Genomic DNA, 144,179 nt, shown 5'->3' with positions numbered 1-144,179 from the left:
AAGGAAGCTAGCTCCTCTCTAAGATACCGTGGTAATAACAGGAGGTACAGTGAAACTTGAGAACATGACAATCTATTAATCACACTGTTTGCCATTTCCAGTTCAAAAAGCAATCTCTTAATAGCAATGGGTCACAATGAGTTCATCCGCACCTACAGCAAATTTTTTGACATATATACATCAGTGTATACTTAGCACTATCCTGTCGCTCAGATACTATGAGGGGTAATAGTGAGGGGGGCATACAAACCTTATCTAAAACACTGTTGTCAACCTTCTTCCTCCCATGATTTCTCCTCGGTTTCTTTTGTCTTCACTCATGTTATGAGTAAATTTAGGGCCAAGTCCTGGAGTCCTCACTTGGTTTTTACATGGCTTTTACTCAGGCAAAAATGTCATGACAGTCAGTGGGAGTTTGCCTGAGCAAGGACTAAGTAAGAGGGTTCTATGCGAGAATCCTAAATTTTGCCTCCTAGTGAGTCAGCTCTTTGGGCCAGGAGCCAGGTCTTTTATTTATTATTAATTATTTGCACTGTGGTAGCACCTGGGTGCCTCAGTCATAGACCAGGGCCCCACTGTGGTAGGTGTTCTACAAAGAGAACAAAGAGACATCCCTGCCTTGAATTGCTTACAATCTAAGTAAAGCTCCACACATGCCTTTGGCGTATATAAACTATAACAATAGCACAATAGACAGGCACGCTCTCCGTCTTTCCATTTCTAGCATGAAGTCAGAGCAGATTTGAGAGCGTTTGACTTGCTGCAAGTGACCAAAATCACCAACGCCACCTGCCCCATCTAATAATTCAGAAAACTTTATGTGGAGCAAATAGTTACTAAGTTATAGGAAACAGTTCATAAAGAAAATACGAGGTGGCATCTTTTTGTTTGTAAATGGGTAAGATCAACACCATTTCATTTTTTTTTTTTTTGGCTCCAGGCCTCTTTCTGCCTAATTTTCTTCTGTGGGAACATCTTTTGAAATGACCGTGCTTTGACCGTGCTCAGTGCCGACAATTTTTCCAGGTTACACATACCACTCAGTCTAGTCTTAAATGTGAGATTATTGGGAGGGTCAGGTTCAGTTTGACATCTCACCCCTCCACTTGGTCTCATGAAGGGATTGCCATGAACCAGCATGTCAGGGCTACAAAAAATGCCTCACCCCACTCTCTCTGCAATAACTGCTTCCCACCAAGCCCAAAGGACCCCTACTGTGGTGCCTTTGTTCAGGTGGGACCTGGTCATTCCTCCTTCAATCATGCTGCTTCCTAGGCCAAAGTCCAAGGGGTGCTAGCTGGCCACTTTTGTCCTCCTTTGGTCTTGTGGGGGAGATGAGTAACAGAATGGTCCTGAAAACTTGCAGACCACATCAAATTGCATTCTCAGTCAGCCAATAACAGATAAACCTAAAAATCCTTTCTGGACTTTTTCAAAGCACGTGAGTTTGGATGTTGGCCAGTTTTCAAAAGCAAGCCCCCTAAAAATGTTCACGCACCAAAGGACAAGTGGAAAACAATACAACAGTTTGGTTCTGTTTGGCAGCCTGCTTGGGTTCCTTTTTGTGAAGAGAATATGTTAGACAGAACATGTATGCTGTCAATAAATTATTGCTATGGGTTAGTTGATACAAAGTGCCCGAAAGCTACTTTGCAACCACAGACTAATAAGACAATTAGTGTCAGTTTTCAGGTTGGGAACATGAACTGAAAAACTGACTGACAGAATAAATTCAAAGAGAACTGCCACATAAAGCCTTATTTCAACCATAATTAGAGGAAGGTATTGCCGAGAGGTTACCATGGTTTGGCTTTTGAGTTTGAGTCAAACCCCAAAGCACAAAAATATCAGCAATTCTCAAAATGTGAAAAGCTGGGTGAGTGGCCGATCATACTGCAGAGAAGATGAAAGACAGTCCAGGAAAATGGAGAATAGAGGAGTATAAGGGTTTCTCTTCTCCTTTGCTGGATCATTTTCACAAACAGTAGGATTCAGATACCATGTATTGAACAATTAGTTCTAGATCCTAAATCGGGGGTTTCAACCTTTTTTTTTTATTTGCAGACCCTTAAAAATTTCAAATGGGGGTGCGGACCCAATCTTAGACCCCACAGGTTGAAAACCATTGTTCTATGGTAACAACAACCTTTCGCAGACGCCTTAGACGTAGTCTGCGGACCCCCAGGGATCCGCGGACCACAGGTTGAAAACCACTGTCCTAAATATTGTATAGAAGTTCTTGCTTTTGCTGAGTCCTAGGTGAACTTGAACCAGCAAGAGGAAAAAAATGAGCAGGCTACCTTCAAATAATCTTCTAAAGTCAATATTTCTTCTAGGGGGAGATACTCACTGTGACACTGAGGCTCATTTGCAAAGGGTCCCCTGTTCTTCACAAACAATTAATCTCAGACCTGACAAACTCATTACACCAAAGGATATTTATCCATTAAAAGTAACATGTTAGGTATCTACAGAAAGTTCATAACAGACAGAACTGTGGCAGAGAAACCTACTTTACTAAAGAGGAAAGGTAATTATTTTATTTAGATCCAGGTTTGCATTTTATGATTTTGTTTTGTGTTGTAACCATTTGTTTCCGTCAAGCTCTCTTTTGTTTCTACTTAATGCTCAATTCTTTCTTGAATAAACCTACTTTTGTTTTATTAAAAGTGCTCACAATTTTGTGATTGTACAGGAGCAGTGATTTAAGGTAAAACCAATAAACTGAGGTACACTGCTGCTTTGGGGGCAGAGGATCTGGGATTTCTGTGAGTAGCCAGTGTCAGGGGCTGGATATCGTGAGGCGAAGGCAGGGCTGGCAGGGCCCAGAGAGAAAGCTTGCGAGACTAACAGGCTGCTGGTGTTAGGGAGCTAACACTCAGTCACCACAAGCAAGGCTACCTCTTGCCTCAGGCAGGTGACTCACAGTCCTGGGTACCGCAAGAACCATCACACTCCCCATCTCATTGTCTTTTAAAAATGGTTTTAATCAGGGGAGACCCAAATATTTTCCGAAGACAAACATCATGGTCGAGTCTGGCAAATCTTGCTCTAGTCAAACTGGAAAAGCTACGACAACTTCCTCATGTGTGCAACTGCTGCTTCCACTCAACCAACCAGTGGTGGGTACTTATGTCCTTTAAATTCGCGGTTCCCTTAACAATGATAAATCTGTTCAGGAGACAGAAAGTCTTGGCAGCCTGACAGGCACTTAAAGTGTAGATATGAATAAAAGATAAATCACCTCTTGTGGGGATAAAAGAATCTAGCTGACAGTCAATATAAACAGAATTGGGGGAGGATAGAGACTTATGGTGCTAGCAATTACCAGCAAGACTATCTAAGGAAAATAATGAGGAATTCACAAGTGTCTGAAATGAAGAAGCATCTAAGGCGATGGTCCTTGGGGATGCAAAAACTAGGCTGGAAATGGGCTTTGTTATTCTAGGCACTTGTTTTCTTTGGATTTCCCTAATAATCTTAATTTTAGGGTCACCCACTTACTCTCCAGAGAGCTGGTGCCTAAAGGGACATTCTTGTGCTTCCCAGACAAAACCCTACCAGCGCTGACCAAGAAGCTGCACAAGTTTTCTGGGTCATCCTTGGTTCCCATCCTCCACTTCCACTGTCTTGTCAAAATAACAACATAAAACAAAACAAAATAAAACATTGCCATGTGGTTCTCATTACTGCCTGGACAAAGCACTACTAGGAAACTAATCCAAAACACCACTGATCAAGAAGAGATCTCCATGCTAACCATCTGAAGTTCCAGACAGAAGCTGCTTACTGCTAGTTTCCAGATTGTTCATTACCATCATCTGTTCCCCAAACAGCTTACAACCTAAGTGTGAGGCAAGGCACAACAGATGGATACAGATATGGAAGAACATGGAAACAGTGAGACAATATGGTGAGAAAATATATATAAAATACAGATATAATAATAATCTATTATAAATATAGTGCTTTTTAAGTGCTGTATTATTAGTGTGATGAGGACAGTGTAAATGCCTTGATCAGTCACAAAGTGCTTTACAAAGAGTATGTATTATCACCACTTTGCAGAGAGGCACAGAGGTTAAGTAACTTGCTTAAGGTCTAATGGTGAGTCAGTGGCAGAGCAGAAAAAAATTCCAGAGCACCAATCATGTTCATTAACCACTAAACCACACTGTCTCCATATACATGAGACAGACCTTATACTGTGCAGGTCGGACTAAATGGGCTCTTTCACCCACAAGTGCTGTCATAAGAAAAATCTAGATTTCGTAGGAAAACATGAAACCTAGAAGCGTTTAGTATATACTGGTGTGAAACAAATCCAAACTGTTGTGGAACTGATAAAAATATATTTGTTAAGGATTTGGGCTGAAATACATGAAGAACTGGTTCCTCACCACTCAGTAGCTATCTCTGGACTTCACACATCACTTAATCCAGAGTCAACATTATTAAACTGGATTTTTTTCCTGCAGCAAAATGTGCTTGTTTTCTTGGCTGCTCTATTATAGTGACAGACTCAACCTTGGCTGATCTGACTCTTGTTACTTCATGTTTATCTTAGCAAGAATTCTAGGGGATACTGACAGGCTACTTCATGCCACTCAAGAAGAAAGCACTAAGTTGGCTGCTCAGTGACGCATGTAAATTCCAACTGAACAAAAATTATATCTTATCACTTAAAAAGCGTCATCAACCCTTTGAAACAGATTATCACATGGCAGAGACATCCTGCGGGGGGGGGGGGTAGACTTGCTAGGCTCTCCAAGAATGCTATTTTGTCCAAGAAGAGCTAAGCTGTCTTTTAAAAATAACTATAAACTTTAATATCTCATAAAACTATTAAAGAATTGAGTCAAGTAGACTGAAGCAGAATCACAAGCGATTGTATAAGCAAAGATCAAATAACAGTTACTCAGATGCTCTCTGGAAAGCCTTTCAGTTCTCAAACCACCACATAAAAGCTGATTTATCTAGTGACTACACAACAAGCAGCCCTCGTGTGAGTGACCTACAGTAAGAAAAGAAGACTTGAATAGAGAAGCAAGAGTTGGTGTTTATCGTCCTTGTCCTGTGCTTACAAAATATAAACAGAGACAGCTGTTTTCATCAAGGTGTTAAACTGAAAGGGGACTATTTTGAACCCTAGAACTGAACATCTTACAATCGAAAACAGAAAGATCTTTTTCTTCACTGGGGCAGGTAGAGAGATTAGAACTATTTTCCAGTCATTTGCAAAACTTCTAAGAGCTGATATTTTATTTGATGAATGTCACATCTTTTTCTTGGTGAATTGTCCAGTTGGTTAAACTGCAGTTTTCTCAGATTTGTTACTCACAGCCATTTGCTGAATGACTTCTATGAATGGTGCTTGGTCTATAACTTATTCAAACTGTTGATTGTGAAGGAACAATATACGAACTCCAGGCTGTTTTGATTGGGCACAAAAGCCAGATGTAACATTTTTATTTCCTGACTGGAAGGGAGTAACTTTACAGTTCAGGTTTCCAGGGGAAAGTAAGGATGATTATGCAACTATTTACATGAACATTCCCTCTAAATATACTGTTTTAGCAAATAGTAATCTCCTTCATAGATTCTTAGATTCCTGTGCCAGCAGGGACCATTGTGATCATTTAGTCTGACATCCTGGATAACAAAGGCCAATCCAGATCAAATAATTTTGACACCAACTACAGAAGCAGTGGGAATCCAGATATAATTATGTTAAAATATATTTTGCTTTTGTGCAAAGAACACCCATGGTAAAACTTCAGCCCCAAGTGTATTAAAATAACCATGTGGATTTGTAAAGGAATCAGCAAAGGAGTCTTGAGTTGTAAGTCATATATGTTATCAGTGGTTCATGGGATTGGTAGTAGGATGGAGACTGTTTCACCTCCAGATTGTCAATTCATATCAGACATTTGTTAGGATAGCTATTTGGTGATGGTGATGTTCTGTGGAATGAGTTGATAGTCTAAACCCAGGTTCTAGGTCAGTGGTGGGCAACCTGCGGCCCGCACATGGCTCATCAGGGTAATACGCTGGCTGGCTGCGAAACAGTTTGTTTACATTGACCATCCACAGGCTCGGCCGCCCTCAGCTCCCAGTGGCCACGGTTCGCCATTCCCAGCCAATGGGAGCTGTGGGAAGCGGTGCGGGCAGCAGGGACTTGCTGGCTGCCGCTTCCCGCAGTTCCCATTGGCCGGGAACGGCAAACCACGGCCACTGAGCTGTGGGCGGCTGTGCCTGCGGATGGTCAATGTAAACAAACTGTCTCACAGCCCGCCAGTGGATTACCCTGATGGGCCGAATGTGGCCCGCGGGCCACAGGTTGCCCACCACTGTTCTAGTGGCTATGTCCATACTATATGACTGCCATACTTGTTAGCAGTCTCAGCAGAGAGGCCAAGGATTGAAAGAGGATCCCACCTTAGGGACATTTTACTGCAGGAAAGTTTGCCTGTAGGTGAACTAGACTCTGCCATCTCATCAGCTGTAAGAGCACTTAGCAAAATAAAGATGAAAGTAACAGCGGGGAGCAAAAAATGCAAGAGCTGACCCTTCATTTTAAATTTAAAGGACTAATTTTCAAACTATTTGAAAGTAACAGATAAGACTCTTCCTCTCTTTCAACCTAATTCTTTGCCTGAAAAGCCTTTTAACGTTCCCAAGAGATAGAGCGGTCAGGACTGCATGCAGGAAACTCACTGAAGACCTGTTCTAAGAGGACCTGCGTATAATGTTATGTGTGCACACCAAAACTGTTCTTTTTCTCTGCACCGCACTGAAGGCATTTTCAATCCCAAAATCACATCAAATTAATTTTCTGGGTTCTATTGGCCTGATTCTCCACTGCCTTACAACTTGCTTAATCGTTTATACTTGTGCAAAGTGAATGTAAATGGCTGCCATCAGTGTGAATGACTGAAGATCCTGAACTGGCAGCATTTTATATCTACTGTGCACAGGTAAAAATAACTGCCCAGGTGCCTGGCAGGGGGGAAGCAGGCACCATGGGCCTCATTCATTGTTGCCTTGCAGCCCCTTTACACCAGCTAGGAAGTTACAAAAGGGGTATGTGTCTGCAGCAGCTCCAGGCCCCAGGATTCCAAGGAGGAGTGAGACCAGAGGAAGTGTGGCCAAGACTTTCATACAGCCAGTTGATTCGGCATCCCTGCAAAGCCCCATAGGACCCATATAGGTGGGGCACAACTTAGAGCAGCTGAGTCCTAGTGCGCTGCGAGTGCCACACCGGACCCTGCCTGCACTGACTAGGAGTGGCAAACTGCCTTTCCTCCGTCCCTGCCCCAGCACCTGTGCCAACCTCATGTTCCCAGCTTGTGTCCTTCCTTCTGCCTGCCTCCACACAACAGCCACCCTCCATGTGACCTGCAGCACAGAACAGCTGCAAAGTTTACTGACACCCTGGAAGGGCAACTTGGAAAGTTCCAAGTGAGAACTGAGCCAAGGAACTAGCTTCTATATCTGAACCATGATATTGGAGCAGGCAGCAATGCCAGCTAACTAATTAGGGAGGAAAAGCACTGCTCATCTGTTTATTGGCTATAGAAATGAATTTGATACATCACTCCATTTCTGGCTAGCTCATCCATATTCATATCACAGAGCGAAAGCCTAAAGTAGGACCTCCAAATGTCATTTGATTTGGGGAACCACCAGCAGTAGCAGCAGCTGTGCCTGCTGTCAAAAGAAGGCAGTGGGCCACATTCTATTGTCGGTTACACTGGTGACAATCCACTTCATTTGCTGCTCTTGATTGACACCAGTGTAACTGAGCTGAGGATCCAGCTCACTGTGAGCTCAGAAGCAGAGAAAATGAAACTGCCTTGGCCCAGCCTTAATCTATTCTGGAGTGGCAGAGGTGCAACATCCATAGGACCTTGGGAGGTCTGGCACAGAGCTTGATATGGCAGCAGAAACAATCACAGACATGGCCCATCTCCTACCAGCTGATCCCCAGAACTAGCAGCAGTCAAGCTCTCAGGCGCTTGCTTCCGTTGTTGTTATTGGTGATAAGGGCTGGAGTCTGAATTGTGCAGCTTGGCCGGTGGTAGTTCCAGATCGCTCTCAGGTCCCCTTTTAGCCTCCTTTTTCCATAGAATGAACTAATCCGTCCCACACCTCAAAGGCCCCTGTTGTCCAAATTTTCTAACACTTCAGTTGCTTTCCTCAAAACTCGACCAAGTTGATTTAAGTATTTAGTTGTTTATTTGTGCAAATTAAGTGCATTGTGGCAGGCACAACCCTCTCTAATCTCTGTGCCCATGCAAAACAAACAAGCCCGAGTAAATAAGAGTCTTATTCAAAAGTGGTGGAGTAACACAGGGGAGGGCAAGCAATACAGGAAGTGTCAAATGCCCCTGTTTTTAAAAACTGTTTTCTTCCTGAATGTCCCAACAGGTCAGCTGTTCCCATCCCCATATGCTAGATTATTAACCGCAGCTGGTGAGGTAAAGGAGAGGGGGAATGTGGGAGGCCTGTAATTATTGCTGCTGTTGCACCAAATGCATCCAGCCCGGCATTTATTATTTTGCACGATGCTGTTTACAAAGCAGAATTTTTCAAAAGATCCAGTGGGATGTGAGCAAAGGCTGCCTCTAGGTTGTTTCAAATGCAAACTGGCAAGTCTCCTGCAGAATCTACTATATCGCCAGCCGTTCCTAGATGCATTTTATCCTGCTGTGCTTGATTCCTTGGCAATACATTCAGATGCCATGATTGTGACATGACTGACATAGGTGTGGGAGGGTGTATGATAGACGGGATTAAGTGTAATTAGTGTGATGCACTTACAGGATCGCTTCTTGTTCAAGGCTGCCTTATTTGACAGGGTGTAAAGGGGCTGGTGTAAAGGGGCTCCTTGACACTTAAACAAGAAAGACCTAGGCATGGCCAGTAGAGAGAGGGACAGATGAGAGTGGCTGTTGCCAGAGCATGCTGTTTATCAGTTATTTTGAGCTGTGGGCAGTCCTGTGGGGATTATGCAGCAGGGCTGTATTTTAGAACAGACCCTACTGCTGCTCTAGTCTATGATCAGCAGCCCCAGATTCCAGGAGATAGAAAACTGGCATGATGTAATATTAGTTCACCCAGGCTGCACCAGGTTTAGCTCAACTGCAGCCCAGACTCAGGGCGTTTGCACTTCTATAGCCTTTTGCATCTCACACAATCAGCCACTAAAAAAGCCTCACAAACACCACTTCGAGAGAGGTAAGGAGTGTAGCACATTTTACAATTAGGTAAACTGAGACATGATGAATCTGAGTGACTCACCTAAGGACACCCAGTGAGTCAGTGGCAGAGTTGGGTAAAGAACTAAGAGTTCCAAGTCTCAGACTCTGCTTTGCCCACAAACAACACAGCCTATGCAATATAGCACGTTCATAGGCCTGACCTGCAAAGCAGATCTAGAGACTAGAAAAATAATTGGAGTGGCTGTTGGTTCTGTAATGCTTCATGCAAGAAAGGTTGATCACTTCTATATATGGAATAATCTGCTGAAGCAGCTCACCTACTGCAGCTCTCTCAGTGCAATGAATGGTCCCAATCAAAATATTGGCTGATCTTTATTCCAAACAGGAACACTAACCACAACCTTTCCTATTTGTTACATTGCAACTTTCCAAGCTTCCTCACCAGCATAACATGAGCTTTGACATTAAAATTGAAAGCATTTGACTGCCTAAGAGGGAAGAATTGCCACAGTGGAAAAGCAGGGCTGATTTCCTTTGAAGAATTGTGAAAATGCCATTGACAGCAGCACTATTGTATGATTTGCATGCCAGTTAATCCTTATAATTTTAGCAAAGCATTTCAGCAGTGCTACACGATTAGGAAAATTTTGTGCTACACTACCTTGCACGGATGATTTCCTCATGGAAACAGGAGAAATCTACAACTCTGCCAACTTTTTGTTGTTGTTGCAAGCAGGGCTTTGGAGCTGTGCTCCAGCTCCAGGCAAAAACTGGCAGCTCCACTGCTCCAGAGCTGCTCCACACTCCAGCTCCGGGCTCCGCTCCAAAGCCCTGGTTGCAAGAAAAAACTCATGATGGACATGGAATTATGGCAGATGAAAGCATGAGTTAAGTCAGATGGGCAAAAAATAATTGTTTGCTATCATTCAATGTGTTACTCGTGTGCCTAGGATGTCACAAGGAGAACAGTTGGAAGGACCACCATAAACTCTTAAAGGAGTTTTATTAAGATCAGAGATATTCATCGGAAAATGCTGTTTCTACACAGACCCTTCCTGGAAGGTGCATTATATATCCTTAGGGTCTGCAGCTCAGGTCCCCATGTACATTTGTATGGAAGGGTGATTTTAGCATGCTACCTGCCATGAAGACTGCATAGAATTGGGATGAAGGCCCATTTCATTAGCTATGTTTTAATAGCCTTATGTCTGTGAGTAAGGCAGTGCATCCTCAATGGCAGAGACCCTAATTGTCTCTTGGAATGAAAACAGGAGGAAAATCCAAGAAAATGTATGTAAAGATGACAGAGGATGAAAAAAATTAAAAAGATAAGAATAGAATTAGTGCCAGTCAACATGGTTTTATGGAAATAGTTCTTGTCAAACAAACCTGATTTCACTCTTTGATGAGATCACAGGTCTGACTGATGAAGGTAACTGCATAGTGGTAATATGCTCAGACTTTTGTAAGTCATATGACTTAGTACTGCATGACATTCTGATTATATATTATCACTGTACAATATCAATAGAGCACACATTTAAATGGATTAAGAAATGGCTAGCTGACAAATCTCTAATAGCAGTCGTCAATGAGGAATCATCACTAAATGGAGGAATTTCTTGGTAACCTGGGCCCATTCACACAAGATGTATTTCAATACAGCCAAATGCAGAGTTATACACCTAGGAACAAGGAATGCCAGCCATACTTACAGAATGGGGGACTCTATCTAGAAAACAGTGACTCTGAAAAGGATTTAGAGGACATAGTGGACAAATAACATGAGCTCCCACTGGGATGTTGTGCCAAAAAAATGGCTAATGCATCCTTGTATGTGTAAATAGGGGAGTAGTGAACAGGAAGGTGATAAGGTGATTTTACCCCTGCATATGGCACTGGCAAGATCAATACTGGAATATTGCATCCAGCTGCAATGTGCACATTTTTAAAAAGAAGTTGAAAAATTGGAGAGGGGTGAAGAAGAGAGTCTCAAAAATAATTCAAGATCTGGAGAAGATGCTTTAAAGAGTTTAATCTGTTTTTTTATCAAATGGAAGATAGAGAGATGACTTGATTGCAATGCATAAGTATTTCCATGGGGAGAAAATACTTGGTACCAAATGGCTCTTTAATCTAACAGAAAAGGTCTAACAAGAACCAATGATTGGAAGCTGAAGCCACACACATCAGAAATTAGGCATGCATTTTTAACAGCGAGGATGATAAACCACTAGAACAAACTATCAAGGGAAGTGATGGATTCCCCATCTCTTGATGTCTTCAGATCAAGACTGGCTGCCTTTCTGGAAGATCTGCTCTAGCCAAACACAAGTTATTGGACTCAATAGAGAGGTAACTAGGTGAAAGTCTATGATCTGAGATATACAGGAGGTCAGTCTAGATAATCTAACGGCCCCTTCCAGCCTTAAACTCTATGAATATGCGCAGAGACATTACAGTCGTGGAATGAAATGGTTTTGAAAAGCAGATGGGAACTTTATATAGTTTCACAAGCCATAAGTGAGAACAGACCAACAGTACATTTTCCAGCAGCTTTACATTCGATGTATGTTCACAGTTGGTTTGCCAAGTTGCTGACACCATGTAAGAAAAACAGATATCTGCATCCTTCCTAGCATCTCAGCCCCCTCAACTGCCAGGGGCTGCTTTCCAGTTGGATTGTTAAAGCATGTACATTCATAGCTATAAACAGTTTCCATACTAATCAGGTTTTAGGCAGCGGGAGCCCATTCATTGCGGAACTAGAAGTCCAGCACAGAGGATTCTTTTTATTCCAACTCAGTAAAAATGTTCAAACAGGGCTTGATTTCAAAAACCACTAGAGTCAATTGAAGCCCCATTTCAGTTGGCTTTGGATCAGGCTCACAGTGGCCTCCATCTGGGCTCATGAATACTACACACACACCTTCACACACAGCCCATACTGACAGTAGAATAGACACGTCAACTGCATGCACAGTGTTAGTGCTTGAAAGGCACACACTGGTGTACTGCCTGCATATTTTGGAGGCCAAGTTGAGGCCCATTAGAAATTTTGGCCCAGAAAGTTCTTGTGCCATCACTGACAAATCACCAGCAGTCATCAGTGGTCATTCTAGATATGAATATTCCAAGGCCAGCGGAAATGTATTCCCTGCTAACTCAGTTCCTGCTTTGGGCTTTAGACAGGGTTATAGACCACGCCAGGGAGCGGGAATTGATATTTGTGGTAATTTTGTCAGCCTCAAGCAAAACAAGTACAGTTGCTTTATTCAATTCCAATTCTGAAAAAAATGTACATCACATTCCTTTGAAGGAAAGAAACAAATGGCGTTTGGATTCACTTTAACAACACACCCCCAGCAAGTACAAATTACTATTATATTAGTTAACCTCTAGGCTGGAGAAATTCTGTAAGATAAATAATGAAAATCCAACTATCACTGTTAGAAAAATATTACGTAAACTGGTTCACATTTCCCTGATAGCAGTGATTAATTCTTCCCAAGTTGTCTATTGACTCCTACTCTATAATAATAAAATCTAGCACTTAAATTGTACTTTTCTCTTTCAAAGCACTTTACAAACATTGACAGGCTGGATCCTCAGCTAATGGTAAGTCAGCATAGCTCCTCTCCCTTCAGTGGAGCTACATCGATTTACATTTCCAAAACACACTGGGGAATGTAAGAGGCTGGGGGGACGCTTCTGATCAGAATTTAAAGGAGTGGGGAGCCTTCCAGTCACTGTGAACCCTGGGCAGAGGTGCTCAAAATTGTGATTGGTGTAGTCATTGTCTCAAGGATGAAGGCATTGTGGGACTGTTGCTGGAGAATTGTTTTGATCAGCACACGTAATGCAGCATCCACACGGGCAATTTGCTGCTGGAAGTATCTTGGCTGAGGACTTGTACCACCCAGAGTGGTGGTTTTATTTTGGAGACAGAAAGCCTGGGTTATGCCAGCAGGAATCACATTTGGGCACAAAGCCTGTGGTGACAAAAGGCAACTTCTGTCAACAAAACTTGGTAGCTAGACTAGGCCTGAGGATCTCACTCATTAACCAAGCTTCTTTTGACACTAAGGAAATTTTCTAAATATTCCCTTCACACCTCCATTTAAACACTGTTTCTGCTCTGCTGGTCTTAGCAACATTGGGATTCCTTGAGTCGCTGGGTCCCTGGCAACCAATGATATTTTTAAACACCATGTCATGAAACCCTGCTCAGAACAAGTCTAACAGACACTGTTAAAACCGCTGCTCTGTCTAAACTAGGATTCCCACTATTGCTAACACATGTTGAGTTGAACCCACGTTAACAATGGTGGGGAATTTTTAGACAATGTCTGTAGCACAGACAGGGCCAGGTCTATCCTTCCAGGTCCCCTGTGAGGTCACTTAATAAGATTATTCTGCCCATTTTTACACATGGGGAAGTAAGACAGAGTAGTTAAGTAATTTGCCCAAGGCCAAACAAAGAAGATCAGTATCAGAGGAAGAACTAGAACTCTGGAGTTCCTGGCTCCCAGCCTGATGCTCAGATCACTAGAGCCCAAATTCAGGAAAGCATCTGTATTCATGAGAATACTCAAACATATACTTAAATTTAAGCACATGCTTAATCCCCATTGAAATGCTTTCCTAAGACAGGGCCTAGATGAGGACTCTATATTTTGCATTACGTCCCTTTGTTTTTCAGACCCTACCCCTCACATGAATGCTGTACTTCCATCAACTTTATAATTTTTTTAAAAAATGTCTAAGAACTCTCACCTCAAAGTCATTCCTTTCCAGGGGAATATAACCCAATGTACAGACTAGACAAACCATACAGGAGGAATCACTTCCCCGTTTCTGAAATGCAGCCATCTCTGGGGCAGAATGCAGCACCTCTTCAGAAGTTTGCAGAAACATACTACTCAGAATTTTTTGGAACAGGAAGTGAAGAACACCAAATCTGCTACAAGTGAATTTAGTGATAGAATGTTGGAAACAGTCCTGGATTTAGGGCAAATATTCATACTGCAGTTTTACATCTCAGTCAAAAGCTTGATCTTAAATACCATCATCTGGATTTAATTGCAAATGGTTTTTTAGTACATTTCACCTTTATTTATGTGCAGGATCTTGCACTGAAAGTATGTTTGTAACACTGTAAAACTTGTAAATGCTCACATAATAGTCAACACTTCTTTACATTCTTTCCTCTCCTCTCTCCCACAACCTTGAGCCAAATGATGGGGTTTATTATTGAGCTTATGATGATTCCAGGCAGTGTTGGAGTCTTTCTTCTATATGTGATTGAAGCAGTATAGCTACTCCTAATTGGGAATGCCTTGACTTAGTCGTACAGTTGCCTGCTACATGTGTTATATTTATTTCCCCAAATACCGATAAAAAGAAAAAAAGAGAGAGATCAAAATGAAAATGTCTGATGAAGTCAAGACAGATGACAACATTTTTAATGTATATGAAAAAGCAATGATCTTGCATTTAATAATGATCCTGTATTTATATCACAAAAGTTTGCGGGAGCAGAAAGATGGCCTCCAACAGTGTGTAAAAGTAATTTAGCAATACAGGAGGGATCCATTGAAGAGAATTTACTGTAAATGAGTTTCTTGCCTCAGTGTTCACAGGGGAAATGGGAGGCTGAGGCCAGAGACAGGAATGTTTTCTGCAAGGAAAAAAAATCATAAGAAATATGGAGGGAGCAAATATCTCAGCAAAGAAGTGATGTAGGAATCAGCGTTACTGAAGATTAGACAAGACCCCCAAGGTCATCTCTGATTTCTGGAAGAGGTGGCAAAGAAACCTAAGATGTACAGGAACAGGAAAAATGTTTGGACAATACCACATGAAATATTCCTGGTTGGTTCTTTGCACTGCTATGCTGGGGACCTGGCTTTGATTCTCAGTCCTTGACTCTAGCTCTGGACAATCACTGTTTGAGTTCATACCCTAGAGACCACAGATATAGGCAGAAACAACTGGGGATTAAACTGAATAGGGACCAGAACCTGGGTTGGGGAAGTTCATAATGCATAAGTTCCATTGAATTCAATGAAGCTACGCTATGTAGTTTTATCCCAATGAGGATCTGCTCCTAGAAGATTACCCTCTTTGCAGAGTTCTTTGAAGCCATTTTAATTATGAATTTTTACATTTATTTGTTATTTTTTAAAATGCTCATCATCTGCTCCACAAGACCCACATAAAATTGACCTTCCTAAATGCATATTAGGCTACCTAAATATGTGTCCTGATTTCAAAAGTTCTGAGCACCCAGCAGCTACCACTGAAATCAATGGGAGCGTTGCCTGAGTAAAGGCTACAGCATTTAGCCCTGGGAGATCAAGCACAAGCTTGAGGAAAATGAATCTGGGGCAGAAAAGAGGGCAGATAACTTTCAGGCTCTATTGAGAATACTGTGCTTAGGTTTTCTGTGTAATAATAAGCAGGATATTAGAGAAACAAAGGCTGAAAAGAGAAACAATCCAGAATGATTCAAGGGATTGAGACGTATCACTTGCACAGAATGACTAAAACTAGACCTTTGGGGAAAAAAGAGACTAAGAGGTGACCTAATTGAAATATATTAAAATCTGAAGGGAGTAGAAATGAGAAGCTCAAATAGCATCTTTCAAATGCAATACAAGTATCAAGGGGAAGGAATCAAGGCAGAATTTATTTTCAGAGAATATTTAGTAAATAGCCACTGAAGACAGCAAGAGAAAGAACAGGTATGAAAAGTATTTTTAAAAGAGTTATACAAGTACTGTATTTAAAGGGGGTGGGAGGAATATCCTATCTAAGGAGATGAAGCCTTAAAAGAATCTATTGGCATTTAATGGCTTCAGCTAGGAAGGAGAACACAATTATGTCTAATCAGAAACAATACATTCAGTTTAACATGTTGTACATGATATATGCACCTGTGTTCCAGGTGAGATGCTGGAAACTGTTGTAACAAATTGGTGGCTACATAGGGCATAGTGGTTTTTACTTGGTCATACTGCTTATGGTGGCCATTTGGAGATTCACAGCAACATCAGACAGAGAACCCACTTGCCCCTGCTCCAGAATGACAGACACAAACTAAATGTGAATGTCCCTTACTAACTACTGTTGCAGGGCCTAAGACACACTACTGAGCTATTATTATTTAATAGCATTCAAAAGTGTGCTAAGTGCCTCACAATCTCCCACCATGAGTTGTTATCAGGAATTTATCCAAAGACTGGCTCTCTTGGGTGGCCCCCTGTCAGGATCTGAACAAAGACAGTCAGGACCAAGGTGAGAGCAGGGTCAAATCTCAGGCAGGAAGTAGCAGAGGAGGTCATAATCAGGTTCCAGGCCAGGGTCGATACCAAGGGTCAGAATCCAAGTCAGGTTTCAGGGTCCTGGTTAGGAGGCAAAGTCCATATCAAGCCAAAGTTGAAGCCATGAGTTTGAGTGGAGGAATGTCTATAGTACCTACAGAAGAGCTACCGTGTTGCCTAAACACTTCCTACAATACCCCTTGGGTTTATAAAGGGAGGGGAGCCAATCAAGAGCCATGAGACCGCTGTCAAACCCTCTGCAGATGGGACTGCTCATGGTCTGTGTCCACAGCAGGTTGTAGGTAGTGGAGTTCAAGCCAGTTACAGCTAGTGTTGTGTGGTGGCATGGAGCTGTCCACTACCTGCTAGTGCTGCCAGTTTGGGTTCTAGACCTCATGGGCCTCACACACACCCTTTATCATAATAGCCATGAAAAAAAGGTGTGTTCTTAATTAACTCAAGGTAAAATTCTAGTGCAGACAAAGCAGTCTGTAGTTTTCACATCAGTTAGCAAATCAAATTAAAGACTATATGGGGGTGTCTAGTCATTAACTTGCCCTGTTAGCTCTTGTGAGAACTACAAGCTGCCTTGTCTTCACTAGGACTTTACCATAGATGTTAGCTAACTCAAATTAAGATCATTTCCCTCACACACACACACACTCAGAGTGAAGACAAGACTTAGAGGGAGACAAATCACACTTAACCTGTGTGTTACACAGACGAAGAAAACATCATCACCTCTGTACTGCCGGGGCGAGGAGCGGATTTTAATGGCCTGCCCTCAAGAGATTAACAAAAACAGAAAGATTCTCCAGAGGGAAAATCTTATTCCATCAATGGACCACTCTCTTGCTGGTGTTTTGTCCTCCATTACTAAGGAAGTAATGCCTAGATCTTTTCTGGCTTCATCATCACAGGTCACCCTGGTTTATGGATGATCTGAGACAAATGAAAAAAGAAGAAAGATGGTTCAAGTGCCTGTGGCAGAGGCTCGTGCTGAGGCTGATCAGTTGCAGCACAAAGATTTTTTAAACCTTTATGCTGTGGCTGTGCGGCAGGGAAAGAAAAAAATTTTCCTCTACCATCGCATATGCAAAATCTTAGACAGCAGATTTGGTTTAGGTGGTAGATAGTCTTGTAAATTCAAGTGGTCTCAGCTCAGGAACTAGTCTGAGTCCCTTCAGTTGTGAGGAAATTGTTATTTTGCAAACAAAATCAATCAGATTAGGGGTGGGCTATCTGCTTCCATGGTGTCAGAGCAAGGTCTTGAGGGAACGAGGGCCTTGTTTTCTCTGCAAGCGGCTGAGCCAGGGATCCTCCCTGAGGTACTAGAGGTGGTGGGAGACTTGTTCCCCAATCTGTGCTTTTGATCCACATCCTTCTTGGCTGGTGAAGGCCAGCGGGGAATGTAGAATCATAGATCATCAAGGTTGGAAGGGACCTCAGGAGATCATCTAGTCCAACCCCCCTGCTCAAAGCAAGACCAATCCCCAATTTTTGGCCCAGATCCCTAAATGGCCCCCTCAAGGATTGAGCTCACAACCCTGGCTTTAGCAGGCCAATGCTCAAACCACTGAGCTATCACTTCCCTCCCTGTCCTCCCTTTTCTTGTGGAGACTGTCAAAGCCTCTCAGAGAAGGTAGGCTGGCTATTGCTTTGAAAGACACATTAGTGCAACCTTTGCTCAAAAAGTCTTTGCGTGATGCTGACAATCCAGCTAATTATTAACCAGTACCACATCTTCTCTTTTGGGGTTGATTGTGTGCAGACAAGTCTCACGATATCTAGATGCCTTTGATCTCTTTGATCTTTGTCAAGCTGCATATAGACCTGCTTTGGTCACCTAGGAAATCTGTGGCAGAACTGGAAATTGACCCAAGATCTTCTAAATCACAGTCCAGTGCCTTAACCACTAGACCATCCTTCCTCTCAGATCAGGGAAAATCGATCTGACTCCTGCCACTAGATGGCAATAGTGCATGCACACACAGTACAATAAACATGCCCTGTCAGTAACTTTATGTGAAGCAAGCAGGCAAGATGGTTTTATTGCACATACATAGCCAAAAATCACTGTTCTGCTCAAAAAAACATTTCCTAATGAAATATGTGCTCATCACTTATTTTGCTGGCATTTTATTTCCAGACTCCCCTGCAGAAGGTCTCTGTATGGCAGCTGTTCCTTGGCGCTTTCACCATAAACATGATTTTAGTTTTGCTGCAAAAAAATAAAAATAAAAAATGAATAGGTGAAAAATGTAATTGTTTATACAGTTAGTTAGATTTTATTGAAGACATTCATTTTGCAAGCAGGCAAAATGCCCATTAACACACACACTCCAAGGGGAAACATGTTCTCATTCAAAGTTCTATTTTCATCCTTCAAAATAATCTGGAAATTCTTTCATTTCTCTTTTACCTTTCTCTTCCCTACACACTGAGCTGTAGCTCACGAAAGCTTATGCTCAAATAAATGTGTTAGTCTCTAAGGTGCCACAAGTACTCCTTTTCTATTGAACAAAGTGTCCCTGCCTGTCCATTCAGCATCACTAGATGCTTTGAAGCCTTTATAATTCAGTGCTACACTCAGACAGGTTTTCTGCCCTTGATATTAAAGCTCAAGGCAAAGCTAAGCTGAAGCTTTGTATTTCTTTAAATAACTAACCAATTATAACATATAACACAAGAGCCAGGAATCACCCAATGAAATTAACAGGCAGCCAGTTTAAAAGAAATGTAAGGAAGTAACTTCTTCACACAGGGCACAGTCAACCTGTGGAACTTGTTGCCAAGGGATGTTGTAAAGGCTAAAACGATAACTGGGTTAAAAAAAATTAATTAGATACGTTAATGGACGGTAGGTAGGTCCACCAATGGCTATTAGTCAAGATGGTCAGAGATGCAATCCCATTCTCCAGGTGTCCCTAAACTTCTGACTGACAGAAGCTGGGACTGGAGGACAGAGGATGGATCACTCAGTAATTGCCCTGTTCTGTTCATTCCCTCTGAAGCTTCTGGTGCTGGCTCCCATCAGAGGACAGGATACTGGGCTAGGTTTGGCCATTCTTATATATAACTTTCTCATAAAGCTTCCATTTCTCTATACATCCACATCAAGCTTCAAATGTTAGCTCCCCTGGGAAGTCTGACTCTGAACTTTGCTGCTTGGCTCATGACTTCCATGATTCAGGGAATGACCAGGAGGGGCACAAGTGAAAGGACCAGTCAGGAGTCTTCAGTTCATATGATGATCCACTTGATTGGATTCCCTTCTCTCCCTTCCCCCTTGCTCTGCACCTTGGACAGGCTGCTCAGCCACCTAATCCTGTTCTCCTCTGGATTTACTGCCTGGCTACCTAATTCCATTCTCCTCTGGCCACACGGTGCTGCTGCTGCTGCTGGGGAGCTGCGTTCCAAAGCAGCTCTGGAGTTGGCAATGTTGGCCAGGAAGCACAGATGCAGGACAGTGCACATGCTGCAGTGACTGTTCTAGTGATAACCGTGTATCTTCTGGGGTATTATTCATCGTACGTATTATTTTATTTACATGACACTTCCAAATAACCATATTGACAAATGCTCACTAGTATCATATTTTCACTGTCAAAACGGTGGCCACCCTGAATTTCCTGTGGCCACAGCAAGAATTCATTTGCAAACCACTGTACTAGGCAGGTTTCAGAGTAGCAGCTGTGTTAGTCTGTATTTGCAAAAAGAAAAGGAGTACTTGTGGCACCTTAGAGACTAACAAATTTATTTGAGCATAAGCTTTATACTAGGCAGTATCTGTTACTAGAGCAAAAGCAAACTGTTTCTGACATTCACCTGCTAGGTTAGCATGAGAGAAACTACTGAGCTTTGTCCTGGCCCTCCGTGACCCTCTCCAGCTTCTCTGAGCCCATTCTCTTTTCTTCTCTCGAAGCCCACCTGACGGAGCACCCTCTTCTTTAGCCCCCTCTGATTTGCAGGCCATTCTGCCAGTCTTCTCTTACCCAGCCTCCTTCCCACTAACCTTCTCCGGAAGAAACTAATGAGCTCTCCAAATCCTCCAGCTGCCCTGCTCTCTTCTGACCCATTTCTCCTCCAGCAAGTTTAGGCTTCCTCAGTCATCCCAGTTTCTTGCTACGCTATCTTGCCATTCTTTGTCTTCACTAATACAGTCCCCTTCTTGCCTTAGGGTTGGTCCCTTCCTCTGAGCGGGTCCTCAGGACTGTGCAGGACTGCCAAGGACTGATCTAGTCTCACCACCTCAAGAAATACAAAGCAGATCACTAGTGTCAGGAGAGGGGAGGGGCTACCAGTGCAGGGTGAGTACTGTCTGCCCGCAGCACTGGCAGCCTAACCTGCCCCTTAGCCTTCCGTCCACACAGTAGCCCACTCTCTATGGCAAAGACTCCTCCTTGCCCAACAGCTCCACTAGTCTCCCTTCCCCTAGGCTCCTAGGGAAGGGACAGAAGATTTCCCTTCCCCTATCCCTCCTTTGCAATTCCAGAATAGAGATGGAACAGAAGATTCCCCACATTTCCCCATCCACTGTGGGGAAGGGCAGTGAAGGTCACATGGGTGCCAGCACCAGCTGGCTCCCCTTCTCCTCCCACCCTTAAACCCATGCTTTCCTGGACTTCCCCATCCCCACCCATAATAGGACATCACAAAGCAAATCTGCACTCATCACACAACAAATCCCAGGTAGCCTCTTAGCAAAGACCATTTGCCTGATGCTAGGGAAATACAGCTGGATTTGAGTCTTTTGATTTTTGGAAGTTTCCAGTAAGAGAACAGAAACTCTAAAAACTTGGGTTCCTGCTGAAAATATGAAGCCCAGCAAATTCTTGTGGTTCTGAAAAGTTCTGAGATCTAATATACTCACCTCAGTGCCTGATGAATTCACCCTAAGAATTAGTGCAAAAGGATGCTCATGTTTGCCAATGACAGTTGCTACTTCCCTTACTCTTCTACAAGAACTATTATGAATTCTCTCAACAGCTTTGAAGCTGCTCTCAAATTTGTCATATGTCCTTCTCGAGTGCCCTTGGGATCTGCTGTGTATTAAATGTTTCCCTCTAATTCTCCTGATATGTTGGCAACTAAAGCTGGTGCTGCAGATTTAGGTTCTGGTTCCCTTCTTGTTAAGCCCTCCTGCTGAGGGCTCCCTCCCCAGGGGCATGTTCTTTTGCCTTTTTCCGATGGGACTCTGACCCTTCAGTACAAAAAGCCTTCCTGCCATCTTTGCACCTATAAAGCCATCTATCCCACTCTAGATAATAGCTACATTGTTAGCGTGTTGATGTTGCTTATGCAAAACTAGCCAAGTCACTTTTGATTGTGGATGGTTTCTAGTCCATTGCATTGTCAGATCCTAATGCTATAGCACAGGGTAGCATTGTTTGTTTCGCAAACACTGCAGCTGATTTATTTTAAAGCTGTTTCCTTGAATTGGGCTTAGGTTTTGTAATTATTTCCTTTCATAAAATCTAAATTTCCAATGCATTTCTAGAACATTGTATTATACGTATAGCAAAGGGCCAGATTCATCCCTAGTGTGAACCCATTGACTTTAATGGGGTCACATCAGGAAGGAGCTTAACCCAATTTCTTAAAAAAAAGTCTAAATAAACTATTTGATCCATTGTGTTTGATCTATTCCATACTATCAGGAGTCTTTCTATATTTTTACTACACTGAGAGCATGCTTGTACCAAAAGAAGCTGGCGAATGGCCTGCAATTCACTACTAGTAGCTCTGCTATCAAGTGAGTGCAGTTTCACATCGCACCGTTACTATTTTCTTATCACATTTTCAATTAAAAATGCTAAGGCATAAAATTCTACTCACCGCTGTAGTAGGAGTCTACACATTTCAATCAGATTTCAGTTCTGCTTTGTTCTAAAGGTAGAATAATTTTCATTTCTCTATGGGAATGGATCACTTCTGGGGTAATATTCTTCCCTGGTGTAATTCCACTAAGGACATGAATTCATAGCTTCATAGATTCCAAAGCCAGAAGGAACTATTGTGATCATCCAGTCTGACCTCCTGTATAACACAGGCCAGAGAACTTCCCCAAGATAATTCCTAGAGCAGATCTTTTAGAAAAACATCCGATCTTGACTTAAAAGTTGTCAGTCATGGAGAATCCACCACAAACCGTGGGAAATTGCTCCAGTGGTGCTCTCACTGTTAAAAGTGTATGCCTTATTTTCAGTCTGAATTTGTCTAGCTTCAACTTCCAGCCATTGGATTGTGTTATACCTTTCTCTGCAAGACTGAAGAGCCCATTATCAAATATTTATTTCTCACATGGGTATTTATAGACTGTAATCAAGTCACACCTTAACCTTGTTTTTGGTAAGCTAACTAGATTCAGCTTCTTGGTCTTCTTATGGCTCTTCACTGAACCCTCTCTAATTTATCAACATCCTTCTTAAATTGTGGAGACCAGACTTGGACACAGCACTCCAGCAGCGGTTGCACCTGTGCCAAATAGAGAGTTAAAATAACTTCTAATCCTACTCAGACATCTCCTGTTCATGCATCCAAGGATCACATTAGCCCATAGCACAGCACTGGGAGCTCACACATGACCCCCAAATCTTTGCACTGCTTCCACAGATGTAAGCATGGCCTACATTTTTTGTTCCTAGATTTACAATTAGCAGTATTAAAACACAGATTGTTTGCTCACATCCTATTACCAAGTGATCCAGATCACGCTGTATTAGTGACCTGACTTAAGTGCCTTCTGTTTCTCAGTTTAATGTGATGTGTTTTACCCATGAAATCAGAGTGGTTATGATATCATAAAGAATCACTATGACCATAAACACATTTTACTGATGCTTTGAAATAAAATTTCGAACACAAAACACGAGGGAGTGTTAAATCAGCTACTAGCAATATTTCCAACTGTAGGGATGACATGAGTTCATGTGTATAACTGGACATGTGAATTGCATATGACAGCAGAACAGCACACAGGCAAATTTCCTGGAATAACAGGGAATACAGTTCTACAAAATGTGACACCAACTGCTGAAAGTAACAATCAAGCATATTGTTTGTCAAGAAACAACCTTGTTCCAGAATCCTGCTAACTAAACATTTATGTGAAGCTTCTTTTATTTAGATTTAGTTCTTTTAAAGATGATTTTAAAATATTATTAACGAAATAATGGTTGAGCTTTTAGTATGCTTTATTATTTGTATCACAGTAGCACCTAGAGACTGACTCAGATCATGGCCCCACTGTTCTAGGCACATACACACAGTAAGACAAAGCCCCTCCCCCACAGAGTTTGCAACCACAGGAAAGAGTGGCTGGGAATATTATTATTGCCATGTTACAGATGGGAAAGTGAGGCACAGAGAAACTAAGGTCTGCTCTATATTTCAGAGTTAGGTTAACACAAGGCAGCTTAAGATGACCTAACTATGGAAGCGTCTACACTGAAATTTCACTCCTGCCAACACAACTGCCCTGCTATGCCAGGAACTGAACATCTTGTAAGACCCAGGGTCTGACCTTAATCACAAGACCATCCTTCCTCAATTAACCTTGAAGACTGAAATCTGTAGTTACCCACCAAGCAGGTACACATAAGGCAGCATTTGTTACATATCTTTGTCAGTGCACCTGAACCTTGATCTGAAGAAACTGCCTATGGTTCTGAGAGTATAATTCTCATTCTACAGTACAGGTTCACTCAATCCCTCGCAAATGGCCTGCAAGGATGCCAGCTGTGATGGGTTATTGCTTTAATGTGAACCCTTCTCCAATGAGATCATCAGCTCCTTTCACCAGTGTCTTCATACCTCCAAATACAGCATATCTGGGTGTGGACTGGTTAAAGGCTAGCCAAAAGAAACAAGTTCTCAGGAGGGAGCTGAGAAAGAAAGTAAAGTTGCTTGGAGCACTGGAGGCAAGAGGCTGCTCCAAGCAGAGAGACTGGCATGGCCAATGAAGGCAAGTCATGATTAGGAGCAAAGGGTAAGCTTGGGAAAGAATCTGCAGAGCATGAGGTAGGAGAAGGAGATTGTGGAGATATATGCTGAAGTGCAGGCAGAAGCAGGGCTTTGCAGAGCTTCGATGGGGGGTTCAGATTTGATGGGACTCTGCTGGTGTAAATCTGCTGGCTTCAATGGGAACTGTGAGTACACATCCCCAAGTAGAACATGGCTCATTGCATGCAATCTAGCCATTGTGTTTCACCTCTGTGCAAGGTATATGGTCACAATTATGGAAGAAACTTATAAAATAATAAAGACACATTCGTGCAAAACCTAAACATGTTTGTTCACTAGAAGCATCCCCTGACAATGCTGGCTCCTGAGTATCATCAAGGACACTTTACAATTCATTCCCTCTGTTGCTTACCTTACATTGTCAGTGAAGTCTCAGAGCAGTCAAAAGCTTGGCAAAAGGGCTTTTACACACATTTACTGATCTGGTTGATCTCTGCCAAAAATCTCATAAACAAGAAGGCAACCAGCCAGCTGGCAAACTCACGTTTCTCTAAAAGATCATAGCAACTTAAGCCCTGACAACTCGTCCTGTTTCTATCAAAAGAGGGGTGAAGCCAGCAGCAAGCTGCTAACACACGGCTGGTTTCTGAGCTCGTTTAACCTGATGTGAATCATCAGGAGTCTTCCTTGTATTGAAATGAAGTCACACTGCGGTAAACCCAATGTAAGCAAGGTTAGAATTAGATTCAGAGAGTCTTTACTGTCACATGGCTTGCCACTGAGCTGAACAGTGCAGCTGGGCTGTCAAGTTCCCATGCTCATTTTCCCTCCCAGGACTGCCATGAATATCTCAAAGCAGAGTGCGCTCTCTCTCTCTCTCTCTCTCTCTCTCTCTCTCTCTCTCTCTCTCTCTCTCTCTCTCTCTCTCTCTCTCTCTCTCTCTATATATATATATATATATATATATATATATATATTCAACAAAAGGAAAAGAGATGAGCACACCTATAGGCTGAGAAGAACTTTATTATGCCATATTCAAGGTAATATTTCTGGCCCTGATTTGTAAGACCACAAGTTCTCTTCTTTAAAACAACTGAGATTGGCTGTGGAAACTGTTAAATCTGGGTTACTTGCTGTTGGGGGAACTTCAGAGAGAAAAAAGTAAACTCACAGGAGTCAGAATCAACCGTGCAACTGTTTGGGCAGAGACGGATGTTCACATATTGCAGTGACGGATGTAAAGGATAAGAAACTAAATAGGACAGAAAATAGGGATTCCTTCTCCAAAGAGTGCTATGAGGAAGCGATCTTAACTCAGCAGGGAACAAATTGGTTTGAGCGGTATCAGACTTGGCTGAATTTTGAAGGATGGTCGAATGATCTAGTGATGAAAGCACAAAACTAGGAGTCAAGTTATCAGGTTTCTGTGCCAATGATTGCTCTGCCAATGATTCAAGAATGACTTTGGACAAGTTCATCACTCTGGACAGATCCTCAGCTGGTGTAGATCAGCAGAGCTATGTTAATATGTACAAGCTGAGGATCTGGCTTTCTGTGTCTGTTTCCTCATCTGTAAAATGGAGACAGTACTAATCTCACAGGCACATTGAGAGTCTTCCATTAATTCTTGCAAAGCATTTCAAGATCCTTGAATGGAAGCCTCTTGTAGAGGGTTCACTTACTGGCCATTATGCCCCTTCGTGGCCAGGCATGGTGTCATGGTGCCTCTGAGATTGGCTGCCCCGTCAATGTCCTGCCCCTTCTCACTGCTCAGCCGTCCAGCCAGGTCACTTATAGTCCCACCCCTTCCAGAGTAATAAAGAGTCCAACTAACAAATAGTCTAATGACCTTACACCAGGTCTTCAGGCCCACCTTGGGCTCAGTAGCTCTTGCCCCCTTGCATCCGAGGTCGGGGAGGACTTTACATCCCCTTCTTTGGAGGCGAGGTAGGGGAACGCAGGCCATCCCTCTCTTCTGGATTGCAGCCCAGGGACTAAGAGCTGCTCCCTCAGATTCACTGCTACTTCCCTCAGCCACTTCCTACCTTCGTCTGCCTCCAGGCCTCTCTCAAAGAGCAGCTCACTCCAGTGTTTTGTCCTTGGAGGCTTCAGCTCCTTGTGCCCCATCATCCCAATCTGTAGCCAGTGCAGTCTCCTCCTCAGGCTCCCAGGCAGCAGCCCTCCCCTGCCTGAGCTGCAGCCTTTTATGCCAATGCTTGCTGGTCAGATAATTAGCCACACTTGAGGAAGTAGCTATTCTGTCCATTGACCCCTTAGTGGCTGTTGCGGGGTATGGAACACCCTCATCGCACCAGTATGTAAATGTAGAGTGTTCTACCTCTTGGGATCATATTGCACCAAGCCTGTTTGGGCAAGGGGATGTTGTAAGAATCTCAGCTCAGTTAGTGATATAAACAAATTCCTTGATACTTAGGCCATGTCTATACATCCGGTGCTACAGCAGCATGCCTGTACCGATACCCATGGGAGAGAGCTCCTCTGTAGACATAATAAAACCACCTCCACAAGTGGCAGAAGCTATGTCGGCGAGAGAAGCTCTCCCACCAATATAGTGCTGTGCACATGAGCGCTTATATCGGTGTAACTTATGTCACTCGGGGAGGTGGATTATTCACACCCCTGAGCGACATAAATTATGACAACATAGGTTGTCGTGTAGTAAAGTTAGACAGGCCTCAAATATAACAGCGATGGGAAGAAGAATGGCCTTATCTGAAGACAGACATTTACTTCATAAAGTCAGCCTTGCCTCTTACACACCATATAGAAACCCTGAATGTCTTTGTGATACATCTTTTAAATGATAAAATATGTCCTTAAGAATAAAAGCTGTCAAGAACCTCAAGCGAAGCTGTATGCAATAAAGCTTTTAGCAATAAAGAAGTTGTGAGAGGATGGAAAAATGTGTTATTCAAAAAATGGTAATTTTCAGAAAGCTACAATACAGTATTGCTACAGTGAAAAGAAATACAGAAACAATAATTCTCCATTCTCCAGACTACAATTTCTTTGAGTAACATCCAAAGTTTCCAAAGGGATATCAATTATTCAGAGACAGCATAGCAAGCTGTGCAATGACCATATTTTATCTGATTGTTTAAATGTTCACTTGAGGCTTTTGAAAGAAGCATATGCAACCATTGGTTTATGCAATTAATGCCGTGCCACTGTTTTCATAGAGAGCTCCAAGCTGGATGGCTAAAATTCTCTCATTAGAATAGGCCATACACTGCACTAAGCATTCTCGGGACAGTTGCATGCAATCAGTGTTAATATTATATAACCGGCAGGTTCCCCACTAATGGATGAACAAGAAGGAATCAGACTGAATACATTGTTCTAACTCTGCAAGTTTCTCCTTACTGTTTCTATTAAGAAGTTAAAACAATTTGAGAAGCAACCCACCTGCTTTTCACATGTCCGATTCTGATCTGAGCCTGGTGAAATTCAGGAGTAACCTGGACAAAGTAAGCAGAGTTACACTGATATTAATAAGCTGAGAATCAGGACTCTGACATATATTTTAACTTCATGTTTCTGAGATAACTATTAACATTACACCCTGGATGAAGTTTGAAAAGATTGCTGCAAAAGATCTCCCTCAAGACTTACCAAAGGGTAATCACCTTGTCTCTTTTCCCGGGTTTGGAGTGCCTCCATCAGTCACAAGTTCTAGGGCAGGAGTCAGGAACCTTTGAGAAGTGGCGTGCCGAGTCTTCATTAATTTAAGGTTTTGCATGCCAGTAATACATTTTACATTTGCAGGGGCCCCCCGACATAACCCCAGTCTGGCAGTGGGCTGATGGGGGCTTGCAGCTGGGACCCCGGCTGGCAGGGGCCAGCGGATGGAACCCCAGACCAGCAGCGGGCTGAGTGGCTCAGTGTACTGCCGGTCTGGGGTTCCGTCTGCCACCCACGCTGCCGGTCTGGGGTCCCGGCCACCGGCCCCACTCATCCCGCTGCCGGCCTGGATGGACGGAACCCTGGGCCAGCAGCGGGATGAGCGGGGCCTGCGGCCGGGACCCCAGACCAGCAACATGGGCGGCACACGCAGGTAGCCGACCCCTGTTCTAGGGCCATGATGTCCCCTCAGTCCCATGGAAAGTGATCAAAATCTGGGATACTTTTGCGGAGAAGAACACAGGGTTTGTGGCCAAATTTGTCCTCAGTCACTTTCTTTCCATGCAAATCTTTCCTTTCAGGCCAACTGCTTCCAAAGCCTTAGTCTCTCGACCTTGTAAAATTAGGGTCTACAACTGAGGAATCTTCTTTCTGTCTTTAATGCATTCTTCAAAGTCACTGCATGGGCCTGTTCACAGTCTTCTGAAGTTTGATTAATGTCCCACTTAAGTGCCTGCCAGAGCCTAGCAGACTCTCCAAATAATTACAAATAATAATGTCATAAAGAAAAAGAATGGTTTGATTCTCCACACAATGTCTTTACACTGATTTGACTCCACTCACCTCTGTGGAGTTATTCCTGATTTATACGAGCAGATACACGAGGAGAATGAGGCCTATCAACACAGACTTCTACTTCTCTGCTCTGAAGTGGATGTAAGCATTATTGTTTGGTCCTCGAACATCATCTTGGCTTAGCTCTCTTTGTCTTCTGTCCTGCTGCTCCCTGAAGACTTTCTGAGTTAAAATCTGCCCTTCAATGTACCCAGATCCTAGCACACTCAAAAGGAGCTGCACACAATATCTGAGAGCTAAATCGCCACTAACATTTCTGAAAGCTACAAGAAATTTCTTTCCTAAAACCAGGTTTCCTAGGTAGAAAGGTAATGATGGAATGCTCTTGGTGAGTTCAGTCTGTGACAATCAGTCATGTAGCAAATAAGTGCAGGATTCAGCATCAAACATACAGCAGTCTGTGTGGGTGTTTAAGTAGAAATTAGAACTTAACTGATGACTTGCATTCTTCTTCACTCAGATGTAAATCATTTACCTCTTCTGTTTCTTCCTTTAGTCTAGGATGGGAAAGGTGCTCTTGTGGTTAAAAGAGAGCACTGAGAGGTCTCTAAACTTTATTTCCCACACTCACACACACACCTGAAAAAGGTGATTAGCTCATAGGCCCAAGGTATTTCATGAGAGGGCAACTCTCTGGGGGAAACCTTCAATGAGAACCTTGGTGATTTCCTCCTCCTAGCTGTCTCCAATGGGTTTTCACCAGATGGTGGCACTCCAGTTATGTGTTACTGCCTAATATAATGACAGGTTTCAGAGTAGCAGCCATGTTAGTCTGTATTCGCAAAAAAAAGGAGTACTTGTGGCACCTTAGAGACTAACAAATTTATTTAAACATGAGCTTTCGCTGAAGTGAGCTGTAGCTCACGAAAGCTTATGCTCAAATAAATTTGTTAGTCTCTAAGGTGCCACAAGTACTCCTTTTCTTTTTGCCTAATATAAGTACACCTATCAATGTTATACTTACAACTATCTCTAAAACAATGCAGAGCCTGTCCCATTAACTTGTTTCTCAAGCAGATAGTGATGGGGAAGTTATCAATGAGAGTCACCAAAGATGCATTTAATCCTGTGCAAGAATATTCTCCATTTCATCATTTTTTCTCTCTCAACAGGTAAACCATCTGAAAGAGCCTGAATGATAAGTCGATAGCGCAGAACTTCTTTAAAAGCTTTTGTCGCTGAAGTATTGGGGGAATTAATGTGGTGGAGAATTGCTTTTTGTTCTCCTACAAATTCACAGAATCCTTCATTATATAGCTCTATTTCAGGAAAATGGGTGATGGGTTCAAGTAGAAGCTAAGACCTATCAGTTTGAGCAGCTCCTGTATTTTAAAGATAATTATTCTTTATTTGGAATTATCTATAGTTAAAATTACACAAGTGCTAAAGTTAACTGCAGTGTTGCTTCTGCATCAAAGCTTTGAACTTTAACTACCTCTTCTACAGTCCCATAAAAGCCTTATGGAAAAACACTGACTTCACAAGAAGCATGGAACCTTGCTAGACATTTCAAAAGTTACTTTGAGCCAACAGCAAATCACAGCTACAATTAATGTGATAGAGAGTGGGTATTACTTCAAAATAGTCATCACAATAATAAAATAATAATAATATCTTGTATTTATATAGTATTGTAACGGTCCTTACTTAGGGGTGGGTTGGGAAGCATGGCCTATTGTTCAGGGCTACAACCCATGACCAGCAGACGGTTGTTGGTAGGGGAGCTCGGGCTCTCCCTCTCCACCAGGCTGCAACCCAGGGCCCTTTGGACTACTAGAGATCTGGCAATTAAGGCTGTCCCCAGGCCAGTTCCTATCCCTGCCCCCTCCCCCAGCCAGCTCAGTCCAAGGCTTTCCACTGCTGGAGTAGTGCAAATCAAGAAAATAAAAAAGGGACTACCAATGTCCAAGGTCCATATGCAGGGGAAGGGGAATGCTTCCCTCTGTTTCTGAGGTGGGGCCTCCCTTCCTTCAGGGAGGGCCCTTTGGGGCAGTTATCTTGGAGATTTCAGCCTTCCCTGTGCTCTGTGCTGCTGGAGCTGTAGGCTACAAATCTGCTTTCTTCTAGGTCGGTCCCCAAATGACCTGTTTCTGTCTCTTAATTTCTCCACCAGATGGAATATTTGCTGCTGGTGTGGCAGGACAGGGCTGGCTAGGCTCAAAATAATCCTTTAACCATTTGTTGCCCAGGGGGGACGGGGAAGGGTTGTATATCCCGCCACAAGTATCCTTAATTCTGAGGGATTTCAAAGCACTTTAAAAACAGGAATCACATCATCCACCAGTGAAAGTAGAAAGTTGCAGCCATTTGCCAGAGAACAGCAATACTGTACAACACTGTACGATAATATGGGAAGAAGAATACCACAGAAAATTGATGTCAGTGCAGTTGCAGGAGGTATGAATTATGCTTCTTGGACAATGTTTGCAATGATGGCTATATTCCCCCATATTCAGCTAGTGAATCTACTCAGTATGGTATGGTGCTGAGGCAGAACATTCTTAAAGGAGCCCCTTGTCAAAATTCTGACAGCACATCACTGCCCTAGGGTGAAATATCTTTTCTCTAAGTGCAGTTGCAAAGAATGAGGAAGCCACTGACAGTGTTTAAATAATAACCTCCCAAACCTGATCCCACTGAAACCAGTGGATGTTTGAGTCAACCTACTCCCTCTAAAGATCATGACAAGCAAATTAGCTTAAAAAACAAAAACAAAACAAAAAACACCCTTGATATAACACCCTTCCTTTGGTTCTTCTGTTGATAGACTCAACTACTAGGTGCTGAGACCCTCAAGAGAAGTGCTAATTGACTCCTTTGTGGCAGTTGTAACTTGTTAAGTCCACCCTGGATTTATGGTGGTAGGAAGTAATATAAAGTCTGAGGGTCAGGAGGTATGGTTGCAGCATGTATAGACATACCAGAGCTAGCTTTGAACAGGTATGTCTACACATACTGCAAACCCACCTCCCGATTGTAGTGGAGACACACCCTGAGACTGATCAGCTGTCAGGAGAGAAATTTAGGAATACCTTGGGGAGAAGACTTGGGCTGGAGTTTATTGTTTATTTTGTGTTAGCTTATTAATAAAGCCACGCCCCAGGAATTTTCCCCACTCAGTGCATGTTGACTGGGTTGTGGGACAGGGTGGGTACTTGTAATCTGCTCACACCAATGCTGATTGAACCCACTGTCAACTGCAAAATATCCAGCACTAAGTCAGCTGGCTTGTGAACAAGAACTAGTAAAGGAATTCAAACACACGATTGGGACAGTGAGTTCCTCATCAAACAGTAGCCTGACCTATTTTTGCTGGCTCAAATCTTTACCTTGTATAATAGTAGGCACTAATCTGGTGGCTTCTGCTGTTCTTGGGGCGTGACAAGGAGCTCCTCCAATGCACCATGCTTAGAAGTGTGTCACCTGCCCCCATGTGTTATCCCATTACCCAGAAAACAAACGGAAATCATAGATTCATAGATACTAAGGTCAGAAGGGACCATTCTGATCATCTAGTCTGACCTCCTGCACAGTGCAGGCCACAGAATCTCACCCACCCACTCCTATGAAAAACCTCACCCATGTCTGAGCTATTGAAGTCCTCAAATCATGGTTTAAAGACTTCAAGGAGCAGAGAAGCCTCTCTCAAGTCAACCATGCCCCATGCTACAGAGGAAGGCGAAAAACCTCCAGGGCCTCTCCAATCTGCCCTGGAGGAAAATTCCTTCCCGACCCCAAACATGGCCATCAGCTAAACCCTGAGCATATGGGCAAGATTCACCAGCCACATACTACAGAAAATTCTTTCCTCGGTAACTCAGATCCCATCCATCTAATACCCCATCTCAGGGGATTTGGCCTATTTACCCTGAATATTTAAAGATCAATTCCTTACCAAAATCCCATTATCCCATCATACCATCTCCTCCATAAACTTATCAAGTAGAATCTTAAAACCAGATAGATCTTTTGCCCCACTGCTTCCCTTGGAAGGCTATTCCAAAACTTCACTCCTCTGATGGTTAAAAACCTTCGTCTGATTTCAAGTCTAAACTTCCTGGTGGCCAGTTTATACCCATTTGTTCTTGTGTCCACATTGGTGCTGAGCTGAAATAATTCCTCTCCCTCTCCTGTATTTATCCCTCTGATATATTTATAGAGAGCAATCATATCTCCCCTCGACCTTCTTTTAGTTAGGCTAAACAAGCCAAGCTCCTTAAGTCTCCTTTCATAAGACAAGTTTTCCATTCCTTGGATCATCCTAGTAGCCCTTCTCTGTACCTGCTCCAGCTTGAATTCATCCTTTTTAAACATGGGAGACCAGAACTGCACACAGTATTCTAGGTGAGGTCTCACCAGTGCCTTGTATAACGGTACTAAAACCTCCTTATCCCTACTGGAAATGCCTCTCCTGATGCATCCCAAAACCGCATTAGCTTTTTTCACAGCCATATCACATTGGCAGCTCATAGTCATCCTATGATCAACCAATACTCCAAGGTCCTTCTCCTCTTCCGTTACTTCTAATTGATGCGTCCCCATTTTATAACTAAAATTCTTGTTATTAATCCCTAAATGCATAACCTTACACTTCTCACTATTAAATTTCATCCTATTACTATTACTCCAGTTTACAAGGTCATCCAGATCCTCCTGTATAATATCCCGATCCTTCTCCGAATTGGCAATACCTCCCAGCTTTGTATCATCTGCAAACTTTATTAGCACACTCCCACTTTTTGTGCCAAGGTCAGTAATAAAAAGATTAAATAAGATTGGTCCCAAAACCGATCCCTGAGGAACTCCACTGGTAACCTCCGTCCAACCTGACAGTTCGCCTTTCAGTAGGACCCGTTGCAGTCTCCCCTTTAACCAATTCCTTATCCACCTTTTGATGTTCCTATTGATCCCCATCTTCTCCAATTTAACTAATAATTCCCCATGTGGCACGGTATCAAATGCCTTACTGAAATCTAGGTAAATTAGATCCACTGCATTTCCTTTATCTAAAAAATCTGTTAGCTTTTCAAAAAAGAGATTAGGTTGGTTTGGCACGATCTACCTTTTGTAAAACCATGTTGTATTTTGTCCCATTTACCATTGACTTCAATGTCCTTAACTAATTTCTCCTTCAAAATTTTTTCCAGGACCTTGCATACTACAGATGTCAAACTAACTGGCCTGTAGTTACCTGGATCACTTTTTTTTCCTTTCTTAAAAATAGGAACTATATTAGCAATTCTCCAATCATTCGGTACTACTCCTGAGTTTACAGATTCATTAAAAATTCTTGCTAATGGGCTTGCAATTTCAGGTGCCAATTCCTTTAATATTCTTGGATGAAGATTATCTGGGCCCCCCGATTTAGTCCCATTAAGCTGTTTCAGTTTTGCTTCTACCTCAGATATGGTAATATCTACCTCCATATCCTCCTTCCCATTTGTCATGCTACCATTATCCCCAAGATCCTCTTTAGCCTTATTAAAGACTGAGGCAAAGTATTTGTTTAGATATTGGGCCATGCCTAGATTATCTTTAACCTCCACTCCATCCTCAGTGTTAAGTGGCCCCACTTCTTCTTTCTTAGTTTTCTTATTTATATGGCTATAGAACCTTTTACTATTGGTTTTAATTCCCTTTGCAAGGTCCAACTCTACTCGACTTTTAGCCCGTCTCACTTTATCCCTACATGTTCTGACCTCAATTAGGTAGCTTTCCTTGCTGATCCCTCCCATCTTCCACTCCCTGTATGCTTTCTGCGTCTTCTTAATCACCTCTCTAAGATGCTTGCTCATCCAGCTTGGTCTACAACTCCTGCCTATGAATTTTTTCCCCTTTCTTGGGATACAGGCTTCCGATAGCTTCTGCAGCTTTGATTTAAAGTAATCCCAGGCCTCCTCTACCTTTAGATCCATAAATTCTTCAGTCCAATCCACTTCCCTAACTAATTTCCTTAATTTTTGAAAGTCAGCCCTTTTGAAATCAAAAACCTTAGTTGCAGATTTATTTTTGTTAATCCTTCCATTTAGTTTGAACTGAATTAGCTCATGATCACTTGAGCCAAGATTGTCCCCTACAACCATTTCTTCTATGAGGTCCTCGCTACTCACCAAAATTAAATCTAAAATGGCATCCCCTCTAGTTGGTTCAGCAGCTACTTGATGAAGGAATCCATCAGCTATCGCATCTAGGAAAATCTGAGCTCTATTATTATTACTAGCACTGGTCCTCCAGTCTATATCTGGGAAGTTAAAGTCTCCCATGATCACGCAGTTTCCATTAGTATTTACTTTATTAAAGACATTAAAAAGGGCTCTATCCATATCCAAATTAGATCCCGGAGGTCTATAGCACACCCCAAGCACTATCGTAGGAGAGGCTTTACTAGTTTTCTTCCCCAATGTAATTTTTGCCCACACGGACTCTGTCTTATCCATTGCATCGCTTCTTATTTCTTTACATTCTACCTCATCATTGATATACAATGCTACTCCACCCCCTTTACCTTTATTTCTGTCTTTCCTAAACAGCACATACCCTTCAATACCTGTAGTCCAGTCATGACTACTATTCCACCATGTTTCTGTTATCCCTATAATATCTGGTTTCACTTCCTGCACCAGTAGCTCTAGTTCCTCCATTTTGTTACCTAGGCTCCTCGCATTGGTGTATAAACATCTTAATTTTTGCTGTTTGGCCTCGCTCACATTTTGTACCCTATTAGGCACAGTCATTCTACAGCCAGTATAACCTATTAGACTAGTATCCACACCGCCCTCGCTCCTTATATACATTCTCCTACCCATGGCTGTATCCTTTCTTACTTCGTCTTCTTCCCTCTCAATGCTAAAATCTGGCGTGGAGATTTCCTGGACATCTCCCATCCATCTCCCCTTAATTCCTAGTTTAAAGCTCTCTTTATCAGTTGTGCCAGCCTCCATCCTAGAACTCTATTTCCTTCCCTACTCAGATGAAGTCCATCCCGAGAGAACTGTCCTCTGTCTGTGAATGCCTCCCAGTGGCCATACATCCCAAAGCCCTCCTTATAGCACCACTGCCTAAGCCATCTGTTGACAGTCATAATCTTGTCACACCTTTGTTGCCCTTCTCTAGGAACAGGAAGGATCCCGCTAAAGATCACCTGAACCTCAATTTCCTTAAGCATCTTCCCCAGCCTAGCATAGTCTCCCTTAATACTTTCCAGCGAGAATCTAGCCGTATCATTTGTTCCCACATGAAGGATAATTAGGGGATTCTTTCCCGCTCCCTTTAGGATCCTTTTCAACCTCCGGTCGACATCCCGTATCTTAGCACCCAGAAGACAGCACACCCTTCTATTCTCTGGATCAACTCTAGTTACAGGCCTGTCTATTCTTCTCAATAAAGAGTCCCCGATCACATAGACCTGCCTTTTCCTGGTGACTGCTATTCTCGAGTCTCTCTCCTGTTCCCTCTGGCTGCAAGTTCTTTCCATTCCTATTTTCCCTTATAATCTTCTTCAACCCATCCTGTATCCTCCTGGGGCTCATATTTGGTCTAGTCTCCCTTGACTCTTCTGCTTTTCCTGTAGGACTAGCCTCTCTTCTCTTCTTCCTTACCCTTCCACCTTCAACAAGTACCTGCTGAGCCCCTTCTTCATTTTCCAACTCTGCAAACCTATTCCTAAGCTCTATTTCTCCTTCACTAGCCCGTCTTTTCCTCTGCCTGGTTCTTTGAGTCACATGTTTCCACTGACCACTTTCCTCACCCAGTCTCCCCTCAAAATTCCCCAGCCCTGCTTCCATCCGTGAGTCTGAGCTTTTCCCTTCAGATACCTCATATCTTTGCTCCATCATCTGCTCAAACCCCTTCCTAAACTCAACCAGACTTTCCACCTGCATCTCCAAACCTCGGATCTTTTCCTCCATCAGCTCTATCAGATGGCATTTCATGCAAAAAAAACTCTTACCGGTTCCCCCCTCCAGGATCATGTACATACCACAGCTTCCACATCCAGTCATCCTCAATGTGTCCTTCATTACAGGAGTCACTCCCACAGCTGCCTCTGTATCTGTCATCGCCTTCCCACCTAAATCCTGTTAATCTTCTCCTCCAACAGAACTCCCACTCAAACTCCCCTGTTTAGAGCTCTGTTTGCTAGCTCCTGTGCCACTACCTGACTGGCTGGCTACCTTTATAGGACCCCTAGTCAGAAGCCCCACCCTCTAAGCAGGGCTCAGCTGCTCTCCCAGCACAAAGCCCCACCCCCTAATCAGGCTCAGCTGCTCTTCCAGCACAAAGCCCCTACACACACAAATACTAAAAATACAAAACCAAGTACAACTATCTTCTCCTCCAACAGAACTCCCACTCAAACTCCCCTGTTTAGAGCTCTGTTTGCTAGCTTCAAAATCCTGAGCCTGTACAAATGTTCAGTCAAAATGTGGTCACTGCCCCACTCTAAGAGAATTGTGCTATTTACTTCTGAATATTTCCATTATAATAAAGAATTTGTGTGACTCTAAGATTGTGTAGATCCGACATTTGCTGTCTGCTGTCCAACAAAGCTGCCGGTTCTCTTTTCTGCCCTACGTGAGCCAGCCCAGAAAGCAATGCCAAAGATGTATTGAGCAAAGATGAGATCTAGATCATTATAGGGAGGGGCAGCCAAGGGCCAAAATAGCTCAAGGATTCTGTTATGGAATGTTCCTTGAAGGAAATAACATGTTTTTATAGTAGATCAAAATGGCAAAGAATGCCAAAGATCATTTTTAGCCAAGGATTAGAATCTGATCGTGTTTATACGAATGCAAATGCTGAGTAACCCCAATAGAGTTACCCCAGATTCACCCCAGTGTAAAAACCAATCTGGCTTTAAGTGAAATTGGAATTTGGCCTCGGGCTGTTGTGATTCCTGTGGCTTATTTGCCACCACATAGGAATTGTGATTAAGGAATAAGAAAGCTCCCTCAGTTCAATCAGGTTTGTAACAATGATTATTCTGCAGGAGAGGCAGTGATTTGACTCAGATCAAAATGAAATCAAGCTGCAGGAGGAAATTAAAACTGTTTACAGCCATGCATGTAGAAAGATGCTCTTTGTCTCCCTCTAAGCAGGCTCTCACATGCCAGCATCCTTCCCTAATGGCAGGGCACCGAGAATTCAAAACACAGATTAGTATAAAAACAGATTGAAATGACTCCCTGTGGAATAAATTAAATACCTCACCCTTGAAAGGTGATTATGTTCTTTTCATTTGTGAAATACGCCCTTTCACGCTTACAAAAATAACATTGCCATCACCTTTTGCAGCTGAGCTAGGTTAGTTTTCACTATTTATAGTTGTAATTGTTCTATGTACTGCCTTGACTGGCTATCATAGCATTTTATGACAGCCATAGATCAGCTCCTATGAGATTGTGAACTCAAAATTAGACTGAAAATTCATCAAGGCAAGGATCGCATCTTCCTTTGGGTTTGTTAGTACAGTGCCTAGCACAAAGGGCCCTAAACTCCCCTGGGGAATCAAGATACCACTGCAATACAAAGAATAAAGAACATTATTCTGTTAGCTAGGACCCCTTCCACTGGATCTGAATACTCTGATGGTTGGGGAGATTTGGAACATGAACCCAGATATGGCTACCACTTTTCTCTATCTGTTTATCAAACTGTCTATCAGGTTCTTCTTATACCATGCATATCTCCATGGTATTTGACACATAGAATCTCTGTAATTAGTTGAACCAATGACCTGGGTCTGAAAACACCCCTCTCCCCCAGCTTTGTGGGATTTGAAACCCAAATCTTCGTATGATTTTTGCATCCAGGCCCATTTCTGTTGAGACTAAATGTGATGGTTTTGTGTCAATCAAGCATAAGGACAGCTACATTGCTGAGTGCTGCACTGACTGGCCACTCTCTGAAGTATACTTAGTACAGCCTGCTAAACTGACCCATTGATCTACCAGAGAAATAAATCCAGGGTCTTGACCATGTCTGACATGATCGTTAAAGATCTCATGGCACTGTTCTGGCTGATATCCTGGCTGAGATCATAGAGTTTGTTGGATTTTTAGTCCAATATAGTAATAATAAATCCTCAGATGAAAGGTGAAAGTAAGCACCAGCTGTTCTTATTAATGATCATGACAACTACAGCAGATACTTAAGCTTTAATTATTTTATATTTGCTGTATATTCTTTGGTACTCATGATAGATCAGTCTGGGAGGAACTGTCTTTTGTACATGGGTTCCAACAAGAATGACCTACATTTGACCTACCTTCCTTTCCACAAGAAAATAATTACTATCAGCTTTGTATCTGGTGTCATATATGAGTCAAATGCATGAACAAAGGGAGAGGCCATTTTTCTCCCTGACTTCTTCAGAAAAGTGAGGGGACAGCATAAGCCTAGCATGACTTTGGGTAGAGAGGGCATGTTTTGACGTTAGCCCATATTTCTAATTAGAGAGCCAGTTCTGGTCGCTGCTTTGGGATTGATAGTTCTCTTCCTCTTGGGTAGCAACTAGCATGATAGACACAACACAATAATGAAGTGGAATCTAGGAGGGAGAAAGGAAAGGAGCGGGTGGAATAAGTGTGTGACTCTCGGGGTATGAGGCCCAGTCACTGGACCTATGAAACCTCTGAACAATTAAGGGGTGCACAGGCCTCCCAAATAAACTTTCTTGTTTTAATCTTGGGAAAGAGGGTAAAGGAAGCATTTAGGACCATATTTCTCTCTTCCCCAGTTAGGGTGGCCAGGTGCCCAGTTTTCGACCAGAAAGTCCAGTCAAAAAGGGGACCTGACACTGTCTGGTCAAATCAACTGACCAGACGCACAAAGTCCAGTTACTGCAGGCAGGGAGGCACCAGGTCATCATCCGTGCAATCCATACTCAGCAGTGGCCGCTTCCTGCTTGCATCGGGAGGCTGCAGCTCCCAGCCACAGCTCCGCAGGCGAGTTCCTCCCGACCCGGGCAGGGGAGAGAGCGGAATAGCAGTGAGCGACAAGGGAAGAGGACTGAACGGGGGCTAGGGTCTTGGGGGGAAGAGGCAAGGCAGGGCAGGGGTGGGGCCTCGGGGGAAAGAAGCAGGGCCGGGGAGGTTCCGGCACTCCTGCTAGAGTGTCCGGTTTTTAAATATTACAAAGTTGGCAACCTTATCCTCAGTGGCAATTCCAGCTAATTCAGCTGGTTCCTACTGGCTTCAGCTGGCAATTAGGTTTTGGAACATCTATTAGTTACTGATTTCAGAAGCAATTGGTCCTTAATATGAAATCATTGAAGGTTAATTGAAATTAACAACAGAAGCCACCTAAAAACCAAGAGAGTCCAGGTGAAGGACTCTAATGTAGCTTTCTGGAATTTCCACTAGGGTTGGCCAAATTGGCTATAATTCTCTGGTCCTAGAATCTGAACATGAAATATTAACCTCCATAAACAGCTCCTGCAGAGATCTTAGGGAAAGGTTATTTCCTGGGCCCAGACTTACATCATAACTCAATGTTCCCAAGGTAGAATACCAAACTGATGCTAACCATGCCCTGCCCTACTCTATCCACAAGCTGCTCTGAAGGGACTTGACTGTGAAAGCAGTACAGTGTAGAGTAGAATAATCTTGTCCCTCAGTACTTTTATTTCTTTCAAGCTACAATTAAACATTTCTAATTTCTAAATTGCTTTGGAGAATAAGGATAATTAGTAACAAGGCACATGTGTTCAGAACAGGCAATTATAACCCATTGGGTTATAATTTATGTCTTATCCTTCTGTGTGACATAATTAATATAAGGAGTACTTGTGGCACCTTAGAGACTGCCTGTCATTATGCAAGGCACTGAATTTAGCCGTATAGAGTGGAAAATGTGCTAGTCTCTAAGGTGCCACAAGTACTCCTTTTCTTTTTGAGAATACAGACTAACACGGCTGCTACTCTGAAACCTATAATTAATATAATATAAGATGATTTATAGCTAAGTGCTTAGAAGGCAAAGTTAGCTGTACATATATAATGAAGCCCAGCTAAATGATTACCTGGTAAAGGGACAGGAGACTTACAAATAAGCCTGTACACAGACTAAACTGTACTTAGAACTGGAGTGAATCACTTTTTAGAAGAATTCCTGATATAAATTAATAGGCTTCTTGACACTAAATATTCTGTACACCTGAAAGTAAAATGCAATAGAAAATTACCATGGTAAAAATCAAAGGCTATTAAATGAATAGGCTGCAAGCATACCTGTAGGAAGACTGGTGTGACATGTCCCCTAGGTTGGATACTGCCCAAGAGGCAGGCAGCTGCATTCTACTCCAGCAGTAGCTTTTGAGTTGTCTTTTTAGCCCCAGGCAGAACATACTGCAGGAATGCAACCTAGATATCAGAAAGACTTGGCTCATAGTAGCAAGGTCCAGATCAGAGAGAAAAAGTCAGAAACATCTTACCATGCACGAATAGGAATGGTCCTTCTGACCATCAACAACTCCTATGACTCCAACAAACTAGCATTGCCTGTGTCTTATACGGATTTAACTAGTCCAGCTCATTCTCATCACTATCTCAGCCAGACGCAAAGACACTGCACTATCTGGGTCTGACCAAAACATGCAGCAGCCATCTCACCCTGATGGCATTGCAGGCCCAGTCCCCTCATGATCTTGCCCAGTGGCCTCACAGTGGGGGAAGGAGGGGAGCCGGGCGGTGGGGGGGGGGTGATTTTTGTTTTGTATTTTTTTGACAAAATAGAGCCTTCCACAAGAGAGCCATCAGAGCATTCAGATATTTGCCCTAACTACCCCTTCCAACCTGTTATACTATAGAAGAGCAAGGCCCATGTAGCTGCAATGGGATTTCAGCCTCTCTAGTACTGTGGCAAGACATGGGAGATGGGCAGTGCTGTCTTCAGAAACAGCTAGAGAGAGGTACAGGCTCCATAGCAGAGAAACAGGAGGGCCTGATCTGTGGTCTGTTTCAAAGTGCTTTTATTATAGAAAGTTAGTTACCCAAGACAGCCTCCTTCTCCTTCCTTCCCACTACAGCAGTGGTTCCCAAACTAGGGGCCCCACTTGTTCAGGGAAAGCCCCTGGCGGGCCGGGCCAGTTTGTTTACCTGCCGCGTCTGCACTGGCCACGGTTTGCGGCTCCAGGCCAACGGTGGCTGCGGGAAGTAACACGGGCATAGGGCACTGGATGGGGAATCAGGACACAATGCTTCTATTCTTGGCTCTGCCATTGACCTGCTATGTGACCATGGGCAAGCCATCTTCCCACCCTTTATGTGTCTTGTCTATTTTGGTTGTAAGCTTTCTGGGGCAAGGACCATCTCTTGCTGAATGTGTACAGCCCCTAGCACAATGGAGCCCAGATCTCAGCTGGGGGCTTTAGGCCCGGCTATGCTACAAATAATAAATACAAAATGCATAAACCTAATGTATTAAAGCCGCATAAAGACTGAAACAACATGGCATTTTTTTATTTTTTGGTGCACTCATGGACTGTTGCTTTGCAGAGGATATCAAAGAGCAAATTAGTGCTGATATAAAATAGAGTGGCATGTTTCTTTCCCCTGCAAACGAATCGTCCTGTCGCCAAGCAGAGATATTTCCTGCATTATGTAAGCCCCTCTCAAATTGTCAGTATTTCCTGTGGCGCCCGCATTGTAATGATTGCCTGTGTCCTGACCTTCTGCAAGCGTCAAAGGAACTGCCAGCAGATTTATGTTGTAGTGAAAGCCACTCTTCTGCATTCAGTGCTCTGACTATAAAGTGAAGGGAGAGGAGACAGCATAGAAAGGATGATTAGTCAGGATCTGGACTGCATGGGCTTCTTTTTCTGTGTCCCACTCAAAGAGATCCTGACACCTCTAGGACCTTGTCTTCACTAGGGAAAAAGATGTGTTCCTAACCTGAGTTGATAGAGGGCTTGTCTACACTTGGAAATATCCCAAAATAATTAGGTCTGTATAAACCTCCTATGGACATTCTTATTCTGGAATAAAATCACTTTTTGCTAATTTAGTTTAATCCACTTTGGAACTCCCTATGTGGAGTTAGTGCAGGAAAGCTATTTGGATAAATTTCCAAGTGTACACAAGCCCTAACTGAAGGTAAAGATGTGGCAGTTCATAGCTCTCACATGAGTTAGCAGGTTGAGTTAAAGAGAGTCTAGTTCCCACTATCTGCTAACATGTGAAGACTATAGACTGCCTTGTCTTCACTAGGGCTTTTCCTTGAGTTCATTAGCTTGTGTTAAGAACACACCCTTTTTCCTAATGCAAAAACAGTCACCCTAGGGGAATAGTCACTGGAGTAGGATATCTGCCACCATTTTCATAAACTACCACGTGCCGGACCCAAATATAACACCCCCAACCAGATTAGCGCTGATGTGGGGAAGGAGGGGAAGCTGTCATATTTCTATCATCATGTTGCCTTAGCTCCTTTTGTGAGATTGTCATTTCCAGCAGTTTTCAGAGTAGCAGCCGTGTTAGTCTGTATCCATAAAAAGAAAAGGAGGACTTGTGGTACCTTAGAGACTAACAAATTTATTTGAGCATAAGCTTTCAATGAAGTGAGCTGTAGCTCACGAAAGCTTATGCTCAAATAAATTTGTTAGTCTCTAAGGTGCCACAAGTCCTCCTTTTCTATTTCCAGCCGTGCGAGATTTGGGCTCACTGCTGGGATTCTGGCTGGCCATTGTACAGGGACATAAGGAGGTGATCAGAAATGTAGTTGCACCATCCCCATTCTTAGCACTCCCATGCGGGGCCAATCACAAATTGGCCCATCGTGTCTAGTTTCTAATTCCAGTCCTTACAATGGTTCAGCATTCCAGAATAAGCTGTTCATAAACTGGGCTGCTCTCTGGCCCTGTTTTTGTGGAAAGGAGGTGGAATATCTCCTTAAATCATTATGTAATGTTGTAATATTGTCCTATAATATTGTCATTTATCTCCATCAATGGCACCTGATCAACTGCACCTACAGTACACTAGCTCTGCAGATAGTCCCATCAAAATCAGATTTGCCTCTCTTTGTCCGTTGTCTTCATTTTGCTGCTGTTGTCGTTAAAGTGAAGCTGCTGGGGCAGTGTGCATGCATGGTAACTACCTTAATTGGATGACAGATCTTCCATGGCTGACAGCACTTGCGTTTCTGGTAGTAATTGTTAATATACTGTGTACGCTAACATGGTATTAAGTACCCAACAGATGTAGAATGTGTGGGGAAAGGATTCAAATAAGCAGATAGCAAATGCATTTGTTTATTGAGTTATGCTTTTTTCCATGCACAAAAAACAACCATATATTTTCAGCCTGAGTGACTTTTATTTTAGAGGAAGGGGAAACAACAAAAGTAACATCTCTGTAAGAAAGAGAGAGAGAGCAAAGTAGCATACTGCATGAGCACAGCTTCCCAAAATGGCAGCTGACGTCTAGAAATTTAAAAGTGCAGTACCCAGAAACATTTCCCAGTTATATCCATGAGGGACTAGACTTTCCGAAACAGCTTAGCTCCCATTTACATTTCCAAATAACTGTTCAGGGTCTCAAAAGGGTGAATGCTCAGGTCTTTGAAAATGTGGCTCCATGTGTGATTGTTCTCATTAAGTCATAGGGCTTGTCTACATTACCTGCTGGATCGACGGGCAGCAATCAATCCAGCGAGGGGTCAGTTTATTGCATCTAGTCTAGACACTATAAATCAACCGCTGAGCGCTCTCCCGTCGACACCGGTATTCCACCAGGGCAAGAGGCACAGGAGGAGTTGACGGGGGAGTGTCAGCCATCGACTTACCGCAGTGGAGTAGATAAGTAGATCTAAGTCCATCGACTTCAACTACGTTATTCACTTAGCTGAAGTTGCATAACTTAGATCGATTCCCCCACACACACACCCCTGGGTAGACCAGGCCTTGGAGAGCTTGTCTTTGGCAATTTACTGAAACATAAACCATAGTACCCAGAGCCTGCTGTCTGCAGTTCCCCAATTTGCCTGCAGTCCACTATCTCGCCTTCCGAGGTCGAGGATGACCTTTGGCCTCTGCGGTCACACCCCACACTCTTTCCCAACAGCAGCCCCAGTTACACCACAGATCATTTTTCTATAGCATTTCTCAGGGCTGGGAAGGATGGGGGTAAGGGGATAGCTACAGTTCCAACAATTACAGAAAAACAAAACCAGTATGTATTGCTTCATGTCTCACTTTATCCAGTACAGAAGTTCTCAACCAGAAGTACACATTCCCCAGGGGGTACGCAGAGGTCTTCCAAGGGGTACATCAGCTCATCTAGATATTTGCCTAGTTTTACAGCAGGCTACATAAAAGCACTAGCGAAGTCAGTACAAACTGAAATGTCATACCGACACTGACTTGTTTATACTGCTCTATATACTATACAGTGAAATGTAAGTACGATATTTATATTCCAATTGGTTTGTTTTATAATTATATGGTAAAAATGAGAAAGTCAGCGACTGTTCAGGAATGGTGTCCTGTGACGCTTTTGTAGATTTATGTCTGATTTTGTAAGCCAGTAGTTTTTAAGTGAGGTCCGCAAGACAAATCAGACTCCTGAAAGGGATACAGTAGTCTGGAAAGGTTTAGAGCCACTCATCCAGTACGTACCCAGTCCCATTAAAATTCTTGCACTCTATGGCTCTATGCGTAATAGGTCCATGGTTTTTCATAACCGAAGTCTAAAGGCTCTATCCATTTCCATTCAGGGAGATGTACAGGTCTGCACTGTCTGGACAAAACTTGGTATGAAATCAGGATCTGTTAAAGAATAATCTGGGTACCTGGCTTCCCATTCAGCAATTACCTTCCCCAGCTGAGCATGAGTCTGAAACAAATGAGGTAACAAGGGAAAAGGCTGGACAAATTTATTGACTGTTCTTAACTAGCAGCAACCCAGGGAAATAAATACAGTCCGGGGAAAAACAGGCACAAAGACCACAACTTGGCTATGAACCAATTAAAAGGTGAGCTGGGGAAGGGATTGCTGGTCAGGAAGAAAAACAAAGGGAAATATGGAGCTCAAATAACAGCACCACAGAAATGGTCATGCCCAAGTAAGTTTATTAGTTTGTGATGCAAATTTATAATAATTCGCTTTATCTTAGTACCTTGTACTTGTGAGCCATCTTTCAGAAGAGGGTCTCAAAGCACTCAATGAAGCAAGTTAGTGAGCCCCCCAGCACCCATGTGAATAGGAAAGCATTATTATCCCAATTCTTCAGAGGTACAGAAAGCTTAGACGATTTGCTCAGGGTTGCACAGGAAGTCAGTGGTAGACCCAGTTGTCATGCTTTCTGGAGTGGCTCACAATTGTGAGTGGCGATCTCATGGCAGACTGTCACAAAACAAGTGTAGACACCCCAAATTGGTGATATAGTCCATAATTAGATTTCACCAAGCCAGTAACAAATGTGAACTCCTGGATCCCTATAGCAGTCCTACCATGGAGTCACAGGCAGTCCCCTTAGACTCTCCCATCTATCTTGCCACCCAGGCAAACTGAACTTTTTGATAAAAGGTCACTTAATCCTAAAATCACACCACATCAGGTTGTTCCCAGTCCAAAGAGATCAGTCACTTACCCCAGATCAATTGGTACCGTGAATCTTACACCAAAGATAAGGCTGGTAGCAAACTAACTATAGGTTTAATAGCTAAGAAAAGGAAATGAGAGTTATTGAAAGGTTAAACCAAGTAAAATATAATAACAGGTGAGTCACAGTTATAATTCCAAATGGTAGCAGAGATGTAGTAATTGGCCAGTTTCCCAAAAGTCTCTTGGGGCTATCCAGAATAACTCTGGGGAGCTCCGTCTTCTCGTTGCAGTTATTCTGCACTGTTAGAATCCAAACAGTCAGGAAATGAAGGACCTTTCTTTGAATCCATATTTATAGTCTCCTCACACAGAAAGCAAGCTGACAACGTCTCTACCCACGTGGGCTTTTTCCTTTGATGATGATGAATGAGGAATGCACTTAGCCTTTGAACCTCCAACCATCGCCTAATGGCTGCTTGCTTTGAAATTAGCATTTTCTGTTCAAGTCCTTAAGTCCTTCATTAGCGTTTCACAAGATTTCTTTGATGCTTGAGGAGTTATTTAGTTACAGGGAAATTTACCATGTAAATGCTTGCTATTACATTATGACAGGAACAGATATGTGAAAACAAAGCATGTAACATCCCATTAGTTTTATGAAGTTTAAACATTAATCACTTTGATCTATACTAATGCACAAGTGAATTGACCTGAATACATGCTAGCATGACCTGGTCTGCCAGTGTCAGACCAGTAATTACATTTCTTACTCCCACTCCTGTGTTCTAAACTCGCTCTCAGTGGGGGTATCTGGGCTCCTGCAAAACATAACACATTCCAATGTCTAGACTGTTAGCAAAGCTGGGGGCGGGGGTACTTCATGTTACCCAGAATGGGTTTGTATCTACCCTAGTAACACTCTCATGCATCACAATCTCATCTGATTCCCAGGATGTGGACACATAAGACGGGACATCAGTTTGCAGTCAGCATTTCCAGAGCCGTAACAACATTTCAGGGACAGCAGTAGCATAATTCAGAGACAAAATTCCTATGAACAGTATTACAAACACAGTGCCCTCAGGTTACGGTTAGCTGACAATATGGATACAAATATACCCACTGATCAAAGTACCTCCCATGTTTAGAAGTTCCCAATGGTCATTTAAAGGGGAATTTAATTCATCTCTGCTTTCAGTTGCCATTACAATACGCTTATGGCACTACTACAACTGGAATACCCAACAGGTTAGTGCAGCTGGGAATAGCAGACATTAAAGGGCCTAGTTGAGAAATGGTATGTGTACAGTCCTCGGTGCTTTCAGTGGGGCTTCTGTCTGCTGACAGCAAGGCTGAGTTTGGGCCTCAAATCTGTGACTCACTTGTTATTTGTCTGTTGGGAATCAGCATCACTATGATCATTGTTCCACTAATTCACTTATGTAATACTCAAGGCAAAGTCCCTTTTTTTTTTGGTTTGTTCGTTTGTTTTTCCTTTAAGTCTGATTCATGTGTTGGTTTAAAAATTAAAAAATGGGGGCTGTGATTAAAAATAGAGCTTAGTAATAACAACAAGCAGACAAAGCAGGTCTGGATTTTTTTGTCTTTTCTCCCTCAGTGATTCTCTAAAGGGAGTGAAACAAGCCAGTTCGTCCCTAATGGAAACACTGAAGTGGAGATAAATCTGATGTTATACCATCATCACACTACAATAAGTTATAAAAAATACCATGCTACTTGTGCAGTATTATCATACTATGGATGGATACGTTATGTACGATCCATAAGCAGAAAAAATAGCTGTATTTCAAGAAGCAATACACATGATCTGTGGCCTCATTAATCCATAAACTATGGATAAACTGAACCGATGAGAGAAAACATTCTCCTCATGCTTGTGGAAGTGATAGGCACTTTCTATACTGGGCTCACCTCATGTGTCTGATCATCTAGCAGATTGGGAGGTCAACTTCAGATGCTTTTCATGTCGACTACGAGCGACCAGCAGTTCTGTTGAGCTCCGTGTATTTCATTCGTTGCGACGCTAAGCAGTCAGATTTTCTCTGATGTAATCGGAATTAGGCTTTATGGTGGGATTGTCAAAATCACTCAGCGCTGGCCTAGCTCTGCTTGCATTGGGCCAGTTTCTCTTTTACACCAGGGCTCCCCTGGGTATGTTCATACTGCTGCTGGGAGTGAGTCTCCCAGCCCAGGTAGACAGACTCATGCTAGTGGGGCTTGAGTTAGGATGTTAAAAATAGCTGTGTGGAGATTGTGGCGTGGGGTCTCAAGCCCACCTGACCCCCTCGATTTGAGAGCCCAAGCTGCAACATCCACGCTGCTATTTTTAGTGTGCTCGCTCGAGCCCCGCTACCGTGAATCTGTCTACTCAGGCTGGGAGTCTTGCTCCCAGCTGCAGTATAGACTTACCCCCCTAAGCACCCTTTCCACTGCCAGGGTTGTGTAAGATTATGTCTACACCACAAAAAGGGTGTGTGCATAACTCAGGTTAGTATACACACATTAACTAACTCAGGTTAAAGTAGCAGTGAAGACACAGCAACTCAGCTTTTCGCTAGGGTTAGCAGCTCAAGTTCAAGGAAAGCCTGGTCTTTGGTGTAAGATCCAAGTTAGAAGTTGAGTTATCTTGTCTTCATTGATACTTAACCCGAGTTAGCTAAGGTGGGTTAGCTAACCTGAGTTATGAACCCACATACTATTTCAGTGTAGATATACCTTAGTGTGGGCCTTAGTGTAAACGAGAATCTGGCATAACAACTTCAGTGATAAAACGCCCATTGCCATCAGTGGGAGCAGATTTAAGTCAATGCTGAGCAATTTTGAAAATACCACCCTACTATGATGGTCTTACTCTGAGCCAGTTTTATGACTACTGCCTACCACAAAACATGACTTGCCACTGCAAACTCAATATTGTCAAGGTTCACAAAGGGTTAATTTAAATATTAAAAAATAGTTGGGACGTGCTAGAGGAGAATCTGGCAAACACCTTAAGGATCCTAGTCCAAAGTAGCATCGAATATTTTCACTTCTGCTCACGTAACAGCTTGCCTGCATCAATAATCTTCTTTATGACCTTATGTCTGTTGGGAATCAGCATCACTATGATCATTGTTCCACTAATTCACTTATATAATACTCAAGGCAAAGTCCCTTTTTTTTTGGTTTGTTTGTTTGTTTTTCCCTTAAGTCTGATTCATGTGTTGGTTTAAAAATTAAAAAATGGGGGCTGTGATTAAAAATAGTGCTTGGTAATAATAACAAGCAGACAAAGCAGGTCTGGATTTTTTTTGTCTTTTCTCCCTCAGTGATTCTCTAAAGGGAGTGAAACAAGTCAGCTCGTCCCTAATAGAAACACTGAAGTGGAGATAAATCTGATGTTATACCATCATCACACTACAGCAAGAGAGCCTACGTTCTTCTTGCAAAGCAGTACAGAGGGCTTTTCATTTCGGTAATGAGTGCTGTATTCTCCATAAGACACAAGGGAACAAGGGTCATATCCTGGGGTGGGAAGTTAGTAAGTGTAGTCCATTTATGCATTTCAGGAAGGGTCAGGGAGAAGCAAATCTCTGAGTGGAAGACATTTCCTTGGCTATCTTCACAGCTCAGCCAGAGTGGGACACTTTTCACCAAAGTTATAGCCCTGTCATGAGTGAAGCAGGCAAAGCCAGGTACAGAGATTAAAAACAAGCCAGTGTGAATAGCAAATTCTCAAAGAAAGTGCCCTGTAAATTTCTCCTGTCTTGTTGCTTCATTCTCATGATGCAGACTGTAATAGGAAATGAAAGTAGGAAAAATATCATGGCGATGTTCAAACTGCAGCTTCACAGCCCTTCTCATCACCGGTGCCTAGATACGGTGCTATAGAGACCACCACCTTAGATATGCCTAAGATAGATAGACCCAGAGGAGCCTGAGGCAGAAGAGCCTAGAGAGCACAACAGCAAAGACCCCAAGGTTTTTTTTAAATCACTATCATCATCCATATTTATTCAAGAAAGAACCCTAAATGTACGGTGAGCCAGATTCTCTGCTGTGCCTATTTTCTGCTCGGTGCAGAAAAACTGGGGCAGGGGAGGGGGTTCCCTCATTCTCAAGGCAGAGCTGCACTGTTCTGGGCCCAGCATAGGTTAGAAGAGCCTTGAGGCTGCTCTAAATTATGCCAACTCTCAATGATTCCTCGGATAATATCCATCACCTGACATAGGCAAAGCACTGCACACTCTGATCAAACCCCAGCTCCAACATGCTCCCGGGCCTGAGAGTGGGGGTGCAGATCTGGCACAGGTAGCCTCTGAGCTGAGAGCTCTCCCATGCTTGGGAAAGTCTTAGCTGGCCAGAACAAGCTACTTTCCCGCTCAAAGCAGCACAAAGGGTCCAGAACACAGCTGAGAATCTGGCCCAGTGTGTTTAATTAATAGCATCACTGCATTGTTGTTAAACTAGTCTGCTCATTGTGAGCAGTAACAACTCTGAGGCAAGTTCAGATTCAAACCCCTAGGCTCAAGAAACTAAGCATAAGGAACAAATTGTTTGCAGCATTTCAGCGCTATCCAAAATGAATCCATTTATTTTAATGCCCAAAAGCATTTTTTACATCTGATCTCTTAGCTTGATGATCTGCAGTGCAAGAATGGAAAGAGATTGATGTATCTCAAGGCACCATGCTGACCGGGGGAAGGGAGTAGGAGACAAAAATCACTGAAACCATCAGTTCAGTGTACAGCAGCAGTAAAAGAAATAATGAGAGAGGCAAGGGGGAAAAACACAAACCAAGAGGTGATACTCACACTATAGACTATATGGCATTGCTCAAATTCCCATCTGAAACAGTGTACGGCTGGGGTCATTAGTGTTACACTTGAGTATAGAGTGATGCAGGGATCAAGGATCAAAATTACTAAAGAACTGATTGGGCAAGGGGGGTTCGCTCTCACTGCAAAAGAGAAGCCGCCAGGGTAACTTGTGGACAGCAATGACGGTAAAGCCACTCCACCAAGGCATGAACATAGACTTTGCCCTGCCTCTACAGAACCTGTATTAGCTGCCGGGCATGGAGTGAAGGACCTTCAGCTGAGGCTCACAAATAGGAAGCTACAAGAGGCCACGTTGTTCGTAACAGCCTCTTTTAAAACTTAGAGCAGGAAGAACAAATTGAAGAGTTTGTGACATGAAACAAATCTATACAGATTAAAAAAAGAAAAGAGCAGGCAAATATCCACCTGTATGAACAACACACCTGATCTCTTTAAGGGGCTAATCCGCCCTCTCAATGTTTTGGGATTTCCTAGATCATGGAGGAAGGCAGAGCCCAAAATGTGGATCAAGAGTCCAGCCTCCATCTAAAATATACATGTGAAAAATAAAGCAAGCCATTTTAAAGGATGAGATTTCTCATCAAATTAATGATGGGAAAGGTTTGTCACAGCTAGTCCACTTTAGTGCCTGTGTAGGATTATTCCATACAGGACACTTATGAGTGCTTTGACCAGTCTTGCTCTAAATGTCCTGAGTGATGGAGCTTCCACTCCTATCCTTGGGAGATCTTTCCACTGCCCAGAAGCTTTCTTAATTTGAGCCTGTTACTCCTAATTCTATGCCCTGATTACCACCTTATATAATTCATCTTCCTTCCTAGCATTCATGCCCTTCAAAAATGTGCAGGTGGTTATTCTATTCCCCACCAGCTCCTCCGCATACACACACCGGTCAGCTAATATTTCGCCAAACTATACACATTGGCTCTAGTGAGTTTAATCATTCATTGGTTCTCATAAATTGATTGCTGTTGCTCCTCTCTCAACTCCAGCGGGTTTGTGCGTGTGTCTTTCTAATAATTTCAGTGGCCAGCACTGGAAGGTTTATAAGGGTTAGTTTTCCTGCTCCATAAGGTATTGAAGCTTTTCAATTTCCACTGCAACGTATGACTTTTTTTAAAAGCTACATACAAATTTCTGTTTTCTTCTGTGTAAAACTAAACTATAAAAAAGTAGATTGCAGGCTCAGTTAAATACGAAGGTGCTGCCCATGGAAATTTGCAAAGACTGTACAAAGACCCTCAAGTTTTGTCTAGCTCATCTCACACTTGTCAATTGTTTCCATCCCGACATGTTCATGAATTCTGCATCAGTTGCCCTGTATTTATTAACAGACAGTTGAGTGGTAATATTCAACAGTCTGCAGACAGTCCTGTAGTCCACCAGAGAGCACTGCAGTAACCCTGGGAGATTCTGCCATGAAAGGCATTAGAACATCTTCCTCATATTACATGATTCTGGCAGAAATTAAGAGTACTCATTAGTAACCTCACATTTCTCTCCAAAAGGATGCCAGTTATGTCACTTCATGTATGCACAAGATCAGGTAGCTCTGGAGAGTCAGAATAGCTACATGACTAGATGATAATAAATTTCTATAATGCTGGGTGTAATATACAGCAATCGACGTGGGTTTCACTCCTATGGGTGAAAATGGTCACAAACCTTTATTTACAAGACATTGCAACAAGAATATAAATGGAAACACACAAGCTTTTTCTCCAGCTTGTTCTCCTGCAGGGTTAAAGGAATACATACGTTTATAAACCCAGAGCATGCCCTTCATTGGATTTTGCATTATGGCACTGATGAAGTGCTCAGTGATCCTAAGATGACCGTACTCTGGAGACAATCTTCAAATTTCTGAGGCCCTGCAATAGCCATGGAGAGGAACTCAGTCAACTCAGAACTCCATATTGCTACAGAACAATCTATATATACCACTCACTGCCAGGTTTATCTTAACTCCATCTATGGATGCATATGCTAGATGGACAAACTCTATATCTTCACTAGATTAGGGAAGGGAGAAGCTCCTATATTTAAGGTTGGATGCAAGGAACACAGTTGCAGCACCTCCCTCTCCTTACTTCAGCCTTGTCCCAGCAAGAGACATTTTAGATAAACACTACACATGGGGCTCCGTTTCCTGTTTCTGTACCAGTACTCCGCAGCTCCAGCAATTGTAAAGCAACCATAACCTGGCATAACCAGCAAGCAGAGCAAAGCAAAGCAGCCTGAAGCCCACTACTGAATGTGGCAGTGTGGTCAAGTAGATAGTGCACTGGACTGAGACACAGAAGATCTGGGTTCTATTTCCTGCTCTGCTACTAACCTACTATGTGGCCTTGGGCAACTCAATTCACCTCTGTGTTTCCCCATTTGTAAAATGAGGATAATGATACTGCCCTCATTGGTAAAACGTTTTGAGATCTACTGAGGAAAAATGCTAGATAAGAGTTATGTATTATTATTAATGGAGATGTATCTTACATTCAGAGAATGCATGAAATGAATTCTTATTTTCCTTGGACCAAATTCATCCCCTGATTTCAAGGGAATTACAATGCAGAGGAAATTGGCCTTTTGTTCTTTGCGCCTGGTCCGCAAGGAGACTGTAATTGTTTCTATGATCATTGTAGCCAAGTTGTGCTCTCAATTACACCAGTGTAAATCTAGAGTGATCCCACCTGAATGTAGTTAGCCCAGATACGCAACAGTAGTTGGGAGCAGTCTTCGGCCCCTGCTGTCGACAGAAAAGTGGGGGTTCATGTGTATCAGTCAGAGAAGTTTGGACCATGTGGCCAGCACTCCTCCTTCTTTTCTAGGAGAGTATCCAGGAAAGCTCATTGTTTAAGGCAGCACTCGAGCTCCACTCCATACGGATTTGCACTCTGCATGATGCTCTTCACTAACATGACAGGTTTGGGATGTTTTCCGGCGAAGCATGAGAGCCAGGTACAGATCAGCATGGCTGCAGCCGCCCCACCTCCCATGCAGTAATATGCCCAGCCAAGTCTGCAGGTTCCTGCAGAGGGAGAAAGAAGAGGGGAAATCAGGAGCCCAGTACATGCTGTTATGCAGTGTCAGTCATGAAACAGCCTGGTATTATCTCTGCATCTCCCCAGCCTAGTGGGGGAAAAGACAATGATGTTGCCTGGGGTACATGGATACACTTTTACTGAAATCGTCTTTACATCCAAGGCCCTTTGTGACCTAACCCCAGCCTACCCATTGTCTCTCAGACACTATGGAGCTGCTGACTCCTGCCAACTTTCACTTCCCACTCATTAGATTTTCAAACAAATCCCTTTGTGCTTTCTCCCATGCAGCCTCTCATACATGAGATCCCTGTAAACATCCACAAAGCCACGGCAGTGTTCCCCTCCAAATCTCGCCTTAAAGCTCTCCTCAGAAAATAAAACAAAAAACTTAGCAATGGTGTGGTCAGACCACTACCTACCATGCCAACCCATATCACCTCATTGTTTCCTTGTGCTCCCCGTCCCTCTGTATGTATCCACCACCTGTCTCTTGTCTTATATTAGAGTGTAAGCTTCTGGGAGCTGGTACCATCTTTCTGTAATTTGTTTGCCCATGATTGAGGCCCTTAGGTGCCCCCCAATATAAATAAATAATAATACATAATCTACTTGTTTATTGTCCTTCTTTTGTCCTTTCCATGGTAAGACAAATCAGGGTTGATTTCAAGTATATAGAACCTTATTCCCCACTGTGTTAGTCCAGTCCTACACTTAGTCCTAAAGTTAATATTGTTATTCATTTGTATTGAGTAGCATCTAGAGCCCACTGTGCTAGCAACTGTACACACATTTAACAGAGAAACAGCCCCTGCTCCAAAGAGTTTACAATCTAAGCAGAGAGCAGTAGATTTACACCCGTATAAAGCTGGGGTAATGCCATGGTGAATCTGGTCCCATTTTTTTCAATACATCTTTTCATTTTGTTTGTTTACTTTGTTAAAACTTTACTATTTTATACATAAATCAAATCAGTGACAGAGCTGGCACCGCTTTTCCAGTGGAAACCATGGCATCTGGTTGCCTTGAGCCAGTGAGACACCAAGGGCAAAAATCACACCAGGCATCTGGTCACTTTGAACAGGTGAGACATGCTTCAGGCAAAAGTTACACAGCAGCCAGGAGGAAAATCCAGGTCATTAACGCAGTCAGTGGAGGCCTATAGGGAACCTTCTCTTCTCAGACGCTCATGGCAGATTCGTATATATTGCTTTATGTGTGGAACTCCCTTTGGTTTCTGCATGAGTGGATAGAAAGGAGTTGCCAAGTCAAGATCTGCTACATAGAATTTTGTCCTGAAAGCAGAACAAGATCTAAGAAGAAGAAATAAATCATCCAGCTGTGGTGCTCTGAATCCAAGTTCCACTAAGCAGACAGATTGCTCTAAAGACCTCTGATAAAGTTTCCACACCTAGAGTCACTGCTTTTGTACAACACAAGAGCAGCCCTAGCAGCAAATCCCCAGCAGAAATTTCATCCAGGCTCGAACAGAAAATTAGAGTACCAGCAACTGTGAGGCAAAGTTAAGTTGCATAAAATGATGGTCAGGTGACTAATTTTCCTGTTGAGGGAGTTATGGCCTCGCCATTAGAAAGCCATCAAGACAAGCATGTATATGGCAAGATCGGCCTTGATGCAGGGGGATGAGGAGGAATAGGTGAGCCCCTGCAGCTCTTTTTTCCTATGATAGCTCACTGTAGGCCAATGTACGCTAATGCAAAGGGATGTGGTGGTGGTGAAGACAATTGTACTCATCGGGCTATCCCCAAAATGTAGTTTATTACCAGATATGGTATAGCCCATGTTCATTTTTAACGTATGTGATATTATAACATGTTATAACATTGCCTGTGATACTATAAACCTCCAGGTTCCTGCCTTAATTCCAGATTAGATAGTAATATTTATCTGTCCTTGAGTTCCCTTCACCGATCAATCAGTATCCATGAGTCCTGAGGTTGGCTAGATGCTCAGAAAGCTGGGGGGGAGGGGAGAGACAATACATGCTCCAAGGATGGAGAGAATTGATTCCATGATGCAACTGGTGGTTTTGTGCTTTACCCAGTAATACCTTGTCATAATTTCAGTAGTTACTAGAACAGTCCACTGAAAGCAACAGTAACTAACACATGGCATATTAATTCACACTAGCCCTCCACATTAGGTCTTTTGCATGCTGAGAGTAACTCATGTCCACACTGCAGTGCTGGCACCAATGTCATATTAGCGGGAGGGAATGTAGTTCATGTCGAAGGAACATCTACAGCAGGTGACAATTATACTTTAGGAAGAAAGATTTTGCAAATTATAGAGTCAACAAATCACACAAATTGGCCTTGGTTGTACATGCTGGCTGAAGTTAAATCCTTTGAAATGATGCCATGTTGCTCAGTGGACAACACTCACTCCAAGGAACCTCTTTTTCAGTCATGTACACTGCAGTACAATACGCAGAGCCCTGCCAAATTCATGGCCATGAAAAAAGCGTCACGGACCATGAAATCTGGTCTTTTGTGTGCTTTTACCCTATACTATACAGATTTTATGGGGGAGACCAGTGTTTCTCAACGTGGGGGTCCTGACCCAAAAGGGAGTTGCAGGGGGGGGTCACACGGTTATTTTGGGTGGGGTTCACAGTATTGCCACCCTTACTTCTGCACTGCCTTCAGAGCTGGGCAGCCAGAGAGCAGCAGCTGTTGGCTGGGTGCCCAACTCTAAAGGCAGCCCAGAAGGGAAGGTAGCAGTACTGCAACCTCCCCCCAACAATAAGTTTGCAAACCCCCCCTCCACCATCCAACAACTCTTTTTTGGGTGAGAACCCTACAATTACAACACGGTGAAATTTCAGATTTAAATAGCTGAAATTATGAAATGTAAGATTTTTTAAATCCCATGACCACGAAATTGATCAAAATGGACCGTGAATTTGGTAAGTCCCTAACAATAAGGTTTGACTGTGTCATGCCGTCTCGTAGTCATGAAGCCCAGCCACATGGCACACTTGGGGAAGTCGCAGTAGTCACACACACAATGCCCTAGCTTAAGACACAGATCTGAGCTGGATTATTCACTCCTCTCTAAAAAGCTGTTGGACTGGGTTGGGCGGATTGTTTTTCCCTTCATGCAGTGTGAGAGCGTTGGGGCAGGCACAGCAGAATCTGCAAAGATCCCTGAATAGGGAGGAGTGAGCATTGAACAGATCAGGCTGAAAATGAGGGACTCCACCGCATAATTCGCATCTTGCACCACATTTCAAATCCTTCAAAGTGCGGGGGAGTTCGGAACCAGGGTTTATGCCAATCTCTGATTTAAGGTCATCTGCTAAAAGACACCCCCCACCTTGCCAGCTGCCCCTCTCCTGCTGAGTAAGCATCCAGTCAGTAAAGATGGCAAATGAAAGAATTAAAAGTAATATCTCTCCTAAACTGTTGTCTTCTGCTTGTAAGCTAGGTAATATTATTATTATTATTATTGTGCAACCAAGTCAGGCCCTCTGCTGTCAGACATCCTGCACTGCCTAGCCAAAAAAAATTTAAAATCCACTACAAGGTATTATAATGCAAACACGGTGATAAAAAAAGAGCCAATGTACATCCCCATGGTTCAAAGGTCAGATGTGCAGATCTTCATGGGATTCTATGGATAATTTGCACTGATGAAAGAAAGTGCTGGCTTCTCTGCTCGAAAACAGCAAGCATTCAATAGATGTCATCCTTCTAGGCTGGATTATGTTATTGGCAAAAGCAGATCTATAATACCTTGCACATTTTTACTGTCCTTAGAGCTAGCCTCTGAACAAGGCAAGTAACATGTAGTTTGATGTTCTCTGCACTGTTATGCCAATGGTCAGCTTTTTTGATTTACTTGTTTAGCACAGGCTGGTTCAAGGAAACTGCTGCTATTTGAATATTCTTTGGGTAACTCAGGACTATGTCTAGCCCCGTTATTCTGTTGGACTTGGGCTAAATATTTCATTTATTCATTTATCTGCATTGTTTACCCAGTTTGTTCAAGGCCTGCAGGAAGGATTGCTCCCCAGAATGACTGAAGTATGTATCCTTGCATAAATACACTACAGCAAGCACAAGATTAGTTGTTTCAACGTCTCTTTCTGAATCTGATCTATGGGTCCAGCCATCCCTTTTAGCATAAAGAAGGGCACAGTGGGGAAAAAAGATGCACCAAAACAATGCAGCTCTGTAGAATATGGATCTGAGAATCGAGCCAAAGCTAAGCTAAGCAAAGCTTAGCTGTCAGAGTGGTCTGGGCTCATAAGAGGATGAGCAGAAGTCTGCTGAACGTGCTTCTGTTCTGACTGCCATTTGATGATCCAGACACGCTGTGCTGAGCAAGCACAGCAAGGGCGTGCAGCACAGAGGAGAGCTGCTGATGTGACTAGCCATGCAGGTTTCCCCAGTCGGGGCTTCAACAGGTGGTGAAATAAAGCTCAGTGACACTCCCTTGATTAGCTCTGGACAAACATGACAAATGTCCACACATATTCTTTTGCATTTTGAAATGAATTCCCCTTTAGCTGAATCCCTGCTTATCAGGAACACTCCAGCGAGTGATTTTTTTTTTGGCAGCGATGTTTATGGAGATGGTGAATTTTAAACGTTTAAAATTCATAATCACAAGTATTCACACTGGCAACTTGTTTCAAAGAGCTACATTCATCCAATCAGGGATCCAAATCACACCATGGATCCTACCAATCAAAACAGCTTGCATGTGCCCATGAACAGATCACAGAGGAATAACACATCACATAAATTATGGGTTATGAGTTATTTGCCCACCTCTAGTCAAGCTCCAACCATTAGATGAGGACACAAGACTGAATGTCAGTCCTGATGTCACATGGACATTGGCACTGAGGTGGCACTCGCACGTGATATGCAATTGTGCACACATATGTAAAGGCAGCAGATTCCCAGCCCGCTTCCCCCAAAGAACACAAACGGTAAGGAGCTACAGTGCATGCACATCTGACCAAGTCTTTACCTCACTGATGTGCTCCTGCTCCATTGCCGTGTGCGAGAGTGTGCCTGGGAACAGAACCACTTAGTAACCTCGCTCACAGCTACACAACCCTGTGCCTCCACTCGAGATAGGCAAGCGCTGCATAACCCACATCCACCCAGAGATTTGCCTCTGTGTTGTGAACAGGGGGGACGTGAGTGTATAAAACCTGCTGGAAGCAGCTTTAACCTATATACTGTGGGCACCATTGTAACACTGTGGTGGCATGTGGGAGGCATGTGAGAGAAAAGATTTTCCACCTCTTTCTGCCAGACCTTCACAGCATGTGACCCAGACATGTAAGCCCTTCTCCAGTTGTATGCCCACTCACAACTCATGGCAGGACCACAGGGGATTGGACCTGGTGTACCTCGGTGTACTTCACCTTCTGTTTACCCTAGGCCCTGTTTCCTTGATGCACATTGCACAGGTCAATTAGTCCCGGAAGTATTTTACCCTACAAGAGTGGTGGGGAGGGAAAGGAGTTGTAAGAGAAAGAGAAAAGGTTCCCACAACAAATAAGCTTTTAAGCTAAGTCGGGAAGGGTAAAAAGCTCATCTTGTTCCTCTATAATATGTATCATTGTTAATAGGCTCTCACTGAGTCACTCCATTCGAGTGTTGAGATTTGCTGTGACAGGATCACTCATAAAAGTTATTAAATCATCACTCAGAGATGGGCTTGACATTTCAATCAGAGACTTTGCTTTTATTCCAAGTTGCAAATCTCATTGGTTTGGAACGTGGCTATATTTCCTTAGATTCAGCAGTTCATTAAATTGCATTGTTAACATTAAGCAAACTAAGCCACTGAGTGGTATTTTAATCTCTCTCTCATCTCTGTTTTTTTTATAAAAGGCCTTATCACCATGGTATCTAAGCACCAGACAGAATCAAGGAGTGAAAGCACAAACCACAGAAGTGTTTTCTTCTATCCCTTCTACCCTGCTCTGCCCAGCAAGTAGTATATTCGTGTTCCCACGGGATTGAATTGAGATGAAAAGAAAGCCCAGGTAAAACCATCAAACTTTGCCCTCAGACCAAGCCCCAACCACCTGAAGTGCCTCTGATACTTGACAGTCAATCTCTGGGTGTATCCAACTGCAACCTCCCTTCCAACTATGCTAGAAACCACCTTGTACAAAACATTTTGCTGGCATCTGACAGATAGAGTGAGCATGTGCAAAGAGCCCATATATGTCTTGGGATGGGGACCCATGGGGACCCAAGACTTAAAGGTAAATTAAAATACTTTTGTAACAAAAAAATGAATAAAATGCTGTTCCAAAAACAAGTCTGAGACCCTAGATTGTTACTAAGATTCATTAGTCATTCAACTACCGCAGTGATGGGTGTGGTATAGGGATAGATGGATATGTAGGTTTAAAACTAGAGTGGTTGGAAATCTTCCATCAACTTTTTTTTTTTTTTTGAAAATTTCCAGTTTCCGGAAAAATTTCTGTTTTGCCAAAAAAAATCCCATTAGGAAAATCATCATGAAATATTTGTTTCTGATCAGGGGGATCCAAATTAAAACATTTTGGTGGGTTGAACTGAATTGAAACACTTCATTTCCAGTCAGTTCAACATTAACATGTCCATCTGAGCTGCCACTGAGCCTCATGGAAGTTATAGTTCCGCTGTCACATGCCCCAGGCATCGCTCACAAGAAATTCTGAGAATTCCTATTTTTGACCAGCTATACCTAAAACATCACAATTAAAATATTTTAAAGGCAATGTTAAAAGTTTATTTATATGTTGGGACCCTGAATTCAGGCACTCTGGGTTCTGTGCATTTCCCACAGCATGTGATAAAATCATACGCGCCTGAGACCTTATCCAAAGCCTATTAAAGTGAATGGGCCACTTTCCGTTGATCTCAATAAGCTTTGGATCAAGGTCCTAAACAGATCACCTATGGTGATTTCCTTAAATGGATTTAGGTGCTGCATTAGTGACATCAGCAGGCCTGCAGCGGAAGTACAAAACACAAGTCTTGGCAGGTAGATAAAGTAGGAATGCATTTTGAAATATTTTGTGTTACAATATATTTACAATAATTGCAATGTTAGGTCTACACACACACATTCTGTTAAGGACTTAAGATTTTAGATAGTTTTCCATTTAAAAAAAAAAAAAAAAGCCTTAAATGCTAATATTTTAAAGGTGAGAGGTGGGACAGAGACAGTGGGCAGAGGAAGTATGGCCTCTGGGTAAAGCACTGGACTGGGCCTCAGAAGAGTTGAATTCAGTTCTCATCCCTTTTGTAGTCTTCTTGCAGGACCGTGCATCTAGCTGCAGTTGTAATGTTTTTTGATTTCAGGTATCTAATCAACGAGTGGATGGGCACCCCAAAAACATGGCTCTGGATCTGGTGGTTGGTGAACCACACAATCTCTGTAAAGCTCTAATACAACCCTTGCTTTGGCACAGCAGTTGCTGTGTGCTGTGCAATAATGTTTTCCTAATATTGGGTACTCCTGGGGAAATTCTGTGCCACTGCACATGTGCAAAAATTCATGTCCGGTGCAGAATTTTTTCTTTCTGTGCAGAAAATACATTTTGCTGGAGAAGTGCCTTTCGCCCACCAGAGGCTGCTGTGGTGCTAGAACAGACAGCAACAGCTGACCAGCAGTAACAGTCGGCAACTGGCTGCGTTCATCACGCACCCTGCCCATAAAGCCAGGTTAGGAGGCACAGGATATGGGGGGAAGACAGAGCAGGGGAAAACAGAGGGCTGCTGAGGAGTCATAGACTGGTGTTCAGAAGCGCTAGTGGGGGGACAGACTGGGGTGGGAGCTCAAGAGCTAGTGGGGTGACAGCATTGAGCCAGGGACTGAATGGGAGGGGGCTTTAGGACCACATGGGGATGGAGGGTAGGGGGCTGCAGGGCCACATGGGGACGGGGGGTAGGAGGTGCAGGGACACACAGGGATGGGAGGACAGAATGGGAGAGGCTAGGGGTCAGTCGGGGTCATATGGGGGAGGTGCCCCAACTCCCTAACAATCCCTCCCCCACCTCCCAAAAAAACTGTTCCAAGCTTCTACTCACACCCAATAACCCTCTAGGTCAGTGGTTCACAAACTTTAACAACCTGTGAACCCCTTTCACTGAAATGTCAATTCTCATGAACCCCCTCCTAAAAATGAATATTTCCAGGGATTTTCTCCTTTACCTAAATATAAATTATAAAAGCGTTGATCTTGCAAATATAAAATTTGTTTTTATGACATGCTTATTACACACTATTTATTATTAATTATTTATCATTACAGTATTTTTATTACATTATGAAAACGGCAACACTCTTCCAAGATCTCACTTTCGTAGCTTGTATCACTTTGAATAAGCCTGTTATAAGACAAGGCTCCTCTGTTTCATCAAGGAATATCAGATGTGCAATAGCATGAAGGTATTTAAGAAGCCAACTCAGAGTTCCTCCAAAACAAGCATTCAGGTCTTTAGCAGTCCAGGCAAACAATGCACATTACAACAAAGCTTAAACTTGTTCTTCATCATAATTTTAAAAACAATACTAGCTGCCTATTTAATTTTAAAAATAGCAACACATATCCACCTCCCTTTCCATTTGTTATAAGGAGTCTTGAAGTTTAAATCTCCTCAGTGTGATAGATATGCTTACTTTGATCTTCTTAGCTTTTGGAGGTCCAGGGGCTCCAGGCTGCGGGCCCTGCACTTCCCGGAGTCCCTAGGGACAGCTCTGTCTGCCATTAGGGAATTTTTTCCCAAGAACCCCCTGTAACATTTCATGAACCCCAGTTTGGGAACTACTGCTCTAGGTTCACTCCCAGACCCTTTCCCTCTCCCTCAGCTCCTCCGTTACCTCTGACTCCCCCAAGCCTTTGCACTACTTCTGAGGGGTGCAGGAAATACGTTTCTGTACTGTAGTTTAAATTAATTCCTCAAAATTCTGTATTAATAGCCTACTAAGGAATTTGTCAGAAAAAAAATTTCCTGGATCTTTTTTTTTTGTTTGTATTATTATAGACATACTTACTGACAGGTATTTTGAAATAAATTACCAAAATAATTGAAACTGGTATAATTACACTGTGTTGTTTTGACAAATAAAATATGCAAAATGTTGCAGAATTTTAAACTATTGTGTGCAGAATTTTTAATTTTTTAGTGCAGAATTCACCTAGGAGTAATTGGGCCAGAGTCACCCATTGTAGTGTACAGCAATTGAGCAGGACCCTTTAAATAGTTTGGGTGCCCTCTAGTGGGCTTCCCTGTCTTCTATTGCAGAAGCCACCAGAGCCTAACAGAGTAGTAATTTACACGCGATGCAAGGCATTTTATGTATGCTAACAGGCTTGTCTACACTGGCTGCCATGGCAGCGCTCTAAAAAAACCACCTCCACGAGGGGCATGGCTCCCAGTGCTGGTGCACTGTCTGCCAGGGCACTTTACAGGGCTGAAATTTGCTGCACTCAGGCGGGTGTTTTTTCACACCCCTGAGCAAGAAAGTTGCAGCACTGTAAAGTGCCAGTGTAGACACGCTCTACGTTGAGCCAAATTAATCTATGTCCTTTGATAGAGTTACATCTGGGAGGAGAAGCCTTGTTTGTTAGAACTGCACAGTCACTCCATCTGCTGGGAAAAGCTTCCTTCTTACCAGACCTACGTCAGTGTTAGCCTGGTCCCAAGCCAGACCTTATTCTAAAGCATTTCCATAATGCTGTGCAGCTGGGTTTGGTATTCAGGTGATTCAGCTCGTCTCAAGGCAGCTCCCTTCAGAGCTGAGAGTTCTGATTTCATGACACAACACACAAATACGTTTTGCATTAGCAGTAGCAGCGGGGCTCAACGGAAGCTGAAGGTCCCATCTGTTCAGAAAAGTGACTGCTGAATACGTGCCTCAGTGTGTGCTGAAGTGTAAACATATTTTTCGATGCAGCCAAGCTAAATGATGGTAGGGTTAAGGAAGCTCTCCCCAGACAGCACTCAAGTACTAGTAATTCTAAAATGAAAAGCCAATGGCCTTGAGAGGAGTGACTGCCAGAAAGCACAGCAGAATGGCAATCAATGGGTGAGGGCAGGGGGGACCAGTGTACAGTGATTGTCTCTGTCTAGCCAAGTGCTTGGAATGTGCCTAACAGGAAAGTCTCCTTCCCTCCTCTCCCCAGAGAATGGAGTGTAAGTCAGTGGGAGAGCTGGATAAAAAGATGAAAGGGGAAGTTTTAGAAAGGTTTGAAGTTTTCAAAAGGAACTAAAAAGTTGGGGATTTGGCTCAATATTCACCTTCCCCCACCCTCCTTTGTTCTTTTCCATTTCCATTTTGCTGTTGAAAAAGGGAGAGCGACAGGAAAAAGAGAAAAACCCCAATATTGTTTGTTTTTGAACAAAAGGCCGTTTTTCAAGTAAATCATTTCAAGTATCCTGTCTTCAGCAATCATAATACGTAACACTTCAGAGGAAGATGAAAGATGCATCAAGTGAATGGTGTATGTGTGTATATGGAAGATGAGCAGATGGTACTTCTTTGGGATTCAATCTACACTCAGTCATCTGACACCCTGAAGCATGAAACATGATCCCTTTATTTTCATATCTTGTAGTCTACAAATGCTGTTAAAGGACATTAATTATCCATCTCATTACTGAAATCTACAGCACTGCCTTAATGTAAATCATCCTACCTGTCTCACTTCCACTCCAGACGGGATTGCTTTGTTTTTGTTTTGTAATTAAATGCTCTGTAATTGTATAATATGCTTTGAGGCTCATGGAAGGTGCTATATAACCAGTAAGAACAACATGCTGCTATGAAACAGGGAGAATAGCTAGAAATACATTGGACTAACTAACTAGTAGGATTACTTGAAAAATTTCCATCAAAACTGTTTTTGACAGAAAATTGGGTGAAACTTTTCATGTAAAGTGTCTGCTTTCCACTGAAAATTTCAACTTTTCATGGAAAAAATGAACATCCAAAAGCCAAAAACTTTCTTCCAAAAACTGAAAATGTTGCTTTGGAAATGTTGATGCAGTGCCTTCTGGGTTACCGGCTGGACTACACTACCCATGATGCACCAGGGTGACTCAGCAAGAGCATGGTACCATGGTGCATCATGGTAGATACAGTCTGGCCAAGGAGGCCAGTCTATAGAGAAGAATGAGGGTATGAGAAATCCAAACTACAATTCTCATGCACCATAGCAGCATTTTCAAATTTTAAAAAAGTCAATTTCCATCTGAATTTATTTGGTTTTCAATTTTTTGCTAAAATGTCAAAAAATTATGTGAAGAAAAAACCCATTTTCTAATCAGCTCTGCTAACCAGCAGACACACTGCAAGAAAACAAGGCACAATCAATATCAATTTGTTAGATTTGGCACTTTAATGTGATTAGACATACAGCCGAATCTCAAAGATACGAACACCAGCATTACGTACTGACCGGTCAACTGGACACCATGTGAAACTGGAAGTATCCAATCAGGCAGCACCAGAAACAAAAATTTTAAAAAAGCAAATACTGTACTGTGCCTGTATTGCGTCTTAAAGGGAGGCAGATCTGGGCTGCCTGTTCCCACCGCTACCCTGTCCCAACCCTCATGTGCTGGGCACACTTACAGCTAGGAGTTGAAGAGACTGAGATTGCAAGGCAGGAGCAGCACTGGGGTCTACACTTCTTTCCTGTAAGCCATGAGTGCTGTTTTCACCCCCACTTCCCCTGGCCGGCGGGGGGGGGTGCTGTTTTCACTACCACCACCTCCCACCAGGAGGGGGACTCGCTGTTTTCATCCCCACCCACCGTAGCCAGGTGGGGGACAAGTTTGCCCTGCCTGGGAAAGAAGCTGCCTGAAAGAAGCTGCCTCGCTGCCTCTGGAACCTGGTCCAGAGCATGAACTGCTGGAGCCGGAGCCGTATTTCATTCAAAATTACAAACATTTCGGAGTTACGGACAACCTCCATTCCCGAGGTGTCCGTAACTGAGGTTCTGAGGTTCTACTGTAGATGTCTGCATTCAGCAAGGCTCATATGTGAAAGAGACAATCCACCAGGCAGAAGAAAACCCTGGCTTCTCCTATTCTCCATTTCCTAGAGACAGCAAAATAAATTACTCTGTAGTCTTTGATCCTGCGGGAAAGGGTTTTGAGAGCCCTTTGAATATCCACAGACTTGTTGGATAGATGAGAACTGATGGTCAGGAACACTCAGAGGCCGATTAGGACAAAGTGGAACCCAGAATAAATACCTCCTGACTCACTCACCAAACGAGATCAACACCTCCATCCAAAATACGATGCTGATCGAGGCAGCTCCTTCCCCATCTCCTGCTTGCTTGTCACAAAGAGAAGGTCTCTCTAGTGCCTTCCTACTAAGGTAGGCAAATCACCTCTGGATCCTTTCACAAGTAAAGTACTTCATGTTCACCACTCTGGGACTGATCACAAGTAGAGATGGTCTACTCAGCAGCAAGGCTGATCAATTCACAATGGGAGGTATCACACAGAGCACAGTGGATCGTTGGAGCCCAGTGCTTCATGTTGCCAAATTTGAAGGCCATAGATCCTATTGCTCCAAGGAATTCACTTTTAGGAGTAATGTTTTTAACATATCTTTGTTTGAAATTACGCATGCTGCACTGTACCACACTTCAGTTTTACTTATCCTTCTAGCAAAGCAAACAGCTCTCGAAGTACTACTAAAATAGCCATGAATTGCCACTAAAACAAGGGGGGAACAGCTTGTGTGTGCACAGGACATTCCATATTCCATCAGGGAACAATTGATCTCAGCCAGATGTAAACAGACCTGTTCCCCTTGAAGGAACTCTGCATGTACCAACAGACCCTCCAACTATTTATTCTCTTAAGACACACGTGCCAGCAGAAGGTATATGGTATAAATTGTGAAGTGGCAACTACTGGAGTTACTAAACTACAATGAAACAGACGGATGATCCAGAAGCACATTCATGAAGGGGGCGTTTTTTCAGATTTTACTAGGCTTTCAAGCTTGATATAGTCTGAGAAAAGCAGCCTGGTAGCCCCTTAAAAAGCTAGGGTGCTAGGAAAGAGCAATGAGAACCTGGAACTCTCATCAGACTCTGTCTTCACTAAGAAAATTCATAATTACTTTGCTCTCCTGGTAGCAGCAATGGCGGATAGCAGTAGTATAGAGTATGTAGTTTTACCATCCTTCATCTAACCATTACCAGAGCTGGTTTTCACACAGCTGTCTTTTTTCATCTTCAGAGCCATTTGCCCTTCCTTTGACAATAAAAATCCAAAGTAGAAACCAGCTGCAAGGAAAGAAAGGGGAAAAAAGCAGGATGAGTGTAAAAATGCTGCAAGATTAAGAGACAGGAAGGTCTGGAGCAGCTGATTAAATGGTTTGGCTATACTGACATCTAGAGTTTATTTAGGGTACAGTCAGGTGTAGAGTAACATGTTCCTTGTTCCTTCCGAACTGAGGAAGTGTGTGTTAGTAAAGCATTGAGTCCCCCAGCAACTGTGGATGCATACATGAGAGATGTCCCATATTCCAGTGGTTCTCAACCAGAGATCTGGGGCCCTCAAGAGGGCCTCAAGAAAGTTTCAGGGGGGCTCCAAGCAGGGCCAGCATTAGACTCACTGGGGCCCAGGACAGAAAGCTGAAGCCCAGGTCCCTGAACCCCACCACCCCAGGGCTGAAGCTGAAGCCTAAGCAGTGTAGCTTTGTGGGGGCCCCTCTGGCATGGGGCCCCAGGCAATTGCCCTGCTTGCTACCACCTAACACCAGCCCTGGCCTCTATATGTAGAAAACCACTAATTGTGGAACAGGTGCGCTGTGGCGTTGGGGGGGGCCTCCGAAAGAAAAAGGTTGAGAACCTCTTTCAGATATGAAGTATACGACAGGCCCCTCACTCAGGGCTACAGCTTTAGTCCGATTTCTCTATGAATGTACTTTTTGTTAACGTTGGGAAAGCAGCCTGGAGCAGGGCCATCCTTAGGATTTATGGGGCCCTATGCAGTATTATTAAACGGGTGCCCCTGTGCCCGACGGCAGCCCGGGCTTGCAGCACAGGTGGAGGGACAAGGCAGAAAAGGATACCAAGCCGCCCCACCTGTCTCATGGTGGCAGAGTGTCTCATGGCACCCCACCTGTCTCATGGTGGCAGAGTTCCCCCAGAGACCCCCGTACCCTCTCCCTCACGCAGAATGTGCGGCACCAACGCATTCAGCTCTGTGAAGACGGCCCCGTGCCTAAGGAGACTGCAGCACGCACTGGGTGTGCGGGAGCCGACCCGCTCTTACCTGCTGTCAGGGGCAGTGGGTAAGGCACAGCTTGGGGAGGCTAGCCCTCTAGCCCACCTGTGGCTCTGCCCATACTCCACCCCCACTCTGCTCAGGCCCTGCCCTCTCCTCCCTCCCTGATCACCCCGTTCCAGCCAAATCACTGAACCCAAATGAAGCAAATGACATTTGAAAAAAAAAACACTCTTCTGCAATTTCTTTCTAAAGAAAATGGAGCATGTTTTCCACTGCATGCCAGAAGGTGAAGACTGGACATACAGAAGGGACCTAATTAAAGCACTAAATTTGGGAATAAAAAACGTCACTCACAGGCTTTTTGATATGCCCTGAAGTTTGTCAGAGATTTATTTGCAAAAACTTTGTAGTAAGGGCAAGTCAGCTGTCCTGCTGAATACAACATTAAATATTATGGAATACATGATGCAGCTCTTCTCTGTTTTACATTTTCTTAATCAGTATTTCTAAGCTGATTTGATATTTTAAATGTAGTCTTAAGCCTTCATAAAGTAATCAATCCAGATTACTACATATTTAACTCACTGAAACAAAGACATTATTTTAAATTAACCAGTCATAGAGGTTTAGCGTGTTCATAACAATATTCATTGTACTGATTTTGCTAGAGGGTTCTCTTAAAACTAGTTCATCAAATAGTCAGAAATAAAGAAAGAGAAACTCATTTGTCCAGCTATCTGGCAGGAAAGGGATGTTGTGCTAATAGGTCTGGCAGGCTTTTTCACTTTTAAGTTACTAGATCCCCTCCGGAGTAAAAGTCACCAGGCTGCAGCAGCCAGTTGTGGGAGCCTGCAGGAAGGGTCAGAACAGAGATAGGAAGAGGCGGCAGGGTGGACACTAAAACCCAGGGGTGCCCCAAATTTTCGTGACGCGGCTGCGTATGCTGCATATGCCTAAGAATGGCCCTGGCCTGGAGACAGCCTTGAAGACTGACATGGTCCAAGAGGCAATGCATACGTATGAGCAATGCAAGCTTTCCACATTGCAAGACCATCCTCAGGTCTAAACCTCTGTGCATCATTCTGAGTCCTCCCTGACAAAGCTTATTCCAAAATCTGTTCACTCCTTTTACTTTATAATAATACACTTGAGGTTTTTCCCCAGTGTCATCACCCAGCCTCTGAAGAGAGATTCCCAATGAATGATGCCACTTATCTGTCTGAGGTTACAGATAGTGTGACAAAGTTTCTCCTCTACCTTGGTGGTCTTGAGCTTATTGGCGGATTTGCTCACCTTGGAGCTTCACAGCAGCCCTCAGTTTGGCCATTTTCGTGAATCCACAGTTCAGGTCAACTCCTCGTGTGTCTGACCAGGAGTTGGGAGGTTTGGGGGGAACCCGGGCCCGCCCTCTACTCTGGGTTCCAGCCCAGGGCGCTCTGGATGCCGCTGTCTAGAGTGCCTCCTGGAACAGCTGTGCAACAGCTACAACTTCCTGGGCTACTTCCCCATGGCCTCCTCCCAACACCTTCTTTATCCTCACTATAGGACCTTCCTCCTGGTGTCTGATAATGCTTGTACTCCTCAGTCCTCCAACAGTATGCGTTCTCACTCTCAGCTCCTAGCACCTCTTACTCCCAGCTCCTTACATGCACACCACAAACTGAAGTGAGCTCCTTTTTAAACCCAGGTGCTCTGATTAGCCTGCCTTAATTGATTCTAGCAGCTTCTTGATTGGCTGCAGGTGTTCTAATCAGCCTGTCTGTCTTAATTATCTCCAAAAGGTTCCTGATTGTTCTAAAACCTTCCCAGACCCAGGGAAAAGGGACCTACTTAACCTGGGGCTAATATATCTGCCTTCTATTACTCTCCTGTAGCCATCCGGCCCAACCCTGTCACAATAGGGAGACAACTCCTGGAGTAGTCCAGTGGCTAGAACTAGCAGATTCATCCCTACACTGATGCAGGCACAGAGGGGAGGCAGACTGCACCACCACTATTTAGATGCTGTAGGGACTGGTGGAGTCCCTGGTGCAGACCAGGGCAGCCCTCAGGCCTGCCAGAACTTGTAACCCTTGCAATGGGCAGTATGGGCCACTGCAGAAGGTGGGTGCAGAATCAATGAGATACAGCTCCACCCTGCCACAACTCTCACTACTATTTGCCTCCTTCCCTGCCAACTCACCTCTGCTTCACCCCACTCCTCTCCCATCCTAGCACAGAATGCCCCTGCATGATGTTGCATGATTGAATATGATCATTTATATTGATATTATGACTGTTATACAATTGCAACAACTCCTGTACAAAGTATATACCATGTAAGGTATCAATGGAAAAGTTATGATTTGCTACCTATGATAATCTGGTTTTTAGGCATGTATCATCTTTGTATCTGAAGTTATGAATATTGGCTACATTTTTATCTCAAATGTAAAAAGAAAAGGAGTACTTGTGGCACCTTAGAGACTAACAAATTTATTAGAGCATAAGCTTTCGTGAGCTACAGCTCACTTCATCGGATGCATTTGGTGGAAAAAACAGAGGGGCGATTGATATATACACACAGAGAACATGAAACAATGGGTTTATCATACACTGTAAGGAGAGTGATCGCTTAAGATAAGCCATCACCAGCAGCGGGGGGGGGGGGGGAAGGAGGAAAACCTTTCATGGTGACAAGCAAGGTAGGCTATTTCCAGCAGTTAACAAGAATATCTGAGGAACAGTGGGGGGTGGGGTGGGGTGGGGGGGAGAAATAACATGGGGAAATAGGTTTCAGAGTAGCAGCCGTGTTAGTCTGTATTCGCAAAAAGAAAAGGAGTACTTGTGGCACCTTAGAGACTAACAAATTTATTAGAGCATAAGCTTTCGTGAGCTACAGCTCACTTCATCGATGAAGTGAGCTGTAGCTCACGAAAGCTTATGCTCTAATAAATTTGTTAGTCTCTAAGGTGCCACAAGTACTCCTTTTCTTCATGGGGAAATAGTTTTACTTTGTGTAATGACTCATCCATTCCCAGTCTCTAGTCAAGCCTAAATTAATTGTATCCAGTTTGCAAATTAATTCCAATTCAGCAGTCTCTCGTTGGAGTCTGTTTCTGAAGCTTTTTTGTTGAAGGATAGCCACTCTTAGGTCTGTTGTGTGGAATGTTGGTGTAGAGGGCTTCTACATCCATAGTGGCTAGGATGGTGTTGTTAGGAAGATCACCAATGGACTGTAGTTTCCTCAGGAAGTCAGTGGTGTCTCGAAGATAGCTGGGAGTGCTGGTAACGTAGGGCCTGAGGAGGGAGTCTACATAGACAGACAATCCTGCTGTCAGGGTGCCAATGCCTGAGATGATGGGGCATCCAGGATTTCCAGGTTTATGGATCTTGGGTAGCAGATAGACTACCCCAGGTCGGGGTTCTAGGGGTGTGTCTGTGCGGATTTGTTCTTGTGCTTTTTCAGGGAGTTTCTTGAGCAAATGCTGTAGTTTCTTTTGGTAATTCTCAGTGGGATCAGAGGGTAATGGCTTGTAGAAAGTGGTGGTGGAGAGCTGCCTAGTAGCCTCTTCTTCATACTCCGACCTATTCATGATGACGACAGCACCTCCTTTGTCAGCCTTTTTGATTATGATGTCAGAGTTGTTTCTGAGGCTGTGGATGGCGTTGTGTTCTGCATGGCTGAGGTTATGGGGCAAGCGATGCTGCTTTTCCACAATTTCAGCTCGTGCACGTCGGCGGAAGCACTCTATGTAGAAGTCCAGGCTGCTGTTTCGACCTTCAGGAGGAGTCCGCCCAGAATTCTTCTTTTTGTAGTGTTGGTAGGAAGGTCTCTGTGGGTTAATATGTTGGTCAGAGGTGTGTTGGAAATATTCCTTGAGTCGGAGACGTCGAAAATAGGATTCTAGGTCACCACAGAACTGTATCATGTTCTTGGGGGTGGAGGGGCAAAAGGAGAGGCCCCGAGATAGGACAGATTCTTCTGCTGGGCTAAGAATATAGTTGGATAGATTAACAATATTGCTGGGTGGCTTACGGGAACCACTGTTGTGGCCCCTTGTGGCATGTATTAGTTTAGATAGCTTAGTGTCCTTTTTCTTTTGTAGAGAAGCAAAGTGTGTGTTGTAAATGGCTTGTCTAGTTTTTGTAAAGTCCAGCCACGAGAAAGTTTGTGTGGAAGGTTGGTTCTTTATGAGAGTATCCAGTTTTGAGAGCTCATTCTTAATCTTTCCCTGTTTGCTGTGGAGGATGTTGATCAGGTGGTTCCGCAGTTTCTTTGAGAGCATGTGGCACAAGCTGTCAGCATAGTCTGTGTGGTATGTAGATTGTAATGGATTTTTTACCTTCAGTCCTTTCGGTATGACGTCCATCTGTTTGCATTTGAAGAGGAAGATGATGTCTGTCTGTATCTGTATGAGTTTTTTCATGAAGTTGACAGATTTCCACTCTGAAACCTATCTCAGATAGATTTACATCAGGCGACACAACTATGTGTTGATGGCCCATTAAGGTCACTCAGCTCTAACAATGGGCCATTGAAGATGCCCCACCCAGATAGCTCCTCCTGAGGATGCCTCACACAGCCAGGGACCAACTGCTGCCCCAGTGAGTCAACAAAGCATGTAAGGACATGTGACCTGAGACGCCATCTTCTCCCAATAACTTTCCATACTCATGTGACCCTAGACTCCACCCTCGGTCAATATCTGTCCATGCACATGTGGGCTTTGTTTGGGACAGTAAATTTTCATGTATATGGCAGAGGATATAAAATGGCACCTGAGACATCTCCATTGTGTCTTCATTTCTCTGGACTGGATTTCTAACAAGGCAGCTTTGAACAAGGACTGATGACCCCCAATCTGTTTGGGTGATTCCAGAGAGACTTTTGCAAACCAGCAGTTTATTCCACCACTGCTACAAACCTGATACAAGGACTTTGCAATCACTTGCATGTATATGATCTATTAGCCATTCATAACTCTCTTCTTTTCTTCTATTATTAAACCTCTAGTTAGTTTACTAAGGATTGGCGGACAGTGTGATATTTGGGTAAGATCTAAGATTCATACTGATCTGAGGATAGGTGTCTGATCCTTTGGGATTAGAAAGAACCTCACATATGGTGAAATCAGTTTTCAATAACCCCTCACTATATTAGACTTGGTTGTCAGGATAGGAGCCAAGGGGTGGAATGCCTATAGGAGACTGTGTTTGGCTTCTAGCTAACCAGTGTGGTGCTGCAGAAGCTCCTTTGTTACTGGCTTGATTAATTTAATTATAGAATAAACCACCAGTCTGGGGGACTGTCTGCCCTATTCAGTGCAGTCTGCCTTGAGTGTGGCGTTCTCAGTGAGGCCCATTCCAGGCATCCGGTCACACCCTGCACCCACAACTGCTATAAAGCCTGCTCCCTGCCTTAGCACAGGGGCTCCCTACACCATGATGTTCCCAGGGGGACCTTATAAGAACATAAGAAAGGCCATACGGGGTCAGACCAAAGGTCCATCTAGCCCACTATCCTGTCTTCCAACAGTGGCCATGCCAGGTGCCCCAGAGGGAATGAACAGAATGGGTAATCATGAGGAGTGAAATTTTGGAATAACCTTCCAAGGGAAGCAATGGGGGCAAAAGATCTATCTGGTTTTAAGATTCTACTTTATAAGTTTATGGAGGAGATGGTATGATGGGATAATGGGATTTTGGTAAGTAATTGATCTTTAAATATTCAGGGTGAATAGGCCAAATCCCCTGAGATGGGATATTAGATGGATGGGATCTGAGTTACTATAGAAAATTCTTTCCTGGGTATCTGGCTGGTGAATCTTGCCCATATGCTCAGGGTTTAGCTGATTGCCATATTTGGGGTCGGGAAGGAATTTTCCTCCAGGGCAGATTGGAGAGGCCCTGGAGGTTTTTCACCTTCCTCGGTAGCATGGGGCATGGTTGACTTGAGGGAGGCTTCTCTGCTCCTTGAAGTCTTTGAACCATGATTTAAGGACTTCAATAGCTCAGACATGGGTGAGTTTTTTCATAGGAGTGGGAGGGTGAGATTCTGTGGCCTGCGCTGTGCAGGAGGTCGGACTAGATGATCAGAATGGTCCCTTCTGACCTTAGTATCTATAAATCTATAAGTGATCCGTCCCCTGTTGCCCATTCCCAGCTTCTGGCAAAGAGAGGCTAGGGACACCTGGCTAACAGCCACTGATGGACTTATCCTCTATGAACTTACTAGTTCTTTTTTGAACGCTGTTATAGTCTTGGCCTTCACAACATCCTCTGGCAAGAAGTTCCACAGGTTGATTGTACATTGTGTGAAGAAACGCTTCCTTTTGTTTGTTTTAAACCTGTTGCCTATTAATTTCATTTAGTGACCCCTAGTTCTTGTGTTATGAGACAGAGTAAATAACACTTTCTTATTTACTTTCTCCACACCAGTCATGACTGTATAGCCCTCCATCATATCCCCCCTTAGTCGCCTCTTTTCCAAGGTGAAAAGTCCCAGTCTTATTAATCTTTCCTCATACAGAAGCTGTTCCAAACCACTAATCATTTTTTTTTGCCCTTTTCTGAAACTTTTCCAATTCCAACATGCCTTTTTTGAGATGCGTGACAAAATCTGCATGCAGTATTCAAGATGGGGGCGTACCATGGATTTATATAGAGGCAGTACGATATTTTCCATCTTATTATCTAGCTCTTTCCTAATGATTCCCAGCATTCTGTTACCTTTGCACCAGCCAACAGGCATTACGGGACCATCATGCAGTTATGAAATGGCTGGGCCAAGTAACTCTGCTGGAGCTGGGTAAACTCAGAATAAAAAGTATTGCAAGTGTTCTTACAACTCAAGGCAGCCAATCCATCCCACTAGTATTTGTCCTCTCTGGACAGACAACTTAAATTTAAAACCAACATTAGAAATAAATACACTTCTATAACCAGCTGTCCTTTCTGGACAGCTGCCTGCAACACAAATTCAGGATGTAACTGGGTTACCAGTTGCTGACTTGAAAAGCCTTGTAATAGCACAGGAAATGATGGGAGAAGAGGTTGATTGTGAAAAGGCAAGAAAGGCACAGAGTGTGCCAGACCTCAAATGCAATTTGGAGTACAGTAGCTATATGAATCTATGGTTAGAACCCCAAAGGAGAAGTGTCTTGACAATTCAGCGCGTTTGGGCCTCTGAGGATTCTCTTGCCCAGGATATATGTATCAAATTAGGCAGAGATTTAAAAGGAAAAGCAATCAACCACATCACTACTTCTTGTGCTTGCTGTGAGTCTATATGTGCAATATGACAAGCATAAAACAGTGTTGAGACAACCTTAACTTATGACTTTCCTGTGTATTTCTTAACGTTAATGATACATTCATGTCACTTTTATAGATTCATAGATACTAAGGTCAGAAGGGACCATTCTGATCATCTAGTCTGACCTCCTGCACAACGCAGGCCACAGAATCTCACCCACCCACTCCTACGAAAAACCTCACCCATGTCTGAGCTATTGAAGTCCTCAAATCGTGGTTTAAAGACTTCAAGGAGCAGAGAATCCTCCTTCAAGTGACCCATGTCCCATGCTACAGAGGAAGGCAAAAAACCTCCAGGGCCTCTCCAATCTGCCCTGGAGGAAAATTCCTTCTCGACCCCAAATATGGCCATCAGCAAAACCCTGAGCATATGGGCAAGATTCACCAGCCAGATACCCAGGAAAGAATTTTCTGTAGTAACTCAGATCCCATCCATCTAATATCCAATCTCAGGGATATTATTTACCCTGAATATTTAAGAGAAGAGAAGAGAAGAGATCATGTGCATCATGCCCTATTTCCTGTTCATGGGTCTTGGGTCTTGTCCTTAAAGCAAGGCCATGCTCAGAAAATAGACTGCAAAAAAGGGACCTTCTTACTCAATAGATGTGCACTGCTCTCTGTGCATAGATGGAGTCAGAGCTGCTTACAATAAAGACCAGGGCTAGGATTTTCAAAGGCTCTAAGGGATCCAGTCAATGGGAGTTGGGTGTCTTTCAAAGGGAACCAGCTGCCTAACTCTCTGTTTGAAAATCCCAGCGTACAATAATTTAAACAACTTTCTACTTCAGTGAGCAACTGGGAAAAGTCACTGGTTTTATTTTCGAACTGAGTAGATTTCACCTGGAATTGTGAATCTTCTTTTTCTCACACCCCACCCCCCTCTTTTTTTTTTTTTATAGTCACTTTTCCGAGTGTCACTTCACTTTAAGATGAGAGCTTCTCCATTGAGAAGCTCAGACACCCTGGTGAGAGGTGCGGTACAAGGGCCTAACCAGATCAGAACGTGTATCTGACATTAACAAGAAATCAGCAGAACCTCTGAGAGCAGCAGACAGCAAGTTAAATGCTATTTTATGGCTTAATTTGATTAAGAAAAAATAAAGCTGTGGGCTAGAATATATAGGAGAGATGCTTTGATCATCTGTAATTGGCCTCAGCCCATTTGTCATAAGCTTCATGCCCCCGTGATCCACGTACACTGCAGCCCTGATCTGTTGCTATCTCAGAGGAGTCTGCAGTAAAGAGAGCTCTGCCAGGAAGAAGCTCTTCTCCTCCTTCCCCAGTCCTCCCCGTGTGCTTGATGTAGACTGCACATTGTACTCAAGGGAGCTGAGACAGTTTACAGAAGAACTCCACTGTCAGGAATAGTTTTCCATTGTGCTGCTCCTCTGGAGAGGGGGTTTTGCATAATATTATCCCTTCTTGGTGCATTCTCTGTCCCCTTCAAAGCCACAGTAGAAAGTGATCCCCTGATACAAAGGCTTATATTTAGCATGCCTAGATCAAAGCATCCCACAAGGCCCCGATTCAGCAAAGCCCTTGAGTGCATGCATAATGTTAAGCATGTGCTTGAGTCCTTTTGAAGTCATGTGCTTAAAGTTAAACTCACATTGGATGCTTTGTAGAATCAAAGAAAGGATGCCCTTCTGCCTTAGAAAGGGATGAGATGTCTCTGGGGTAATGGGTGACTCCGGGGGATGATAATGCAGTATAGAGTCTTTGACTGGGTTGCCAATTCAAATCTGACTCAAATCAATAATTGTTAGAGTTGAGCCAACATCCAAACCCTGAGTCCAAGCCCAATAGGCTTTTGGGGAGGATGGGTTCAGTTCTGAATCCTTAAATCCAAACCATCTCTCTATGATTTTGATTCCTGAGCAGATGCCAAAGCTGGAACCCACTTCGAAGTCTAGGTTCAGAGGCAGCCCACAAGGAAGAAAATGTCTCAAGTTCAGCAAATCTGTAAACCTCATGAGATCAGCTGATCTCACAAACTGCTACCATTGAGCTGAAATCTCATGAGAACTACTCAAAAGGTTTTAACACATAACCAAATCCCAATTCAGCTCCAAACCCAAACACCAGTCCTAAACCCAAACCTAAAACAGATTCAAACACAGCCACTTCTAAAAATGAGCAAAAGTTAATACCATTAGAGAGCTGTTTATTGGCTACATGGAATGAATTTGTGGTCTTAGGCCAGTACCTAGTGGACAAATGTCCGTATTACAGAAAGGGCTTCCACAGTTGACGCTAATTGCCCTCATTGTCAACAATCCCAGTGAACAGGCCCAGGAGCGAAGAGGGTTGCCAGTTTTGGTTGGTTGTATTCCTGAAGATTTCATCACATGACAATCTTTAATTAAAGATTAATCTTTAATTCCTGGAGACTCCTGTACAATCCTGGAGGTTTGGCAACCCTCAGAGTGAATGAGCCATGGAAACTGACCTCCTCTGTCCCCAGCAGAGGTGGTCCTTCCAGGTCGGCCTAAGCTTGTCAGCTCTGGGAACACTGGCAAAGAAGTTTGCATAGTTGCTGCCTGTGGCTGCATCTGTCCTGTGGATAAACAGAGGGCTTCATTCTCTGTCAGATCACAAGCATTTTCTTAACAAAATACTAAAAAAAAGAAAAAGAAACAAGGAAATATAAAGTATCATGGGGCTCGCTACTTAATGTTTGTATATTGTGCACGACTTTGAAGATACAAGGATACATATGAACTGGTGCATCAAAGAAGCACCCCTTGCACTAGTGCATGTCTGCCTATCTCTCTGTACAGCACCTTGCATAATAGGGCATCAATCCACATAACAAGTACTTCAGATCAACGTTTCAGACACGCTACATATTGTTTTACCTGACAGTCACAATCAGCTGCTCCAGTCAACAAAGAAAGAGCATTAGCAATAGGGCTGGGAGTAGCTCTCTAGTCAACTTTAGCAAAAGAAAATGAAAATCCCACAAGTTGCAGAAGGCAGAGATGTGATATGACCCATGATACTGACAGCAGCCACAACAACTGAACCTACCAGGCCAGCATACGTGCTGGCTGAGATGAATAACATTGTTGTCATTGATTCAGGACTCATATAAGGTGATTAACTAGAGAGAATATGTGTAAAAACCCATTAGCTATTAGGTGTTCTCCTTTCCAGGGCTGCCTTACCTAACTGAAATTGCTTGGAGGCATTCCCACATGTCTGCTGTATTTCTGGGCTGTTCCATCCTAAGGGGTACAAAGCACAGCCTGAGCTTATCAACAGCCCTAGAGAGAGAGAGAGAGAGAGAGAGAAAGAAATGTAAAGACGTCCCACAGAAGATTTTAAAAACCAAATAAAACTCCACCACTCTGGGTTGTCGTGAAAGGATCCCTAGAAACACAGACTTTTAGGCTGCAGATTTTATTTCATTCATCATCAAATAGATGTTTCTGAAAACCTCATTGAAGATTAACAGGGGAGTGGGAATTGACAATTCAATAAAAAGCCTCAGTAGAAACAAATGCGGTTTGAAAGCAAAGCTAGTGTTCTGAGAAATCAAGATCTCTGGCTGCTAAAAGAGAGGACACTGAGACTGTGTCTACACTGCAATTAAACACCCTTGGCTGGCCCCTCGCAGCTGACTCGCACTTGCAGGGCTTGGGCTGCGGGGCTCTAAAATTGCAGTGTAGAGGTTTGGGCTCTAGCTGCAGCCTGGCAGAGTCCCAGAGCTGAAGCTCCAGCCTGAGCCCAAACATCTCCACTGCAATTTTACAGCCTCAAGTCCCATCAGTTGGCACAGGGCAGCTGTGGATGTTTAATTGCAATGTGGACAAACTCACAGAGCTCAGCCACATTGGCCCATGGTGATGCTGCTATTCTGTCTCCTCTGTACTGCACCATTAAATGTAGAAGGGCCTACCTTGCTGGATGGGGCAGCTGCCATGTATTGTTATGTTTCAGACATATGTTGCAATGTTAGAGAGGAAACCACTGAGTTCTTGCTCTGGTGATGACTTTGGGCCATTGAGTTAATGAAAGCAGAATGGGTCTCTGGACAATTGTTTCTTGCTCCATCTAAAACAAAAGTCAGCTCGACAGAGAAACATATCATGTGCCATAACAGGCAGTAAGGACCCTATAGGAATGTGTACAGAATTGAAGCAAACTCAGTTAAAAAGTCAAACAAATATTCACCAAAAAATGCTTGTAATATGTGACCAGTTCTGGCCAAGAATCAGAAGAAGGGGAGTACATGTGTGTAGTGCTTACAGTGGTCTGAAAACTTGTGCTGGGAGAGTCTTTCATAATCTGGCAGCAGCAGCTTTGGTAAAACAGTGCTTAAAGTGCATGCCTCAGTGACCCGGCTTGATTCCTTTATTTATTTGTTTGTTCGTTTGTTTGCTTGTTGTGCTGGGTCTGTGACCTTCTCCTCCAACACACACACACACACACACACACACACACACACACAGAGTAAGCCCAGCATGTATGTGTGATGTGTAATGAGCCATCAAGAGGATCAGTGGGAGCACTGAAGAAAATTGTGCCTGCACCCAAAAAAGATTGCAACTATTTACTCTGCAACAACAAGGTTGGGATTGAACAGAAACCCTGTCCAACTGAGTATTCTCTGATTTGGGTTTCCAACTCCTGGGCTTTAGGTTGTTTTTATTTGTTTGAAGAAAAGGAGTACTTGTGGCACCTTAGAGACTAACAAATTTATTTGAGCATAAGCTATTGTGAGCTACAGTTCACTTCATCGGATGCATTCGGTAGAAAAAAAAATATTCACCAAAAAATGCTTGTAATATGCGCCCAGTTCTGGCCAAGAATCAGAAGAAGGGGAGTACATGTATGTAGTGCTTACAGTGATCTGAAAACTTGTGCTGGGAGAGTCTTTCATAATTTTTTTTTTCCCTACTGAATGCATCCAATGAAGTGAGCTGTAGCTCATGAAAGCCTATGCTCAAATAAATTTGTTAGTCTCTAAGGTGCCACAAGTACTCCTTTTCTTTTTGCGAATACAGACTAACGCGGCTGCTACTCTGAAACGTTTGTTTGTTTGGTGATGTAGCAATGTAGCAAAGCTCAGTTCTGGTCCAGTAACTGGTCCTGCCCTGTGTAATCTGTGCTGTCATTGTCTTCCCTGGACCAACTCAGCAGTCACTGACCACTGTAAATGGCTTGCCAGGATATGTGCTTCCAGTAGATAATCATAGCATGTAACAATCCAGCAGAGAATGATAAATACACTGTGCTCCTTCGAGTGGATGTCGGGTCTCCTCCATCATCATTCTCAGCTGTTTAATGATGCAAAGTTGTTTTGAATTCTCTCTCTCTCTCTCTCTCTCTTTCTTCTGGGACAAATGTTTTGAAGAGCTGACTACTGCCTGTTAGTAAAGGATGCTAGTGAGTAACATGCAAATACACACACTTCCCCATCCCCCTCAGTATCACGGCTACAATTTTTTAACCAAGTTTACAATGGGCTCCATCCTGTCAGGTGCTGAACTCCCTTAAAGCAATGGGATTTAAGGGGCTCAATACAAGGGAGGTGAATAATTCGGATGTGTGTAGTTTATACAATGAATGTTGCCTCTTTGTCTGTTCTGATTATCCAGAAAAGGAACATGAATTTCTAAAATTTCATGGTTATTCAGCCAATGATCTTTGAATTTTTGAAGCAAACAGCTTCTGTGAGCATTTAGTAATTGACCTTTGAAATACAAGTTGTTTTGATTGGACACACAGGTCATCTGGTATGTTTCTGGTCCTTGATTGGATGAATGTTATTCTTAGGGCCCGGTCCTCATCTGGTGTAAATCAGTGTAGCTCTACAAAAACCAGTTGCACTATGCAAATGACACCAGCTGGGAAGCTGCTTCTTCCACAGTGCAGATTGCAAATCTGAGATTCGCTTGCTGCTACCATCCTCCAATATTTGCTTAAAAATAGGGCTGTCAAGTGATTAAAAAAATGAATCACAAGTAATCGCACTGTTAAACAATAGAATACCATTTATTTAAATATTTTTGGATGTTTTCTACATTTTCAAATATATTGATTTCAATTACAACACAGAATACAAAGTGTATAGTGCTCACTTTATTTTATTTTTTATTACAAGTATTTGCACTGTAAAAAGACAAAAGAAATAGTATTTTTCAATTCACCTAATACAAGTACTGTTGTGCAATTTCTTTATCATGAAAGTTGAACTTACAAATATAGAATTATGTACAAAAATACTGCATTCAAAAATAAAACAATGTAAAATTTTAGAGCTTGCAAGTCCATTCAGTCCTACTTCTTGTTCAGCCAATCACTCACACAAACACGTTTGGTTACATTTGCAGGCAATGTTGCTGCCAGCTTTTTGATTACAATGTCACCTGAAAGTGAGAACAGGCGTTCTCTTGTAGCCGGCATTGCAAGATATTTACATGCCAGATGCGGTAAAGATTCACATGTCCCTTCATGCAGAAATCCAGGGGATATGCATCCATGTTGATGATGGGTTCTGTTCAAAAACCATCCAAAGCAGTGCGGACTGACATGTTCATTTTCATTGTCTGAGTCAGATGCCACCAGCAGAAGGTTGATTTTCTTTTTTGGTAGTTTGGGTTCTGTAGTTTCTGCATCAGAGTGTTGCTCATTTAAGACTTCTGAAAGCATGCTCCATACCTCGTCCCTCTCAGATTTTGGAAAGCATTTCAGATTCTTAAATCTTGGATCGAGTGCTGTAGCTATCTTTAGAAATCTCACATTGGTACCTTCTTTGCGTTTTTCAAATCTGCAGTGAAAGTGTTCTTAAAACGAACAACAACATGTGCTGGGTCATCATCCTAGACTGCCATAACATGAAATATATGGCAGTATGCAGGTAAAACAGAGCAGGGGATGTACAATTCTCCACCAAGGAGTTCAGTCACAAATTTAATTAATGCATTATTTTTAATGAGCATCATCGGTATGGAAGCATGTCCTCTGGAATGGTGGCCAGAGCATGAAGGAGCATACGAATATTTAGCATTTCTGGCACATAAATACCTTGTAATGCTGGCTACAAAAGTCCCATGCAAATGCCTGTTCTCACTTTCTGGTGACATTGTAAATAAGAAGAGGGCAGCATTATCTCCTGTAAAGGTAAACAAACTTGTTTGTCTCAGCTATTGGCTGAAAAAGAAGTAGAACTGAGTGGACTTGTAGCCCCCGAAGTTTTACATTGTTTTGTTTTTGAGTGCAGTTATGTAACAAAAAAATAAATCTACATTTGTAAGTTGCACTTTCAGGACAAAGACATTGCACTACGGTACTTGTATGAGGTGAATTGAAAAATATTATTTCTTCTGTTTATCATTTTTACAGTGCAAATATTTGTTATCAGAATATACACTTTGATATCAGTTTCAACACAGAAGACAAGATACATATGAAAATGTAAAAAAAATCCAAAATAGTTAATAAATTTCAATTGGTAGTCTCTTGCTTAACGGTGCGATTAAAACGGATTAATCGCGAATATTTTAATCACAATTAATTTTTTAAGTTAATCGCATGAGTTAACTGCAATTAATCAACAGCCCTACTTAAAAAATATCACTGTCTGATGACATTCCTGCCAGTAAACTCATTCCCCAGAATATTCACAGAACCCACATACAAAAGGGGCAACTGCCCAGTTGAATCACATTTATTTACAGTTTAAATCAGTTAGTGAAACATTTTTCCCCCTCATCTGACACTATCAAAGCCTAAAAATTAGAGCCTGAAAAAACTCCCCTCAGGTGGAATGTATCTGGATAAAAAGAAAAGGAGTACTTGTGGCACCTTAGAGACTAACAAATTTATTTGAGCATAAGCATCCGATGAAGTGAGCTGTAGCTCACGAAAGCTTATGCTCAAATAAATTTGTTAGTCTCTAAGGTGCCACGAGTACTTCTTTTCTTTTTGCGAATACAGACTTACACGGCTGCTACTCTGGATAAAAGTCATACCGGGAGAATAACAACAGTATGAACACAGCTTGACACTAATGCCATCTGGGCTGAGAAGCCAATGCATACTCTAGTGGCAGTCAGCCATATCCCCTGAAAGCGTCTCCAAATAATATAATATACATGTGCAGCCGCACCCCCACGCCCAATCCTTTCAGAGAAGTAAAAGGCACTAAGCCAAAAATGCATTTTGTGGACTCGTAACTGACAACTAATCCCATTATACTCGATCAAAGGGCTAACGGAAGCCCTTAAGGGCGTATTCTTAAAAATGAAGTAGTAAGTAAATTATCCGGCAGTACATTTGCACTTTTCAGCATTTCCTATATTACATTTTATTAGAAGGGGGAACTGATCAGTTTTCCCTGGTGATGTTGCTTTCTGATGTTATTACTTAAAAACTAGGGTGATACCTGACAGACAAATACACAGGGCAGGGATGACGTCAAACCCACTTTTACCACTGGCTGCATGTGCAATAATTAGCCATGCTATCTGCCCAATACTTACTGTGAAGCTGGATAGTATGGAAGATATTATCTCCTCTGCAGTAAACACTTCCATGAAATAGTGCATCAGCATTTCAGTGCTGGCTACAAAAGCCTATGAAAGGTTGCAGAATGCGAGTCAGTAAGAGGGATGCTGGAACCAAGGATAAGGTGTAAGGAGGAGGCAGGCCACTAAGCATATCTTGCACTGGGATGAATCTGGACCTCCAGGATGAAGTATGAGGAGGCCTCACATTGGCAAAGATGCAAGGATCACCTGGGCATGATGCTAGGCTCATGCATTTAATATGCACGCTCGCCCTTAGCTAGATGTGATGTTTGCATTAATTGAAACTTGCCGTGCCTTGCACCATCCAGGTGTGACCCTTGCACTTTTGACAGGCGGGGGGAGGAGTCAGTGCAACAGGAGGGATGCCAGGACTCTACGGAGGCTGCGCCCTGGCATGCTTCAGAGTATAGCACTGAGCACTTAACTTTGAGAACACCAGCATTGGCCAGGCGCCTAGCCATAGGGATGCTTAAAGGGAGGACATCAGATATATTTACTGCTACTATACAAATATTATACATACAACTTGCCAGGCAGCATTTATGTGGGAAGCAAATGTATCACTTTTCTAATGTGTTCCCCCTACAACATTCATAAGGCTGGAAGCCTAAACAAATACCAGTGTCCAAAGGGTTAAACTCACCATAATGCTCTGTGGCCTTTTCAGATGGAGAATGTTACACTTCAGTGAATGGAGGGACAAAAGGCCTGTTTCGATCACCAGCAAAAGGGGCACAGAACTAACGTGTGGAAGTGACATATCTAGTCTCCTGGGGATATTACAGCCAGGCCATCACTGCAAAAGATTAACCTCGGCAACCCACTGTTTACTCTGATAGGACAAACTTGCAGGGGGCTTGCTGTCTGTCTCTGTGGTTAGTAAACAAACTGATGTGTAGTGCTGGGCTCAAAGTGAAAGGAAAATGTATCTGAGGTCTAGGTCTTAATGGACCCATTTTCTCTGCATTTTTTGCCATGCTGAGATTGCTCTGACTGGAAACGAATTGCACTTCTCCCCAAGATGTATTTCAGTTGATGCATCTACTGCCGAGAACCTTCTTTCATAAAATCCATAGAGTTTTGCGGGCACGTGTGAATCAACACTGTGAGAAGCTGGACGGGTTGAGAATCAGTAGACATCAGGAAACTCCTGGGGGAAGAGACTGCTTTTTTTTCTACGTTTGTGCAGTACCTTGCACAATGGGGCTTGATCCCTGATTGGGGCCTTTAAGCACTGTCATTATACAAATATCATCATTTAAATTACAAATCTAGTCTCTCCTGAAGCCTTCTAATAAAACCTGTAAAACTACTAGGTGGAGAAATGTTTTCTTTTAAAATAACATTACTAGCGCCTTTATCTGCAATAAGAAAAGGAGTACTTGTGGCACCTTAGAGACTAACAAATTTATTTGAGCATAAGCTTTCGTGAGCTACAGCTCACTTCATCGGATGCATTCAGTGGAAAATACAGTGGGGAGATTTATATACACAGAGAACATGAAACAATGGGTGTTATCATACACACTGTAAGGAGAGCGATCACTTAAGATGAGCTATTACCAGCAGGGAGGGGGGCGGGGGAGGAAGAAAACCTTTTGTAGTGATAATCAAGGTGGGCCATTTCCAGCAGTTGACAAGAACATCTGAGGAACGGGGGGGGGGGGGGGGAAATAACATGGGGAAATAGTATTAGTTTGTGTAATGACCCATCCACTCCCAGTCTCTATTCAAGCCTAAGTTAATTGTATCCAGTTTGCAAATTAATTCCAATTCAGCAGTCTCTCGTTGGAGTCTATTTTTGAAGATCCATCGATGATCTTCCTGAAAACAGCATCCTGGCCACTATGGATGTAGAAGCCCTTTACACCAACATTCCACACAAAGATGGACTACAAGCCGTCAGGAACAGTATCCCCGATAATGTCACGGCTAACCTAGTATCTGAACTTTGTGACTTTGTCCTCACCCATAACTATTTCACATTTGGGGACAATGTATACCTTCAAATCAGCGGCACTGCGATGGGTACCCGCATGGCCCCACAGTATGCCAACATTTTTATGGCTGATTTAGAACAACGCTTCCTCAGCTCTCGTCCCCTACTGCCCCTACTCTACTTGCGCTACATTGATGACATCTTCATCATCTGGACCCATGGAAAAGACGCCCTTGCTGAATTCCACCATGATTTCAACAATTTCCATCCCACTATCAACCTCAGCCTGGACCAGTCCACACAAGAGATCCACTTTCTGGACACTACAGTGCTAATAAGCGATGGTCACATAAACACCACCCTATACCAGAAACCTACTGACCGCTATGCCTACCTACATGCCTCCAGCTTTCACCCAGATCACACCACACGATCCATTGTCTACAGCCAAGTTCTACGATACAATCACATTTGCTCCAACCCTTCAGACAGAGACAAAAACACCTACAAGAGCTCTATCAAGCATTCTTACAACTACAATACTCACCTGCTGAAGTGAAGAAACAGATTGACAGAGCCAGAAGAGTACTCAGAAGTCACCTACTACACGACAGGCCCAACAAAGAAAATAACAGAACGCCACTAGCCATCACCTTCAGCCCCCAACTAAAACCTCTCCAATGCATCATCAAGGATCTACAACCTATCCTGAAGGACGACCCATCACTCTCACAGATCTTGGGAGACAGGCCAGTCCTTGCTCACAGACAGCCCCCCAACCTGAAGCAAATACTCACCAGCAACCACACACCACACAACAGAACCACTAACCCAGGAACCTATCCTTGCAACAAAGCCCATTGCCAATTGTGTCCACGTATCTATTCAGGGGACACCATCATAGGGCCTAATCACATCAGCCACACTATCAGAGGCTCGTTCACCTGCGCATCTACCAATGTGATATATGCCATCATGTGCCAGCAATGCCCCTCTGCCATGTACATTGGCCAAACTGGACAGTCTCTATGTAAAAGAATAAATGGACACAAATCAGACGTCAAGAATTATAACATTCAAAAACCAGTCGGAGAACACTTCAATCTCTCCGGTCACTCGATTACAGACCTAAGAGTGGCTATTCTTCAACAAAAAAACTTCAAAAACAGATTCCAACGAGAGACTGCTGAATTGGAATTAATTTGCAAACTGGATACAATTAACTTAGGCTTGAATAGAGACTGGGAGTGGATGAGTCATTACACAAAGTAAAACTATTTCCCCATGTTATTTCCCCCCCACCCACCCACTGTTCCTCAGATGTTCTTGTCAACTGCTGGAAATGGCCCACCTTGATTATCACTACAAAAGGTTTTCTTCCTCCCCCACCCCCCCCCTCCCTGCTGGTAATAGCTCATCTTAAGTGATCACTCTCCTTACAGTGTGTATGGTAACACCCATTGTTTCATGTTCTCTGTGTATATAAATCTCCCCACTGTATTTTCCACTGAATGCATCTGATGAAGTGAACTGTAGCTCACGAAAGCTTATGCTCAAATAAATTTGTTAGTCTCTAAGGTGCCACAAGTACTCCTTTTCTTTTTGCGAATACAGACTAACACGGCTGCTACTCTGAAATTTATCTGGAATGTACATTAGCTCTGTAATGCACCTGGTAAAGATAGTACTTAGAGTGGTTTACTTGTGCTGCTGTATGAAATTATTTAGACCTGAGTCTACGCTTGCATATTGCTCTATGACACTGATATTAGCTGGGTGGTCATTGGCTATGATGGCTAACTAAGCAATACTAATTCTTCCCAAGGAAGGAAAGAGAAAAGCTGATTCATCCAATTACAGTATTCTATAACCTGTTACCTGCGTGGCAGGATTGTCAGGAGACAGTAGCCACAAGCCATGTTGGTTCATCATTGTTCAAGAACACGCATTGCTCTTGGGCATATTTTTATTTAATGATGATTGATTTTAATTATTTGTTATTAGGGGAATTCACCCCGCCTTTTATCTACTTGGTGCTTAATAGCCCATGGCCTGTACCCAGTTAAGATCTACTAAGACAGTGGTTCTCAGACTTTTGTATTGGTGACCCCTTTCACACAGCAAGCCTCTGAGTGCAACCCCCCCTTTATAAATTAAAATCACATTTAACACTATTATAAATGCTGGAGGCAAAGGGGGGATTGGGGTGGAAGCTGACAGCTCACGACCCCCCCAAGTAATAACCTTCTGACCCCCTGATCGGTCATGACCCCCAGTTTGAGAACCCCCTGTACTAAGAAGCATTTGACAGGAGGAAAAATATATATTCAAGCAATAACCGTATGAAGGATCACATCCAGGGCTTAAATTCAGCCGGAGCTGTCCAGATCTCTGGCAAATATTTTCAAACCTTGACTCCAGCCTCATTCTGTTGCGGTTCTCAACCCAGGGTCTGCAGGCCTCTGTGGGGGCTACTGGTCAGTTTCAGGGGGTCCATGGGGCCCTGCGACTGAAGCCTGGAGCCCCGAGCCCCAGCATGCCCTGCAGAGAATGGGGGTGGGACACCGTGGTGGGCTCCAGGAAATACTCTATGAGAATTTAAGCCCTGATCACACATGAAGAATAGGAAAACATTGTGAGATGGTGACCTTTCAAAATAAACTTTGACCTGCAGTTTTCATACAGCTGTTCTTTATTTTCTGGAAACGTAGGTTGACACCTAAAATACCGAGCAACAATTATTTTTTGAGGTATGCTTCAATGGGATAAGTAGAAATGGAAATTCAGGTAAACCAATGTTCAGCAACCTTAATAAGACAAGCCCAAACCAGATCCCCATATATAAAAGTATTCTGAGGCAGTTCATATCCAGACCTGAACTTCATAGTTCTGGCCAATCTTAAATGTAAAAATAAAACAGCCTTCAATCTCTCACAGGGCTGTGTAGTAATACGAACGACCTTGGGAGCTAGCTAGATGGCAGTAGAACATACTCAAATGTTGCTAGATTAGTATAACGAATAAATCCTTGTGGTCAGACGTTCCTGTTGCTTGGTCCTGAAGAAAACACATAACAGGCTTGCCAACAGAAATTAAGTAATGCAACAATGCGACATTTAGTTGGGGATTGGTCCTGCTTTGAGCAGGGGGTTGGACTAGATTACCTCCTGAGGTCCCTTCCAACCCTGATATTCTATGAACATAATCTGAAAACTAGTTCTTCAGCAGGAATAGTCACCCAGGGAGTGATTTCTGCTAACATACATGCAACCCAGTGATGTATCTTACATCATTCTTGTTTCTCACAGTGTAGTATAGGCCATGAGACTATATGGAACCAACATCAAAAAGATTGCATTTAAATTGAATAACTAGGCAAACACAACTGTGGTGGGGAATTGCAGACTCTGCCCAGAATGTATCTTGGCAGCAAAGTCCCCTACTCTACACATGTAGGGCATGCTCCATGAGTGGATCTACCCTGGTCTACATAGAAGGTGGAGGTGGTTGAACTGCTCCACAGGGAACTGAGACTGAGGAGTGGTTTGGTGTGGAGAAGATTGAGGACCTGCCCAAGGGATGTGCAATCAGCCAAACAGGAGAGCCATGGAAAGGTCAAAAGCTGAGTTAGCCCTGCTGGGATTCCTAGCCCTGATGGCAGGGACTCTAGGTATTTCAAACCTGATGCTTAGACCTATTTGCCATCCTCTACCTCTGTTCATCTAAACCTGTGAAACCTGCAGCTGTCTCCACTCTCCCATCATCAAAGAATAATGTGCCTGATTTGCTGGTCTGGCCATGTTGCACTTGATGCAGGGCCAGAGAGGGGCTCCCCTGATCCTGGGGCCAACCCATCGTCCAATATAAATTACGTACAGTCCCTGGAGCTAGTCTAGCAGCCAGGAACCACCAGAGTATATGCTCTGTACCACCTGTGGATTCTCTTTGTACAGAGATGAATCTTCTGGGTTCATGGCTGCTTTGCACTGCTAGAGAGAGGCAAAGCAGCCCCAGCAGAGCCAAGAATCTGGACTATTTATTTTCCTTAACTGAAAATTATCACATCCATCACAAGAGGAAGTAACATCCATTGGTTTCAAGATATTGTAGTGCATCTTCCTTCACTGCTGTGGTATTCAAGCCCTTCACTAACATTAATAGGCTCTCCCCCACAATAACTTAGCGAAGTATTATTGTCCTTATTTTATAGATGGGGAACCAGAGTGCAGAAAGATTAAGTGTCTGACCCAAGGCCACATAAAGAATCTGTAGCAGAGTCAAGAACTGAACCGAGATCTAATGAATACAGTCCTGGGCCTTAACGACAAACCCTTTCTTCCTCCCCTTTATACCACTGTGCAGAACACTGGTACCCTGCTGTTATAGTCTGATGTCCCAGGGCAAGTTGCCTGATTCTGCAAAGATCTGTTGAAAGCAATTTGTACTCTGTTGCTGAGGGTGACATAGATCACCATGATGAATAAATCCTTGTGGTCAGATGGGATGTGAGGAGATCCTGGAGAGAAATGCATCTATTACAGAGCTCTGGAGGGCGGGGGGACTCGGACAGCAGTCAATTAAAACATTTGGATTCTGGCACCATCCATGTAATATCTCCCCTACAGTTCTTGCCAGTAAGGCTAGATGTGCATTTTTAAACAATGCCTCTTTGTTTTGTTCAGTTGGAAGCAGTCTCAAACAAACACAACCAGCTGCCTAGACAAGCCCATTGCATGCCAAGCTAAAGCGTAAAAGGAGGAAATTACGAACATTCCAATATTTATCACATTTTAAAAAATAATCCAAATGTAACACTATTTCCCACAAATAGTTCTTCATCCTTTATGGTGCTGGTTTCAGGGACTTGTATAGCTGAAAGCCTCATGGCAATGAGTTATCTATATTATGCACAGCACGCATATATGAGGACATCTTAATACAAAGGGACGGCCTTAGAGAAAATAGTAGTGAGCTGATTTTCAGAGGTGCTGAGCAGCCCTAGTTCCCACTGACTTCAGTTCCCTACAGTGTGGCAGCCAGATTCTGGTATCGGAGGCATTCTTTGGAATTTATACTGACATAACGGAGATCAGAACCTGGGTGGGGGGATGATAGCCTAGTGTAAACATAGATTTCACATTTGAATATAGCACCCACAAATGAGATTTATTTTCAACTCCTCAAGGGCTCCTTTGTTTAAACTTCTCCCTTAGTGCCAGCTCAGCTGTGTGGCTGGAACTCCTGTTTGCATTGCTTAGATGGCTGCTTCCAATCCATCACACCACGGTTTCGTATGTCTAGCCCTCTATGCTCATAGCCCTCCTTTGTGAGAGGGAAGCAGTTGCACATTGGTTTGCTGTTGTGCTTTGCTATGTATTCTGTGGTTTTCAAGCTATTGTGTAAATAAACTAGCAGTATCACACTGGGGAGGGAAAACAAAGATGTTCCAGTTTATTACAAAAATGCAGACAACAAACTAAGGCCTTGGCTACGGTGGAGATTTTGACTACTGGTGCAGTGGTGCAAACCCCTAGTGTAGACATGCAAAGTCACAGGCCATAAGCCATGTTTTGTGCTGATACTTGAAACTGGGATAAGTTGCCCCACTGCAAAATTATATTTCAAGTTTGGGTTAGTGGCACTGGGGCAAATCACTGCTGGTAATTGTATACTAAGGAACTTCCTGCCTTGAGCAATTCTGCTGCAGCTGATGGAAGCTTTGCCTTTTATTTTCCATCAGTCATCTATGGTAATTTACTAACAGGCACAAGGAGGGTATGGAACCCTCCATAAAGGAGAGAGAAGAGAAGGTTGAGGCATAGTGGGCAGTCTCAGAGGGGGAATGAAGGCAGAGGAGGTAAGAGGCTTGGAGCTGAGAATGGAAGGCAGACAGGAAGGGGACAAGTAGTTGATCAGTTTGGACAAAGCATGGGGAAGAGAGGACAGAGATAGAGGCAGGATTCTTTTGGTGTCCCACAGTTCTGGAGACAATGAGCCTGATTCACCAAGGTGTCACTCCAGCTTCACACCAGACTGATTTCAAAGAATGATGCGGGTGTCAAACTGGGGTAACACTGGTCCATATGCATGGAGGAAGGACATTATGGATAGGAATGGGTTCTGGCTAGGGCACAGGACAAGGACTCAGGTGACCTGAGTTCTGTTGCCAGCCCTGACACTGACCTGTTGTCTGCCACTGGGCAAGCCCCTGCCCCATTCTGTGCCTCAGTTTCCCTCTTCTTGTCTTCTCTCTTCGGATTGTAAGTGCTGCAGGGCAGGTTTGTCTCTAGCTATGTGTGTGTGTATAGTGCCCAGAACAATGCGGCCCCAGTCTTGACACATTCCTGAAATACAGATAATGATAACAGAATTGTGGAGACAGACGAGGGCAGGACCGAATGCCAAGGGGGGTTATGCTAGGTAGAAAACTGCATTGGGGGAACCTCTCCACAGCTATATAGTGACTGCAAGAAGAGGTGCATTTATATGCGGAGATAGCGAACCTCAGAGAACTGCCAAAACATAACCTCCTTGTGGAGTCAAGGCATAGGTGGCTCTCACCTGAATGTAGCTAGTCAAAATCGACACTGTATACCCTGCCTGGGGTGGACCGCGATTAGTTGAGGTGAAAACTACAGTGTCCCGTGTCCACCAGAGGGAGCTATCTCCCTGCTTCCAGAGGCCACTAGCATCCCACAGATAAAATTATCCTTTTTTTCCCAAAAACACACCTACAAATATTATCCTCTCTGTCTCGCAAACTATGGTGGGTCCCTCCCAACTTCCCTCCCCCACCCAACAAGACAGCACCTCTTGTTAGCAGTGAAAACATAGCCACGGGATTGTCTACACAGCAAGCCTCTTCTACAGCGAGAGGGACCTGGCCTTTCTGAACTCACTCAGGGCTTGTCTACACAGCAAGTTGCTGAATGGCATGTCCCGGTGTGAATCTACAACTCCTGAGCCTGCAGCGCATTAACGGCCGGTTCAGACACTGCTATCACACAGTGAAAGTGCCGAAGCGCGGCTCGGCGTACTACCGCAGCAAGTATTCCAAGCCGCACTCTGGGACTTTCACTGCGCTGTAGCAGAGTCCACACAAGACGCTACCATGCAGCAAGCCGAGGCACTGTGGAGTCACATCCTGGCTTGCCGTGCAGCAACTTGTTGTGCAGACAAGCATTAAGAGGGTTCAGAATGGCCGGGTCCTCCTCATTCTGGAATAGGCACGACTGAAGTAACCAGGGGTGTTAAAGACCATAGAGGAAATAAAGTGCTGCAGTTACTGTCATCAGCGGACGTGTATTAAACAGAAAGAACCAGCAGCTAAAGTAGGCAGAACGTTTTCCCACAGAGATTCCTGGCTTTTGGGGAATGTTACAGCTCTGGGTCTGGTAACAAACCAGAAGAACATTTAATGTACTGAGAGTGTCTCTCGTAACAGACATGGTATTTATGTAGAGCCAACAGGAAATTAAAGACTATATATAAAAACAGAAAGGTCAAGTATTGGAATAAAAAAATCATATTCATGCTACCAAGATTTACTTCAGATGTTTAGTACAGATGTTTCCAGCTCAGTGATCGTTGGTGTCCTGAGCAGTGCTCTGAAGATCACTGTACAGTATTAACATATGCTAATCAGCAACCTGAAGCCACTCACGTATGTAGCATAATGCAAACGATTTCCATTACCTCCTACGAACTGGGCTGCCCCCATAAAGCGTCCCATCATCCGAGAGATGAGCTCTTCCACACAGCAACCCAAGATGGCTGCTAACGCCACCAGGAGCAGCAAGGCACAGCCAATTCCAGTCACCACGGTGCAGATCTGCCAGGATAAGCTGGGGATAGCCCCAAAACTGGCATACCTCCCACATTCTTCCACCATCACCAGGTGCCTCTCCTCCGTCCGAGCTGGGTACGTGCACCGTCGGAAGGTGCCAAATGAAACTGGCTTCCCCAGCTGGGAACCAAAGAGCCAACAGGGCACAAAATAACTGGCCGAGCTGGCAACTGCTGTGAGAAAGGATAGGAAAGCCCAGAGGGCCCCAACCAGCGTCAAACTGCTGCCCATCTTCTTAGATCTCCGGTTAGAAGTGAAATTAAAGGTAGCTGCCTCAGGGCATTCAAAGTGTCTCCTTATCAGGGGTCTTCACAAACCTCAGAGAGGGACAAAAGAGGGCCAATAGAAGGGACTCAGCCCAGAGAGAAAACAGGAACCGTGCTCGGGTCTGCCTCTCTACTTTCAGAAGCCACCAGCTTCCTCCAGGCAAAATTATCTTTTTTTTTTTCTTCAAAAAAAGTCCTACAAATATTCTTATCCTCTATATATTGCAAATAACTGTGGATCCCTGCCAACTTCCACCTGCACCCAACAAGCCAGCAGCATCCCTCTTATTTCACTTCACTGTGTTCTTAGTCCTTTTCCTGAGTGCTGAGCCCGGCCAGGCCTGCTGACTGATACATCTGGGCCCAGAGACAGTCTCTTGTTGGAAACATTTGTTTATTATTTGCTCAGGTGCTGAAAGTTCTGATTCTGCTGTGTCGTTGTCAGTTGACCTCACAGCCAACTCTGACAGTGCTAGCGGGTCTTTCTGATGCCATTGCTATGTTCAGCTGCAATCTCTGAAATAGAAAAGCCACCCAATAAGATTACTGGCTGAGCGATTTCATACTTTACATTGTAGGTTTCAAAAATTCTTCACTCCAGAAAGGTGTTTAGGAATTAATGTTACTTAAAGATCCTCCTATATATGCAAACCATGGGCCCAGTCTTGTACTCCCATAGTTAAAAGTTAAACACATTAAAAGTTAAATGAAATGAAATTAAAAATTAAAAGCAAATTGCAAGTTATTGCAACTGAAAGAAATTAGCAACGAATAATCATTTGCATTTTGTTTCAGTTTGTTCCCTCAATGCCTGTGGCCTCTCTCAGACACAAGAATGTTTCTCATATGAATAAAAGGAGTACTTGTGGCCCCTTAGAGACTAACAAATTTATTTGAGCATAAGCTTTCGTGAACTACAGCTCACTTCATCGGCTGCATCTGATGAAGTGAGCTGTAGCTCACGAAAGTTTATGCTCAAATAAATTTGTTAGTCTCTAAGGGGCCACAAGTACTCCTTTTCTTTTTGCGAATACAGACTAACATGGCTGCTACTCTGAAACCTTTCTCATATGAGTCAGATGCTACTCTGAAACCTGAATATTGACCATGTTCCTTTTATCAAACTGAGACTTTATATAGCAATATGTATTCCCCCACTGAGCATTCCTAGGGGAACTGGGGCAGTGAGCACTCCAATCATACAGAAGAGATTGCACTGTATCTATATAGACAGGCAGTTTTGTGCCTTCTAGGCAACAATTGCTTTCTTTACTTGATGGCCTCAAAGCAATCCCAAGAAGAATTATACTGAGCTGTATTATGTGGTTGCCATTACCATAATATCTGAGCAACTCACAAACTTTAATATATTTACCATCACAGCAGGCCTGAGAGCTAGGGCAGTGCTATTACCCACATTTTGCAGATAAGAAACTGATACACAGAGAGCCTACAGGCACATCTACACAGCCTGCAGCAGCGAGCAACCCAGCCCCGGTTGAGAGACTTGGGCTTGCGGGGCTTGTGCTAGCACTTTAAAAATAGCTGCAAAGACAGCTCTCTGAATACACCCAGTTTGGGCTGGAGCTTGGACCCTGAAGCTTAAGGATGCAAACCCAAGTCTCTCGGCCCCTGCTGGGAGGCTCGCTTCCACGGGCTGTGTAGACATATCCTAAGTGACTTGCCCAAGGCCATCCAGGATGTCTTTGGCAGAGCAGGCAATTGAAGCAGAGTCTCTCAAGTCCCCAGCTAGCACTGGACCATTCTTCCTGTCACAACAATGGATAACAATCCCAATTCCACACCAGCAATAACATGCCTCTCTCCCTCTCAAACTCCTTTCCCTTGAACTCTATTACTGGGGTGGCGGTGGGTATTTTTTGAATCAAGGAGAAAGAGAGCCCTTTGAGGACATTGATGAAAGGACAGCCATGCTGGAATTCTGTGCTTTAATAAAAGAATTTCAAACAGATGTTAAAGGCATTTGATTTATTAAACTTGTAGAGGTTGAGTTTTTTTAATTAAAATATAGTATAGCAGGAGCAGCAGGAGCTGTCATTTCTACTCCTGCTCTTCCCTGCCAGCATGTTCTGGTTGTAACTGTTTCATCAGTTACATCTAGGGAGGGAAGGGAGAAAGTCAATGTTCCAGTTTAGTACTTTTTTATTATTATTTTAATTTTAGTAAAAATACTCAAATTGAGACCTAGAATAAATGAATTTTTAAAAAAGCAAACCAGGACCCATGTCATTTCTCCAGGATCCATCTCCTCTACACACACCAGCTATACAACAGGTCATTAAAATCCATCCTTTGTCCTTTCATATTATAATGACCCAGTACAACTTTGGAATGATCTCTCTCTCTTGCTTCTTCAATGAAATACAATTAAAAAACAGAAGAAAGCTAAACAGATGGAGCAGCTGCAGTAACAAGTCGTCTGGTGAATACACAACTGAGTGGGATTGTGTGGCTCTTTTGGGCTCTGGTTGCTACATCTATAGGCACTCTTTTCCTCCCCCTCCCCTCCCCCATTGCAGTGGAGAATTTCCTCTTCCCCACTAAGAAGCAAACTAAATTTGTACTATATCTGCATGAGCCCTAGGCAACTTCAGACTAAAATCTGTTGGTTTGGGCTTCATCCTCCCTACCATACACTCTTGGTGCTATTAACAGTCCAGTGGCTGGGGAGCCTGAATAGCTCATGCAGGCTATAATACAGTAGGCTATGTAGTCTTTGGGTAAAATACTGGCCCCAGTATTTTAGTCAATAGCAAAAGTTCAGTAGAAAAAAAGATTTAGCTGTTTTAATCTACTTCACTGGTTCAGATCCAAGCCAGCTCAGAAGTGACTGGAAGGTGTTACCATCTGGTGGCTGTTCTGTCTCCTCTGTTAAATGAGTTTGTGATCTCCATTTAGTTCCTAGTGTACAGATGTCTACATCACAGGACAATCATCACAATTACCCTAGCTGGCAATCTGAGTCAGGAGGCCAAGGAGTGAATGGGCACGGAAAAAGAGAGTAGCCTCTTTCCTTTAGAGGTGACCTTTGCAGTTCAGGGTAGAGTACTGAGTGGGAGGTTTTCTGAGCTGCTACGCATGCTGTCCCTGTTCTGTTGAACGAGGACTTCAGTCTCCATGGCTCTAAATTCATACAAAATTTTTAAAAGGAAATAAAATGACCCCATAATGGTTTTTGCTGAAATTGTCCACTGTGACCTGGCCAAACTGAAGTATAGAATATTACATTATATCCGTGCCTAAACTCCCTCCTCTAGTAACCATTAGATACTGCTAGAGATGGGCCTGAACTGGAATCCCAGATGCAAATGCCAGCAGGGGTGGGAGACATTCAGATCCAAATCCAAACCAAACCACCACATCAAGTCTAGACACAGCTGGACGCTGGAAAAATTCCAGTTTGGATGCAAACTCTGTAATTTAGACCCATCTCAACATGCACTGTGCTACAACTTGTGAGGTGTAATGTTGTTGTATACTGATAAACAGCTGCTGGGCTCCACTCCACAGATGACTGCATTTCTGAGTGAGATATGGTGGATGAAGTGCTTTTTGTGTCTACTCCATGGGACATGTCCCCTTTGAACATACCTGCCCAAAAGTTAGGGCCAGATTTTCCAAAGTGCCTAAGGGAACTGGCTGGATTTCCAAAAGCCCTCCGCATTCCCCCAACATGCTGATCCCCTTTGAAAATCTGTTCCCTTCTTCTTGCTGCCTAACTGGGAGCTGAGCACTTTTAAAAATCTGGTCCTTCCCCAAGCCCCAGAGCAATATTGTTCTGCCTTCACCTTCCCTCAGATAGACAGCGCTGTGAGGCATCCGCCAAGAGAACATCATACAGGAACATGAACAAACAACATACACATGACTCACCTAAACCCCACATCTCTTCCTTTCACTCTTCATGCTCCCCCAATCTGCCTTTCCTTTTACACCCTTCCTTAGCATAATGGAGGAGAGCGGTGCCAGCCAACTCCTCCTAGCAGCTCCTGTGCCACACTCTGAGAGGTACGAGTCACAGCCCCACAGAGCAAGGAGGCAGGCAGCAATGCAGAAAGACTAGCCAGGTGGTGTCCACCCAGCAGCAGCAGAAGGCAGTTTCTCAAGGGACGGAGGCAGAGGCAGTGGGGCAGGTGCCATGGCCTATTGCTAGAAGGACTCTTTGTAGTTTACTGAATCCCTGCTCAAGCAGGAAACAGCAGAACTCTAGAGTGAAAGGTCCCCACATGACCGATGTGGTGGACAGGCCTATGGCCAGCCTCCACAATGATTCTGTGGTCGTAGAAGTCTCTGCCATCATTACCCATTCCACATCCTGTAGCCACATGGTCATGATCACAAGCAGGCACAGAACTCAGGGCCTTCTGTTCTTAAAAAAAAAAAAAAAAAAAAAAAACCACAGACCCCTACCACGAGATCTAAGAGATAATCTTTAATAATTGTTCCACTATTAAGACCTTCATACTCTTTGTGCATTCGCTCCAGGCAGAGCAGAAACATGTTCGTATACAGTACTTGAGACACACTTGTGAGAAATTTACACACACAAGCCATCATATTGCAACTGCCTCATAACTGTGATGTAACATAAATCATTGAATTATAGAGACAGGGCCTTTCTTGTTATCAATCTCCTTTGAGTTGCTCTGGTGTCCTAAAGGGGTTGGAAAGCCACCAGCTTCTCCCAGCTGGTGATTCCCACCACATGGGGGAGTTCTCAGCTGGTATAAAGTCGGTGTAGCTGGCTGCTGCACCACACATCCTGTAGTCACCAGTGAAGGGGGCATGTCAGGGGCAGAAAACCGTGGGAGGGAGCATGACCAGAGCGCTACTACCCGCCAGCAATCCACAGGTGGTCCTAGCTTGCCTACTTTAGAGCAGAACCTACAGTATGCCATAGCCTGGGTCATTGTAGGACTGGATAATACCACCTAGTTCATAGATAACATATTTCATCCATAGATCTCAGAGCACTTTTCAAAAGGAGGTCAATATTATTATCCCCATTTTACAGAAGAGGAAACTAAGGCACATCCAGGGAAGTGACTTGCTTAAGGTCACCCACCAGCAGAGCTAGGACGAGAACCCTGCTCTCTTGAGTCCCAGACTAGTGCTCCACCCACAAGGCCATAATACCTCCCCAGTTAGCTCATCCACTTCTATCCCAAGCAATGTTTTGAGCCCTAGTCAAGGAGCCATTCCAGGGACTTCATGAAGTCCAGTAGGGACAGCATTACTGCTATTGATTTTACATGGAAGGTGCTCAGATACTATGGTGATGGGCAGCCATATAAAACCAAAAGATAGACAGACAGCTCGATCTGTGGCTTCGACCCTCCCCTGCTCTGCACCTATCAAATAAAGCGCAGAGTCTGGACCATGATCTAGAGATGAAAAAGACCTATTAGCTCATATAGTGCTAGTGCAGGGCTTTTCTATTCTGAGCATTTCATGGCATTTTGTCCAACCTTGGAGTAGTTTTAAATGCAAAAAGAAAAAGTTGCAAATAAACCATGTTTTATAGAAGCCCCTTTGCAAACTTCTAGAGTAAGGAAAACTATTGTAAGACATTATTTTATAACCGTACTTAGTCTTTCTAACTTCTGCTCTTTTTTTGACATATTATGTTGCCATCAGCTGTCATTTCCTTCATTTCTTTACAGACCAAAAAAAAAAAAGAAAAATCACATAAGCCAATACAGAATGTCTGGTTGTTAAGGGAATACAAGCAATTTTAAAGCAATAAATGTGAAATCTGTGTAAACTTCATTTCACTGAAGTTTAACTTCCATATTTTCAATAAACATTGTGCATGATTAAGCCGATTATCTGAACCAAGCTCCAGTGGATACATTTATTTAACTCCTGTAGTGTTATCGCATTAGGAAGTTCTCTCTTTCAGATATTCAATCTGCTATCATTTTACCTTTAAGTCTTTGATGTGTGTTAATGGAAAAGTGAAATCCTGATTCTAATCCCAGGTAAGTATTCTACAAACAATAGCAAAACAGATGGGATTAAACAAACACCCTATGATATTGCTCTTGTTAATAAAATAAAATAAAAAAATAAAATGTAACAACACAGAACAAATGTATATACTCAGGTTAAGATGCTGCTAAAGCCCTGAACTCGTAAGAAGCTTCCTTAAAGGCAATTTTAAATGCATTTAGCTCAGACTGCAAATTAATCTCCTTACCACTAAATCAGTCTCTCTCCTGTCAGGTTGTGATCTGAGAAACTTCTTCTGCTCTCCGACATTCTGCCAGTCACACTGGCACTGTAATGAAAGCTCCTCTCCTCTCTGATGCCTGTGTGCAGCCACTCACCTTTGAGAAGGAGGGGAGGAGTTCTCAAGCCTCACTACCTAGTAGGCATTAACTCTAAGCATGCTGAATGCTTCCAACCTGACCTGATTGATGATGCTGGGTAGAACAGGCTACAGTCCTCCAGAGAGCAATATCAGGTAATAACCAAGAACACCATGAGCAGTCACTATTGTGGGAAAGGACTAATGCCAGACATAAAAGTTAGGGCACGGGGAGGGGTCACGAGGGGAAGAATTGGAGCCCATGTTAAAAATATTGGCTCCATTTGTTTAAATCCAGAATAGGTTTTGATTGTACATAGCAGCTTTCGTACTCATCTTGAGGTACTTTACACTGATGAGTTAGAGACGAGCTGTCCAGGGACTATAAACCAACACAGCAGCCAATTTGTGCTCAGCCATAGTTCACCTTGTAAATTCAACCCCGGTGTAAGCTGGCCACACTGGAGGAGGATATGGCTCTGTCCCAAGGAGGACACGGGCTGCTGGTTACTTCTGGCAGCAGGCAGCGCTCCACCCCTACTTCCAACCCACCCACTGTGGTGATGGAAAACTGATATGCTGCCCTGGCAATGAGCGATGAGGAATCACACCCAAAGGTGGAGGAGGAGAAGCCATGTACCCCCATGGCTGGGAGGATCGCAGACACTACTCCCAGAAGTAAACGTAGGGTAGTGGTGGTTGGTCACTCCCTTCTGAGGGGGACAGAGGCACCCATCTGTTACTCTGACATGGCATCCCAGGAAGTATGCTGTCTCCAGGAGCCCATATCCAAGACTTTACAGAGGGATTGTCAAGGATCATCCAGCCCTCTGACTACTACCCCATGCTGCTCACCCATGTGGGCACTAATGATACTGCGAAGTATGACCCTCAGCAGATCAGAAGTGACTACAGGGATCTGGGAGTAAGGGTGAAGGAGCTGGGAGCACAAGTGGTGTTCTCTTCAATCCTTCCGGTTAAGGGTAGGGGCCCAGGCAGAGACAGATGCATCCTGGAAGTAAATGCCTAGCTGCAAGGATGGAGTCACCAGGAGGGCTTCAGCTTCTTTGACCACAGGATACTGTTCCAGGAAGAAGGCCTGCTAAATAGAGTTAGGGTCCACCTCTCGAGGAAGGGGAAGAGCATATTTGGATACAGACTGGCTAACCTAGTGAGGAAGCCTTTAAACTAGGTTCGAAGGGGGCAGGTGTCCAAAGCCCACAGGTAAGTCAAGAACATGAAGACCTGGGAGAAGGTTCAGAATTTGGGGGGAGCATGAGCTGTTATAGCAGAGATAAAGGAGAGACAAGACAGAACTGGGAGTGGGGGGGAATCAAATTAATATCTTAGATGTCTGTATACTAATGTGAGAAGTATGGGAAATAAGAAGGAAGTACTCAAAATGCTAGTAAATAAACACAACTATGACATAGTTGGCATCACAGAGACTTGGTGGGATAATACACATGACTGAAATATTGGTATAGCAGAGTACAGCTTGTTCAGGAAGGACAGGCAGGGAAAAAAGGGAGGAGGTGTTTCCTTATATATTAAAAGTGTATACACTTGGACCGAGGTTAGGATGGAAATAGGAGACAGACTTGTTGAAAGTCTCTGAGTAAGGATAAAAAGGGTAAAAAACAAGTATGATGTCATGGTCGGGGTCTACTACAGACCGCCTAACCCGAAAGAAGAGGTGAATAAGGCTTTTTTTAAACAACTAGCAAAATCATCCAAAGCTCAGGACTTGGTGGGGATGGGGGACTTCAACTACTCAGACATGTGTTGGGAAAATAGCAAAGAAGGGCATTGATTATCCAATAAGTTCTTGGAATGTATTGGAGACCATTTTTTATTTCACAAGGTGGAGACAACTACTAGGGGAGAGGCTGTTCTAGATTTGATTTTGACAAATAGGGAGGAACTGGTTGAAGAATTTGAAAGTGGAAGGTACCTGAGGTGAAAGTGATCATGAAATGAGAATTCATGATTCTAAGGAATGGTAGGAGGGAGAACAGCAAAATAAAGACAATGGATTTCAAGAAGGCAGACTTTAGCAAACTCAGGGAGTTGGTAGGTAAGATCCCATGGAAAGCAAATCTAAGGGGGAAAACAACTGCAGAGATAAAGGAGAGACAAGACAGAACAGGAAAGAATTTTCTGTAGTATCTGGCTGGTGGCATCTATCTTGCCCATATGCTCAGGGTTTAGCTGATTGCCATATTTGGGGTCGGGAAGGAATTTTCCTCCAGGGCAGATTGGAGAGGCCCTGGAGGTTTTTTGCCTTCCTCTGTAGCATGGGGCATGGTTGACTTGAGGGAGGCTTCTCTGCTCCTTGAAGTCTTTAAACCATGATTTAAGGACTTCAATAGCTCAGACATGGGTGAGGTTTTTCATAGGAGTGGGTGGGTGAGATTCTGTGGCCTGCGCTGTGCAGGAGGTTGGACTAGATGATCAGAATGGTCCCTTCTGACCTTAGTATCTATGAATCTATCTATGAAACTGAAGACAGTTGGCAGTTTTTCAAAGAGACATTATTAAAGGCACAAGAGTAAAGTATCCCACTGCATAGGAAAGATAGGAAGTATGGCAAGAGACCACCTGGCTTAACCAGGAGATCTTCAATGATCTAAAAATCAAAAAAGAGTCCTACAAAAAGTGGAAACTAACTCAAATTACAGAAGATTAATATAAACAAATAACACAAGTATATAGGGAAATTAGAAAGGCCAAGGCACAAAATGAGATCAAACTTGCTAGAGACATAAAGAGTGACAAGAAAACTTTCTACAAACACATAAGAACCAAGAGGAAGACCAAGACCAGAGTAGGCCTGTTACTCAATTGGTGGGAGGGGGGGACGACAATAACAGACAATGTGGAAATGACAGAGGTGCTTAATGACTTCTTTGTTTCAGTTTTCACCTGGAAGGTTGGTGGTGATTGGACATCTAACACAGTGAATGCCAGTGAAAATGAGGTAGGATCAGAAGATGCTAAAATAGGGAAAGAACAAGTTAAAAATTACTTAGGCAAGTTAGATGTCTTCAAGTCACCAGGGCCTGATGAAATTCATCCTAGAGTACTCAAGAAGCTGACTGAGGAGAAATCTGAGCCATTAGTGTTATCTTTGAAAAGTAATGGAAGATGGGAAAGATTCCAGAAAATTGGAAAAGACCAAATATAGAGCCAATCTATAAAAAGGGAAATAAGGACAACCCAAGGAGTTGCAGACCAGTCAACATAACTTCTGTACCCAGAAAAATAAAGGAACAAATAATTAAGCAATCAATCTGCAAACATCTAAAAGATAATAAGGTGAAAGTCAGTGTGGATTTGTCAAGAACAAATTGTGTCAAACCAACCAGATAGTTTTCCTGGACAGGGTAATAAGCCTTATGGATAGGGGGGAAATCAGTAGACGTGGTATATCTTGACTTTAGTAACGCTTTTGGTACTGTCTCACACGACCTTCTTATAAACAAACTAGGGAAAATGCAACCTAGATGGAGCTACTGTAAGGTGGGTGCAAAACCATTCCTAGAGAGTAGTTATCAGTGGTTCACAGTCATGTTGGAAGGACATAATGAGTGGGGCCCCAGAGGGATCAGTTCTGGGTCCGGTTCTGTTCAATATCTTTAATCAGTGATTTAGATAATGGCATATAGAGTACACTTATAAAGTTTGCGGATGATACCAATTTGGGAAGGGTTGAAAGTGCTTTGGAGGATAGGATTAAAATTCAAAATGATCTGGACAAACTGCAGAAATGGTCTGAAGTAAATGGGATGAAATTCAATAAGGACAAATGCAAAGTACTCCATTTAGGAAGGAACAATCGGTTGCACACATACAAAATGGGAAATGACTATCTAGGAAGGAGTACTGAGGAAAGGGATCTGGGGGTCATAGTGAACCACAAGCTAAACTGGAAGATCTGGACTTTTGCAGAATGCAGGATGCTGTTTCAAGGGAAACTTTGTGAGTGGCATTTTTGTTGAACTACAAAGAACTCTTCACAGGGCCCCAGGAAGGAAGCCTGTCCCACACCACTGCCACCACCAGAATCCAACCAGCAGCTGGCTTGCCACACTCATGTGGGTGGTGGGGAGCAATTTCTGCAGAAAGTTTCTTCTTCTTGATGCTTGAATAGTCCCACCAGCTGAGGAAGAAGGGCTCATTACAAAAGCTAAGATGGCATCTCAGAGCATCTGGAGACCCCTAAATCTGTGGGAGCACTGGCAGAGCTCTGCAATGAGGTTGAAATCAGTCCCTACTTGCTTTTAGCATGCTGCAGAATCTTACGCAGTGCTGTAGTCTGATTGAAAGCAGCAGCCTTGGTGGTTTTGGAGAGACAGGAGGGAGTGGGGACAACACAGGGTCAGTCAGTCAGTCTGTCTAGGTAGGGATTTAACATGGGAAAGAAAATCAGCCTTCTGGAAGAGTACAGCCAAGGTCTCACACCTGCCACTACCCCAGGGGGTAGATGTTTTGCGCTGTTAAATCTCTGGCCATGAGAAAGCCTTACTCTTGGGACTCATGTAAGCTCAATGGCAGGTGCTGCAAGAGGTCTCAAGCTAAGTCAAAAAAAAAATCAACATGAAATCACGTAAGATATATAAAGAAAAGAGAAGACGATGACCACTGCAGAGAGCAAGGGGCTTTTGCCGGGAGCACTAACCATAACTGTGAGATGCAGCAAGTTCAGAGTACACATGGCATTTAACCCCAACATGGGTGTGATATAGGAGGTATGGGGTCAGCCACTAAAGTCCCGCAGTGTAAGTATATTCACTAGCTTTTCCCTGCAGCTTTCAAACTAACCAACCAACACTGCTGCTTATGACATGCCCTGCTTCTGACAATCCCAGGGCCCCTGGGGCTAGAAGAGGGGCTGGCAGGTGGAGAAGGCAGAGTTTCAAAGCACGTAGCTGGATTAGAAACTAGGCTTTGGGTAATTATCCAGAAAAACTATTGGTCTGGGCTTGAAGAAGCACAAATGCCTGTGGTACCACTAGGGTTTTTAACTAGTGGAGGAGAGCAAGGGTGCTGGCTATTTAGGGGAGATCTACAGATCTACGCTCCATTGTCCCATAAGCCTCTCTTTTCTCTCCTTTTCTAAATGTAATTACCTCTGTCAGCTCTCTCCACTGCATCTGCTTCCTCAACTTGCACTTGATATGGGGTCTTCACCTGCTCCCTTTGTACCTGCACCTTGAACAGTATGGTCACCTTGTTTGGTACCTTTGCTTCCAGCTACACTTCCCCCTTATAATATTGTACCCTGAACCTGTTCTACCACAGGCACCTTGCCACTCTGAGCCAGCCACCACTTCAGTGCTGTCAAGAACAGGCACATCTGAATCTTGTCACAAAGACAAGGATGGAGGTTTGGAGTACCATTCCTTCTTAACTAAAACAAACACCAAAACCCCTTCCAGTCATGCCAGGTTGTAGAGATAGGCCAACTATTAGCCTGTGGGTCTTCCACTGCTAACTTGCCAAAGTTCCCAACAAACCACCTTCCTCCAAACAAACTAATGGCATAAATGTCTGACACAGCATCCTAGGTAGCTTTGCAGCTGTTATGCAAATTCAGCCCTGTTCCTCTGTTGTGACTAATGAAGCCTAGATCAAAAGAACATTTAAAGACAGAGGTCTCAAAGGAAAAGAGTTAAACTTTCAAAGAGACAACGAGAGGGGAGTGCTGGAGTCTTGAACTCGGCTGTTGCTGACTTCACTTCAAAGGTTTGTTTTCCGTGAGCATGGAAAAAGCCTGAGATGTTTGTTTAACCAGGATAAAAATGTCCTTTCAGCAGTTTCTGAACATAAAATGGAATTCAAAAGGACTGGCTTATTGAAACATGATGATGCTTGGTCTGAACATTTGCATTTTTCCCCTAAGAAAAGGGAAAAGAATCCTTTTTCTTTACATGTTATGTCTAGTGTTTGTGTGAATTGAGCACTAGTGAAGGATACCAGAATGACAGCTGAAATTCTGGTTATCTACAGAACTCACATAGCACAAGATCGCTTCCCCTACCACCGTGCCTCTTCTGGTCAGGAGGGCCCAAATCTAAGGGAGAGGAGAGCAGCTTGGCCTCCATGCCCCACTTGTTATTAAAATGAAACTTATTTACTACTAGGAACCAATCAAGACTGGGCCCCACTGTCAGGCTCTCAGTGGAGACCCACAAGTTAGTTGATGGTGGTTTGTTTTTGTGATGTGGGATGACTAATAGCCACAATATCACCTGCAGCTCACACACACACACACACACACACACACACTGCCATGACAACTACTTTGGGTCAATACTGACCCAAAGTGGATTTGAACTGGCAACTGAGAATAATCTCAGAATAATAGCAGGTAACCCTTCTTCTACACTAGACACATGCAGTTTGCATGTGACTGAGCCCTTTATACCTCTCTTGCTGGTTCAGTAGTCAGGCTGATGGGTTTCCAGCAAATAAAAGAGGTGCTACTATGTAAAGGCTCTTCTAATTTCATATATGTAGAGCAACATAACAGACTTATACAGGTTCTTTCATCCAGAAGGATTCCAAGCACTTTGGGGGTTTACAGAACTGGACAGTTAGGGATCACTTTACTCATCAGAGAAATGCAACTGCTTCTGAGGTGGGGTGCATTGGCTATTTAACAGTGCACTGTAACACCATGTAATGGTTTAAGAGAAGAAATCAAGGACAACAATGTATCTATTTGAACATGTAGGGAGAATTCATACATGCAGAATCTAAATACCAAGTTATAGTCTGCCCAGGGCTCCTAGATACAACTCCGTCCTCTTGGACTTGTCTTTACTTATATTCTAAACATTTTTCTCCTGGGAAAAGTACTATTGAGTCCTCTTTGATATTCTGCCAAAGCGCAAAATAATATTTTTCAGAAGAGGCTATCAAAGTACTTTAAAAATAATGAGTGAAGCCTCACAACAGGTGGCAAACACAGGCACATAGGGTATGTCTACACAGGGATTAAAAAAAAAAAAACACATAGCTGGCCCAGGTCAGCTGACTCAGGCTTGCAGGACCCAGGCTGCAGGGTTGAAAAATCATTGCGTAGATGTTTGGGCTCGGGCTTGATCCTGAGCTCTGGGAGGGTGGAGGGTCCCAGAGCTCAGGCTCCAACCCAAACCTGAATGTCTACACAGCAATTTTTAGCCCTGCAGCCCAAGCCCCACAAGCCTGAGTCAGCTGCCACGGGGCTTTTATCCCTGTATAGACACTAGGATAAAGGTTAATTGACTTGCCCAGGATGAGATAATGAATCAGTGCCAGAGGCCTTATACCCAGTCAAAAGGGTAAACCTTTTCCTTCTCTTACTAGTGTTTCTATATTTTTAGCATATTGTTAACCAACGTGGCAAGTTCCATGGAGTACACAGCATTCACTGAGATCTTAGAGCAAAAACTAAATAGCAAAGAAAGGCACAGGTCTGTATCCGGGGAATGATCACCCCATTTCTTGCTGCTGCACCTCCAACGCAGATAACTGTTTCCAAAATCAGATTAGGAGCAGGGCAACTGCAACCAAATGAATCTGATATCACAGTAATACACACATCTTGCAAAGAGAGTTCTCAGAGCTCTTAGAAAAAGACAACAGCAGTGAGGAGTCAATACCCACAATACACCGAAGACCTGGCCCCATAAATATCTGGTCCTTCGAATCTGTTTTGTAAGGAGACAGGAGAGCAGACTAGCCCATTACCTGATGTAGCAATTAAAGATTAAATTATCTGCATGAATCAAACTGACCGGGAGACGAAACAGCCTGCTTTCATCAGAGCCAGATCTCAGCAGGGAGCCTGGGGAATCTTATCAGTCCCTTGCATTAATTATGGACTCGTAGGTACACAGGTGTGTCGGGGACCAGGAAAGCTCCTGGGGGTCACCCAGCCTGGAACCCCTGTATTTTGCAGGACTAATCCACACATTATTCCCAATCAAGTCTCATGCAACCTGTTCTTGGGGGGCTCCTCAGGCATTCCTCGATACTACAAATACAAAGAGACACGCTAATAAGCAAGGGCATCAGGAAGAGAGACAAGCTTGAGCCACACAGTTCAAGAGCAAATTCAGAGAGGAACTTCCCCACTCTACTGGGCCATTCACAAAATACCCAGTCCCTGACCTAGTCTGTGCAACCATGTCTCCATCTAGCATCTAACCACCATACCCTGCCACTTTCTTCCAACTAAAGGAGCTCTCCTTTAGTTCAAGTAGCAGGGGTCTGTGAAATTTAGAGTGTGGGTGCTCTGGGGCTGTGACTGTGTTTTGTTCTGTTTTTGTAAAATGCCTAGCACTGTGGGGCTCCAATCCTGATCCGGGGCCTTTGGGCCCTGCTATAGTGCAAATAATCATGAAAAACAGTCATTTTGGTGCCTTAGGTTTTGCTGGCCACTGCTGACTAGCATGTCTGTGTACACGGAGCCACAGCTTGTTACAGGGAGGTTGGTTTGGCCCATTATAGAAATGGGGCTGGGGCTGGAGCTGAACTTCCCCAGAAGTTCTGGAGAGTCAAAACCTGGAGGTTTCTTTTGGGTGTGCCTCTATTAAAAAAAAAAAAAAAAGTGTCCACCACTGCTAAAATATATGTCGGGATGCTCCCCATTTAATTGCTTTTGGATTCTATGATCATCGTGATGTATGTTGTAGAAAAATGACCATTCTGTGGTCCCGATGCACATCTTCTCTCCTGGGAGTATAGTGCTCCACGGTTTACTCTGAGACTGTAATGTCCCACTACTCCAGTAACCAACACCTTGTAGATCACTAAGAGCACAACATTTTGAGTGTTTCCTGGGTTCTCCTCCAGCAGAAGGTTATACATTTCTGATAGGATTTAATGTATCTTGATACCAGGCCCATTAGCCTTTGGTCGGTGAGAATGCTTCACATAGGCTGTGAGTGGCATTTAAAGAGGTTATATCTATGAGCTATAAATAAGAGAGAGAGAAATTAAGTAAGGCTAGTGGGTAAATCTATAGTCTCACCTTTGGAGCCAGAACTTGATCCAGTCATGGTTATAAACTGAGCAAGCCTCCAGAGTGGCCTTACTGCCTATGACCATGGGTGTAACAAGCAAACAATAACAAGCAAAATGCGCCCTTGTAAGAATTCTCACCATAATGCTTTTGGAATCATTGCAGAACACCTCAAGTCTCCTGGGTCAGTATATACCAACAGGTAGAGCTAGCAGGAGCTGCCAGGAGGGCTCACTTTTTACACAGTTGGTCATCAGCATATCGGACATGTGTGTTCATGTAAGTACAGAAGGAGAGGCTGCCTATGTCCTGGATTTCACTCTGTCATCCTTACAAATAAGTCCTTGTAGCTGGCACACATTCCATCACTCCAAGACTAACATCTGAGAGATAAGGTAGGTGAGGGAATATCTTTTATAGGACAAACTTATGTTGGTGAAAGCGACCGCTTTTGTGATACACAAAGTTCTTCTACGCCAACGGAAGTTAGATCAATAAAAGATATTACCTCACCCACCTTGTGTCTCTATTATCCTGGGATCAACGTGGCTACAGCAAACAACATCTGAGAGACTAATGGGATCTTTCCAAATCACTCTAGGGACAGAGATTATAGCAACTCACTAGCATCATGTTCTGCTGTAATATAATGAGACTTCACCATAACATAATATCTCAAGTAGCTGCAAAATGAGGGGATTAGATCTGAAACTAATGGGGTTGGCAAAGAGCTGTCTAAGGCTCCTTAGTACAAGATATTCATTTTTAGTAACCACAGAAAGTGCCAACAACATAGGTATTTAGCACCACTGGTAACATCTTCACCTCTGAGCCAGAGCCCCACACCAAAATACCCAATGCAGAGGTTGTAGTCCAAGATGGGGGAAAGCACTACCTATTTGGGGTCCCTTTCTTCAGTAACATAGTAGATGCAGACTGATTGTGCTAGTAAATTGTAATGATGATTTTGCAAGGCTAGTTATGACTTATTATCCCCATTTTACAGATAGGAAAACAGAGGCACAGAGATTGAATGGGTCAAAGGCACACAATAAGTCATCAACAGAGGCAGCACTGGAACCCAGGACCCTGTGTTCTAACCATACTACACAGAATTGAGGTGGGTGAATAATTTGTAAGTAATACTAAATATCTTTCATTTCACCTCTCTTTGCTTGGGAGCAGATCACAATTTTATCACATTCAAAATTAATCACCAAATTCTGGAAATGATGCTTGGTCTGGAGCTACCTCATTGCAAGCACTTGGCTGTCAAAACCTGAGTTCTTTTAATTGAACACATACATCATCATACAGTGGGTGAAATCCTGGCTCCATTGAGGTCAATGGCAAAACTCGCATTGGCTTCAGCAGAGCCAAGATTTCACCCGGTATGTTTCTGTTCCCTGATTGGATTAACACAATGTTTAGAATCAGGTTTGGGAGTAAGTACTCATGATCACAAATGCACCTTCCTCAAACTCTCCCTAATATTGGCTGAAATTTGTTATTTCCCTCAATGTTCCTGCCGGCAAATGCATTTGTTAGGAGGGTCACGGAGAGTGAACACAATGGGGGCACAGATAGAACACAGATGCATTTATTTAAATATCTGATCTAATATTTGTAATGGTTGTCACCAAGGAGACCAAACATAGTGGACACAGTGTGGGCTGTCAGTAAGAAGAGCAGCTCTCTTTTCACTTGTCTTTACGGTGTTAGCTGAGCAGTATCTTCTAACAAAAAAATATATGTATCAGGATTTTTCCCTAAGGAATGTAGCATTCAGTTTTCCACTGGTACATCATCTCGGTGGCATGCAGAAAGCAGTTACAGTGATTAGTGAGCAAAAATAAAAATCCCTGAACATGCAATAACAAAGCAGCAAACAGGAAAGTGATTAATACCTACAGCTTCTAGTTTTTTCACAGCCACCCATCCCCCAGGCTGAAATAGGACTAAGCACCCCTGTATGCACACCCTATTGTAATAATCTTTGCACAAAATATGCCTTGTGAGGTATCGTTTGAAAACTGATAACCCACTGATCATAATATTCTAGTGTGATCTATGTACCTGGTGGATATTAAGAGTTACAGATATATGCTAAAAATATGTCTTAGGTATGTTTAAATCCGGCACACCAGGGGGCTGGTAGACAGGTCTGTGCTAGACAAAGGGCTTGTCTACACTTAAAATGTTACAGCAGCACAGCTGCTCTGTTGTAGTGCTTCAGTGTAAGACTCTGCCTATGGGAATGGGATGGGTTCTCTCATCAGCATAGGCAATCCACCTCCCTGAGAGGCCGTAGCAAGCTGTTTGCATGGGGATTTAAGTTGGCTTAACAATACTGCTCAGGGGGGTGGATTTTTCACACCCCAGACTGACATAGTTAAACCAACCTAATTTTCTAGTGTAGACCAAGCCAAAGGAACATGTTTTTCCTACCTGGGAGTTACTTTGAAAGACAGTGAAAATGTATTTACAGATCATGTGAACAGACCTATCCAGCTAAAAAAGGGTGGAGGCAAACCTCACACTAACAAGTGGGGGGAGGAGACAGCATGGCAGCTACACACAGCAAAAGAGAGAAGTTTGGTCCAGGTTTTACTTTTCAAAGAATACATTGTAAATGTTCACTGGTCTATAAAGACAGGGGGCTGAACATCAAGTGATAAGCAATTGAATCAACTGATTGCATACAATATTACTGTATTGTAAGAGAATATAGAATGAGGTCTTTTTTGAAAGCTAATGACACAATGGTGATTACTATCATTGTGAAATGCATGTATTCACACTATATAAGGAATTATGGATACTCATGGATATTAGGCTGTACAGGCTGATCAGACAGGCAGAAGGTCACAGCTGTCTACCTGTCTCCTGTATAAAGTAAGCATTGTGAGACCAGAAACAATCGAAAGTTCCACTTACATAGAAATCAGCAGGGGGATGGGAAGCCCACAGCAAGGGAAAAGTACCATGAGGTCATCCTGCCTCTTAAAACAAGTTCATTGAGCTTTGGAAGATACAAGCAAGGACAGAAGCACTCGTAGGTATCCATCACTAGACAGACAAAAGGGAACAGAGCTCTAGCAAGCTGAGAAAGATGGGTCCTTCAATCAAAAGGGGGTTGAAGTCTCTGGAACTGAATATAGGTGAGAAACCTGCCTAGGCAAAGCTCTTTCACCTATGAAGATAAGGGAAGCCATCAACTTGTACCTTTGTGGAAGGTCCTGCCTGAAGGAAAGTCAGCCATGGCTGGGAAGCAAAAAAACTGGTGAGAAACTGTCTTGAACAAAGCCTGTATCTTGTTAGATTAAGTTTTAGACTTTTCAATGAGTGTTTTCAATTTTATTTGCTTGCAACCCTTTCTAACTTTATTCCTTTTACTTCCCATCACTTAACCTATGCCCTATTGTTAATCCATTTATTTTTGCTATAAACCACCTTCATGCTGGTTTTAAAGGGAGGAGTGTAATACCCCCATTAAGTTAATAAGCTGTGATGTGGTTTTGTCTCTTTACAGGAGCAACAAATATTATATTATTTCTCTGAGCCCTCCAGGAGAGGGCTGGATACTTCAGGGCACACGGTTTGGGGAAAATTCGGGACAGGGAGTGTGTTGAGGTCACCTCGCCGGATTGTCACCAAGGCTGGGGTCAGAGCTGTTGAACCAGGGCTGCCTTGCTCACATACACTCAGGGTGTGGCCTGCGTGCTGGTAGGCTGGCTGTGAGTAGCCCAGGTTGGGAGCTACAGCAGCAAAGCATTGTGGGGGGATGCAGGGTTACAGGACAAGTGGCGACACAACCTCTCATTGGTCTGGGCTGCATACCCAAACCCCGACCAGGCCAAAACAATGTGACTGTATTTTATTAAAGAAAACTGGTAATATTTGCCACATGTTGTTCTATCTGGTTCTATATAGAACCTTGTGCTTGAAGCACTTTGCTCTTCCAGGGAAATGGCCATAATGACCTGGTAACTGAATTCATCTATCTAGCTGCCAGACTGGAAGAATACAGGACAGCACGTTGGTTAGTCTTACTCCCTCTCACTATGTTCAGTGCTCAGCAGGGATGAAAGTAACAAAGGATTTAGTGGTACTCCGGAGTCCTGAGCAGGGGGCTTGGCCTCAACCTGAAGAGGCGGGGCCTTTAAATACCCGGGCCCTTTAAAGCGCCAGCCTGGGGAAGCTGGTCTGGTCTAGCACAGCATACTGGCTCTTGCAAATACGCCATACTGGACCGTACCAGCTTACTTTGACCTCTGGTGCTCAGGTATTACCATGATTAATATATACCCCGAAGAAAGATGCATTTCCCACTTTCTTCACCCCATCTGCTTCCTAAAGCAGACAGGTTTCAGAGTAGCAGCCGTGTTAGTCTGTATTCGCAAAAAGAAAAGGAGTACTTGTGACACCTTAGAGACTAACAAATTTATTAGAGCATAAGCTTTCGTGAGCTACAGCTCACTTCATCGGATGCATCCGATGAAGTGAGCTGTAGCTCACGAAAGCTTATGCTCTAATAAATTTGTTAGTCTCTAAGGTGCCCCAAGTACTCCTTTTCTTTTTGCGAATACAGACAGCGTCCCAAAGATGCAATCCGCATTCCAGAAAGGTTCCTCATATCACCATTACTAGTCCATCAGGAGAGAGGATAAAGTCCAGACGACTTCAGGATTAAAGCCCCCGGGTTTGATAAGTGCTCTATTGACTGTCTGTGAAGCTAATGGCTAAAAGGTAACCAACAATGAACCGCAGGAATGCAAGTGCACTAAGGAATAAGCCACATTTTAAATCACTTAATAAGGCTTCTTCATTTTTAATAAGTTGTAAAGACAGGGGGATAGGAGGCTGCTCTGTTCTCCTTGACAGAGGCCTGCTGCTGCACACTGCATTTAAAATGCTTTCTCATTCCTCTAGGAGAATATCTCCATGGCTCTATACTAGGGTGACCAGATGTCCCTATATTATCGGCACCATCTCAATATTAGAGGCTTTGTCTTATATATGTCTTGACCCTCTCCCCACCCTCCCAAAAAAGTGTCCCCATTTTTCACACTTGCTATCTGGTCACCCAGCTCTATACTAGGGACCATACTGAGTCAAGCTTCACCACCAACCATTTGTCGCTATAGACTGACCTGAGCTTGATCCAAGGAGATCTCTCTCCTGAATCTTTCTGCCTGGTTCTAAATAGTGCACTGAAAGGGACACTCAAGTTCAGGATTAATTTGAAAGAGCCTCATTAGGCCTTTGCCAATGAGCCAGACATCCAAAAGCACCTTTCCAATTACACCCGGCTCCTGCAGAAATATGCAGAGTTGGTGTTAGGGATCCAGAGGGAGGAGGAGAGAAGTACTGGGGCATGGATCCTGGATACAAATGCTAAGGGGAGCAGGGTCGGCTCCAGTGTTTTTGCTGCCCCAAGCGGCAAAACAAAAAACAAAAAATACTGTCCGCCAAACATGGAGGCGGAGTGATGGTGCAGCCGCCGAATTGCCGCCGGTGATCAAAGAAGATTTGCTTAATTACCACCACCGCCAAGGTTGGATTGCCCCCCAGAGCCCAATGTCCTTCTGCCCCTTTACATTTGCCACCCCAGACACCTGTTTGGTTCCCTGGTGCCTGAAGCCGGCCCTGACGGGGAGTGCCCGCTCATTAAAGGACTCCAAGGGGTATACATATCAGAATTATTCTCACTCTTCAGATGTCTTTTCCAGACACACCTTGCCTCTTCACTCTAGCAGCTATTCCTAAATCAGTCAAAATTACAGATTAAAGAGACAGCTCTAGAGTCTATGGGCTTCCTTGATAGTTAAGTAAGTGAAGTTGCAGCACCGGAAAGCAGGTGGCTTAAGTCACTGAGAGATCCCAAAGCAGTAGATGCCTTAGAAATCTCTCTGATGGAGAGATAGGCAAGCAAACTAGGGACTCCACAGAGAGTGGATTGTAAAAGACTCAGCAACTTGGAGACCCCTGAGAAAAATACGCGCTTGGACCAGCGTATATTTACCAGTGTTATATCAATACACTCTCTACCTTCTTAGGTTCAAGTTTTAACTGTCATTTTGAATGGGAACTTGATTTAAAAGAAAACACCTATTTTCCTAGTCCCAAAGAGGTGCAAATTAAAATTTACACAAGTTCCCTCAGGCCACCCTTTTGGAAAGAGATGACTGACCATTGAACTGCACATATCTACATGCTAGTGCCCCTACAGGATGTTCTGAGGGCAGAAGGCCCCCTTGGCCAGCAAGCAATAGGACCCTATCCCTTATGAGTCAGTTTCATTCAAATGAAAAGCCATTTCTGTAAAGCTCAACCAGGGGACTCAGTACACGTTGGGAGATATGAAATATCTAGGGACCTTTTAATCTGTAAATCATTGGTTTAATGTCCATCCGCGGTGCGTAGTAAATTAAAGCTGTTACCATATGATGGCATTATGGTGATGAAGTGAGCTGTAGCTCACGAAAGCTTATGCTCAAATAAATTGGTTAGTCTCTAAGGTGCCACAAGTACTCCTTTTCTTTTTGCGAATACAGACTAACACGGCTGCTACTCTGATACGTGAGAAGAGTCTCACAATCCAGTCCTTAATGGCCATGAGCATGGGTTATATAACTGGCCTTATCAACGGTGGGTCTGGGGATTAAATGAGCATGGAGGCTGGACTAATGAGGGTTCAGAGGCACTGGCAGCTGGTGGCATGTTTGTATATAGGCTTACACTGGCCCCCTACTCAGGCTGAATCTGTCCTGTAAATAAACAGAGGCCTTCGGAGTTCTCCATCTGGCATCTTTCCCTAAGGCTAAATTCACTGGAAGAACTGTTGAAAAAGGAAAAGCTCAAACCAATTGCGACGTGATCAGCCAAATTGCTGATCCCAGTACACCAGGCAGCCCATCAAAGGCTCTGGATAAATTGGCACTTTTCATCAGGAGCAAGATGCAAATACAGGAGCAGTCTCCTGCGAAAAGGTAGAGAGCGTACAAAGCAAATTTGAATGGGAAGAACAGAGCAGTTTACTGTTACTGCCGCACATATCCTGCCCGCTTTGAATTTGCTGGCCCCGCCCCCAGTAAGGCCTGCTTATCTACCACCTGACTTATCGAAGGTGACTAATGCCTGCTACTGCTTCCTTCCATTAAAGCAGAACCACATCTTCCAGGAACCTGAAATATTCAGGTCTACTGGAGCTGGCTGCCTGCCACATGGCTCTTTCAGAGAAACAAGGCTAATAATAGGTGATTGGGAGAGTGTTAAAAACCACAAAGCACCAGGAAAGCATGCAATACCCAGCTGATTAATGGAGCAATTGTCCTGCAGGTTAATTGTCCTAATCTGGGCATTAGAGCAGCTGATTCTTTGTCTGAATGCTCTCAGCAAGAGCCTGTTCTTCCAGGCGGTGCTTCTGCCACTGATCCAGGGATAGCTGAAGCAGGTTTATAAAGGCCCCCTTGCTTTGTCAAATACAACCTGGCTACAACAGTCCCTCTGCCAACATTGTACCACTGGAGCACAGCACATGTTGTGTTTAATCCTGCAGGAGTGCAAAAAGCCCTCTTTCCACTTGCCCCCTGCAAAGTTACCACATGCTGTCCTGCTCCTGGCACTCCCAGAGATCCCAAAGGCAGTGACAAGTGTGGGAGCGTGGCCCTGAACCCTGCTCCTCATCCATATAGTGGGCTCAGGTGATTTAACCTCCATTTCAGTGCTCCCTGCTCACACCCACTCACGTTTGGGGTGCACAACCATAACAGAGGTCAATGGGAGCTGCAGGTGCTCAGCAGTGCTGAACATCAGGCTCTAGATATTTCAAAGTAGGCACCCAAAATCAGTGCCCACTGTGGAAAACGGGACTGTTCCTGCCCTTGGAACCTGGCATTGCCCAGCAGCTTGGCTCTGCTCCGTGTCTCCCCTCAATGCTTGCCATAATTGGTACTGGGGAGATCAGGGAGCACTTAAGGTACCTCCTCTCAGACTTGGGTTTTCCTCCCATCTCCTGGATCCCTCAAGGCCAACAAGCCTGTTCCACTCTCATGCCCATGAGTACCTATAAGGGGCACCTTTGACCCCACAACACATCCAGGTCACGTACTGCTGTGCGCTGGGCTGGAAGCATTGTTTCTTCTCTTCTCTGAGTGGTGGAACAGTCTCTGCAAGAGATTTCACCACTGCTTTAGCTCGCCTTATTTTCCATCATTCCCACAGAAAGCCAGGTACTTGTCAATACTTTACACTTTCTGCCAGAGTGGCTATACAAATCCAGACCCTGCTCAGGTTATACCCAGACAAGAGCACAGTCCTTTGCTTCCATGATGCCATTGTTCAGCTAATATTTTTGTAACTCCCTTTCCTTTTAAACAAGCGTTCCAACTGTGATTAGCTCAAAGCTCCCTCTTGTGGTCTCCTTTAGGCAGTATTACAGAAACCTCCCTCACAGATATACTGCACATAACAGACAAGTCTTACAGACTAAATACAATCCAGGGGCCAGATTCTGCCCTCATCTCTCTCTCTCTCTCTCACCTCTAACTTTAGGCTTCCCCAGTGCTCCATGGGTGAAGAGGTTTCAGGGACATTTTTTATTGCTGGACAAAGAAAAAATAAAATCCAACAGGGGTAAAATGTGCTGGATATTCTTTAAGGATGTTTTCAAGTGCTCAGGAATCACATGATAACAATCCTGGAAAGCCAATAAAGAGAGAAAAAAGTCAAATTGGCAACACATACACGTAGGAAATTCAGACACTCAGTATGCAACATATATAGAATGTCCCCATTCAAATTCAGCATGCTTTCAGCCACACCACCATGCCGGAGAGCAAACACAGTGCAGGCAGGCCTGAGTCAAAGTCTATGTCAAGATTTCACTCTGAATCTGTATTGTATCAGCGTTCCAAGCTCAAATGTTGGACTCCGGCTTACACATTCTAGGGGTGAGATTGAGTCATGCTATTTGGATTCACAGCTGCTGTTGGGTCTGTGCTTTCCCAAAGTTGTGGAGAGTCCCGATCTGGTGTTCTATGTCTGGCCCATTTTAATACCAAGTTAACTATTTTATTTCTTTCTTTCATTTTTTTCAGTTAGAATATAGGCAGCACCTACTTGTGTCCAAACCCAGCACCTGACAGTGAGAATACGCAGTGCAAGCTGCTTCTTTGGGGTTTTTTTCCTTAAGGGGAGTGGGTTATATAAGTTTTCCTGAGCTTCCCACCATCATACCATGAAAAAGTTGCTAAAAGCTGATGGAAGGAAATTTATTATGTTGGAGAAGGAGGACTCCCAAAATAAGGGATGTGCTAAACATATGGGGCCTAATTCATCACTGCCCTGCACTTTGTGTAGTCATTTACAGGCCTGCAAAGCATCAGAAAGGCTGTGTGTTATACCCACCGTACACTTGGCACGGTATAAATGACAACACAAAGCACCAGGTGATGGCCAGTAAGCCCATGGGGTGGATTCCTCCTGCCCACCGTGATGTCAATCAGGAGGATTCCACTAAGTCAGTCCACTGTTGGTGTAAGCGAGAGGATTGTTTCAACAGGCTTTCCCAGCAATTTATAGAGTTAAAGAAATAAGTAGCAGATCTGTCTGTAATGCTGAACAGCCTCCTACTGAAAGTATGCATGTAGGCTGATTTTACTAGGCTGGGCCACTAAAGCAGGTGATCAGTGAAATTCACCTGAATGCAAAGCCTTAGGCACCACTCAAGCCTCACATTAAGGAACCTCTCCATTGGGATGAGTATCATCAGCTGGCTGCTTAGAAGCTCACATTGTGTGTCAGTGTCTTCCAAGAAGGAAGGTGAGGTGAGGGGTATGGAAACAGGAAGGAGCGATTGCTCTCCCTTGGAAATGACAGGGTGTGACGAGGGAGAACCAGGGCCTCTTCCTGTTATATCCTCTCTGTGTTTTTATGTGGTTTTCCAAAAGGCCAAGTCAAGGTCACACCCGTTACTTACGGTATTTCCATAGGAACCCCCTTTGGTTGTTTGAGTTCTCTCTGTGTAGGACCCATCAAGTGCTCGCTTCAAGGGGCTGGTTTAGATGAGTCTGAGAAATTGAATGTTCGTTATTTTGCAGCCTTTGTCCTCAGGGTACAAAAATAACAGTCACACTTGCCAATCCACAGAGTCTCTGTCCGTCTGTTCCTTCTCAAGGAGCTGAACTGGGCACAAGATTACGGAGAAGAAATCAGATCAATAATTTGCATTTATAGAGTCCCCTTCATCCCAGTGGATCCCATGACAACTACAAACTGTATATGTACAGCACCACAGAAACACAGCCACTTCTGGGTTGAAGAGAGGCAACCAGCTGGCATGTAGTATGCTGCATTATAGTATTGATAGCTGAAGCAAACCCACATCACAGGGCGAGGGGCAAGAGATGCTTTTAGCTGTTAAATTCCAAATTGTGACCTACTGCACAGATGTGCCCCAAGATTGAAATGTCTGTTGAAAAGAAAACCAATCCCCCTCCTGGCCAGCAGGAAGGAAAATGTGAAAATAGACAAGAAAAATGTAAATAAAATAAATATTTAAATGAAATAAAAACTATTTATGTAGGACCTACATTTTTTTGGTCAACAGTTAGCAGAGGGAACAAAAGTTAACAACTCCACTGCTCAAGGCTACGACGACAACATTGATGGTGAAAAAAAAAACAGGGCCATAAGCAGAAATGTCTTGTCTATTTTAAAGACAAGGTGGGTAATATGCTTTATTAGACCAACTTCTGTTGGTGAGAGAGACAAGCTTTTGAGCTTACCCAGAGCTCTTCTTTGGGTCTAGGAAAGGTATCTTTCACCAACAGAAGTTGGTCCAATAAAACATGCTACCTCACCCACCTGGTCTCTAACATCCAGGGACTAGTACAGGTTATTACAAAATACCCTACAAGATAGCAGTTGGTGACATCCTCCTCAATTATCCTTATTTGAGTCCATGGTGGAAGTACACCGGAAGCTTAACTGGAGAGGCATATGGGGTTCAAAGTCTAAAATGAATTTCCCATCATGGCTGATTAGCAGAAACCGGATCTGCTTACAGCAGGGCGTGCACGAGCAGCTCATTCAGTGACTTCTGTTAGGAAAGTGTGTCTCTCCTGCGGGTTCCCCCAGAGAGCTACTAACCAGTGAGAGGTTTAACCTTCATGTGTCACAAGGCCTGTGGAGCTGAGGTGCTGCAGCCACAGCCAACTACATCGAGGCTTCTTGCTGAGAGGAAGTCTTCAAAATCAATGGGCCCAGCTGCTGAAGCCCCATGTACCTGCTATCAATAGCAGCTAAACACAACGGGTCCAGGGTTCAAATGATAGATAATGGTGCTGTCCGAACAACAACAACAACAACTAAGGATAGAATAGTGACATAAACCGCACCCAACCTCACCCTCCTCAGCGCTTTAAAGGAAGCTTTCAAGATGAAAAGCAAGGACTGCCATTTTTCCACATGTTTGTACAGCTCCTAGCGCAGTGAGGACTTAACCTGGCGAGGTCTTTAGGCACTAATGCAATATAAATAATTAATACAAATAATTTTAAAAATGCTCTCTCTTTTACAATGTCCTTACTTGGGTCATAAATAAAACTGTAGAAAACTGAAAGTTGTTTTATTTTGTTTGTACTTTGAATCAATTCTGCTAGGTTTTTATTAATTATTATTATTATTAATAATGAAACTCGCATTTTAGGAAAACTGACCAGTCAAATTCCATTCTCAAAGCTTTCTGGTTCTCATGCACTAGTAGGGCTGTCCTTTTGTGATTGGATTTCCAGTGCCACAGGGAAATGCTTCAATCCTAAACCTTTCTTTAGTCCCTTACTTAGCAATTACTCCTAATAATTTACCATTACTCCCCTCCTCACCTCCTTTGTCTCTCTTGTCTGTTTCAATTGTAAGCTCTTTGGAGCAGCAACCATTTCTGGCTGTACAGCATCTAACTCAGTGAGGTCCCAGTCTGGGCTGGGGTCTCTAAGCATTATTATAACACAACAAAATAAGAAGTAATAACTAAATACTAGGTTTTGTAAAAACCCCTTTCTGCAAAACTTAAATGTGAAATCTACTACCCGGTCTGCAACAGTGCCAGCTCAAGATGCAGCTCTCCTGCCTCTTGCATCCAGCAGTGCAACAATTTTCCTCCCGAGCCTTTCTAATTATCAGCCCTGAATCCTGAAGACTGAGCCTTAATGATTTGAGCCAAATTAGTTTAACTGCAGATGTTGCTAATGACTGTGCACATAAATATTAAAAACTTTTCCACAATGCTGAATGCTAGTATCAGAAGCATGAGCACTAACGCACCAGCACCAGGAGATTAACTATTTACTGGCCTGCACAGTAACACTGGCTGTACTTAGTGGCTTCCTTTTTCCCCCCCATAGGTTTGTCAGCCTGTTGTGAATCTTCCTTGAAATGCTGAACTATTTAACTCTTGATGTGCTTCCTCCTTGTCAAAGACCCCCATCTGGCAAATAGCCCCCATTCCGGCATTAGATCAATCCCAGGTAGCACTAATATTTACCCATTATATCTATGGTTTGTTTACATTTTAAAAAATAAAGATTTGTAAACCCGTGGACACCGCTAATCTATGTAACAACATGTTTCCGTCACCGTCATCCTCCTCCATCTCCTGCCGTCCCCTCACTCTGTTTGTTAAAGAGACTTTTTGGAGTCCTGGCATAAATTGGACTTTAATCCTTCAATCTGATCAGCGAGCAAGAACCCCTTGTCCTGCTGCAGAGTCCCACTGAAGACATAAGGTACAGCCAATGGATGAAACAGGGAAGAAAATGAGATTTTGATCAAAAGGAAAGAAATTCATAGAAAACGTCAACTGTGCAACAAACAACAACAAAAATTGAAAACAGAAAACTTAGACTCGGAAATGTCACTGTGATGCATCATGAGAAATGGAGTGCAACTGGGGAGCCCAGCCCAGCCCAGCCCATTGAGGAGAATGGGGGCACGAGGCACCTGAACTAAGACTTCCAGGAGGAACTGCTGCGGCACATCCGAATTGAAATCTTCTGGTTTTGGCCAAAAGTTTTTGCCTTTCGGGTACTCAGTTTTCCAACTAAAAGTCAACATTTTCACCAAAAAAATCAACTTCTTTAGTCAATAACTCAATTTTTCATTAAAAAAAGTTTTGATGGGACATTTTTGACCAGCCCCATCACTGCACTGCTCTGCAAGGGGCCTGTACTAGTGGAGCTGACTGCAGGCTTGGGGCCTTAGAGAGTAACTTCCTCGGAGCCTGAGAGCATTGCCTACGGAGCCTAATATAATGGGGATCTGCTCATGACTGGGGCCTCTGGCACAATACAAATAAATAATTGTCATCCCCATCCTCCTGGTTTGCAGTTGGCAAAGGTGACCTAATGGAATCTGTAGGTCCCTCATGGCAGCCACAGCTCAAGCAGCGCCTTCTGTTTTTTTCCCGGGCTCGTGTTTACATGCTCTCTTTTGCCCAGTTTCCAGTTGTAAACATCCTGTGATTTTCACTTGATTGTTTGCACAGCTGAGAGAGTCCAGAAGGAGCAAATCTGCTCCCCTCCTTCCTCTCCCAGAACTCCTTGTGGCCAACCAGCAGCTGCAGCGGGACTTTGCCAAGACTGGAGACTTCTCTCCTGTACAACACTAGGGGCACTTTGGATCGCAGGCACTCTCCAGCGTTTGCAATGCTTTCTCCTCCCTGCTAGGCCTGGCTGCACCATTCTCAGCCTTTGCATAAAATGCCTTAAGATCCCGGGATGAAAGGCACCCTAGAAGGCCAATGAATTAATATCACTGCAGTAGCTTAATAGGCAAGCACATGGGAACATGACAGGGAAGCACTATCTGCTCGGGGTGCTTAAGATTGCAGACCAGTACACTACATTTGCTGTTGCCATTCACTGCCATCCTCCTGGCATATAAAGAGGAACCAAGCCTCTTCGATCCTATCCTCCAACAGCCTCACTGTTTCCGTAGTCATTGCAGGATCCAGTTCATTACTAGTCTCTTTGATCCCATCTTGCTCATGGATACAGATTCTCCTCTCCCATCAGTTAGTACCATCCTCCTCTCTGCCACTCATACAATCTGGCCGGAACTGAGACTGCATGGAGACTATTTTAAAAACACCATAACAGAGATTCAAACAAAATATATGCCCCCAAATTAAAACAAAACAAAACAAAAAGTAAGAGGACCAAAAAAAATGCCACCATGGTTAAACAGTGGAGTAAAAGAGGCGGTTAGAGGCAAAAAGGCCTCCTTTAACAATTGGAAATCAAATCCTAGGAAAACAGAATCTGGCAAGTCAAGTGTAAGAATATAATCAGACAGTCCTAGAATGAATTTAAATGTAACTAGTTAAAGACATAAAAAAAAAAACAGCAAAAAAAATTTAAGTACATCAGAAGCAGAAAGCCTGCCAAAAAATCAGTGGGGCCACTGAACAATCCAGGTGCTAAAGGAGCACTCAAGGAAGACAACACTGTTGCAGAGAAGCTAAATTAATTCTTTTCATTGGTCTTCACTGCAGAGAATGGGGAGGAGATCTGCACGATGGAAACATTCTTTTTAAGTAACAAATCTGAGGAATTGTCCCAGATTGAGGTGTCATTAGAGGAACAAATTGATAAATTAAACAATAATAAGTCACCAGGACATGATGGTATTCACCCAAGTGTTCCGAAAGAACTCATGAAATTGCAGAACTACTAACTCTGGTATGTCACCTACTGCTTAAATCAGCTTCTGTACCAAATGACTGGAGGATAGCTAAGGTAATGCCTACTTTTTTAAAAAAAAGTCTGCAGAGCAGATCCTGGCAATTACAGGCTGGTAAGATTAACTTCAGTATCAGGCAAACCGGTTGAAACTATAGTAAAGGAAGAATTATCAGACACATAGATAAACAAGGTATGTTAGGGAAGAGCGAGTATATCTTTTGTAAAGGGAAATCATGCCTCACCAATTTGTTAGAATTTTTTAAGGATGTCAACAAGCATGTGGACAAGGATGATCCAGTTGATACAGTGTATTTGGACTTTCAGAAAGCTTTTGACAAAGTCTCTCACAAAAGACTCTTAAGCAAATTAAGCTGTCATGGGATAAGAGGGGAGATCCTCTCATGCATTAGTAATTGGTTTAAAGACAGGAAAACAAAGGGTAGGAATAAAGGGTCAGTTTTCGCAATGGAGAGAAGTAAATAGCAGGGACCCACAAGGATCTGTACTCGGACCTGTGCTATTCAACATATTCATAAATGATCTGGAACACAGGGTGAACAGTGAGGTGGCAAAATTTGCAGATGATACAAAATTACTCAAGATAGTTAAGTCCAAAGCTGACTGTGAAGAATTCCAAAGGGATTCCATAAAACTGGGTGACTGGGCAGCAAAATGGCAGATGACCTTCAATGTTGATAAATGCAAAGTTATGCACATTGGAAAAAATAATAGCATTTATACATACAAACTAATGGGATCGAAATTAGCTGTTACCACACAAGAAAGAGATCTTGGAATCACTGCTGACAGTTCTCTGAAAAACACCTGCTCCATGCACAGCGGTAGTCAAAAAAGCTAACAGAATATTAGTAACCATTAGGAAAGGGATAGATAATATGACAGAAAATATTATCATGCCACTATATGAATCCATGGTATGCCCACACTTTGAATCTTACATGCGGCTCTAATCATCCCATCCCAAAAAGATATATTAGAATTGGAAAAGGTACAGAGAAGGGCAACAAAAATTATTAGGAGTATGGGACATCTTCCATATGAAAAGAGATTTAGAAGACTGGGTCTGTTCATCTTAGAAAAGATGACTAAGGAGGGATAAAGGTCTATACCAGGGTTCTCAACCTTTTTCTTTCTGGGACCCCCACCCCCTCCACATGCTATAAAAACTCTATGGCCCACTTGTGTCACAATAACTGTTTTTCTGCATATAAAAGCCAGGGTCAGCATTAGGGGGCAGCAGGTAGGGCAATTGCCCAAGGCCTCATGCCACAGGCATCCCGGTGAAGCTACCTACATCCTTAGGCTTCAGCTTCAGCTCCAGCCCCAGCCCCAGGTGGTGGGTTTCTGCCCTGAACCCCATCGAGTCTAATGCTGGCCCGGCTTGGTGGACCCCCTGAAACCTGATCGCAGACCCCAGGGGGCCTGGGACCCCTGGTTGAGAACCACTAGTCAATACAATTATGAATGGTGTGGAGAAATTGAATAAAGAAGTGTTATTTACCACTTCACATAATACAAGAAGTAGAGGTTACCCAGTTGAATTAATAGGCAGCAGGTTTAAAACAAATAGGAAGTACTTCTTTACGCAACACACAGTCAGCCTGTGGAATTCATTGCCAGGGGATGTTGTGAAGGCCAAAAATATAACTGGGTTCAAAAAGAATTAGATAAGTTCAGGGAGGATAAATCCTTCCATAGCTGTTAGTCAAGGTGATTAAGGCCCCAAACCCATGCTCTGGATGTCCCTAAAGTTCCAACTTCCAGAAGCTGGGACTGGACAACAGGGGATGCATCATTCAAAATTGCCCTGTTCTGTTCATTCCTTCTTAAGCATCTGGCACTGGCCACTTCAGAAGACAGGATACAAGGCTAGATAGACCAATGGTCTGATCAGGATGGCCATTCTTATGTTCATTGCTGAGAGAACCTTCTCCTTTGCATCTCTTGCTAGCTACAACTCCCTTCCTTCCTCATTCAAATCTGAGCTGTAAACATCTCTTTTCTCCCTTAGTTTTTCTCTCCCTCTGCTACTATTGGTTATTTAATGCTACAACATGCAGCATTTATCTCTATATAGGCTTTTAGGATATGCTTTGTATGAAATGCAATGTTATCTAGAGTAGTAACCAGTGCATGCTTTTTGTGGGTTTGTTTTTCAAAGACCAGGCTTTGCATGCATCCTCCTTCATTTTGTTTTGCTTTCAGCTAAACAAGGCAGCACTTATCTACAGAACACTTGGAACACATCACTGTCCTTTGCATGATAAGGTCATGTGCTTGGCACTGTGCCTTCAACCAAAGAAAGTGAAATAAAGTAAAGCCTCAGGCTGTAGAGAGCCATATCCTTCTATTCTCCTGGAGGATAGGAGACCCTGTATGGCTAAACTGAAGATTTTTAACTTCTTAATCCTAACAATTTTCATTCTGCAACTAACAGCCACACCTGCAGCTGTGATCTGATCAATTCTCACAAGTCCAGAAGAGTCAGGCCAGCTTGGTGCTTAGGATTTCCTTGGTAACCATTCACCTAAGTACCGTGTGAAATGATGCTAGTGATTCAGTAAGTGATACTCTTTCCTGTCAGAACTGAATGAATGCTCTAACATGATGCTGAGATGCCGTCTTTTGGTGTAGACAAGGACTAAAGTCCTGACCATTAGTGATCATTGAAGATCCCATGCTATTTTACTAATGAAGCATTGTTAGCTCTGCTATCCTGGCCCAATCCCAATCAGGGTAATAACATTCCATCTCCCTAAAATTGTCGTCTTCAGTTTCAGTTAGAGATGTCTTCTTTTTCCTGTCCTAGACTCTGTGTGGTGCTGCAGGGTGCTATTAGACAACTGCTGTGTTCAACCCTATAGCCATCTTTCATTTTAGTCAGGGGTCAAGGATTCTGTATTTGACAAAGTACTTGGGGATGCTTCAAATGAAAAGCACTATTCAAATGGAAGACATTATATTGTTGTTCCAGGAAGAAGGACTGCTAAGCAGAGATGGGGTCCACCTATCAAGGAAGGGGAAGAGCATATTTGGATGCTGACTGGATAACCTAGTGAGGAGGGCTTTAAACTAGGTTTGATGGGGGCAGGTGACAAAAGCTCACAGGTAAGTCCAAAACATGGAGACCTGGGAGAAGGGTCAGAATCGGGGGGGGGGGGGGGCATTGGCCATTATAACCGGGATAAGGGAGAGACAAGAGAGAACATAGGGAGGAAATCAAATCAGTATCTTAGATGTCTGTATATTAATGCGAGAAGTATGGGGAATAAGCAAGAAGAACTTGAAATGCTAGTAAACAAACAACTATGACATAGTTGGCATCATAGAGACTTGGTGGGATAATACACATGACTGAAAAACACATGACAAAAAATAGAAGGGTACAGCTTGCTCAGGAAGGACAGGCAGGGAAAAAAGGGAGGAGGTGTTGCTACATATTAAAAGTGTATACTCTTGGACCAAGGTTAGGATGGAAATAGGAGACAAATGTGTTGAAAGTCTCTGGGTAAGGATAAAAGGGGTAAAAAACACAAGTGAAGTCATAGTAGGGGGCTACTACAGACCACCCCTAGGAAGAAGAAGGGTGGATGAGGCTTTTTTAAACAACTAACAAAATCATCCAAAGCTCAGGACTTGGTGGGGATGGGGGGACTTCAACTACCCAGACATACTGGGAAAATAACACTGTAGGGCACAGATTATTCAACAAGTTCTTGGAATGTATTGAAGACAATTTTTTATTTCAGAAGGTGGAGAAAGCTACTAGGGGAGAGGCTGTTCTAGATTTGATTTTGACAAATAGGGAGGAACTGGCTGAGGATTTGAAAGTGGAAGGCAGCTTGGGTGAAAGTGATCATGAAATAATAGAGTTCGTGATTCTAAGGAATGGTAGGAGGGAGAACAGCACAATAAAGATAATGGATTTCAAGAAGGCAGAATTTAGCAAACTCAGGGAGTTGGTAGGTAAGATCCCATGGAAAGCGAGACTAAGGGGAAAAACAACTGAAGACAGTTGGCAGTTTTTCAGAGACATTGTTAAGGTCACAAGACAAGAGCAAGCTATACGACTGCATAGGAAAGATAGGAAGTGCAGCAAAAGACCACCCTGGTTTAACCAGAAGATCTGCAATGATCTGAAACTCAAGAGTCTTACAAAAACTTGATCAAATTACAAAGGATGAATATAAAGAAATAACACATGTATGTAGGGACAAAATTAGAAAGGTCATGGCACAAAATGAGGTTAAACTAGCTAAAGACACAAAGGGTAACAAGGAAACATTCCACAAATACATTAGAAGCAAGAGGAAGATCAAGGAGAGAGTAGGCCCAGTACTCGATGGCGGGGGAGGCAACAATAACAGAAAATATGGATGTGGTAGAAGTGTTAAATGACTTTTTTGTTTCAGTTTTCCCCAAAAAGGTTAGTAGCGATTGGACGTCATAGTGAATGCCAGTGAAAATGAGGTAGGATCAGAAGTTAAAATAAGGAAAGAACAAAGTTAAATATCTTCAAGTCACCAGGGCCTGATGAAATACATCCTAGAATACTCAAGGAGCTGACTGAGGCCATATCAGAGCCATTAGAGATTATCTTTGAAAAGTCATGGAAGACGGGAGAGATTCCAGAGGACAGGGAAAGGCCAAATATAGTGCCAATCTATAAAAAGGGAAATAAGGACAACCCCTGGGAATTACAGACCAGTCAACTTAACTTCAATACCCGAAAAAATAAAGGAACAAATAATTAAGCAATCAATTTGCAAACACCTAAAAGATAATAAGATGATAAGTAACAGCATGGATTTATCAAGAATAAATTGCGTCAAACCAACCTAATAGCTTTCTTTGACAGGGTAAAAAGCCTTATGGATGGGGGGGAAGAGATAGATATGCTATATCATGACTTCAGTAAGGCTTTTGATACTGTCTCTCATGACCTTCTCATAAACACACTAGGGAAATACAACCTAGATGGAGCTACTATAAGGTGAGTGCATAACTGATTGGAAAACCATTCCCAGAGAGTAAGTTATAAGTGGTCCACAGTCAAAATGGAAGGGCATATCAAGTGGGGTCCCACAGGGATCAGTTCTTGGTCCAGTCCTGTTCAATATCTTCATCAATGATTTAGATAATGGCATAGAGAGAGTACACTTATAAAATGTGCAGACGATACTAAGATGGGAGGGGTTGCAAGTGCTTTGGAGGATAGGATCAAAATTCAAAATGATCTGGACAAATTGCAGAAATGATCTGAAGTAAATAGGATTAAATTCAATAAGGACAAATGCAAAGTATTTCACTTAGGAAGGAACAATCAATCAGTTGCACACATACAAAATGGGAAATGACTGCCTAGGATGGAGTACTGCAGAAAGAGATCAGGAGGTCAAAGTGGAGCATAAACTAAATATAAGTCAACAGTGTAACACTGTTTCAAAGAAAGCAAATCATTCTGGAATGTATTAGCAGTAGTGTTGTAAGTGAGACAAGAGAAGTAATTCTTCTGCTCTACTCCACGCTGATAAGGCTTCAGCTGGAGTATTGTGAGCAGTTCTGGGTACCACATTTTAGGAAAGATATGGACAAATTGAAGAAAGTCCAGAGAAGAGCAATAAAAATGATTAAAACTCTAGAAAATGACCTGTGAGAGAAGACTGAAATAATTTGGTTTGTTTAGTCTGGAGAATAAAATACTGAAAGGGGACATAATTTCTAAGCACATAAAAAGGTTATTACGAGGAGGAGGGAGAAAATTGTTTTCCTTAATTTTGGAGGATAGGACAAGAAGCAATGGGCTTAAATTGCAGCAAGGTATATGTTTATGTTGGACATTAGGAAATACTTCCTAATGGTCAGGATAGTGTGACAGGGTCAGGCCTGATGGCTATAGGAGAGTAATAGAAGGCAGATATATTAGCCCCAGGCTAAGTAGGTCCCTTTTCCCTTGGTAAGGTAACAGGGAAGGTTCCAGAACTATCAGGAACCTTCTGGAGACAATTAAGACAGGCTGATTAGAACACCTGCAGCCAATCAAGAAGCTGCTAGAATCAATTAAAGCAGGCTAATCAGGGCACCTGGGTTTTAAAAAGGAGCTCACTTCAGTTTGTGGTGTGCGTGTGAGGAGTGGGGAGCAAGAGGTGCTAGGAGCTGAGAGTGGGAACACGGACTGTTGGAGGACTGAGGTGTATAAGCATTATCAGACATTAACTTCCAGGAGGAAGTTCCTATGGTGAGGATAAAGAAGGTGTTGGGAGGAGGCCCTGGGGAAGTAGCCCAGGGAGTTGTAGCTGTCACACAGCTGTTCCAGGAGGCACTCTAGACAGCGGCATTCCACAGGGCCCTGGGCTAGAACCCGGAGTAGAGGGCGGGCCCGGGTTCCCCCCAAACCTCCCAACTCCTGGTCAGACACAGGAGGAGTCAACCTGGACTGTGGGTTCAGAAAAATGGCCAACCTGAGGGCTGCCGTGAAGCTCCAAGGCAAGCAAATCCGCCAATAAGTGCAAGACCCACCAAGGTAGAGCAGGAAATTTGTCACAGTAGTTAAGCATTGGAATGACTTGCCTAGAGAGGTTGTGGAGTCTCCATCACTGGGATTTTTAAGAGGAGGTTAGACAAACACCTGTAAGGGATGGTCTAGATAATACTTAGTCCTGCCATGAGTGCAGGAGACTGGACTAGATGACCTCTTGAGGTCCCTTCCAGTCCTATGATTCTATATTCAGTCCTTCCCATAGGCCAGGAAGCTAAAGATGGCCAAGTTGCTCTTTGTAGGGGGTTTAGTGCACACTTATAGATGTAAAGATGGACAAAGATCAGAGACAATGCCAAAAGAGACAAAGGAGTTATGTGAAACCAGGAGAAGCAGCTCTGGCATGAAATAAAAAACAACAACAAAAGGTTAAAACGCAGATCTGCCCTGAAAATTGACTCTAAAAATGGCATAATGGAGCCACAATGATTTCATATTACATTTCCTCTGAAGATCAAATGAGGTTCTATTCCGCTCAGTAACACCAGTAACAAAGATTCTGCAGGTCGGTTTCTACCTACAGTTACATCTGTGCAACCCCATTGCCTTCGGATTCTGCCCTCAGCTAACCCAGGCAACTCTCCTGCCTTCACCTATTACAATGATTGTCCTCAAAGAAATTGCACAGTTGTAAACAAAAGCACCCTCTGACCCAGGTGATTGGAACCTAGTTACCAAAGTGTTGACGATGCACAATCCAGAACTGAAGCTGACTTTGTTTCCAATGGCTGTATTTGCTGAGCAGGACAGACAAGAATAAAGAGACATGTTGAACTTAATTTTGTCACTGCAGTAAAGAGATGCAACTCTGGGCAAAGGGAGCAGGACTGTGGAGTAAGAAGGTGCTGTTTTTATACAGCCCCCTTTCAAACTAGAATCACACTTAAAATCTTTTTCTTCATAAAAATCAGAGAAGGATCTGAAATGCACATGTACAAAATGAACCAGGAACCTGATCTTCCCAAGAGAGATTCTACAGCCTCTCTGCTCCCACATATGGGTCTTCTATGCAGCTGGAGGAAGTTTAGAGGTTGGTGGCAAATGCACAAACCACTGGAGTCAAAGCTGATTCCTAAATATGAGGCATGTTTGCCAGGGGAATCTTAAATCCTTGTGGGGTTTGAGTCTCTCTGCAGTTAGAGGCTTGAGAGTTTTACAAGGGTAACTTAAGCTCTCTGTGAAGCTATGAGGACAGGAAAACCCAATGTAAAAAAAAAAAAAATCTCCCTGGCTCCCAGGATATAGATAAATATTTCCCTCAGCCCCCATCCAAAAAAAAAAAAGAAAAAAAAAGTGGGGACTCCAATTAAGCTCTGTAAATTGATCAAGCACATTGTTTGAAGTTTGTTTACTTGAAATGCAGTTGGATAAATATGGTGACCTATTAAACACACACACACACACACACACACACACACACTGAAAAAGTGCCAGTGAAATGTTTAAAGTTAACTGAGAACAGAACTTTCCTGGAATCCATCCTTGACCTCCCAAAACATATGGTTTCATTTTTCCCCTCTTAAAAAAAAAAAAAAAAAGGCAGTTCATGCATTTCCAATAGATTCCTTTGATATATTCCCAGGCAATCCAAAAGAAGACGGCTGCCAAGAGGTAGGTTTAGTGAGTTTACTGTGAAAGAATTTATCATTTCACACACAATCAATGAGCCATTTACAGCTCTGCGTGCCACTATGTCAGGACTGTAGCCCCAGCAAGGTCACCTGTCACAAGCTGCCTGTGAATCTATTAGTTGCAACCCCACCACCAAGGACAGCCGCTTGTAGCTGCCAGTGATACGGGTTCGGGGTCATCTCCGCACAAATTTCATACAAAGGGACATCCATATATCAGCGATTAGGGATGCTTGTCCCTGGCTATATATGTTGGGCTAACTTCAGTTTTCAGCTACGCTGTTGTGAATCCCAAGTAACTTCACTGAAGTCAATGCACTGAGAGCAGAATCTGGCCTGCTGTTTCTTCAGCATTTTGGCCCCAGGGTATGCAGCACCTCCATCCAATCTCACAGAAGCCCCTGTCAGGGCAAGCAGTGCCTCTCCCCAAGATACTTCTGCTAGTCACCTGTCAGAATAAACTGTCAGAGACGCAACTTCTAACACACTGCTGAGTCTGGGCTAAGTACCATCTGAATCCGGTCAGCTTTTGCTTAACTCAGTTCTCATGGACACCAATGGGAGTTGGATATTAAAAGCAAATGCAAATAGAGGAGACTATCCAGATTTTGTCATGGATACTATACTCCCACACAGCTGCTAATTGGATCAGGTATGTACCTACCTGCTACTCTCGGAAGAAAGTAACTCTCAGGGAAACCACACGATAGCATTTATAACTGAATTAGTACTAGCTAGCGCATAGTCTATAAGGCCCCAGCTGGTCTGCGTCCTGGAATCCTCTGTACGTCTGATCTCCAGGGGACTTCTGCACACAGACTCCCTGGAGGAATGGACCTCACGAGCAGCATTTGGGAAGATATTCAGAGGGAGAGATAAATTAATAGCCTATAAAGAAAATGTCTTTTTGTATACCCAAAGGATTTTACTCTGACTGGGATCACCATTTGCTTTACAGTTTCTCTCTGTAAGGCATTGTCAAGATCGTTAAAATACTCAGCATTTCTCTCGTGGCACCTTTTAGCCACAGATCTTGAAATATTTTCCTAACACTAATTAAACCGTGCAACTCTCCTGAGAGGTAGGGATGAAAATAAATTTGGAACACAATCAATCAAGAGTGACTGGCAGCAAACTGTATGTCAGGATATAAATAAATCCAACACCAAATGAACGTCTCTTTCAGAGTATTCTATTATACCAAAGAGCGTTGAAAGAAATGGACTGGTTTGGGGAAGACCTCTGTTTACCTGAATGCTTGCTTCCGTCTAAACTGGAAAAATCATGGAGCAGGTCCTCAAAGAATCAATCCTGAAGCACTTAGAGGAGAGGAAAGTGATCAGGAACAGTCAGCATGGATTCACCAAGGGAAGGTCATGCCTGACTAATCTAATCGCCTTTTATGATGAGATTACTGGTTCTGTGGATGAAGGGAAAGCAGTGGATGTATTGTTTCTTGACTTTAGCAAAGCTTTTGACACGGTCTCCCACAGCATTCTTGTCAGCAAGTTAAGGAAGTATGGGCTGGATGAATGCACTATAAGGTGGGTAGAAAGCTGGCTAGATTGTCGGGCTCAACGGGTAGTGATCAATGGCTCCATGTCTAGTTGGCAGCCGGTGTCAAGTGGAGTGCCCCAGGGGTCGGTCCTGGGGCCCGTTTTGTTCAATATCTTCATAAATGATCTGGAGGATGGTGTGGATTGCACTCTCAGCAAATTTGCGGATGATACTAAACTGGGAGGAGTGGTAGATACGCTGGAGGGGAGGGATAGGATACAGAAGGACCTAGACAAATTGGAGGATTGGGCCAAAAGAAATCTAATGAGGTTCAATAAGGATAAATGCAGGGTCCTGCACTTAGGATGGAAGAATCCAATGCACCGCTACAGACTAGGGACCGAATGGCTCGGCAGCAGTTCTGCGGAAAAGGACCTAGGGGTGACAGTGGACGAGAAGCTGGATATGAGTCAGCAGTGTGCCCTTGTTGCCAAGAAGGCCAATGGCATTTTGGGTTGTATAAGTAGGGGCATAGCGAGCAGATCGAGGGACGTGATCGTTCCCCTCTATTCGACACTGGTGAGGCCTCATCTGGAGTACTGTGTCCAGTTTTGGGCCCCACACTACAGGAAGGATGTGGATAAATTGGAAAGAGTACAACGAAGGGCAACGAAAATGATTAGGGGTCTAGAGCACATGACTTATGAGGAGAGGCTGAGGGAGCTGGGATTGTTTAGTCTGCAGAAGAGAAGAATGAGGGGGGATTTGATAGCTGCTTTCAACTACCTGAAAGGGGGTTTCAAAGAGGATGGCTCTAGACTGTTCTCAATGGTAGCAGATGACAGAACGAGGAGTAATGGTCTCAAGTTGCAATGGGGGAGGTTTAGATTGGATATTAGGAAAAACTTTTTCACTAAGAGGGTGGTGAAACACTGGAATGCGTTACCTAGGGAGGTGGTAGAATCTCCTTCCTTAGAGGTTTTTAAGGTCAGGCTTGACAAAGCCCTGGCTGGGATGATTTAACTGGGACTTGGTCCTGCTTTGAGCAGGGGGTTGGACTAGATGACCTTCTGGGGTCCCTTCCAACCCTGATATTCTATGATTCTATGATTCTATGTTCCTCACAATGCCCCCTCTCCCCAACTGCAGCAAATATGTTTGTGGTAAAGGATATCATGATAATATACATATCTCAGCTGCATATGCTTCGTGGCAGTCCATGGGGACAGAACACCAAACCGTGCCCCTTACGCTGACAGAAGGTTGCTGTTCACTGCAACAGGGTTTTGGTTTTGTGTCTTTTGTGGGACCGCCACAAACAGCCAACAGGGTCCCCTCATTAATTATGTGAGCCTGACGCTAAAGGACAGTGGTCCTTTTCCTATCTGTAATTCATTGAGGGACACATGCCTATAACACACGCCGCCTCCTGTGAAAGGCGCAGCAAACCTGTGAACCTCCATTTTGCAGAGGGGAAGTTTCTAGATGTAGGGCTCTGGACAGTGTGCATGGAGATGGTTTCCTGTTGCTGAAAGGTTATATTAAAGTGAACCCCTTTTCTTTTTGGAGTTGCCCAAGAAAAAGCTAGTGACAGTTCAGGGTGGATGGAAGATATGTGGTCTAATCAAGATCCCTTCTCCATCGAGTCTTTGTCCCTTGCACTTCCCTTGTCCCCACCAAATGAGATTATCTTCTCAGTCAAATCTTGGTCTTGGAGCAAAACCAGGATGGCTTCAGATCTGCATGGGGGTTGAACTGATGGCTTTCCTTTTAAAGACAATACCTCTGTTATATACCAGCTCATTTTCCTCCTTTAAAATGTCCGTTTCAGTCTCAGGCTGTTAATAGACATCTGACCCTCAGTTCATCTTGCCAAGTATTTGCTTTTATTTCTGCCTTTGGATAACATTTTAAAATTCCTGAGGAGATAAACAAGAGGATTAACTAAGTGGTAACAAAAGGAAAACCTGTGATAAGGCATGAGAGGAGCGGCAACTCGAGCTAGGGAATGTAAATGTTTGTAAACCCTGTTCTCAACTAGAGAGAGTTACAAGCCCTGTATTCTCTGTCGTGCTATTTACAGGAAACAGTTTGCTGGTCTGCTACCAGGGTGCTCCCCAGTCATGACAGCAAAGACAGGCATCAGGGGTAGTTCAAGCAATTCCCTCAAAGCCATTTGACCTCCTGCCCCCACTCCCAGAGATGCTCGAAAGCATTCAATGTGCACCTTTCTGTTTACACCTCCCCACATAAAGCCCTGGTGGGAGTGAGGGTTGGAGATTGTTAAAATAATAGTGGGTGCAGGCTTCCTATTAAACAAATAGCAGAGGAAACCTACCTTCGTTCCCATTTCACTGACATCTTCGAGTTTATTCTCTGCATCCTACATGGCTTTTTTCAGAAGCTGCAACTTCTGATCTATCATGAGCTCCTCTTCTTCCTCATCTCTCCTATCCCTTTAAGGTTGTTTTGTGCCTATATAACTGCCACCACTGAACTGGATGAAAACCACTTGACTTCTTCATGCTGGATGTCTGATAACATTGAGTATTTCAGAATAAATAGAACAAATGGGAATCGCCTCTTCAGTGAACTTAAGCCTGATTTACCCTTAAAAGTCTTGCTGGCATCATTATGGTGGTTGGGTGTGATTTTTTGCCAATGTAGCTATGTTGTCAAAGCTCTAGTGTAGATGCAGTTATATCAGCAAAAAGAGCTTTGGTTAGTGTAGCTTATTTCACCCAGGGATAGCTATGCTGGCAAAAGGATTTTTATCCCAATATAAGCTGTGTCTATACTGGGAGGGTTTGATGATCTACCAGCAAACCTTTCAAGTGTAGATGAGGCTTTACTGTCATTAGGATGCTAACCCAGAATTTTTGGCTTCTTTGGTAATTCCAAAATGTGTGCATGTGTATGTTCTCCTGCCTTCTTTGAGCAGGTCCTCTCCCTTCACATAGTCTATGTAGTTATACTGGAGACCAGTATAGTTGAAATATTTTAAACTGCACCAGTAAGAGGTTCTCATGGTTTTTAGCCAGATACTAGAGCAGCATGGTCCACTGGAAAGCACCCTGTCTGGTCTTGGACAAGTCATGCAATCTCTCTGTGCCCATGGAAGGTGAACTGTAGTTGTTCTTATGTCTTTTCTCCATATATACTTTATATGGGCTTCTTTATTAACACACACAAATGAAAACTCTAGTCCTTTGGTGTCTAGCAGGGTAGATGTCTCAGTTTTCCCAACAATTCATTAACAGGTGTTTGTTTTGGGTAGGCAAACTTCTTCTCAAGATATTACCCATCCATGCAACAATTATAGATAATGCCACAAGTCATCTCTGCTCAACCCTCGTTTTGACTGAAGGTGCAAAGTGTTTCTTAGCTAGCTCAAAGTCTGACATCCTTATAATTCCTTTCTACATCCACTTGTCCAAAATTATTAGCTATCCAGTTATCTTTACTGAGGGTTTTCCCTATATGTGTCCTTGAACTTTTTCCTATAGTGCAATTTGGTTTTACAACGTACTCCACATAACATTTCCCACACAGAGATGATAAAAGCATTAGAGTGTAAAGCTTTATGTAATTTAAATAAACACCCTACCAAGGTGTATGTCACTGATAATGTACTGTTTTTACAGTACATTTCCCCAGGGCATTAATGTTCTAGCTTTTAATTATAAAGAATAGATCTGTGTGATAGTCAAAGTCTTTTGATGTACATTTGTTGTTTCAAGCCTCATTTGTTTAGTCATATTGTAATTTGATTTGTTTTAGTCTGGAATTTTTGTTTTGTTTCTTTTGAAGAATATCCATTTGTAGCATTTGAGAACTAGTAATTAACCTGTGATGCTCCTACAATCTTTATAACATTACCCCTGCACCATAAGTTTATCATCTAACGGGGTTCTTATCTCCGTAATTCATCAGATAATTTGTTTTTATAGAGGTATTTTAGTCTCGAGTTGTCTTTGGTATTATTTTTGTTTTCATACTTTGTTTATTCTGATTCCAAAATATTTCATTTTTTTCAGACCCAGCAAAATGTCATTCTTTAAATGTCTGAAGCCAGCCAACCAGTAAGTGGTGATAGGACCTTCTAACTTAGTCCTTTTCACCTTATATCCTCTGCTACTATTGCTAGTGTTTTTGGTATCAAACAGTAGGATCTTGGATTAGGAACAAACTGTTATCCACATTCCATAGTTATATTCCTGCACTCCAAGGGCTTTTAAAAATCTTCTTATTGCTACTGATAGTGATTCTAAAGCTAAAGAAAACAGAATCAGAGCTAAAGGGCATGCTTGCGTAATACCTTCCACAAAGGGCAGGTTTTCAAATGTGAATTTCCTGGACGGAAGTTAAATTAGCCTTGTGCAGAGAAGCAAGAACAAGGTTAATGCATCATTTTAAGTCCCACTTAGGACCTCAAAATTAAGGCTGAAATAGGATATAAGTGACGCACAGGCCTTGTGCAAACTCTCTGCCCAGGCATAAATTTCACCCAGAGGCTTGACTAATGTATTATCTTATTTATTTGGTAACACTTTAGTTTTGTACACAGTCATCAGAGGCAAACATCAACAGTTCCCTATGATGAAAGCAAGAGCAACACCATGAGATTATTTAACATGGTCTTGTGCCATGACATTGCTGGGAAATAGGGAAGTGAGGAAAAGAGTTGGGGAGAGCATGGGAGTAATGAAAACACAGAATTTTTCGTCTTCAGGATGTTGATTTAAATCCAAGGGAGGTAGGCAGTGACTAAGGGCATGTTTACACTTACTGCTGCAGCGTGTGTGGTGAAGATGCTCCATGCCGACATTGAATAAAAATACATCCCCGTGAGCAGCAGAAGCTATGGCAGTGGGAGAGCTTCTATGCAAACTAGCTCTATGCCAGCGTAATTTGTGTCACTCGGGGGGTGGAATATTCATACCCCTGAGCAACATAGGTTTTGCCAACATAAGTGGTAGTGTAGATATAGCCTAAGGGGTTCTAACACCTTTTGGGTGAAGTCAGTCCGTTTCCTAGTGTCCACCACACAATGCCCACTGAACTGCAGCTCAGTTAAGAGTCTCACTGTGACCCAATTCTTGGCTGCTCTTGTGGCATAAAAGACTCCAACGACGACCAGCAGGAACTTTCCAGCTACAGAGGGGCTCCTCACACTGACAGGTGGTGGTATAATACCCCTATTCCTCTCACAGTCCCTGACATAGGGATGTGCCAGAAGTATAGCCAGAATGCAGAATGCCCTGTCCTATCGGGGCTGCAAACCAGCCCACCAGCTTAGGTTGGAGCAGCTCCTAGAGCCATTGTTAACTTATATCACCAACCATGCCAGCCCCTACTCCATAAATCCACTTTTGCCCCTTGCTTCTCCTAAGCTATACCTCTTGATTTCATGTCTAGAGGTGATTCCACCAGATCATGGGTAGCTTGGACCTGTGAGCATGCATTACCACTCCATTACTTGTGAGAGTAAACAGAGATCTTCAGACTCCAGCAGAATCAGACTGGCCCCTTTGAGCACAATTAAATTCACACAGGAAAAAAAAATTAAAGAAAAAATGTTATGTTAAGCTAACATTACAAGCTGGGTGAAACCTTATTGTAGGTTGAATTGAGACTGATCATTAAGATTAATAGGTGTGAGTTCATCCTTCAGTTAAAAGAACTGTAATGATAAACCCCCACCTAAGGAAAAAAAAAAAGCATGTGAACCCAGCCAGGAGCTTTTACTGGGTATCGTTTTGGATAGAGGGTGTATGTGGGAAGGAGAGAACAGACAAAAAACTGGGAAAGACACATACACAGAGAGAAAGAGTGTGTGCGCGCGCGTGCGCGCGCTGAATGTATGGTGGCTGATCTAGAAGAAACCTGGGGAGAGGTTTTGGGTCTGGAGTGCAGGCTGAAAAAAGTGCTCTTGGTGTTGGGAGCAAAAACCGCAGTTTCCTGTATTGATTCCTGCTACTTTTTAGAGACAAAGGACTTTTGGCAGTCTTTGTAAATAAACAAAACAACATCAAAGACATACCTGACTGTCAACTATTTTTCCTCCTAACTGGAGCAACCTACTAGACCCCAATATTTTGGTTAATCGCTCCAGACAAAGGGGTGACGAGACAGACTGCCCACAGTACTGTAAATTGACTTGTCATGTATTTCTTTTATAACTCTGTAGTTTAAAAGAAATAGGTGACCACAAATCATTTAAAAATATGAAAAGCCAGCCAGGAAATCTGGCTGCAAATGTTGAGAATGCATTTCTAAGTAAAAATTACTCACTTGGTTTTGCTCTCATGGGGAGTTAGGATGGAGAAGGGTTAAAGGCATCCAGGGACTCAGGAATGCAGACCTGGCAATCCCATTTCACCTGAAACAAGCACTTGAGGGTTTACATACTGAACTAAAAATAGGAAAGATTTAGGATATTGTTTGCCTTATAGGAAGGGGAAACTTCTGAACACAAGAGGAAACAGGCCCCTTGGACACAGTTGGAGACCTGTTCTTTACAAGCAACGAATTAATTCTTGTTATGGATGAGAGGTCAAGAAGGATGTGAGAATTAAGTCTGCTGTTTACAGCCTGGATGATCTTCCCTGCACTGCTATGGCAACATACCATAAGACAGACGTATACTGCAGCACCATTAACCCTGCTCTGGGGCCTGATCCCGGAAGGTGCTGAACCTTCTCCGCTCACAGAGACAGCAGGGAGAGCTGAGAGCATTCAGGGCTAGGTTCACAAATGGATCTAGGTGCCTAAAGATGAAGTTAGGCACTCAGTGGGATTTATTCAAAATGCTTAAGCAGTTTAGGCACCTGAGTCCCACTGAAAATCAAGCCCTCAGTACCTTGCAGGACTAAACTCCTAATAATTAGGCTATGCCAAGGAATTAGGCCCTGTCATATTTAGTATGGGGTACTTAAGACATGGAAAATTAAGATTTCATTTTGGACCAGTACACATTTCAGGGGGGGTTAAGCTTGTTTTCACAGATTTCCACATTTGAAGCAAACTAGATGCTTTTAATTTTGTGCTGTATATTAAAGAGTAATCTGCATTTGACAGCAATGCAATTTCCTTTCAATTATTTTAAAAATATGTTTGTATGCAAACATTTTAATGAGTCCCAAATTTCCATGTGTGCAGTTGTAAACACTCTTGCATCTCTGTGCACAAAAATTCTACTCAAGGAGACAATCCAGATGAGGGCAAAGGTTTCTGTAAATGTGCACTGGTACCTGTTAAATGCAGAGAACTTGCACCCAGAACCTCTCCCTCTCTCTCTGAGGAACCCACAATATACAGAGACAACACAATTACATCACTCAGGACTTTTCCCCATGTTTGGCGCAACAAAGAATGAACTGTGCTATTCTCAATCACATCATATGGGCCCAGGCCAACTTCTGTTCAACAACTGAAAGACTCCAGTTTACTTCAGCTCAAGTAAGACCAGGCCCTAAAGATCTGTGATAGAGTAAGCTGCCTCTCAGACAGCCCATCTGTTAAATTGCTAATTCACAAATTCTCTCAGACTGCCTTACTGAGTTATATGCAAAGTTTCAAGGAGAAGATACGAAAAGAAAACTCAACTGCAGAGTGCACGCTGCAAAGCTGCTTCTTCCATCTTTCAACTGCTCTTATCTCAAGAAGTAGAAAGTTGGACATTCCTACCTTAAGACTATGATTTTGGCGGAACTTTCTCTCGAAACAGGAGAAGCCAGTACTTGCTCAGAGCTGTTGGACTCTATTTTAGGTCATGTGATAGTGAGGCAGGTGAGTGCTGCTGTTCCTACCTTAATACAGCACCATCAGGCGTTAAGGCTGCAGTATTGCAAACAAGGAAACAGTGCAGCTTCCCATTGAAAGGGGGAATTTGTGCTAATAGGTGGTTAATTTGCTCTAATTCTGGTTTGTTTGTGTTTGACTGTTTGTGTTAGTGATGGACCCTTATTCCCTCCTGGGCAGAGGAATTAGGGTGGGAAAATGTTTTAATGGGAGAAAAAGTAATTAATAAAAGAGTGAAAGAGAGAGAGAGAGAGAGAGAGAGAGAATGAAATGAAACCTGCATAGAGAAGTGGAAAGAGCAGATTGGCTAAAACCAGTAAGGGGTGGAGCCAAGGGATTATAAAACTGATCTCTAGCTCCAGAAGCTCAATCCAGATCAGGACTTGAAGCCAGTTAGAGATGGGCTCAAAGGTTTCAACCAGATGCCTTTTTGCCCTGAAAAGCAGGTTTTATGAAGGGGAGATTATTTCATGAGACTGTTGTCACTGGACCATTGTCAGTCAAACTCATATACCTTTATGGGATCTTAAATTAGAGTCCATTTACTTCTGATATCTACAATAGGTTCCTGACTCCTTTCTGCTCTCTGTCTCATCACTGTTTCAATGAAGCTATACACCCTTCCCCCCACTACAACCGTAAAGAGACAGGTCCCAGTGCTGCATTCACTTAGGCATATTTTTAACTTTAAACATGTCACATTGCCAAGAGTGGGGCTTAGATCTGGAATAGGTGGGATATCTTCTCCACCTGGGATTCCTCCATAGCCTCCCTCTCTCATATATATATTAGTGCCTGAATAAATGCCTTAATGAGCTTTCTGCTCACAGTCACGGGGCATGGCCCCATCCAGGATACAGGTTCTGAAATGAGACTCAGTCCTATTAGCAAGATATGGGCAGGGCTGGTCCTATCCTGTCCCACATGCACTGATATCAACAGACAGTACATGTCACTGAAAAGCCCAGACAGACCGTCCTTAAAATGGGTTGGATACCAGAACAAACCAGGGCTAAGTTTAAACAAACAGCATCCATCTTCTCTTTCTTAATCCTTGAGGGGGTCACAGATATATTTGTACTGTGTATTCTTACTAAGTCAATAAAGCTATAATAATGTAAATGTAGAGCAACAGTTATGGGCCGAAATATTGTTGCAACGTACAAATTTCCTCTGCTGGCTCCGTTTGGATAGGTTTGGCACGGAAGCCCAGTGTGGGGGACACTAGCATGAGCTTGACTATACACAATAGAAGGGGCTTGTCTACAGGAAGAGTAGAAGAAAAAGAATCATTCACTTTTGAGTTCTAATCCCAGATCGGCTATTGATGTGCCTTGGCCAATTCACTTCAACTCACTGTGCCTCAGCTTCCTAGCTGCAATATAGGGATGTTTAAATTTACCAGAATATAGAGGTAGTGGAAGGCTTAATTTGCAAAATGCTAATGTTGTTACATGGTAGGGCCCATTTACACTACTCAATTAATTCCCCAAAGAGCAAAAGCCGTAATAATATAAGTAACTCCACTGCCTTCAAACTCATTTTAGAAAGTTAACAAAGGTTTTTGTTTATTACGTAACTAACTCCCAAACCTTCTGCTGTATTTTTCATCCGCTGATGCTGCATGGCGCTGTATCTGTGCTAGATTGTAAATGTGAAGAGGAGGTGGGTGAGACCACACACACACACACACACACACACACACAGGATGTCACGCCTATTTTCCACTGAGCTACTTTTGCCAAGAAGTGACATTGTTGGAGCATCCAGACAAAAATGACCGGGCTAACCGTAATCAAGCGATCTTTAAATAACTCCTGACAGATTTTTTTTTTAAATGAGAAGTCTTCTACGTCTGATTAAACTATACTGCAAAGGGGGACTCATAACCTTTCCAGTTTCCTGGCCTCAGTCAGGGCTGTGTTGCAATTACCAAACACTGCACTGCAGTTTTTAAGCTAAAAGAAACATGTGTTTCAAACTCCAATTCCCTTTGCACTCACTCAAAAGTCTCTTTCCACAGTTTTGT

The 144,179-nt window shown here is 43.3% G+C and overlaps 1 protein-coding gene across 1 annotated transcript; it reads right to left on the bottom strand.

Moving 5' to 3' along the window:
- Positions 1-53,880: 53,880 nt before the first annotated feature.
- Positions 53,881-142,186, bottom strand: LHFPL1 (LHFPL tetraspan subfamily member 1). The gene is made up of 5 exons (XM_038417696.2): positions 142,037-142,186; positions 118,461-118,617; positions 94,156-95,088; positions 79,152-79,250; positions 53,881-54,423 (listed from the first exon to the last, which is right to left on the bottom strand). The coding sequence occupies exons 3-5, from the start codon at positions 94,535-94,537 to the stop codon at positions 54,242-54,244; spliced, it is 663 nt and encodes a 220-aa protein (XP_038273624.1). The 5' UTR covers positions 94,538-95,088; positions 118,461-118,617; positions 142,037-142,186; the 3' UTR covers positions 53,881-54,241.
- Between the last annotated feature and the right edge of the window lie 1,993 nt (positions 142,187-144,179).

The sequence above is a fragment of the Dermochelys coriacea genome, chromosome 9 (assembly GCF_009764565.3).
Source record: "Dermochelys coriacea isolate rDerCor1 chromosome 9, rDerCor1.pri.v4, whole genome shotgun sequence".
NCBI lineage: Eukaryota > Metazoa > Chordata > Testudines > Dermochelyidae > Dermochelys > Dermochelys coriacea.
This window is presented reverse-complemented; position numbering and strand designations above follow the sequence as displayed.

Coding starts and splice junctions, on each gene's coding strand:
- LHFPL1 (XM_038417696.2), bottom strand. CDS start 94,537: ATGGGCAGCAGTTTGACGCTGGTTGGGGCCCTCTGGGCTTTCCTATCC. Junction 79,251..94,155: donor GGCAGCCCAGTTCGTAGGAG/GTAATGGAAATC, acceptor CTCTCTCTCTAG/GGCTGTTGATAAGCTCAGGC. Junction 54,424..79,151: donor CTCCAAGCAATTTCAGTTAG/GTAAGGCAGCCC, acceptor CTCCCTCTGCAG/GAACCTGCAGACTTGGCTGG.